Source organism: Phocoena phocoena, chromosome 9, assembly GCF_963924675.1.
Source record: "Phocoena phocoena chromosome 9, mPhoPho1.1, whole genome shotgun sequence".
Classification (NCBI taxonomy): domain Eukaryota; kingdom Metazoa; phylum Chordata; class Mammalia; order Artiodactyla; family Phocoenidae; genus Phocoena; species Phocoena phocoena.
In genome coordinates, this window is record NC_089227.1 from 9395589 (window position 1) to 9526041 (window position 130453).

General features: G+C 50.0%; 3 protein-coding genes across 4 annotated transcripts in view; all 3 read left to right on the forward strand.

The window, feature by feature from the left end:
- DDX56 (DEAD-box helicase 56) overlaps positions 1-912 on the forward strand; it is a 9459-nt gene extending 8547 nt beyond the window's left edge. The window contains exon 14 of one of the 2 annotated variants that reach the window (XM_065883530.1): positions 226-912. In XM_065883530.1, coding sequence (XP_065739602.1) covers positions 226-303 — 78 coding nt within the window. In that variant the 3' untranslated portion in view covers positions 304-912. The remainder of the gene's footprint in view (positions 1-225) is intronic. The other variant, XM_065883531.1, reaches the window with a different exon arrangement.
- A 19784-nt stretch (positions 913-20696) lies between these two features.
- Positions 20697-43968, forward strand: NPC1L1 (NPC1 like intracellular cholesterol transporter 1). Its single transcript, XM_065884358.1, has 19 exons — positions 20697-20750; positions 21745-23270; positions 25578-25678; positions 26030-26202; positions 26438-26566; positions 26975-27157; positions 28269-28383; positions 28511-28638; positions 29084-29221; positions 29472-29561; positions 38286-38476; positions 38640-38764; positions 39361-39487; positions 39651-39706; positions 40827-40977; positions 41187-41418; positions 41577-41690; positions 41768-41930; positions 43769-43968. Exons 1-19 carry the CDS (start codon positions 20697-20699, stop codon positions 43966-43968), a joined length of 3996 nt encoding a protein of 1331 aa, XP_065740430.1.
- Positions 43969-49020: 5052 nt separating this feature from the next.
- On the forward strand, positions 49021-119839 carry NUDCD3 (NudC domain containing 3). Its single transcript, XM_065884163.1, has 6 exons — positions 49021-49212; positions 54816-55108; positions 97724-97856; positions 106344-106487; positions 116182-116370; positions 119729-119839. Exons 1-6 carry the CDS (start codon positions 49021-49023, stop codon positions 119837-119839), a joined length of 1062 nt encoding a protein of 353 aa, XP_065740235.1.
- The last annotated feature ends 10614 nt before the right edge of the window (positions 119840-130453 follow it).

The following is a 130453-nucleotide window of genomic DNA, read 5'->3' on the forward strand; positions in this document are numbered from 1 at the left end:
CAGGAGCAAAGGGGGACCTGTTGTTCTGTCCCCACTGCCCTCCTCATCCTTCAAGCTACAGGAGGTAGAAGGTGGGCCCCTGCGGTGTCCACAGCAGCTCCTGTCCTTGGCTCACGGCCTGTACGGCTTGTCAAGTGGCAACGGCACCCCCTTTTCTGAGTCTGTCTCCTTTTGCTCACACGGACGTCCACTCGCCACAGCTAATCCACAGTTTTGCCCCCACAGAAGGTGAAAACCCAGAACCCACTGCGCAGCTTCAGGCACAGAGAAGAGAAGCGCGGACCCACAGCAGCGCCCTCCTAAGCTTGTCCAGGGCCTCTCCCGGGGCAGAGCACAGGGTGTGGAGCAGGCTTCCCAGCCTGGAGGGAGCTTGATTCCCGCACTGGATGGACTGGATTCGGGGCAGGCAGCACTGTGGCCCTCTAGACTTATGGCCAGGGTGGTGCTTTGCCTTTAACAACAGAATAAAAATCCTGGCTGCCCTGGTTTGTGCCTCCTACCTGTAGGAAGGGGCCATCCCTGGAAACCTTGGGAATCAGAAACCACTTCCAGTAAGCAGTGCCTGGCTCTCTGCCTGCTGTGCACAGTGCCTCCTTGGCCAGAAGAGGTAAGTCATGCAGTGCTGCAACCTGCTGCCTTCAGGCCCAGGAGACACCTGCCCTCCTCTGGGTCTCTGGCCTAACCGCCAGCAGCTCCAGCCTTCCTGTCTAGGATTAGGCTGACAGCCTCCCTTCCCTGAAGCTTGGAAACGACTTCTCGCCTGCAGGGAAGATGGTCTTTCTCCAGATATGGACACGTTGTAAATTCAGCCTTCCACTCTCTCAGGCAGCCAGGGACAGCTGTCTCTCCTCCCCAAACTGCTCTCTGCTCTGCTCCGTTCAGCACACCTGGGTGCGGTGTTTTTGTTTGTTTCAGTTCAAACTCATTTTCCTTTTATTCACGTCCAAGTTATCGATATATTACATGGTTTGGTACTCAAAAAGGAAAACTTGTTCAGGTAAGGTAGTATGTTTTTTTTTTTTTTTTTTTTTTTTTGCGGTACGCGGGCCTCTCACTGTTGTGGCCTCCCGCTATTGTGGCCTCTCGCGTTGCGGAGGACAGGCTCCGGACGAGCAGGCTCAGCGGCCATGGCCCACGGGCCCACGGGCCCAGCCGCTCCGCGGCATGTGGGATCCTCCCAGACCGGGGCACGAACCCGCGTCCCCTGCACGGCAGGCGGACTCCCAATCACTGCGCCACCAGGGAAGCCCCAAGGTAGTATGTTATCAGTATTTCCAGGTGGTTGTTTACAGTCAAGTAGCAGTATCAGTAAATCCTTGGGAAGCCCATCCATGGGGTTTACGCTTTGTCAAGGCGCAGTTCCTCTGGAGTGGAGATTCCCAGTTCATTTAAAGTTCGTCTAGGTTCCTGGATGACGTTAGGGTAGATTTCCTTATGAGGTCGTGCTTTGACCTTAACCTCTAGGATGTGAACTGCACTAGCAGTCATTTAAGTGTCTGCATGCCTGCAGTGATTTTGCGTTCTGGAACCAGATCATAGCCAGCTAGCATGTTCGTCCCTTTATGCAATTCCCAAGTGTCAGTATCTGGCTTACTGGAGTATGTCACCCAGCGAGCATCACACGCCTCCTCTGTCTCACGTGACCCATGGGACTAGCAGCGAATTGACTGGCTAGCGGCAGCAGGGCCGGGGACTGGAGTGGGGTGCCGGAGGACTCGAGGGCTGGTCCAGGCGACTGCGGCTGCTGCTACCGAGCGCCGGTGGTCAGCGGCGCCTAGCATGATGGCGATGGCGGCGCAAAGGTTAAGGCCAAGGAGAAGTTGGGTGTGAGCTCAGGACCACTCAGGAGCTCGTGGGGGCCGGACTCCACCTGGGTTTTAAATGCACGAGTGGCAGTGTGACGCCCACACGCCCTTAGCTGCAAGGCTGTAACAGTAGAGGGTCCCAACCCACATCTGGGCCTCCCAGCTGCTGTCTGGAGGAGGCACGATGCTGATGACTCAGTGCTCTGGATTGTGCCGGGGAAGAAAGTCAAAAGTGTTTGAGTTTCTTTCAGAAAGAAAAGCAGGCCTCAGCGCCATCTGGTCTGCATGGCGGGAGGAGCCCGGGTCTCTGGCTGCTGTTACGGTGTGCTGGGACTTGGGGTTGCTGGGACCTCAGGTTTGGGGTCTCCACATTTCCTGCTCCTGTCTGAGGATTTCCAGGGAGCCAGGGTGTGCGTGGTAGGGGTTGCTGCTCGGGTGGGTTTATCAGTGAGTGGAACAGCGGCCAGTGCAGTGCGGCCAGCGTTCCTGCGGTCTGCCCTGGCTCGGGCGCCTTAATGGAGATCGGTTAATGGAGCTGAACAAAGATGGCTGCTTACGAGTGTCTGCTGGGTCCCAGAACTGTACCGAGAGCATTGTGGGTGTCACTGCACGTGGGACAAGCCGGCCTTGGAGAGCTTCCTGGCCCCCGCCTGGCTGCTGCCTTCAGTCTCTGCCAGACCTCCCCACCTGCTGCCCGAGGCAGGTGAGCAGCTGAGGCCTGACCCTGGGGACACGGCAGCCCGGGCCATCGAGGAGGCAGTCTGCTCTACGATGTGTGCCAACCTCGCACTGTAACCTTGCTTGTTCCTCCGCCTGCCACCTCCAGGCATCCCGGCCAATGAGCTTATACCCAGAGTCAGCCCGGATGCAGGAGAGTGGGCACCTCGGGTTCCCCCAGTGATGTTGCTTCTCAAAGGGGCCTCTGCTCTGGGCTGTGTTCCCACCTGGGCACAGAGCTGGGGCCTGGCGGCTGCGTGCTGGATGCAGGCTGTTTGCCGAGAGCCGTGCTGAGCATTCTACCAACATAAGGCTACTCCCGATTCCCGGGTGGGAGGCTGAGGCTCAGAACTTAGCCTGGCGTCAAGGTCACAGGGCAGGTGGTGGCAGGATTTGGAGGTCAGCACAGGCCTGCTCTGGTGTCTCGGGCTGGCCCGGCTATCCACGCCCACGGAGGAGTAGCCAGCGCTGCTGGCGCTCTCACCAACATGGGGCAGGTGCCATCCTAGGCACTTTATTACATAACCCTGGGCTGTATTTACATAACCCTCGCTCAGCTGGAATGGGCCCTGGCACTTGGTGGGATATGAATTGGGCGGGTTGAGGAGAGTGGTGTGTCCCCATGCCCTGGGTCTGCAGAGGGAAGGTGTACGGATGTCTCATTCAGTCACACAGTCTTGGGTGGAGGCACTGCTGTCCATTTACACGTGGGGAAACAGGCCCTCAGAGGTTGAACTTGTGTATCTGATACCGAAACCTGTGCCCTAGTTAAGCACGTCCAAAACAGAGCTGGACAGGCCCTGGGACACAGGCGTGCATGTGATGGGTTATATGGGCTTGGAAGGAAAGAGGTGGGATTAGCCTGCCTTAAGCTCAGCTTCATTGAGCAACAGATAAGCTTGGCCTGTTTCCAGCCGTTTCCAGGCTGGCTACGCACAGAGCTTACGGCAAAGGGGGCAGCAGAGTGCAGGGACTTTCTTCACCCCTGGCTGGCCTACTCCCACCCACGCGTAGGCTTGAATGGGTGCCACTGTGTTCCTGGCTGTGGGCTAGGGTCTAGGGGAGATGGACAGAGCACAGCCCCTGCATGGGAGGAGCTTTAGAGGGGTCAAGAACCAAGCTTTCAGTGCATCCCAACCTCCCCCAAGCTACAGACTCCTGAAGCACCTTTCTGCTCCGCCAACGCTTGTTGGAGCTGCCAGGTGCAGGTGCTGGGCTGGGGGCAGGAGGGAGCGGGCCGGGCCCTCCAGCCAGCGCACTGGTGGCTAGACTGGCACCTTTCTGGGATGTTCATGGTGCCAGGAGGGTTACCTGGGGCCTCACCCAATTGGAGGAGTCAGGTGAGACTGGAAGGGTGGGGGGAACAGCAGTTCTGAGAGGGAACAGTGTGTGTAAGTGCTCCGGGTGGGATGGAACCCGGCACATCTGAGGATGAAAAGAAAACCAAAGTGGTCGTCACCAAAACAGGCAAAGACTGAAAAACTAACCTGATTTATTTTAAAAAGATAATAGTCACATGTTAAAAAATCAAAAGATACCGAAAGGTGCCAGTGGATTTGAAGCAGGGTAGCACCCTGATCAGATGTAGCCACGGCGATAACGCATGGGAGAACAGAGTGTCCCTAGAAACCTCTGGACCCAGAGCACGAACCAGTTCAAGTGCATTTCCCATTCCAGCTAATTCTCTCCCCATCTGCTGAGGATCGGTGACTCAGCCTTCGGGGAGTTGGTTGTCCTCGGGACTTTGGTCTTTAGCGGCGGTTTCCTGGAGGAAGGCAATGTCGATCAAGCTGAATTCGCGCAGGGAGGTACCCCTGCCAAATGCCATCCTCTTCCCTGGAAGAGAGCCCTAGGATGTCCTGCTTCTCAGCGGGGCCAAGAGCCACTTCTCGTGTGTTCACCACAGCCATGTTTATGTGGAAAAAGAAGACGTGATCCTTCTGGGCAGGAAAAGTCACCTCTGCCCAGCCTCCCACGGTGCGCCAGGCACCTCGCTGGGCAGACTCACCCTCACTCAGCTCAGAGCCTCTTCAGAGCTCGAGTGTCTGTTTGCCCACGAATCCATCCTCAAGGCTGCTGAGAAGCAGATCGACGTGGCACGGCTGAGCTGGAGAGCATGGGTGTATCCGAGGTCTTCAGACCAGCTCCAAGAACTGCCTTTGTGGCACCCGAGATGTGCCAGCCCGGCCTCCAGGGAAGCGCCTCACTTTTCTTGGCCTCCTCTGGGGTCTCAGCTGTAAGTGGGTGTCGAGTGCCCTCTCCCAGTGTCCCTGTGTGTAGGATGAGCCAATGAGGCTTGGGAGCCCCTGTGCCCCAGCGCCCCCCGCCCCGTGCCTGGCTCTGTGCTAGCCCCTGGGTCCCGTGGGACGGCTCTGCACACAGCGCCCTCACACTTGAATGCACACCTGGATCGCAGAGGCTTCTCGGAATGCAGGTTTCATCCCGTGGGTCTGGGGCAGGGCCAGAGACTCTGCATTTCTAATAACCTCCTTCCTGTGGGAGCCTGATGCTGCTGGACCCCACACCAGCCCTTGAGAGGCGAGCTTTACTGTTCACACACCCATCCCATTGTACAGGTTGGAAAACTGAAGCTCAGAGAGAGTAAGTAGCCAGCCTTAGTGCCAGCCAGCTGAGTGGCAGAGTAGGAGGGTGGTCAGATCAGTGGGCTCCCCTCTAGAACCTAAGGTCCAGCCCTGTCCTGTCCCTTCTCTGAGTCTCATCTTCATCTGTGAGGGGCAGTGATAAAGGGTGTAACTTTCTAGCCTAAGTATTGATATGTCCCATCCAATATTTGTGACATACTAAAAAATTATTAGTTGTTTATCTGAAATTTAAAACTGGCTGGGCGTCTTCCTCTGTATTTACTAAATTTGGCAACCCTAGAGTGTGGAGCTTTTCTTGCCTGGGCATGGCTTCCTCCAGGAAGGCTTCCTGATCCTTGGCCTGGGCTGGGCACCTTTTTCTTGGTGAGTACCTAATACTGCCCTTGACGTCATTAAGCTTGTCTCTGGGGCCTGGTCTTTACTCTGGCCTGGGAGCTCTTGGAAGCTTGCACCATGCCAAGTTGTTAGTGGGTTCTTGGGCCCAACCAGGACTCGCCCATGTTCGTTACAAGCTTTTCCCCTGAGAGTGTCCCTGGTACCTTGAGGGTAATTCGTTGTCACAAGCCCCTCTCCTGCCTGAGGCTCTTGAGCACTAGTTCCAGTTAAAAGTGGAAGGAAGGGTGTGCTAAGCAGGCTGGACTCTGCCCCCGATGCGATGGGCTGGATGCTCCCTCCAAGTCACCTCTGTGACTCAGGGCAGAGACCAGGCCAGGCCATAGTCCTGGGCCATCCTCTCCATGGACCTGCAGGCCCTTCCCCGCCTCAGGCTCCTGAGATGCTGTGCGAGCAGGCTGGGTGAGCAGACTCCCGAGATGCTGGTGGCTGCCCCACCGGGGATGGGGACAAAGGACCAGACAGCCCTGAGCTTTCTGGCTTCCACACCAGTGCTTCCTGGCTGCGGCTGGGCCCCAGGGAAAGACAATCTCATATGTTCACTGAAATGCATAGATTGGACCCTTATATGTGCAATATCCCTGCCCCAGGAACCAGGAACTCAGCTTCCAGGAGCAAAACGCATAAGGCAACAGAGAGGCCAAATGCTGTGATGGCTAGAGCATGGAGAGCCCACCTGGGCCTGGGGTGGTGGGCAAAGTCCCCACCACGCTGAAGAATTTGACGCGAGTTGTGAAGGACAGGTAGGAATCGGGAAGACGTGGAGGGGCCTTTGTAGTGTCACAGCTGAGCTGGGGGCAAGGGACCCACAGGACACGTGGAGAACAGTGGGCAGGTTAGCTGGCTTAGCAAAGGCTTCGTGGGGCAGTGGTTCTCAACTGGGGTGATTTGCCCCAACGCGGCCTCTGGCAAGGAGTGGAGACAGTTTAGATCATCACATCTGGGGGTGGATGCTACTGGCATCTAGTGGGTAGAAGGAGGAATGCTGTTAAATCCGACAGTGCCCAGGGCGGTCCCCACAAAGAAGAGGTATCTGGCTGAAAATATCAACTGGGCCCTGCAAAGCATCAGTAGGGGATGCTGAGAGCCAGGTGAGAGAGAGCAGGGAGTTCCGGGCACATCACTTAGGAGTGCGTCTAGCTGCGATAAGAAAAGCCCCATGACAGGGATGTAAAGGAAGAGGGGTCGTCGGATAACTGGAGCTGGATGGCTGCAGGGATCCGAGTTCTTCCATCTTCCTGCCCTGCCCTCTTTTTTGTAAATTGTGGTAAAATATACATAACATAAAATTGACCATCTTAATCGTTTTAAGTGTACAATCCACATTGCTGAAGTGTGAAGTATTTAAAGTACATTCACACTGCTGTGAATTCACCACCATCCATCTCCAGAACATTTTCACCTTCCCAACCTGAAACTCAATACGCGTTAAACAATAACTTCTGACCCACTCCACGAACCCCTGGCAACCATCATTCTACTTTCTGTCTCTATGGATTTGACCACTCTAGGGTCCTCATATAAGTGGAATCACAGTATTTGTCCTTTGGTGTCTGACTTATTTCAGTTACCATAATGTCTTTAAGTTCATCCGGGTAGTAGCATGTATCAGAATTTCATATCTTTTTGTGGCTGAATAATATTCCAAGCATGTATATGCCACGTTTTTATCCATTCATCTGTTGATGGACACTTGGGTTGTTTCCACATTTGGGCTATTGTGAATAGTACATCAGTGAACACCGGTGTACACCTATTCCTGCTTTCAGTTCTCTTGGGTATATACCTTGGAGTAGAGTAGAATTGATGGATCATAAGGCAATTCCATGTTTAACTTCTTGAGGAGCTGCCAAACTGTTTTCCATAGTGGCTGCACCAGTCTATATTCCCACCAACAATGTGTGAGCTTTCTAACTTTTCCATAGCACTAACAACACTTGGTATTTTCCATGTTTTTAAATAAAGGCCAGCCTAATGGGTGTGCAGTGGTATCTCATTGTGGTTTGATTTGCATTTCCTAAAGACTAACGATGTTGAGCATCTTTTCATGTGCTTACTTACTGGTCATTTGTCTATGTTCTTTGGCAAAAAAGTCTGTTCAAGTTCTTTGCCTGTTTTTGAGTTGGGTGCTTTTTTTGTTCGTTTGTTTTGGGCCTCACTGCATAGCATGCGGGATCTTAGTTACCCCACCAGGGATTGAACCCGTGTCCCCTGCAGTGGAAGTGCAGAGCCCTAACCACTGGACCACCAGGGAATTCCCTGGGTGGGTTATTTTTATTGAATTTGTGGAATTAAAAAAATAGATTCTGCATATTAATATCAGCCCCTTATCAGGTATATATATATATATATATATATTTTTTTTTTTTTTGCGGTACACTGCTGTGGCCTCTTCCATTGCGGAGCACAGGCTCCGGACGTGCAGGCTCAGCGGCCATGGCTCACGGGCCCAGCCGCTCCGTGGCATGTGGGATCTTCCCGGACCGGGGCACGAACCTGTGTCCCGTGCATCGGCAGGCAAACTCTAAACCACTGCGTCACCAGGGAAGCCCTGCTGTGGGATTTTTGTAAATGTCCTTTATCATGTTGAGGAAGTTCTCTCTCTCTTTCTCTCTTTTTTTTAAAAAATAAATTTATTTATTTATTTTTGGCTGCATTGGATCTTTGTTGCTGCGCACGGGCTTTCTCTAGTTGCGGGGAACGGGGGTTACTCTTTGTTGTGGTGCGTGGGCTTCTCACTGAGGTGGCTTCTCTTGTGGAGCACAGGCTCTAGACGCGTAGGCTTCAGTAGGTGCAGCACGCGGCCTCAGTAGTTGTGGCTCGTGGGCTCTAGAGCACAGGCTCAGTAGTTGTGGTGCACGGGCTTAGTTGCTCCGTGGCATGTGGGATCTTCCCGGACCAGGGCTCGAACCCGTGTACCCTGCATTGGCAGGTGGATTCTTAACCACTGCGCCACCAGGGAAGTCCTACTTTTCTATTTCTTCTCCTCAAACTTGATTATTTCAATTGCTCTATCTTCAAGTTCACTGATTGTTTCCTCACATCTGCTGTGGAACCCCTCTAGTGGATTTTTCATTTGTTATTGTACTTTTCAGCTCCAGAATTTCTTTTTGATTTCTTTTTAGATTTTGTATCTCTTTATTAATTTTGTTCATACTTTTTTTTTCTGATTTCCTTTGGTTCTTTGTACCTTTTCCTCTTTACCTTCTCGAGTATATTTTAGACAGTTGTTGGTTTTGTTTTGGTTTATTTTTTTGGCTAACGCTGCACAGCTTGTGGGGTATCAGTTCCCCGACCAGGGATTGAACCCAGGCCACAGCAGTAAAAGCACCAATTCCCAACCACTAGACCACCAGGGAACTCCCTAGACAGTTGTTTCAAGATCTTTTCTTATGGGTTTCCTCAGGGATGGTCTTTGTCAATTTTTTTTTTTTTTTTTTTGTCCTCACTGTGTGGCTTGTGGGGTCTGAGTTCCTCGATCAGGGATTGAACCCATGCCCCCTGCAGTGGAAGCTCAGAATCCTAATCACTGGACTGCCAGGGAATTGCCTGTCAATTTTTTTGTTTGTTTGTTACTTTGAATGGGCATATTTTCTTGTGTCTTTGTATGCATTATCATTGTTTTGTTGAAAACTGGGTATTTGATTATTAAAATGTGCTAACTTTGGAAATCAGATTCTCCCTATTCCCTAGCATTTGCTCTTTTGGTTTGTTTATGTTTTTACTGTTGAAAGTTGTAGTGGTCTGCTTATGTTTATACTTTTCCAAACTATTTTTGCAAAGACCATTCCTTGTGTGTGCTCACTGAAATCTCTGCTCCTTTAGCTCATGATCAGCTAATGTTTTGGTAGAGATTTCCTTGAATGCCAGGAGCTAAACAAACAAACAAAACACACACACACACACACACACACACACACACACACACACACAGAAACAGAAAAACAAACAAACAAAACTCCACCTCTCCCTTTTTTTCAGATTGGCTCTGTGCTGGGATTATCCTTTAATATTTATGCAGGCTTGCTCTGAGCCTAGGCATAAGCCCAGGGTGAAAGCATCAGGTCTCTGCAGGTCTTTTCTGGATATGTGTCTTGTGCTGTGCATGCATGTGGCTTTCTAAATACCCCTTATACACAGCTGCTTTTGAATGTACTAACTTTCCAAGCTTCTCCTCTGGGCTGTATATGATCTGTTGTGTGTCTCCACTCATAATCCCTTGCCTCAGATGTCTTTTAGGAGCAGTGGCTGTTGCTCTGTCCACCTGACTTCCACCTGACGTGAAAGAGAAGCAAGTGCCTCACATTTCTTTATGTTGCAGTTCTTTAGATCTCCCCAACACAGGTTAGAATGTATATACACAGTAATTTGCAAATAAGGGTGCCTCAGCTTCCACTGGTTTGAGGGAGGAGATTAGAAACTGTGTTACCATCACTTCAAGACAAAGACCTCCACTGTGCCAGAGAGTGGGTGGGGCATGGTTGAGTAGAAACACCGGAAAACTTTCCTACTGTCTTTGTTTTTTGTTTTGGCTGCACCACATGGCATGTGGGATCTTAGTTCCCCGACCAGGGATCAAACCTGCACCCCCTGCAATGGAAGCATGGTGTCTTAACCACTGGACTGTCAGGGAAGTCCCCTACTGTCTTTTTTTTTTTTTTTTTAACACCTTTATTGGAGTATAATTGCTTTACAATGGTGTGTTAGTTTCTGCTTTATAACAAAGTGAATCAGCTATACATATACATATATCCCTATATCTCCTCCCTCTTGCATCTCCCTCCCACCCTCCCTATCCCACCCCCCTAGCTGGTCACAAAGCACCGAGCTGATCTCCCTGTGCTATGCAGCTGCTTCCCATTAGCTATCTGTTTTACATTTGGTAGTGTATATATGTCCATGCTCCTCTCTCACTTCGTCCCAGCTTACCCTTCCCGCTCCCCGTGTCCTTAAGTCCATTCTCTACGTCTGCGTCTTTATTCCTGTCCTACCCCTAGGTTCTTCAGAACCATTTTTTCTTTTCGATTCCATATATATGTGTTAGCATATGGTATTTGTTTTTCTCTTTCTGATTTACTTCACTCTGTATGACAGACTCTAGGTCCATCCACCTCACTACAAATAACTCAATTTCATTTCTTTTTATGGCTGAGTAATATTCCATTGTATATATGTGCCACATCTTCTTTATCCATTCATCTGTCAATAGACACTTAGGTTGATTCCATGTTCCGGCTATTGTAAATAGAGCTGCAATGAACATTGTGGCACATGACTCTTTTTGAATTATGGTTTTCTCAGGGTATATGCCCAGTAGTGGGATTGCTGGATCATATGGTAGTTCTATTTTTATTTTTTTAAGGAACCTCCATACTGTTCTTCATAGTGGCTGTATCAATTTACATTCCCACCAACAGTGCAAGAGTGTTCCCTTTTCTCCACACCCTCTCCAGCATTTATTGTTTGTAGGTTTTTTGACGATGCTCATTCTGACTGGTGTGAGGTGATACCTCATTGTAATTTTGATTTGCATTTCTCTAATGATTAGTGATGTTGAGCATCCTTTCATGTGTTTTTTGGCAATCTGTATATGTTCTTTGAAGAAATGTCTATTTAGGTCTTCTGCCCATTTTTGGCTTGGGCTGTTTGTTTTTTGATATTGAGCTGCATGAGCTGCTTGTATATTTTGGAGATTAATCTTTTGTCAGTTGCTTTGTTTGCAAATATTTTCTCCCATTCTGAGGGTTGTCTTTTCATCTTGTTTATGTTTTCCTTTGCTGTGCAAAAGCTATTAAGTTTCATTAGGTCCCATTTGTTTATTTTTGTTATTATTTCCATTTCTCTAGGAGGTGGGTCAGAAAGGATCTTGCTGTGATTTATGTTATAGAGTGTTCTGCCTATGTTTTCCTCTAAGTGTTTGATAGTGTCTGGCCTTACATTTAGGTCTTTAATCCATTTTGAGTTTATTTTTGTGTATGGTGTTAGGGAGTGTTCTAATTTCATTCTTTTACATGTAGCTGTCCAGTTTTCCCAGCACCACTTATTGAAGAGGCTGTCTTTTATCCATTGTATATTCTTGCCTCCTTTATCAAAAATAAGGTGACCATATGTGTGTGGGTTTATCTCTGGGCTTTCTAACCCGTTCCATTGACCTATATTTCTGTTTTTGTGCCAGTACCATACTGTCTTGATTACTGTAGCTTTGTAGTATAGTCTGAAGTCTGGGAGCCTGATTCCTCCAGCTCCGTTTTTCTTTCTCAAGATTGCTTTGGCTATTCAGGGTCTTTTGTGTTTCCATACAAATTGTGAAGTTTTTTGTTCTAGTTCTGTGAAAAATGCCATTGGTAGCTTGATAGAGATTGCACTGAATCTGTAGATTGCTTTGGGTAGTATAGTCATTTTCACAATGTTGATTCTTCCAATCCAAGAACATGGTATATCTCTCCGTCTGTTTGTATCATACTTAATTTCTTTAATCAGTGTCTTATAGTTTTCTGCATACAGGTCTTTTGTCTCCTTAGGTAGGTTTATTCCCAGGTATTTTATTCTTTTTGTTGCAGTGGTAAATGGGAGTGTTTCCTTAATTTCTCTTTCAGATTTTTCGTCATTAGTGTATAGGAATGCCAGAGATTTCTGTGCATTAATTTTGTATCCTGCTACTTTACCAGATTCATAGATTAGCTCTAATAGTTTTCTGGTAGCATCTTTAGGATTCTCTATGTATAGTATCATGTCATCTGCAAAGAGTCACAGCTTTACTTCTTCTTTTCTGATGTGGATTCCTGTTATTTCTTTTTCTTCTCTGATTGCTGTGGCTAAAACTTCCAAAACTATGTTGAATAATAGTGGTGAGAGTGGACAACCTTGTCTTGTTCCTGATCTTAGAGGAAGTGGTTTCACTTTTTCACCATTGAGAACAATGTTGGCTGTGGGTTTGTCATATTCCCTACTGTCTTGAAGATGGCTTTTTCCTGGTTGAGCACTTGCTTGGTTGCTGCAGACCTTTGAATTTTTTCCAGAGCTCCTAAAAAGTTGGTTCTGACAGTTCTGCTTGTTTTTATAAATAAATTTATTTATTTATTTTTGGTTGTGTTGGGTTTTTGTTGCTGCACATGGGCTTTCTCTAGTTGCAGCAAGTAGGATCTACTCTTCGTTGCAGTGTATGGGCTTCTCTTTGCGGTGGCATCTCTTGTTGCAGTGCATGGGCTCTAGGTGTGTGAACTTCAGTAGTTGTGGCACTCAGGCTCAGTAGTTGTGGCTCATGGGCTTAGTTGCTCTGTGGCATGTGGGATCTTCCTGGACCAGGGATCGAACCCGTGTCCCCTGCATTGGCAGGCAGATTCTTAACCACTGCACCACAAGGGAAATCCTCTGCTTGTTTTTTCATTGTTTTTGTGGGAAAACAAGAGCTTGGAGCTTCCTAGTTCACCATTTTGCTGATATCACTCCCTCTGTGATTTTGTGCATCTTGCCTTTCTCCTCATGTTTGATGCCTCAGGGCCACAAGGTGGTTGCTACACCTCCAGACATTCCATCCATGTCTAGGACAGTGAAAAGGGAGAAATGCTAGAATGCCATGCCCGCTGCATACATCCCATTTAATGAGGGAAACAGAAGCCTTCATGTTGGAGAAAGAAGATCATGAGAAGCTGATGGAGTAGGATGTACCAGGAATCTGTCTCCCCACCTAGACAACAATTGCACTGGCAGAACTTGTCTGATGTAACTATTTTGGAAATCTGGAGTCTGTTGAAGGCTTGCAACTTCCAGGGGAAGACTTGGAGGGTAAACTGGGGTTAATTTTTCTCAATTTCAGCCCTTTGTACAGTAGCACCTACCCATCCCCAACTTCCAGCCTGTAGGCAGGCAGCTGTGCGCAACAGCTAGTTGGAGCCAGGGTGGACAAAAAGGACCCTATCCTCCAGATACTGGGGATCTGTGCTCTGATGGCTGATTGCTGGTTCAGGTCGCAGAGGTGCAGACAAATAGTCACCTCCCGCGTTGTTGCAAGCCCCTCCCCCTCCAGGTGAAGCGACCTCCAGAAGGTTTAAAGGACCAGTGCTCTTTTATTCCCACCTTCATTTTTCACTTTTTGCTCTCTCAGGGGCCAGGACATTAAAATCTAGGACATTCAATAACAACTGCATATACAGAGAAAATTAGAAAGTGATCCTGCATGCCCAGGAAAAGTCTAAAAAAGGACTTGAGAAGACCTTAAATTTATACCTTAGGTTCATCCTATAACAATCAGAAAACAATACACAATAAACAACCTGAAACTAACGCAACATCATAAATCAATTATACTCCAATAAAAATTTAAAAAAAGAAAGCAATACACGATAAACAAAAACAATAACAAACCCCCACAAACCCTGGGGAAGGAGAGGAATCTGATTTCCAGAGTTCCCTCATTATTAAATTCACATGTCCAGTGTTCAACAACAAAAACCACAAGGCATACAAAGAAACAGAAAAGTATGACCCATTCAAAGGGAAAAAATAATCGACAGAAACAGTCTTTGAAAAATATCTACTGGCAGAAATACTAGACAAAGGCTTTAAAACAACTGTCCTAAAGATGTTGAAAGAACTAAAGGAAAGGGACTTCCCTGGTGGTACAGTGGTTAAGAATCCACCTGCCAATGCAGGGGACACAGGTTCGAGCCCTGGTCCGGGAAGATCCCACATGCCGCAGAGCAACTAAGCCCATGCACCACAACTACTGAACCTCTGCTCTGGAGCCTGCGAACCACAACTACTGAGCCCATGTGCCGCAACTACTGAAGCCCATGTGCTTAGACCTTGTGCTCCGCCACAAGAGAAGCCACTGCCATGAGAAGCCCACGCACCACAACAAAGAGTAGGCCCCGCTCGCGACAACTAGAGAAAGCCCCCACGCAGCAACGAAGACCCAACGCAGCCAAAGATAAACTAAAAAAATAAATAAATTTATATAAAAAAAAGAAAAATCAGTGAATTGAAGATAGGATAATGTAAATTATCAGGTCTGAGAAAGAGAAAGGAAAAAATTTGAAGAAAAGCAAATGGAGCCTAAAGGACTTGTAGGACAATATCCATCATACCACCCTATGCATCAAGGAGTCTCAGGAGAATAAAGAGAGAAAGGGGCAGAGAGAATATTTGGAGAAATAATGGTGGAAAACTTTCTAAATTTGATGAAATAAATGAACATAAACATTCAAGAAACAATGAACTCCAAGTAATGTGAACTCAGATCCATACCAAGACATATTATAATCAAATTTACAAAAGCCAAAGAGACAATCTTGAAAGCAGCAAGAGAGAAGCAAATTGTTACATACACGGGATCCTCAAAAAGATTATCAGCAAGTTTCTCATCAGAAACCTTGGAGTCCATAAGATGTTGGGCTGATATATTCAAAATGCTAAAAGGAAAAAAGCTGTTAACAAGAATCCTGTATCTGGCAAAACTGTCCTTCAAAAGTGAGGGAGAAATTAAGACATTCCCACATAAACAAAAACGGACGGAGTTCGTAACCATTAGATCTTCCCTGCAAGAAATGCTCAAAGGAGTGCTACAAGGACACTAAACAGTAACTCAAAGCCATATGGAGATATAAGGATCTCAGTAAAGGTACGTGGGCAATTATAAAAGCTATCTCACTGTAACAATGATTTATAACTGCAATTTTTGTTTCCTACATGATTTAAGAAACTAATTTAAAAAAACTGTGAAAACTAGTATTACTGTACCTTGGTTTGTAACCCCAAATCTTACTTTCTATGTAATTTAAGAGCCAAATGCGTTTGAAATAATTATTAGTTTATGTTTTTGGATGCATAATATATAAAGATGTAATTCTGTGACAACAGCTGAAAGAGGTGGAGACAGAGCTGTAAAGGAACAGAGTTTTATATGTTATTGAACTTAAGCTGGTATAAATAAAAACTAGAGTGTTATAAGTTTAGGATGTTAAAGACCTAAACTTTAGAGCTGAAAGTATAAAACTCTTAGAATAAAACATAGGACAAAATTTTATGACATTGGATTTGGCAATGATTCCTTGGATATGACACCAAAAGCACATTTAGCGAAAGGAAAAATAGAGAAATTTGACTAAATGAAAATTAACTTTTTGCATCGAAAGTCACTGTCAACATAGTAAAAAGACAACCCACAGAATGGGAGAAAATATTTGCAAACCATATATCTGACAAAGGATTAACATCCAGATTATAGAGAGAACTCCTAAAACTCAACATCAAAAACCAAAACAAACAAGAAAAAAACCTAATTAAAAAATTGGCGAAGGACTTGAATAGACATTTCTCCAAAGAAGATATATGAATGACGAATAAGCACATGCAAAGATGCTCGACATCACTAGTCATTAGGGAAATGAAAATCAAAACTACAATGGGATACCACCTCACACCCATTAGGATGGCTACTATCAAAAAACTAGAAAAGCACAAGTGTTGGCAAGGAAATGGAGAAATTGGAACACTTGTGCAGTGTTGGTGGTACCATAAAATGGTATAGCTGCTGTGGAAAATAGTATGGCGGTTCCTCAAAAAATTAAAAATAGAACTGCCATACGGTCCCATAATTCCATACCTAGGTATATGCTCCAAAGAACTGAAGCAGAGTCTGGAAGGGATATTGTACACCTGTGTTCATAACAGCATTATTCACAATAGCCCAAAAATGGAAGCAAGTGTCCATTGACGGATGGATAAGCAAAATGTGGTGTGTACATACAATGGAATATCATTCAGCCTTAAGAAAGAAGGAAATTTTGCAAGATGGATGAATCTTGAAGACATTATGTTAAATGAAACAAGCCAGTAACAAAAAGATAACTACTGTATGCTTCTACTTATATGTGGTACTTAGTCAGATTCATAGAGACAGAAAGAAGAATGGTAGTTGCCAGAGCCTGGGAGGAGGGGAAGATGGGGAGTCAACATTTAATGGTACCAAAGTTCAGTTTTCCCGGATGAAATGAGTCAGGAGGATGGATGGTGGTGATGGTAGCACAACAGTGTAAATGTCTTTAAGACCACTGAACTGGACAGTTAAAAATGGTTAAGAGGGCTTCCCTGGTGGCACAGTGGTTGGGAGTCCGCCTGCCGATGCAGGGGACACGGGTTCGTGCCCCGGTCCGGGAAGATCCCACATGCCGCAGAGCGGCTGGGCCCGTGAGCCATGGCCGCTGAGCCTGCGCGTCCGGAGCCTGTGCTCCGCCACGGGAGAGGCCACAGCAGTGAGAGGCCCGTGTACCGCAAAAAAAAAAAAAAAAAGGTTAAGAAGGTAAATTTTATGGTATGTGTATTTTATGAACACAAAAAGTATGCACAAAGAGCAGCGGTTTTCAGTGGTTCGGGTTTAGGGAGAGCAAAGGATGAACAGGGGATTTTTAGGCTGAGACACTATTCTGTATAATATTATAATTGTGGATACATGTCGTTATACACTAGTCAAATCCCATAGAATGTACACACCAAGAGTGAACTCTAAGGTGAACTATGGACTTCAGTGAATAATAACGTGTCAATATTGGCTCATTGATTGCAACAAATGTGCCACACAGTAATGCAAGAGAGTCGTAATAGACGAAACTGTTGAGGGGATGAAAGGGCATGAGGGAGCTATGTACCTTCTGTTCAGTTAAGAAAAAAAATTTTTTTTAGAAGGATATTTATTTATTTATTTATGTTTGGCTGCGTTGGTTCTTCGTTGCTGCTTTCTCGAGTTGCATTGAGCGGGGGCTGCTCTTCGCTGTGGTGCTCGGGCTTCTCATTGCGGTGGCTTCTCTTGTTGCGGACCATGGGCTCTAGGTGCGTGGGCTGCAGTAGTTGTGGCACGTGTGCTCAGTAGTTGTGGCTCGCGGGTCCTAGAGTGCAGACTCAGTAGTTGTGGCACACAGGCTTAGTTGCTCCGTGGCATGTGGGATCTTCCCGGACCAGGGCTCGAACCCGTGTCCCCTGCGTTGGCAGGTGGGTTCTTAACCACTGCGCCACCAGGGAAGTCCCCCCAAATTAAAAAAATTGAAATATAGTTGTTACAATGTTGTGTTTGCTCAATTTTTCTATAAACATAAGACTGCTCAAAAATTAAATCTAGTTTTTCTTAAAAGAAGCCTTCACATTGGCCAGAACAGGATCACGGGACCCCTGCTGGCTGCAAAGGAGGCTGGGAGAGCAGGGAGCAGCATCTCTCACCTGGACTGTGGACACAGTCCTTCACCAAATAGAATTGGGGTCTGATGGCAAAGAAGACGAAGGGTCCACTAAGTGACCAGGTTCCAAAATCTCAACCTGTAGGCTGGTTACCCCTGTGAGCTGGAAATGACCATAAACTGTTCACATCACTGCTGGTCAGAGCATTGCACACACAGTTAGCCAGGTGCCATGGCCTGGACCAGTGACTGGTGGAGCATCACCGTCTTACCCTGACCTCTCAGCCCAGACTGCAAACCCTCAGCACGCTCCTGGGGTCCAGAGAGGCAAGCCAGTGAGGCGTGCTGCGTCGGCCGGGCATCCCTGACCACAGGAGGCTCCTATGCTGGCAGCTGGCCCCTCCTCGCCACCTCCTGAGCTTAGCAAGAGTGTTCAGCTCCAGTTCCCTCTCTGGGACTGCTGGGGCAGGTTCTATCCCGCTAGTAATAAAGGAGAATTGAAAACGAGACATCTTTTTACAGTTATTAAATTTGTAAAGTCTGACAACAGATTGAACACACAGTGAAGGTGAGGCTAGTGACTTGGCACTTTTGGTTATTGCTGGTGTCAGTGAAAAGAGTCACAACCCTTGGGGAATCCATGTGTGTCCACCATCTGACCCCTTCACCCGACACATAAGCAAGAATCTGATAATTAGTCAAGACATCCTAGATTAGATTAGCCCACGGGGAGAGCTGATGAACTGTGTGTACTTAGGGCTGTAAACGTGGTACTCGTCAACACTCCCATCTCATCTCTGGAATCCTGGATTAAGGAAGATAAATACAAAATAGAGGAAATACAGTTAGGCACAAAGATATCAACCAAAAACTTCTTTATTGGAAGCAGCCGACCTTTGGCACTAGGAGAGCAGGCAATCCATCACTCTGTGGGACACAGCCCAGTGACACACACGCTAGTCAGAGTCTGAAGGAAGTGTTGAGTCTGTGCTAAATGTCAGGAGATAAAGTGGGATACGGGAGTGTACAAAAACTGTGCTCACAACAGAAGTCTGTGCCCGGAGCGTGGCCTCGGAGACCCCACACATGCCCAGGGAGCCAGGTGGTGAGATTGTAGCTGAGAGTTTTCGTCTTTTACTCAGAGCTGGATACTGCTGCTTTCCCCCTGTGTGTGTTTCAGAGAAGATCCCAGAGGCCACACGTCTGGGCTCCGTCTCTGTGGGCCTCCCCTAGGGACAAACTAGGTCAAGGGGGTGTGCCCGGGGGCTCCACAAGTGCCAGAGGGGCCTGGGGCTGAAGCTGCAGAGAATGTCCTCAATCAGCGACCAAAGAAGGTGATGGACAAGCACACACCCTTGGGGCAGGCTCCACATCATCTTCCAGAGGTTCCCCGTGAGGCTGTGGGTACTCGAGCCAGAGCCCACTTTTTTTTTTTTTTGTGGGCCGCACAGCACACAATGCGGGGTCTTAGATCCCCGACCAGAGACGGAACCGGTGCCCCCTGCAGTGGAAGCATGGAGACCTAACCACTGGACCACCAGGGAAGTCCAAGGAGCCCACTCTTCAATGCACTCTGGTTGCTTCCTTCCATCCCCTGGCTCATCCCCACTGTCTGCTGGTGCCCTCTGGGATCACCTTCCAAATCAACTCTTTGCAGTGGAATCCCTGCCTCAGCGTCTGCTTCGGGGGATGGACATCTAGGGGAGAGGACAGAGCCTATCTGGGAGACGGAGCTGGAGTCCCAGCATCTGCCTGCCAGGGTGTATGGGGGCGGGGCCCGGGAGGTGCCGGATGGAGGTCACTGCACACGGCAGCCCCTGGGCTGTTGGCTCTCCTCTCCACCGTGGCTGACTGGGGGCTTAGGGGTCCGCCTGCACCTGCCCTGGCATCCCCCCTTGGCGTCTGGTTCCCCCGCTCTTGGCTTCTGTCTTCCCCTGTATGTGTTGGGTGGCTCCCTCTGAGTCAGGCCAGGGTCTATGAAGCAAACACAAGACCAGGGAGACAGCAGTTTCCTTCCAGCAGCTGCCTCTGGCAGGTGGCCACATGATAGCTCCCCCACCGGGCTGACCTTATCTGCTCAGCTTTGGCATGGGGGCCAAGGTCTGACCCATTCTGGTGATAGGGAGAGCCCAAGGGAGGCCTCAGAGCTCCCTATCTGGAAGGAGCAGAAGGTGAATGAAGTGTAACCTGGGCCCAGGGGGGGCGGGGCTGCTTGCCTGGGGCTCCCAGCGACACTCAGCCCCTCCGTGGTTGGTGGGGACAGACCTGGGCACGGGACATAAGGGAGGAGCCGGGGGCGGAGGAGCGAGGCTGTGTGTACCTGTCACACCTGGGGTCTCTGTGCACTGTCAGACCCCAGTGAGCTGGTGTTTGCCCCTCCACCCAGAGGAGACTGCTGTCACTGTGTCACTCCACCCCTAACTGCCCCCTCTGTTATCGGGTTGTTAATATTAATTAACAACAGTTGCCAAGGATGACAGTGCAAGGGTGTGTCCCAGCCAGAGCTGGCCTGGACCCAAGAGGGTGCTGGGGAGACTGGGGGGTCTGAGGCTGAGGCTTGGGGGCGCGAAGAGAGGTTCAGAGGGCCGGTGCCCGGGCCCAGCCACGTCTTGCACTCGTCCCTGGGCCTGGGACCTCCTCCTGCAACAGAGGCCGCTTGGGGAGCTCACGGGAAGTCTCTGGCTCGCTCAGCCCTCTGGCCTTGGTCACTTTGGGAAGTGGGTGAAGGGGACACCCCGGGAGGCTCAACTGAGAGGGTGCAGCCAAAGGTTGGAGGGACAAGTGAGGTGGATCATTAACCAGCTGGGAGCCCTGGGAGGTGCAGTGCTCAGCCCCATTGGTCCCCAGCTCAATCGGGTGACACTGTCCCGGGTGGGGAAGCTGCCTCGTAGGCCGTCCCCAGTTTTAGTATATGTACGGCCGCAGTGAGCTCTGTGTGTTGCCAGGAGCCAGCCCTTGGCTGTCCCCAAGTCCTGGCCTCACTTACCCTCTGACCCCTTCCCAGTGCCAGGATGGTGGAGGTCGGCCTGAAGGGCTGGCTGCTCTGGGCTCTGCTCCTGAAGTCGGTGAGTCCCAGGCCCTATGTCCACCCCGGGCAGGGGGCTGCTTGGCAACAGTGAGAGAGGGCCTGGGGTCTGGGGAGGGGGCAGCTTCTAAACAGATGAGGGATCCCAGGCTCCCCAGAGGAGGGGTGCAGGTGGAGGGCCCTGAGCTGCTCAAGTCTTCAGGTCGCGGGGTTAGATGGACACAAGCGTTGAGCAGGGGGTAGCTGGACTGGGTGTGACTGAGTGCCTCCCATTCCTGGTCCTCTGTGGGTGTCCTGGCCTAAGACGGTTTGTGGAAGGTTAAGGGAGGAGCCAGTCCCGGGGTGCTGACGGCACGGGTTCGGGGGGAGAATCACCTAATGAGGATTTAGCATCTAGGTTTGGGAGGAGGTCTTGCCTTGCAAGTTTCTTGCTCATTTGCACGTCTGGGAAGGTGGGTGAAGGCTTTCAGCCCCCAGCAGGTAAGGGCAGGGGAAGCTCAGCTCAGAATCTCCAAGAGGGGCCCTGGCTGCAGCTTGGGCATGGTGGCAGCCGCCAGCAACGACAATGGTGCCCCAGGTGCACAGGGCCTGCATCCACACGGCCCCTTGGAGCAGCCCTCCACCTGTCCAGGGGTCATCGTTTCTCAGCAGGACCACACAGTGGCTTCCAGGGGTCTCCTGGGTGACCCAGTTGTCACTACTGTCCCCTTACCCTCCGGAGTGACCTTGCTAAAGGCAGATGTGCCAGGTCACCTCACTCTCCAGTGACCCTGTCGCTCAGGGTGGAGGCCTGGCTGTTCCCATCCGCTCACCACCCTCAGACCCCACTGGGAGCCCCACGTGCTGCTTTGGCGCCCCACCTCCTCCAGCACTCCCCCAGGATCCCTGGCATCCTGGACCTGCCTGGCGTCCACCCCTCACCCGCCCTGCTCTGCTTCCTTCTCCACACCTGTCCTGGCTGCCCGCTGCCCCATCAGCTACCCGGAGGTGCTGGCCGGCGCTGGGGCTCTGGGTGATGCTGCCCTGTTCCACAGGCCCAGAGCGAGCTGTACACGCCCATACACCGGCCCGGATACTGCGCCTTCTATGACGAGTGTGGGAAGAACCCGGAGCTGTCTGGAAGCCTGGCTTCACTGACCAACGTGTCCTGCCTGGACAACACGCCTGCTCGCCACGTCACGGGTGACCACCTGACCCTCCTGCGGAGCATCTGTCCCCGCCTCTACACCGGCCCCAACACCACCTACGCCTGCTGCTCCCCGAAACAGCTGGTGGCCCTGGACATGAGCCTGGGGGTCACCAAGGCCCTCCTCACCCGCTGCCCTGCCTGCTCTGACAACTTCGTGAGCCTGCATTGTCACAACACCTGCAGCTCAAACCAGAGCCTCTTCATCAATGTGACCCGAGTGGCCGGGCGGGGGGGCAGCCAGCCCCGGGCGGTGGTGGCCTATGAGGCCTACTACCAGCGCAGCTTCGCCGAGCGGACCTACAACTCCTGCAGCCGGGTGCGCATCCCTGCGGCCGCCACGTTGGTGGTGGGCTCCATGTGCGGTGTCTACGGCTCTGCCCTCTGCAACGCCCAGCGCTGGCTCAATTTCCAGGGGGACACGGGGAACGGCCTGGCACCCCTGGACATCACCTTTCACCTGTGGGAGCCTAGCCAGGCCGAGGGCAGCGTGATGCAACCTCTGAACGATGAGGTCGTGCCCTGCAACCAGTCCCTGGGCTACGGCGCGTCGGCCTGCTCCTGCCAGGACTGCACTGCTTCCTGCCCCGTCATCGCCCGGCCCCCGGCTCTGGACCCCACCTTCTACCTGGGCCGCATGGTAGGGAGCCTGGCCCTCATCCTCATCCTCTGCTCTCTCTTCGCCTTGCTCACCGCCTTCCTCCTGTGGTCCCGCCTGGCCAAGCGGCGCCAACGCAAGACGCCCAGCCCCGAGGCGAGCATCAGCCTCGCCCACCGGCTCAGCCTCTCCACCCACACCGTCCTCAGCCAGTGCTTCCAGCGCTGGGGCACGTGGGTGGCCTCGTGGCCAGTGACCATCCTGGTGGTGTCCACTGTTGTGGTGGTGCCCCTGGCAGGGGGCCTGGCTTTTATAGAACTGACCACAGACCCCGTGGAGCTGTGGTCAGCCCCCAGCAGCCAAGCCCGAAGTGAGAAGGCGTTCCACGACAAGCATTTTGGCCCCTTCTTCCGAACCAACCAGGTGATCTTGACGGCACCTGGCCGGCCCCGCTACAGGTATGACTCCCTGCTGCTGGGGCCCAAGAACTTCAGTGGGATCCTGTCCTCTGACCTGCTGCTGGAGGTGCTGGAGCTGCAGGAGAGGCTGCGGCGCCTGCAGGTGTGGTCGCCAGAGGAGCAGCGAAACGTCTCCCTGCAGGACACCTGCTACGCCCCCCTCAACCCGCACAACGCCAGTCTCTCCGACTGCTGCGTCAACAGCCTCCTGCAGTATTTCCAGAACAACCGCACGCGCCTGCTGCTCACGGCCAACCAGACGCTGTTGGGGCAGACCTCCCAGGTGGACTGGAAGGACCACTTTCTCTACTGCGCCAAGTGAGTGCTCGCGGGCGTGGCTGCTGGGGTTGGCGTGGGCCCCCTGGAGCCCAGGCCAGGTACACAGCCCAAACTGAGAGGCCCCGTGTGGCTCTGGGCCTCGGTTGCAGGGGCGGTGACGTGCCATTTCCTTCCGTGCTCCCTCTCGGACCCGCACGCCGTAAGCGGGGTGCGTGCTCACTGTAGCTGGTTTGCACCTGACCGTCAGAGCCTCCACGCGGTCTTTCTGCAGCGCTCCTGACATAGGGCCCATCCTTGCATGTTCTTGGTCTAAGGGTCGCAGAGCAATCCGAGGGCCCTGCTCATGGGTGTGCTTCGTTATTTTCCTTTCTGCTTTTGTGCTGGGCCTGGATGCACGCCAGCAGGGCCATGGGTAGCCCGTGAGGTGCCCCGGGCCAGGGCAGGGGCCGGGGCTGGTTTTAGGTCCTGCTCGCCTGGGCTGGGTACCCTTGTGCAGGCTGCAGCTACACCCCTTCATGCTGTTTGGGGTTTTGTCCCCGGCTGTGTCCACTTTGCCGTGGTGCAAACAGGAGGCCAGTGAAGGCGCTGGGCCTTGGGACCAAGAGCGAAGGTCTGAGAGCTACCAAGCCTGGAGGGGAGCAGGTAGGTGGACAGGCAGCCACTGAGGCTCTCTGGGGTTGGAATGGGCAGAGGTCCTCAAAAGCCTGGTCTCAGGGTCCCTTCACACTCTGACAAAAGACCGAGGATTCCAGAGAGCTTGGGTTTGGATAGAGGTTATATCTACTGACATTTACCACGTGAGAAAGTAAAACGGAGAAATATTTCTTAATTCTTTAAAAAATAACAAGAACAGGCCCGTTACATGCTGCCACAAATAACATATTTTTATGAAAAATAATGGTATTTTCTGTACCAAAAATATCTGGAGTGATAAGAGCAGCATTGTTCTGTATATCTTTGCAAATCTCGTCAGGGTCTTGCTTAGCAGAAGGTGCTGGATGGATCCTGGCATCTGGTTCTGCGTTTGGCCTGTTGGTTGAAGCTCAGCGAGAATGCTTGGCCACGCACTCGTGTAGCCAGAGGAGGGAGGAGTGTTGTAATAGCCTTTCCAGAGAATTGTGGATTTGCTCTGATACGTCACCAAAGCTCAGCAAGTGATCTTTTTTTTTCTTTTTTGCGTTGGGTCTTAGTTGCGGCATGCGGGCTTCTCTCTAGTTGAGGCGCATGGGCTTAGTTGTCCCTTGGCACGTGGGATCTTAGTTCTCTGACCAGGGATCGAACCCGCGTCCCCTGCATTGGAAGGAGGATTCTTAACCACTGGACCACCAGGGAAGTCCCCAAGTGATCTTTTCTTAGCTGTTAGCGGCAATATGGAAACTAGAGCCATGTCCGTGAATTGTCTGTACTCCACAGACTCGAGATCGAAGAAGGGTAAAAATTGCAAACAGCATCTTAGTGTTATTATGGAAATAGTTTTGACCTTGCAGACCCCTGAAAGGGTCTCCAGGGCTCCCGAGGCCCCCATGCCACCCTGAGAACCTCTGGATTGGACAGGGGAGCCAGGGCTCCCACCCTTCAGGTGAGCCAAGTTTGGGCTGCTTCCTAGAGTCTGTGCTTCAGCCCCAGGGCTGGCCCTCAGAACAGGCAGGTCAGGGAGGACGCTCTGACCCCAGGTTTCCAGTCCTCGAGTTGGCTTTACTTTGGTTTTGGATGCTCACAACAATTCTTGGGTGGCCCGATTATCCCCATTTCAGAGATATGGAAACTGAGGCTCAGAGGGGTATGGTGAGCTGCTCAAGGTCACACAGCAACCAGCACTCCCAGCCAGCTGGTGACTGACGGACACACTTGCTCACAATGAGCGCTTCGTCCACACACGTGTGATGTGTTCGCAGAAAGGGCTCAGTGGAGGGCATGGAGACCTGCCCAAGGTTGCAGGGCTGGTACGCTGTCCAAGGAAAGAAGGAGTTCCCACCTCTGGGCCTGGAGGCTTCTGGGCTGGTGGGAGGAGGAGGCTAAGGGCAGCGTGAGGCCTGCGTGGCTCTGTTGGTGGTTAGGACCCGGGGGTCTTGTGTGCCGGACTCCGGCCCCCACCCCAGGGGAGCGTGTGTGACACTCACCCACCCGCCGCATCCGGGAGGACATGATGGCGGAGCCGGGAGGGTGAGGCTGGGATGAGGGGAGAGAGAGCTTGAGGCCTCGCTCAGGGAGCTCCAGTTCACTCTGGATTGGGCCCAGAAATGTTCTGACCACAGGGTCAGGCGATGGCGCTGCGGGTCCAGGGTGGGGCACCCGGGCCACGGAGATGGGAGTGGGATCAGGAAAGGTGCGTTCCTCTCCCTCCAGCGCCCCTCTCACCTACAAAGATGGCACGGCCCTGGCCCTGAGCTGCATGGCTGACTACGGGGCGCCCGTCTTCCCTTTCCTCGCCGTGGGGGGCTACAAAGGTAAGCTGGGTGGCCCCCGGGAGGACAGTGAGGGGACATACGGGGCAGGAGTCAAAGGCAGAAGGATGGGAGTGGCAAAGGGCTTCCTGCTGCCTGGGAGTGGCTGCAGACCCGCCCATCCTCTGTCCTTCCTCTGCCACCCCGTTCATTTTGTCCCAGCCCTGCCCAGGTTCTCTGGTTCTGTGCCTGGGCCCATAGACTTTGCCTTTGGCTGAGAGAGGGAAGTGGGGTGTAGTCATTCGACAATGACTTGGATGAGGAGGGGAGGGGGAGGGGAAACAGCGGTGCGGCTGGGGTCGGGGAGGAAAGCAGAGGTGCGCTTGGAGGGTAGCTGAGCATTTCTCCTTCCAGGGAAGGACTATTCTGAGGCGGAGGCCCTGATCATGACCTTCCCCCTCAACAATTACCCTCCTGGGGACCCCCGCCTGGCCCAGGCTAAGCTCTGGGAGGGGGCCTTCTTGGAGGAGATGCGAGCCTTCCAGCGTCGGATGGCTGGTGTGTTCCAGGTCACATTCATGGCGGAGGTAGGGTCCCCTGGCTTTGGGGAGGACAGTTCAAGTGGCTCTGGGTGGGGTCCTGTGTCCCCATCATGTCCTCGCCCCTCCTGAGTGACCTTTAGCTAGCGTCTGCCTGCCCAGGAGGATGGGGTGATGCGACAGCTGTTCTCACAGCCTTGCCGGGGCTCACGGTGGCTCACGCACACAGTGCCTGCTGGCCGAGCCCTTGGGTCACTGGGGCTGGTCGGGTGTGCGTCCACAGCGCTCCCTGGAGGATGAGATCAACAGCACAACAGCCGAGGACCTGCCCATCTTCGCTGTCAGCTACCTCGTCATCTTCTTGTATATCTCCCTGGCCCTGGGCAGCTACTCCAGCTGGCGCCGAGTACTGGTGAGAAGTGAGGGCAGCAGTGAGGGTGGGGATGGCCCATGGGGTGCTTAGAACCTTTCCAACCTGCTTTCCAGAGCACTTCAAAGCAGCAGAGTGGACACACCCAGAGTGGCTCCCGCAAAGGGTGATGCTTCTTGAGGTGTCCTGTTTCAAAAGTTTTCATTCTGCTCCCTGACAATACCCCACCCCCAACTTGTGCAAATGCAAAGCTGATATTTACATTATCTTACAATGCATGCTTGAGGAAGAAGTGGCAGGCTCACAGGGTCTGCCCTTGGGAGGATGGCTCTGCAGAGCGGCCAAAACACAGAAGCATGGAGCAAGCCTGCCCTCTGCCCTCCTCTAACTCAGGTTGGGGGCACATCGGGTAGCCCCACAGCCAGGAGGCTGAGCCTGATCCCATTGCAGGTGGACTCCAAGGCTACGCTGGGCCTGGGCGGGGTGGCTGTGGTGCTGGGAGCAGTCATGGCTTCCATGGGCTTCTTCTCCTACCTGGGTGTCCCCTCCTCACTGGTGATCCTGCAAGTGGTGCCATTCCTGGTGCTCGCCGTGGGGGCCGACAACATCTTCATCTTCGTTCTCGAGTACCAGGTAAGGGGGCAGGAGTTCTATATACCCCCAACCGCCCCTACATGCCCAGGTGCAGCCCTTCATGGGTTTGCTGGGCTTCTTATGGCCTCTTCCTAAGCGCTGATGTCCATGTGTACAATTCCTGTAGAAAACGTGCTTTGTGTTTATTTATCTTTCACATAGATGTATTCATACCATTTGTGTCACCTGAACTTGCTCTCTGTCAGCCCCACATACTGTCTGGTAAGAGTGTCACACAGCACATATGTTATTGAGCCCAAGCTCATACTGCTTGCTGTGTGACAAGCCAATAAATCGAGAGACGAGATGTTGAGGCAGGGAATAGTGACTTTATTCGGAAAGCCAGCAGACTGAGAAGGTGGTGGACTACCGTCCCAAAGAACCATCTTACCCGAGTTAGAATTTAGGCTTCTTTTATACTAAAAGGGGAGGGGGTGTGGCTTGTTGTTACAAACTTTTTGGTGCCGGGAATTCTTTGTTCTTGCAGCTGTCCGTGTAGGTCTGGTCACAATGTTCCTATAAACCTCTGACAAGACACGTTAGACTCTGCAACTTCTTTATCTCTGTGTGAATGGAAAAGTGTTATACCTTGAAAGGTCAGAGCCTTGAGAATGGGCCATCATGTATATTTCAGACCATAGGCAACATTCTTGAACAAAAGATTCAGAGCCAGCATGACTAAGCACAGGCAACAGAGCACAAAGGTTAGAGATCCAATATGGAGTCAGGTTTGTTCTTCTCTGTCCCACACACAGCCGCCTCTGTCTTTGTGCTACTAGGTAGCATTCCATGGAAGGACAAGTCAGGGTCCATTTAGCCTCTCCCGTTAGTGAACATTCAGGGTTCCACGATGGGTCAGAGCAAGGATGATCCCCAGACGTGCCAAGCCTTTCTCTGGGCCAGGCCCTGAGAAGTGGAAGATGTGGCCGAGCACAGTGTTGGCAGGGTCTGCTCGCACTGGGGAGGGTGGAGCCATTTCCTCAGGCCTGGCTGGGTCTCCAGGCGATGGCCGTGCCTGGGGGAGCGGGTGGCACTTGCCAGCTCCCTGCTGGCCTGCGAGAGACAGAGCCCTTGGCTGGATCTTGACCGTGTCCCTGCCATCTCCACACAGAGACTGCCACGGAAGCCTGGGGAGGGGCGGGAGGCCCACATCGGCCGAGCCCTGGGCAGAGTGGCCCCCAGCATGCTGCTTTGCAGCCTCTCCGAGGCCATCTGCTTCTTCCTAGGTGAGCCGGGGCAGCCCCTCCCCACCAGGTACTGGGAGTTCTTGGAGGCTGGCAGCCTGCTTTCCCTTTGTACCGTCTGAGTGGGTGCCAGGCCCTGAGATTCAACCCTGGTCCCCTTCCCCACCAGGAGCTCTGACCCCCATGCCAGCCGTGCGGACCTTTGCCCTGACCTCCGGCTTCGCGTTGCTTCTCGACTTCCTGCTGCAGATGTCGGCTTTCGTGGCCCTGCTCTCCCTTGACAGCAGAAGGCAGGAGGTAGGGGAGGTGGAGAGAGCAAGGGACCCTCATCTTGGCTGGGGCTGGGGTGGCTTTACTGTGTAGAAGTAAAGGGTCAGAGTGTGGCCTTGAGCGCGGCAACAGAGTGCTGGACTATTTGGGCCACGTAGTCCCCAACGTCCCGAAGCAACCTCGTCTTGGTAATTTGGGGGAATATGATCAACCCTCCTAAAGTACACGAGGTCATGACATAAAATATAAATGAGAGACTGACAGGGAGGGAGTTCCTGTTTCCGTGATGGTGCAAAATTCAAAGGTGTTTTATCAAGGTAGAAAATAGAGATAAAGGCAACGCACAGTGGCATGTCCCCGCTGGGTGGTGCTGGCACAGGCCACCTGTGGAAGGTGGCTCTCCCACCCCATGGGAGGGAGGTGGTCCCTGGGGTCTGTTTTGGGGCCACCGTGAGCGCCTGCCTCCTCCCAGGCCTCCCGGCTGGACGTCTGCTGCTGCAAGAGCGCCCGGGAGCTGCCCCCGCCTAGCCAGGACGAGGGAGTACTGCTCCGATGCTTCCGCAAGTTCTACGTCCCGTTCCTGCTGCACCGGTTCACCCGTGTGGTCGTGGTGAGTGGGGACGGAGGGAAAGCTGGGGGGCCTCGCACCACCCGGGGACAGGGGTCTGCTCAGCCTGGACCCTCGCCTCGTCTGTCATCTTTGGAGGGGTGTCGAGCTTGCCCAGGTCCAGGAGCTGAAGCAAGAGGGAGGCTGAGATTCAAGCCTGCCCAACTCCAGAATGTTCCCCACGAGACCCCGCCCAGACCCAGCCTGGGGAGCTGCTGGGCAGGAGGCCTTCACATGGCGCTTCCCCCCGCAGCTGCTGCTCTTCCTGGCCATGTTTGGAGCAAGTCTTTATTTCATGTGCTACATCAAAGTGGGGCTGGACCAGGAGCTGGCCCTGCCCAAGGTGAGCGGGCCCTGGGGCCACCCGTGGGTGCCCTCCCTCCCCTGCCCTCGGCCCCCGGGGACGTGGGGAGGGTCAGCAGCACACAGCTGGTGGGGCGGCATGGAGCAGTGGCGTGGTAGGAGTGCGGGACCGCTCATCATGTGGGGCTGGGAAGAGAAGCCACGTCATGTATGGAAAGCGCAGGAGCTCAGCGCCAGCCCCAGGCCCCGAGAGAGAGAGACGACCAGGCACCCGAGGGGCTGGCCATGGGAGCCGATTGAGATGATTGTCAGGGCAGGCTCGCTGAGCACCTGCCTTCTTCTGGGCACACCACATCCTCAGACCTGGGCTCCGCAGCAGCCCATGTCACCGTACCGTCCTCTGAAAGACAGTGAGGGTCAGGGGCTTCTTCCTAGGTGAGCCGGGGCAGCCCCTCCCCACCAGGTACTGGGAGTTCTTGGAGGCTGGCAGCAGAGTGGAAGGAAAGACCTCTGTGACTTGAGGGTCCTGGGCAGAGGAGAGATCGAGGGGCATCTGAGCATGAGTGGGATTTGCAGAGGAAGGCAGCAAGGGTGACGGCACGGACCCGTGGGAGGCTGGGGCTCACTCAGGTGCATTTCCTGGGTGTGGGAGTGACTGGGTGTGGGGAGGAGTGGTGGTAGAGCCCGAGAGCAGGAGGCCGGGGCTCGGGGGTGGGGAAGCGTGCTGACTGCCAGGCTGGGGCCAGCAAGCACACATCGGAGAGGCTCGTCTGGATGTGCAACCAGAGGTGGTGTGGGCTGGTGGCTGGGGGAAAGCAAGTCTGCGTGCCCGCGCTCCGGGGGAGGGAGAGCGTCATGAGGGCTCGGACACCCAGGGCCACCCTGGGCAGGGTGATGGGAGTCCAGTTGCTGGCAGGAGCCCTGGGATGAGTAGTCTGGGTAGCCATCTGCAGGTGGTGCTGGCCTTGGAAGCAAGATGAGGTGGGAGGAGACCCGAAAGCCAGGACGGCACCTTCGAGCCATCATAGGGAGGGAGAGGAGGCAGCAAAGCCAGCAAGGGTGCAGAATGACCCTGCCACCCATGGTGGCCCTGGGGGCTGCTCACAGGGCTGAAGAGAAGAGGGTCCCCAGTGCCCCCAGGATGGGCATCAGGGACCTGGTGGGCAGAGCCAATGAGCGAGAAGGAAGGTGGTGATGGGCTGCAAGACCCAGCTGAGGTTTTGTTTATGCCCTTTGTTTATTTTTCTTTGGGGGAGATTTGTTTGTTTCTTATGAGGTTATAAAACTTATTTCTCTCCGTTTTTTCTTCTGGTAAAATATACGTAACATGAAATTTGCCATTTTAACCATTTTAAAGTGACGTTAAGTACGTTCACATTGTTGTGCAACACTCACCACCATCCATCTCCGTCTTTCATGCTGCAAAACTGAACCTCTGTCCCTATTAAACACTGACTCCCCATCCCCTCCCCCCAGCCCCTGGCACCCACCATCCTACCCTCTGTCTCTGAAGTTGCCTAATCTAGGCACCTCATGTAAGTGGAATCATACGTTATTTGTCCTTTTGTGATGGGCTTCGTTCACTTAGCATAATGTCCTCAAGGTTTAGCTATGTTGTAACACGTGTTAGAATTTTCTTCCTTTTTAAGGCTGAAGAATATTCATATGTATACGAATGCACATACATCACAGTTCCCTTAACCATTTTTCTGTTGATGGATATGGGTTGCTTCCACGTTTTAGCTATTGTGAAATAATGCTGCTATGAACATGGGTTTACACGTATCTCTTTGAGATCCTGCTGTCAATTATTTTGGGTATATACCCAGAAATAGAATTGCTAAATCATATGGCAATTCTAGTTTTTAATTTTCTGAGGAAGCTCCATACTGTTTGCCATAGCAGCAGCTGTACCATTTTACATTCCTACCAACAACGCACAGGGTTCCAATTTCTCCACATCCTCACCAACACTTGTTTTCTGGGTTTTTTTGGTTGGTTGGTTTGTTTCTTTTTTGATAATAGCCATCCTAATGGGTGTGAGGTGGTATCTCATTGTGGCTTTGATTTGCATTTCCCTAACAGTTAGTGATGTAAAGCATGTACTTACTGTCCATTTGTATAGCTCCTTTGGAGAAACGTCTAGTTTTGAATTGGATTGGATTTTGTTGTTGAGTTCTAAGAGTTCTCTAGATATCCTGGATAATCAGTCCCTTATCAGATATGTGATTTGTGAATATTTCCTTCATTTCTGTCGGTTGCTTTTTTACTCTATTGGTAGTATGCTTTGATGCACCAAAGATTTTAATTTTCATAAAGTCTAATTTGTCTATTTTTCTGTCCGTTAACTGTGCCTTTAGTGTCATATTCAAGAATAAATCTTTGCCAGGAGTTCCCTAATGGTCTAGTGGTTAGGACTCTGGGCTTTTGCTGCCAGGGCCCAGGTTCAGTCCCTGGTTGGGGAACTGAGATCCCGCAAGCCTTGTGGCGTGGCCAAAAACAACAACAACAACAAAAAACAATAAATCACTGCCAAATCCAATGTACTGAAGTTTTCCCCCTGTTTTATTCTAAGAGTTTTGTAGTTTTAACTAGTAAATTTAGATCCATTTTGGGTTGATTTTTATATATATTTATGTATACTTTTGAAGGTCCAACTTCATTCTTTTGCATGTAGATATCCAGTTTCCCCAGCACCATTTGCTGGTGGGAATGATCTTGGCTCCCTTGTCAAAAATCATTTGACCATATATGTGAGGGTTTAATTCTAGGCTTTCTGTTCTATTCCATTGGTCTATATGTCTGTCTTTGTGCCAGTACTACACTGTTTTTGTTTTTTTTTTTGCGGTACACGGGCCTCTCACTGTTGTGGAGCACAGGCTCCGGACGTGCAGGCTCAGCGGCCATGGCTCACGGGCCTAGCTGCTCCGTGGCGTGGCATGTGGGATCTTCCCAGACCGGGGCACGAACCCATGTCCGCTGCATCAGCAGGCAGACTCTCAACCACTGCACCACCAGGGAAGCCCCCAAATTTCACTTTTTTTGTTTTTTTTGCAGTCACACTGTTTTGATTATTGTACCTTTGTGGTAAATTTTGAAATCAGGAGATATGAGTCATTCAACTTTGTTCTTCTTTGCCAAGATTATTTAATATTTGGGGTCCCTTGAGATTCCAGTATGAATTTTAGGATGAAGTTTTGTATTTATGCCAAAAAAAATCATTGGGATCTTGATAGGGATTTCACTGAATCTATAGGTTGCTTTGGGTACTATTGACATCTTAACAATATTAAATCTTCCAGCTCATGAATATTGGATGTCTTTCAATTTCTGTCTTCTTTAATTTCTTTCAGCAATGTTTTTTAGTTTTCAGTGTATAAGTCTTTCACCTCCTCAGTGAAGTTAATTCCTAAGTATTTTATGGTGCTATAGTAAATGGAATTGTTTTCTTAATTTCCTTTTTGGATTACTCATTGCTCATGTATAGAAATGCAACTGATTTTTGTGTGTTAATTTTGTAACCTACAACTCTGCTGAATTTATTAGTTCTAACGGGTTTTTTCTGGTGGATCTTTAGAGTTTTATATATGTATATAAGATCATGTATTTTATGAACAGAGATAATTTTACTTGCTTTCCAGTTTAGATGCCTTTAATTTCTTTTCCTTGCCTAACTGCTCTGACTACAACTTCCAGTATTATGTTGAATAGAAGTGGTGAAAACAGGCATCCTTATCTTGTTCTCAATCTTAGAGGAAATTCTTTCAGTTTTTCACCACTGAGTATGATATTAGCTGTGGGATTTTCATATCTATGGCTTTTATCATGTTGAGGAACTCTGCTGTACTCCTGCTTTTCTGAGGTTTTTTTTCATAAAAGGATGTGGAATTCTTTTTTTTTTGTCCACGCTGCACGGCTTGCAGGATATTAGTTCCTCAACAAGGGGTCGAACCCGGGCCAGAGCAGTGAAAGCGCTGAGTCCTAACCACTGGGCTGCCAGGGAATTCCTAGGATGTGGGATTTTGTCAAAAGTTTTTCTGCATCAGTTGAGGTGATCATGTGATTTTCTCTTCATTCTATTAATGTGGTGTATTACATTGACTGATTTTCATGTGTTGAACCACTCTTGAATTCTGAGATAAATCCCATTTGGTCACAGTGTATAACCCTTTTAAAATATTGTTGAACTCAATTTGCTAGTATTTTGTTGAGGATTTTTTTTCATCAATATTCATAAGGGATATTTGTCTGTAGTCTTTCTTTTCATGTAGTGTCTTTGTCTGGCTTTGGTATTAGGGCAATGCTGGCCTTATATAATGAGCTAAAGGTGTTTCCTCCTCTTCAATTATTTGGAAGAGTTTGAGGAGTATTGGTGTTAATTCTCCTTAAAATGTTTGGTAGAATTCACCAGTGAAGTCATCAGGTACAGGGCTTTTCTATGTTGAGTTGATTTTTGAGAATGGATTCAAACTCCTTACTAGTTATGGGTCTATTCAGATTTTCTATTTCTTCTTTTCACAATGTTGGTAGGCTCTGTGTTTCTTGGAATTTGTCCATTTCATCTAGGTTATTCAACTTGTTTGCATACAATTGGTCATAGTACTTACTTACAATTCCTTTTATTTCTGTAGAATCAGTAGTTGTGTCCCCACTTTCAATTCAGATTTAGTAATTTGAGTCTTTTCTTTTTTTCTTAGTCGACATAAGTAAATCTTTGTTGCTTTTGTTAAACTTTTTGAAGAACCAATTCTTGGTTTCATTGATTTTCTATATTGTTTTCCTATTCTCCATTTTATTTATCTCTGCTCCAATCTTTATTATTTCTTTTGTCTTGGCAGCTTTGTGTTTAGTTAGTTTTTTTTTTTTTTCTGGTTCTGTAAGTTAGGATGATGACTTGAGATCTTTCTTCTTTTTTATAGTGAACATTTATAGCTATAAATTTCCTCCTTAGCACTGCTTTCACTGCATCCCATAAGTGTTGGCATGTTATGTTTTCATTTTCATTCATCTGTAAATTTCTAATTTCCTTTCTGATTTGTTCTTTGACCCACTGGTTGTTTAAGAGTGTGATGTATAATTTCTACAAGTTTGTGAATTTTTCATTTTTCCTTCTGTTACTGATTTCTAACTTTATGTAGTCGTGGTCTGAGAATATATATAATATAACTATCTTTTTAAATGTTGAGATCTAATATGTGGCCAAACACATGGTTTATCCTGGAGGATGTTCCATGTGTATTTGAGAGAAATATGTATTTTGTTGTTGTTGGGCAGAGTTTCTGCATATATCTGTTAGATTTAGTTGGTTTATTGTGTTGTTCGAGTCCTCTGTTTCCTTAATTATCTTGTCTGTGCGTCCTACCATTATTGACACTGGAGTATTGAACTCTCCTACTATTATTGTAGAACTTTCTCTTTCTCCCTTCATTTCTATCAAGTTTTGCTTCATAGATTTTGACGGTCATTCATTAGGTGTGTAACTGTTTATACACACTTACTCTTGCTTTGTTGAATCTTTTATTAATATATAATGTTCTTCTTTGTCTTTTGTAACCTTTTTATTTTACCTGGTAGTAGGATAGCCACCTCTCCTTTGGCTACTATTTGCATGGAATATCTTTTTTCTATACTTTCACTTTCAACCTGTGGGCAACTTTGGATATCAAGTGAGTCTCTTATAGACATCATGTAGTCGGATCATGTTTTTCTTATCCATGCTGTTAACCTCTGACTTCTTTCTGGAGAGAGTCGTCTATTTACATGTAAAGTAATTACTGATAAGGAAAGACTTACTTATGTCGTTGAGCTATTTTTTTTCTATATACCTTATAGCTTTTTTGTCTCTCATTTCCTGCATTACTATCTTCTTTTTGTTTAGTTGATAGTGAAATGCTTAAATTCCTTTCCCATTTCCTTTTGTGTATATTCCATGGCTATTTTCTTTGTGGTTACCAGGGAGATTACATTAAATATCCTAAAATTTGTTGAATTTATCCTAGTTTAACATGAATTACATAGAAAAAAATCTGTTCCTATACAGTTCCTTTCCATTTCCTTTTAGTCATTGCTATCACAAAATTACATCTTTATGTACTGTGTATCCAAAAATGCAGACTAATCATTTTTTATGTATTAGTCTCTTAAGTTGTGTAGAAATAAAAAAATGGAGTTACAAACCAAAGTTACAATAAAACTAGCTTTTATAATTTTCGATGTATTTACCTTTACCAGTGATCTTCATTTCTTTATATGGCTTTGAGTTATACCCTAGCATCTTTTCACTTCAACTTGAAAGACTCCTTTTAGTGCTTCTTGCAGGACAGGTCTTGTGGCAACAAACTCCTTCTGCACTTGTTTATCTGGTAATGTCTTAATCTTCCCCTCATTTCTGAAATACGGTTTTGCCAGAAGTAGGATTCTTGGTTGACAGTTTTTTCCCCTTAAGTACTTTGAGTATACAAACCCACCACCTTCTGGCCTTCAAGTTTTCTAATAAGAACTGTGCTTATAATCTTATTTGGGATCCTTTGTATATGATAAGCTTCTTCTCTTTTGTTGCTTTCAAAATTCACTTTTTGTCTTTATCGTTCAACAGCTGAATTGTAATGTGCTTTGGTGTGGGTCTCTTAGAGTTTATCCTACTTGGAGTTTGTTAAGCTTCTTGGATGTTTATATTCATATCTTTCATCAGATTTATGAAATTTTGGCTGTTATTTCTTCAAATAATCTTTCTTCATCTTTCTTTCTCTCTCTTCTCTTTCTGGGATTCCCATTATGCGTATGTTGGTCTGCTTTATGATGTCCCACAGGTTCATTTTTCTTTATTCTTTTTTCTTTCTCTTCTTCACTTGATAATTTCAATTGTCCTATCTTCATGTTTGGTAATTCTTCTTCTGACTGCTCAAATATGCTTTTGAATCCCTATAGTGAATTGTTTATTTAATTATTGTACTTTTCAGCCCCAGAATTTCTTTTTGGTTCTCTTTTATGTTTTCTCTTTATTGATCATTCCATTTTGTTCATACATCTTTTTCTTGACTTTGTCCATATGTTATTTTAGCTCTTTGAGCATCTCTAAGATCGTTGTTTTAAAGTCTCTAATAAATCCATTGTCTGGTCTTTCTTAGGGATGGTGTCTGTTGATTAATTTTTGTTCCTAGGTATGGGCCATATCTTTCTGAGTCTTTGTATGTTTTATGATTTTTGTTGTTATTGTTGTTGAAAAATGGACATTTGAGAGTCCACAGTAACTCTAGAGATCAGATTCTCTTCCTTCCCCAGGGTTTGCTTATTTATTTATTTATTTTTATAAATTTATTTATTTGTTTTTATTTTTGGCTGTGTTGGGTCTTTGTTGCTGTGCGTGGGCTTTCTCTAGTTGCAGTGAGCGGGGGCTACTCTTCATTGCGGTGCGTGGGCTTCTCATTGTCATGGCTTCTCTTGTTGCAGAACACGGGCTCTAGGTGCATGGGCTTCAGTAGTTGTGGCACGCGGGCTCTAGAGTGCAGGCTCAGTAGTTGTGGCACATGGGCTTAGTTGCTCCGCGGCATGTGGGATCCTCCTGGGCCAGGGTCAAACCCATATCCCCTGCATTGGCAGGCGGATTCTCCACCACTGTGCCATCAGGGAAGCCCTATTTATTTATTTTTAAAAACTTAATTGTTACTGATGTCTCTGTCATGGAGATCAGCCTGAGATGTAAAGTTAAAGTCTTTCCAGATCTTTTCTGAGCCTTCACCTTTCCCTGGGCATGAGCAGTGACTGTTTAAATTCCCCTGTATTTGTGGATGATTTTGAGTGTCATGTTTCTTAAAGGTCTGGCTCTCAAAAGGAGAAAAAGGGAGATATGAAGGGGAAAAACAATAAATCAAGCACTTGCTCTTTAAATATCTTGGAAGTAACTTCAGCTTGAGGTGAAGGTTTTAATGGTGCCTGACTCTGTGTCTGCTCTACGGATATCAGAAGCAGCAATGAGTGATCAGAACACATATCCTTGATATTTAAGAGATGGGCCTTATAGCCTACCCTGGATCCTGCAAGCTGTGTGCAAACTGTTCCTGGAATGTGTGCATGGCTGCCTGCTTCAGGCTGGGAGGATAAAGGATGAGTAGCCAGTACCATGCTAAGAACCATCCAAGCCTTTCTCTGGAAGCTTTAAGCCCTCAATCGACCCCAGAATTCCAGAATAGTTACATCAGACAGATTCTGCCAGTGCAGTTGGAGTCTAGGTGGGGAGGTGGAATCCTGGTTCTTCCTATTCCAACATCATCCCTGATGTCACTTTGAGGTTTTACGTTATAGGAGAAGGGAACAGGCCATGCAGATGCCTGGCACATGGCCTTGAGGGTGTGCACATGGGTGTTTACATGTGCGTGTCTGTGCAGTCTGTGGTCACTTGTTAGACTGTGGCTGTACCAAACTGGGGATGATAAGAAGGGGTAAAATTATGTGTATATGTTTGTGTGTGTGTCAGAGTGTGTTCATGCAGGCTGGCATGTGATGCTCTGTGCATGTACCTCCATGAGTGTGTTCTGTGCATGTACCTGTAATTATACCTGGATGTGTGTACCTTGGAGTGTGTACCTCTATGGGCACACCTCTGACCATGTACATCTGTAATGGAACCGTACGTGTGACTCTGTGAGCACGTATCTCTGTACCCCTGTGAGCATGCACCTCTGTATGTGTACCTCTTGAGCATTTGCTGGAGTGAGGCTCTTGGGGTGTGTCTGGCCCTGGCCTCACTGACTGTCCTCTGTTCCAGGACTCGTACCTGCTTGACTATTTCCTCTTTCTGAACCGCTACTTTGAGGTGGGGGTCCCAGTCTACTTTGTAACCACTGGGGGCTACAACTTCTCCAGTGAGGCAGGTTTGAACGCCATCTGCTCCAGCGCAGGCTGCAACAACTTCTCCTTAACCCAGAAGATCCAGTACGCCACCGAGTTCCCTGATGAGTGAGTGCCCCAGCCCACCCCTGGCTGTCCCCCTACCCTGCTCTGCTGCCCACCTGCTGCCATGTGCCTGGGGAGGCCCAGAGTGAAGGTTGGACCGTAGGAAGGACCCGCCACAGCCTGCCTGTGTGGTCCTGTCCCCTGAGCTCCTCTCCCCGACCCTCAGGTCTTACCTGGCCGTCCCTGCCTCCTCCTGGGTGGACGACTTCATTGACTGGCTGTCCTCATCTTCCTGCTGCCGCCTTTATGTCTTTGGCCCCAATAAAGATGAGTTCTGCCCCTCGACTGTCAGTGAGTATGGAGCCTCTGGGGGCTCAGGGCCCACTACATCTTGGGGAAACTGAGGCTAGAAAAAGGAGAGGACTGGTGGAGGATCTCTTAGCCCCTCCCGCTCTTCGGCAGGGTCAGTCAGCGCGGGGGGGGGGTCCCGTCTTGGTGCACAGGTGTGGGGGACTGCACCCGTATGCGTGGACGCCCAGCTGGCCCACCAGGCAATCACCTCCTCATGCCCCTGCTGAGTTGTGCCCATACCCGCCGGGCATGCTGCTGCTCACATGCCAAGGAAGTCGAGTGAGAGCTGGGATCGGCACATGGCCCTACCCTGGAGCAGCTGCGCTTGTAGGCGGAGCGGGGAGGCCCCGTGGTGGCTGCTTCTCTGTCCCAAACTTCTCTTCCTCACTTGCTCATAGGTACCAGCTGTTTCCATAACTGAGAGGGGAACTCCTCCCATAGTTAGAGACAAATGCAAATCTCTCCAGAAGTACCCATGCCTGTTGCGGCAGTGGCAGTGCGTGGGGATCATGATGGGAAAGGACCACAAGGTGGTCAGAGGGGGCGCTGACTGGCCTTGTGGGTGCCGCCACCTGGAGCCCCTGCTCTCTTTGCAGACTCCCTGGCCTGCTTGAAGAACTGCGTGAGACACACAGCAGGGTCTGTCCGGCCATCAGTGGAGCAGTTCCACAAGTATCTTCCCTGGTTCCTGAGCGATGAGCCCAACATCAAATGTCCCAAAGGGTAGGCCAGGGTGGCGGGTCCACCAGGGAGGACAGCTGTGTGGGTGCCCAAGGCGGGGGCACAGAGGGGCAGGAGGCAGTGTGGGTTCTCTGGGAGTGGCCACAGGCCAGGCACACGGAGGGGCCCGATCCTTGGCTAACCTGCTCTGCTCTTCTCCCTGTAGCGGCCTGGCAGCGTACAGCACCTCCGTGAATCTGGGCTCAGACGGCCAGGTCTTAGGTAAGCACAGCCTCGACTGGAGGGGAAGACCAGAGTCAGCTGCTCCAGGGGCCCCACGAGTCCCAGGGAACAGCTTCTCCATCTCGAACCTTCTCTCCTTCCTCCTTTATGGAGGACTTCTAACTGCCCTGGCCCTAGCTTCAGAGGTCACGTTGCCCAGCTCCACATCCTCAGACTTTACCCCATTTCTGCCCTGCTTCCTTCTCCCCACCCCCAAATCCAAGGTCAGTGTGACGTTCATGGACTTTTCAGTGGCTGATGCCACACCCGGGAGCCACCCACATCCTTTTCTCTCAGGCACAAGTCACACCCAGATGTGGGCAGTGGGCAGCTGGTTAAATGAATGACTATTGACTTACCCAGTGGGTGCCCTGATGCACAGCTCTGTTAAGTAAGCTGTTTCCATTTTTCTGTCTCCCTTTCTGGTCCTTTCCTATAGGAATATGTACATTGGAAAAGTAATTAAATGAATTTAAAAAATCCAATGCATGTTTTGAAACCATACAGAGCAGCGTTTGGGTTCATCTGGGAGATCTCTTCTTCTTTTTTTCTTAATTTAATTTTATTTTTGGCTGCGTTGGGTCTTCGTTGCTGCGCACGGGCTTTCTCTCGTTGTGGTGAGAGGGGGGTACTCTTCCTTGCGGTGCTTGGGCTTCTCGTTGCAGTGGCTTCTTTTGTTGTGGAGCACAGGCTCTAGGCACGTGGGCTTCAGTAGCTGTGGTGCATGGACTCAGTAGTTGCGGCTCACGGGCTCTAGAGCGCAGGCTCAGTAGTTGTGGCGCACGGGCTTAGCTGCTCTACGGCATGTGGGATCTTCCTGGACCGGGGCTGTAACCTGCGTCCTCTGCGTTGGCAGACGGATTCTTAACCACTGCGCCACCAGGAAGTCCTGGGAGATCTCTGCAAGCTCTATCCTTCAGAGGCAGGGCTGGGACTTGAGTCTTGCACAACAGTAGGACCAGCTGCAGGGTTTGCAGGACCGGGGCCAAACCAACATGCTGGGCCCTTTGCTCAAAATGTCTTAAGAATTCCCAAATGGTGGCGGCAGAGCCCTGAACCCAGCCAGGCACTATCCCTTGGGGGTTCTGAGGGCGCCTGGCACAGGCTCTGACCTTTGCAGCCTCGCGGTTCATGGCCTACCACAAGCCGCTGAAGAACTCTCAGGATTACACGGAGGCTCTGCGGGCAGCTCGGGCGCTGGCAGCCAACATCACCGCCGACCTGCGGAAGGTGCCGGGCACCGACCCAGACTTCGAGGTCTTCCCTTACACGTGAGTCCCTGGGCACTGGGATGCAGGGAGGTGGGCCCGGGTGAGGGTGCTGGGCTGGTGAGGGTGGCTGCTGGGTGGGGATGGGCTGCAGCAGGGAGGCTCGGGCTGCACCTGGGCCCGGGCCCCCCGACACCCTCCCCTAGCTGCATACTCATCCTGAAGTGGGCGTGGGAAGCCATGGAGCGGTGACTGTGCCCTGCGACCCGCAGGATCACCAACGTGTTCTATGAGCAGTACCTGACCGTGGTCCCTGAGGGGTTATTCTTGCTCACCGTCTGCCTGCTGCCCACCTTCGCTGTCTGCTGCTTCCTGCTGGGCATGGACATCTGCTCTGGCCTCCTCAACCTGTTCTCCATCATCATGATCCTGGTGGACACTGTGGGCTTCATGACCCTGTGGGATATCAGCTACAATGCTGTGTCCCTCATCAACCTGGTCACGGTAACCTGCTGGCCGAAGGGGCGGGGCTCCAGGGCAGTAGGGGTGCTGGCCTCATAGGACGACCCCAGCTCTTTCTAGAGTCTAGGTGCTGCCCGCTGGTCTGGGTGGAGACCCCTGCCCCCGCCCTTTCGTGGCTGAAGCCCCCTCTCTCCCCACAGGCGGTGGGCATCTCTGTGGAGTTCGTGTCCCACATCACCCGCTCCTTTGCCATCAGCACCAAGCCCACGCGGCTTGAGAGGGCCGAGGAGGCCACCATCTCCATGGGCAGCGCGGTGAGTGGATGGGCTGCCTCACGTAGCCCTCGGCCGGCTGCCCCGTGCCCAGCCTGACGCCCACCTGTGACCCCCAGGTGTTCGCAGGAGTGGCCATGACCAACCTGCCCGGCATCCTCGTCCTGGGCCTGGCCAAGGCGCAGCTCATCCAGATCTTCTTCTTCCGTCTCAACCTCCTCATCACTGTGCTGGGCCTGCTGCATGGCCTGGTCTTCCTGCCGGTCATCCTCAGCTACCTGGGTGAGCGCGTGGGCTCCTCTGACACTGCCAGGCCCCTCCCTCATGACTCCAGGCCACAGGCAAAATGCCACGAACACACACAGCCCTGCTTACTCGGGACAGTCACCGCCCAGATTGTGAGCACACAGTTCCTCCTGGCTTGGAAAAACTGGGGTCTTTCACTTAACATGTGAAAACATCTTTTTTTTTTTTTTGTCAGATGTGTGTTTCAAACACTTTCAGTGGCCGTATGGTTCTGTGCTGTGTGCTGTTGAACTTTTGATCGTGACTTTCAGCAGGCAATATATTTTCACACTGAGAGGTGATGTGTACAGGCACGGACACGGACAGGCAGAGTAGAACAAGCATTTCACAAAATGACACTGCCAGAGAAGCCTTGGATATTTTCTGTTCTAGTCTATCATTGATTTTTAAAAAAATGCTGGTGTTATCTGCGAAATTGATTTCATGACTCATTCATGGGTGACTACTTGCAGTCGAAAAACATATCCTCTCCTATGGATCAGCCACAATCCATTTAACCAGCTCGCAGCTGCTGGACATTAGACTATTCCTGACTTTCCATGTTATTGCCAGTGCCGCGATGACCATCCTTGTGGCTGAATCTTTGACCTCATCCTCCAATATTTCCTGGAGAAAGTCCAGTCTGTGAATGTTGATTATTCATGCCAATGGTTAACGCCCTCCAGCAAGTTTTATCATTTAAACTCCTACCGGCAACACGTGCATTTCTGTTTCCTCATTGTTGAGCACAGTCATTTACACACCCCGTCCCCCAAAAGAGATTTTTTTTTTGGTCGCACTGGGCGGCTTGCGGGACCTTCGTTCCCGACCAGGGATTGAACCCGTGCTCTCGGCAGTGAAAGCACGGAGTCCTGACCGCTGGACCACCAGGGAATTCCACCGCCCCACCCCCACAGAGATTTAAACTGGGCCCGCAGGACGAAGCGTCCCCCCTGTTACGGTGGGCAAGCTGAGAGCAGTTCAATGCTGCACCATTCCCTGACACCCGGAATAATAACAATGGTAATTTTAGAGAAAACATTTACAGAAGGGTGTGTTTGTGCTCTAATATATGTGCACTAATCGTCTTATCACCTCTGGAGGTAGGTGATGTTTTCATCCCCATTTCACCGATGAGGAAACTGAGACTCCCACCCCAGTCACAGAGCTGGTCACGCGCAGTGTTTCTGGAGGCCACACAGCTCCAGCACCCCTACCCAAGGCACCAGCATCTTGTAGAAACTTCCTGACCCCCTTTGGAAGAGGAGAGTGTATTGGGGATGGTGGGTGGCGAGGAGGACAGCCCCAGGGGTCACCCAGTTGGGGAGCTACAGGTCCCGCAGGTCGTGGCCACCCCTTGGAGATTCCGAGTGGCCGGGAGTGAGAAAGGAGCTCGCAGGTCCTGCCCCCTCAGAGTGGCCTGGGATCTTGACAGAGAGGCGAGTGGCAGGCGCAGAGACCCCTGGGCCCCTTCTTGACCTGAGTCTGACAACAGAGTGAGGAACGGCTTCTCTCGGCAAGGAGCGCTTGCACAGGGTGTCCGTGAAGAGAGGAGGGGGTGGCAGTCACAGGCCATGGGCGTCTGGGGGCTTCCCCTGCAAGATCCCCGGATGGCGGGGGTCTGCACTGGAAGGCAGGTGGGCCAGGGGCTGGGCGCAGATGGCGGCTGAAACGGCTACTGGCATTTAGGTGTAGGGTGGAGCGAGGGCTGGGGCGAGGGGCAGTGGTGGAGGTGGAGGGCTTTGGGCTTCCTTTTTAGGCCACAGCAAATGCCTGCGCCCCACATCCAGCACACACTTCCCTGACCGTGGTCCTCTGTACCTATCCCTCTGCAGGGCCTGATGTCAACCCAGCTCTGGTGCAGCTGCAGAAGCAGGAGGGGGAGGTGACTGCAGCCAAGGCGGCCTCCTGGTCAAAGCGCCCTGCCCCGACGAGCACGGCCAACAGTGTCTATGTCAACTACGGCTTTGAATGTCCTGCCAAGAGCGAGGGTGGCCTGGGTAGCTCTCGGCCTCACAATAGGCAGAAGCTCTGATGGAGCCGGAGCCCCTGTCCAAGCTCACCGGCCCTGATCTGAGGGGCCATGAGGGCTCCTCTGTGGGGTCCCTTGACCCATCCCCGCCCTCAGGGCCTGGGAGAGGCTGTCCCCACAGGAGTGCCTGCGACAGGTCACCCTCTGGCCATGAGGTCTCACCCACAGGGACACACGATTGTGATGGAGGTGGTGCGCCATGGCGTGGGTGTGATCTGGTCCTGACCCACCTCTTGAATTTGACGTGTGTCCTCCTCATGCAAGTTTTAAAACTTTAGTTCTGTGTATGTAAACATATAATATTATTGCACATTTAAAAGTTTTCCTTAATTGATATTATACTTGACCTATCCTTTTGCAATGAGGTTGGTTTTTTTTTTGCACGCAACATACATTTTTTTGATTTATTCATGTTGATACGTGGAGATCTAGTCCAATCATTTGAACTGCGACACAGCATTCCATTGTGTGAACGAACACGGTGTTTTTATCCATTCCCCAGCTAGTGGGCAATCACATTGTCCCCAATTATTTTTCTGCTATAAGTCCACAGTCACTTTTGTGGAATTCAGAGCTCCCAAAGCTCTGAAAACCTACTGTGTTTGTCTCTTTTTCTCCTGTAAGTTTGGAACAAACTCATTTGGTGGCAAAAACCGATCAGACAAGATGTATCTATTTATACTTTATAAATAGGATACTTAAACTGTTCAACCAACTTGTTGTGAATAGTCATATATTTCAGTGCATTAATGAGTTTGATTTTGTGTTGCTGCCCCAGATCCTCCTGGGGTCTAATATCTAATGTACTGTAAGCATCAAATTACCTTTCTAAAAAATGTTCTCAATCCTGAAATTCAGCTCACCTATGGGATTTCAGGTATGGAACCATGGACCTGTGTGATGAGCATGTGCTTACACGTCTCCTGTCTATGTGTGGGGAGCTACCATCGCTGTAGCACTGAACAGCATACAGGCAAATGCCTCCCAGAGGGGTTGCCCTGTTCACACCAGCAGTGGATGAGGGTGCCTCTCTCCCTGCACCAATACCACCAAAACGCTCCACTTACTTTTGAGAGGCAGGAGGGTACGATTATGGATGATTATCCCTTTTTTAAAAACACTTTTTTAAAAGAAGACTTTTAAATTTTAGAATAGTTTTACAGAAAAATTACAAAGATAGTACAGAGTTTCTGTATGCCCCCCACCCAGTTTACCCTGCTAACATATTACATTAGTATAATACACTTGTCAGTGTACAATTAATGAACCAGTACTGATAATTACTACTAACTAAAGCCCATACTTTGTTTAGATTTCCGTAGCTTTTATCTAGTGTCCATTTTCTGTGCTAGGATCCCATCCAGGACACCACATAATACTCAGATGTTATGTCTACTTAGGCTCCTCTGGGCTGTGACAGTTTGTCAGACTCTCCTTTTCTTTGTTTTTGATGACCCGGACAGTTGAAGACTGGTCAGGCATTTTATAGAATGTCCTTCAAATGGGGTTTGTCTGGTGTTTCTCCTGATTAAACTAGGGTGATGGGCTTTTGGGAGGGAGACCACAGAGGCAGAGCACCGTTCTCAGCATATCGTGCCAAGGGTGCCTGCAGTCGCCACCACTCATCGCTGTGATGCTGACTCTGACCACCTGGCTGAGGTTGCAACGGCCAGGCGTCTTCCCTGTACAGTTATCTTGCACCTGTTTCCACGCTGTGCTCTTTGGACGGAAGTCGCTATGCACAGCCCACACTTAAGGAGGGGGGAGTTATGTTCCACTTCCTGGCAGGTGGGGTGTTTACATAACTTATTCGGAACTCTTCTGAACAGGAAAATTGTCTATTCCTCTCCATTTATTTATTTATTCGGTATGATATCTATATCAGTATGGACTCACGGATACTCATTTTGAACTTTGGGTTCTAATATACTACTTTATTTGAGGTTCAAATTGTTCCACGTTTGGCCATTGGGAGCTCTTTCATCTGGCTCCTGGGTCCCTTTGGCATACTCCCATCACTGTGGAATTTTTTCCCCTTTTTGAGCACTTCCTTACTTTCTGGCATTATAAATGATCCAGGCTCAACTTGTATATTTCTGCCCCAGTCCTAGAGTCAGTTGTTTCTCCCAGGAGTTCTAGCCCTTCTATTGGAGATGGGATTAGAAACCAGGATCGGGGTGTTCAGTGTGTGTGTTGCTGCTGGGGCATTGCTGCTTCTGGGTCCTCTCAGCTGAGAGAGCAAGGAAACGTGTGTACACTGACCCATGTATGTACACATTTCTATAAATATTGCTATATGTAGCCATCTGTATCTATATTAAGCTAAACAGGAGTTTATGCTGATGCCTCCACCTCTAACCCATAACCACGCGAATAATTCTAGACTGCTCTCTTGCTTATCTGTAGCCTCCCATGCCAATAGTGAGAAGCCCGGCTGTACCACCCTCACCATTTACATAACTGTTCATTTCCTCTGTACATATGTAGTAGTCTCAGAAATGATAACTCATATCCCTGTGGAAAACAACCTTAGAATTAAGTGTCTACTATGTACAGTTCCTTTAGCCTTTAGTCTTCCAGACACCATTCATTTCCAAAGTTACTTAGGTCAGCATCTTCTTCTACCACCCCTTTCAGAGAGGCTGTTTCGTACATTTTTAATACAGTTAGATTCTTGTGTCACATTCTTCCTTCCATTCTGGTGTTACAAAATCATGTGTGTAAAAAAGATTGTTGGGGGCGGGTAATCAAGAGAACACTATCCCTGGTTGACCCTCCAGCTGGACCCAGGCCATAGGAGACCCCTCACCCCTTCTGCTGTCCTTGTAATGTACGCTCTGCCTACCATTCCCACAGTGGGAGCTGTTTTCAGGGAAACGGCCTTGTGAGAGTAAGGTGTTGATGAGACCATCCAGTCAGTGTACGTGACTGAACCCAGTTAAGGCTTCTGTATAAACTTTTAAGATTCTGGCAGAGTGGCTGCCCAGGCAAGCCTTGTAAGTTACTTCCCTTGCTTATTAAACCTGCCACCTACCAATCTGAAGTGGTTTGCCTCTTTCTTCGGTCTCTCCTTGCCCTGGGTGTACGGGGGCTAGATTGTGAACCAACAAAGATCCATTCAAAGTATAGGATAGACCAATGGGTATTAATGTGACAAAGTAGGAAACATTTATTGATTGGGTTTTCAACTTCCATATTGCAACTAACCACTGAGAAACTACAATCTGTAGAATTTTGGTGTAGTTTCCAAGAATAATACTCACATTTATTTAAAAAGACAAGCTATTATTTGTATGAGACTGGGTTTCTTTTTTTTTTCTTTTTTTTGCGGTACGCAGGCCTCTCGCTGTTGTGGCCTCTCCCGTTGCGGAGCACAGGCTCTGGACGCGCAGGCTCAGCGGCCATGGCTCACGGGCCCAGCCGCTCCGCGGCATGTGGGATCCTCCCGGACTGGGGCACGAACCCGTGTCCCGTGCATCGGCAGGCGGACTCTCAACCACTGCGCCACCAGAGAAGCCCCAAGACTGGGTTTCTTATACTTCAATCAAAACAACATATTGCAATGCAGTGAATGCAGCAGATGAGAGAATCTTGCTGTCTTCAATTAGCTAGATAGTAAAGAGATTTGCAAAATTTAAAAGGATGCTGTTTCTCATAAACTTTTACTGTTTTGAAGAACATTATTTCTTCATAAAAATATGTTAATACGTAATGTGTTTTTTATGGTTATTAGAATGCATAAATATTTAAAAATTTCCTCAGTTTTAATTTCCAATGTGGTAACTACCGATAAGCATAATCTACATAAAATATTGAAGACTCTTTGGAGTCTTCAATAAATCTTAAGAGTGAAAATGGGTCCTTTTTTTTTCTTTTTCTTTTGGCCGCGCCTCACGAAATGTGGGATCTTAGTTCCCTGACCAGGGATTGAACCTGGGCCCTCCGCAGTGAGAGCTCAGAGTCCTAACCACCGGACCACCAAGGAATTCCCAGTAAATGGGTCCTAAGTCCAGAAAGTTTCAAAACCACTGCTCTAGGGCAATTTATCTGAGTTTGCCTTTATTTACAATTCATTAGCGCCCATGCACTATGAAGATATATGTTAACGTGTAGATTTTAGGCCAGTAGAGATGCAAATCATTTCTATCCACTGGAAAAGATAATCTACATCATTTTGTAGGACACCAGCCAGCTTCATATCCCACCTAGCAATCTTACTCTGTTTTCTCAAAGTGTTGATAAATATCCAGTTTCTCCAAAAGCTTCTCCAAACTAGCTTTGTCATATCACTGGTTACTTTACTTAAAACGTATAAATGTTTCACATGTGTTCATTATATATTTGTATGAGTGTTATATTTTTAAAGATTATGCTTGACAGACACTTAGGACACGTATACACGCTGGGTGTATACTACGCATACAATGTATATACTACACACAAATACATACGTATGTGTATATTTCATAGGATGGCACGCCAGATTCTCTACTCTGCACCTAGCTCTTTCCATTTAATATTTGTGCATGCACTCACTTTACGTTCTTGTCTTTTTGTATTTATGCACTTCACCCTGCATTTCACCCACGGCTCCGTTATTAACAGGACAGACACCACCCGCAAGCGCTCGCATTTCCTCTTCTGACGCGCCAGCAAAAGGCTCCCGCCGTCCCGCCTGGGGCTCGGGACACCCAGTTGGGAACACAACCCAAAGACCACGTGACACTTGCCCGCGCTACACGCCTTCCGTCCGTTGCCAACATGGCCACTAGGCGCCCTCAGTCCCGCAGCTCCGGACTTTCTTGCGTTTATGGGCCCACGTCCGCTCCTCAGCGAAACCGCTCGGGAAGCCAGGGGCGGTGGGGGCGGGGCCCGCGTCAAGTCGACTCAAACTCAGCCCAGCCGAGCCCTACCGCTGGGGCGAACTAGCGCGGACCGGAAGTTTCACGGGCGAGCTGGCTGCCGGAGCCGTAATCACAGCGCACCGGAAGTGGGCCCAGGCCGGCGTCCGGGCCGCGCCCGCAGTGAGTGAGCTTCCCTCCGGCCAGCGACGCCATGGAGCCCGGGGCGGCGGAGCTGTACGACCAGGCCCTGTTGGGCATCCTGCAGCACGTGGGCAACGTTCAGGACTTTCTGCGTGTGCTCTTCGGCTTCCTCTACCGCAAGACGGACTTCTACCGCCTGCTGCGCCACCCGTCGGATCGCATGGGCTTCCCGCCGGGGGCCGCGCAGGCTCTGGTGCTGCAGGTAATGCGCGGCCGGCGGGAAGCTCGGGGTGGGGGGAGGCCGTGGAGCCCCGACCCCGACCCCAGCGAGCGCGCCCCCGTAGTCCCCGACTCTCCGGGAGCCCAGACCCCTGCGAGCCCGCCGCTCCGTTCGCTGCCGGCCTCAGTTCATCCTCTGGCGCTGCCCCGGACCAGACTCCTGGGGCCGCGGCTTCAGCAGACATGCTCTTGGGGTATCAGTTTACTCCTTCCGTGCGAGAGGGGCTGGCTCTCGAGCAGCCTGGTACGACCGGGTGCACTTGGATATCAGAAGTAGTACATCGACGCTCAGGGCCAGGGTTAGCTCCCGCAGCGTGTAACCCCCTTCGAGGTGCCAGGGCCTGCCAGTCAGAGAATGAAAATAGAGCAGGCTAGACGGGGGAACGGGCGGCAGCACGGACACCTGCACACCCCAGAACTGCGACGACTGGACGTGGAAGGGAGACTGTGTGAGTGATGGGTGTGGTCCCCCTGTTCGAAGTGTGACTTTTCAGGTCAAAGACGGTCATAGTAGTACTTAATAAGTTTACATTTGAACATATATCTGTACATCCCAGATTAAGTTTATTGTCTGTTTGAGGTGCTAGTAATACTTATTCACTGACGTTGACGGGGTACTTGGAATGTACTAACCAAGAGTTTATGTACTGAATGTATTTATACTCTCAGCTGCCAGAAGCATTGGAGATACACTGGTAATGCAGATGGTTAAATAATGGTCTCTCTCCTTGGGATACTTATGGTCTAGTTAAGGAGGTGAAATACAGTAACAGAGAGCTATGCAAGGCCAATTATGTGACAGAGCCCATTGGAAGGAAAGGAATAGAAATGATGGTTTGGAAATGGAGAAAAGTTTTATAGAGGAGGTGGGACTTTTTTTTTTAACATCTTTATTGGAGTATAATTGCTTTACAATGTTGTGTTAGTTTCTGCTGTATAACAAAGTGAATCAGCTATATGTATACGTATATCCCCATATCCCCTCCCTCCTGTGTCTCCCTCCCACCCTCCCTATCCCACCCCTCTAGGTGGTCACAAAGCACCGAGCTGATCTCCCCGTGCGATGCAGCTGCTTCCCACTAGCTCTCTGTTTTACATTTGGTAGTGTATATACGTCAGTGCTACTCGCAGAGGTGGGACTTGGATGGGATTGAAAGACGGTACTCAGTCAAGCATTGAGCCTGTTTCTAGGAGCCTGAGAAGGTAGAAATGCTGGTGATAATTATCTCCTGCGGTTCTGTAGCGTTTTACAGTTTATGAAGTGATTTCAAATGTTCATCTTCTGAAGACTTGCTACAAGCTGCAGGTTAGTCAGGTATTTTCCTCAGTGCCTACATGAAGAAACAGAAGTTTACAATGTTTAACTACCAAAGATAACATGGTCCGGTGAGGAGTGAGGGTGGTATTCAATTTCAAGACTTAAGGCTGTTCCTCACCCTTGTAGTTGTTAAGTGCCATCTGAGTGATCAGAGAGCTGTGTGTCAGAGACGGTTTTTAGGAGGTCCTTATGTCAAATTAATGCTTTCATGGAAGACTGTGAAATAGATAAGGTGGAATTTTATGTGGCAGATGAGGGTGCCGGTTCAGCAAGGTTAGGTGATTTGACGAAACTCATCATAGAGCTGGAACTCAAAACTTCATTTTTCGGATTCCAGATCTTTCTGTTCTATTATTTAGCCAATCCATTGTAGGGTGGGAACTCTTTTGTCTAGGGTGATCTTTTTTTTTTTTTTTTTTTTTTTGCGGTACTCGGGCCTCTCACTGTTGTGGCCTCTCCCGTTGCGGAGCACAGGCTCCAGACGCGCAGGATCAGCGGCCATGGCTCATGGGCCCAGCCGCACCGTGGCATGTGGGATCTTCCCGGACCGGGGCACGAACCCGCGTCCCCTGCATCAGCAGGCGGACTCTCAACCACTGCGCCACCAGGGAAGCCCCTGTCTAGGGTGATCTTTTGCAGAAAAGATGTAAAGGAGAAAGGAACATTTACTGAGCACCTAGTATGTACCAGTTGTTATGTAATTTACATTCTAGGATGTTATTTATTTCTAACACAACCTGAAAGGTTGGTCTTTTCCCTTGTTTTACAGGTGAACTGACAGAGGTAATTCATGTAAGACACCTACTATGTTTCAGACACCCTTAAGGTTAAGACTTGGTGAACAGTTTAATAAAGTGGAGGTGGAGAACAGGGCAGAGAGAGGGTTGGGATGGGCCAGAGGTGATCCAGGGTTTCACACCTGGGCACTGTAACAATGATAATGCATTCACGGAACTGTCACCTGAGTTTAGGGGAAGAAGCTTAGTGGAATTGGAGGTTGCAGGCAGAAGTCCCTTCCCACAGGCTGTTGAACTGTGGGGCTGGATTTTAAGGGAGGTAGAGGAGTCTGAGTGGTTCAGGAGAGGAACTGAAGGTGGAGGATAGCCCTTTGGGGAAGGATCTCAGAGAAGGGATGGGAGACGGAAGAGGCTGTGTGAGTGGGAGGGGGATGGAGGGAAGTGGGCAGGGCAGTAAGTTTCAGGGAAACCAAGGGGGACAGTTTCCAGCAGACGGTTAGGAGGGGTGTAGTGCTTTTTTAAAGTGGTTCTGAATCATCAGTATTGCCCAAGGAACTTTAAAAGAGCAGATATTCCCTGGGTATTTTGGTTGGGTAGATCAGGGTAAGTCCTGGGGTAAGTCCTTGTTCTTTTATCCACAGAGGCATTTGGCAGTGGGGTGCTTGGGGGTCTCTTCAGAACTCAGGCAAAGAGGGTTTGGATGGGAGTATTGGGGTACTCTGTTCTGGAACCCAAAAGTTCTCCGTTGATATTTTGGGGTATGGGCTGTTGGTGAGGTTTAAGCCTTCTCAGACTTTTCCTGCTAATTCTTAGGGCTTGCACAGTCTGAATGTACAGCTTGCCAGACCCTCAGCAGGAAAGATGCATGTAGAAATTGTATTGCACTCCATGATTTATTAGTATGTTTTAAGAAAACAATAATTTTGAATGACGTTTCATTCGTATCAGTGGATCCTCTGTGTTTATTCCGGAGTCCAGTTTGGCAAGCTTAGAGGTCCCCCCTATGAGAGTCAGGAAAGCTGGCTCTATCTGTTCTGAGCTTGCTGGGAAGTCCTGGGAGAATCACTCTCCTCTCTGTCAGTTGAGAAGGTTGATTGGAGGTCAGGGACATCTCTTCCAGCTCCGCAGTCCAGGATTCTGAAACGAGTGCTGAGGTCAGTGGCGACATGAGAGGTGAAGCCAGGGGGCAGGCGGGGTGCTGAGTAAGCAGGGGCAGTGGGCGCCGCAGCGTAGTGAGGAACGTGAGGCCCAGGGTCCGAGGGAGGCCCCCGGCGTTTGGAGAGAGCCCCCCGGTGTTTGGAGAGAGCCCTTGCTGTTGCTTGTTTTCTGGAGTTAAGATGAAGATGTGTGGCGTCAGGAGGATGAATGGCTCTGAGGGCAACGGGTCTGGTGTCCGGTGTCACTGACGTGAGTACAAGAGGAGTGAGTCAGGGGCTCAGGTTCTCTGAAGAAGTAGAGAGAGATATTGTTTCCAGTTTTTAGCCTTAGGGCTTTACTTATCTTCCTCTGCCTACATCTCCTTTCAGTGTTTGGTGTGTTTCCTGTATAATTTTTTACTTTCTTCTTTCACTGGCAGGACCTTGGGCAGGTTACCCTCTCTGAGCTTAGTTTTCCATTATCTTTGAAATGTCAGTGCTGTCTTCCTCACAGCGTTTTCACGAGGGTTTTGAGAGAATGTCTGTAAAAACATTGGCAGTTAGTAACTTCTTTGGTTCTGTCTTCCTGCCCAGTGCACGCAACAGTTATTTAGCACTTGTCTGCATTCTGGCCCTTTGGAAACTGACTCCTACACACGTTAAAACATTTTTATTTTATTAAGACTGATTTTTAGAGTAGTTTTAGGTTCAGAGCGAAATGGAGGGGAAGGTACAGAGATTTCTCATGTCCCGACCCTGCCCACCCCCCCTCCCCCAGCGTCCCCTATACCAACAGCTGCCACCAGAGTGGTGCATTTCTTACAGTTGATGGACTTACATTGACATATCATAGTCACCTAAACCCACAGTTTACTTCAGGGTTCTCTCTTACTGTTCATTTTACGGGGTTTGGACAAATGTGTGATGGCATGTAATCCTCATTGTGGTACCACACGAAGTATTTTCACTCGCCTAAAAAAATCCTGTGCTCTCTACCTGCTGCCTCCAACCTCCCTCCCTGCATCCTCTGGCCACCACTGGTCTTTTTATTGTCTTTAAAATTTTGCCTTTTCCACAGTGTCATATAGTTGGAATCATACACTGTGTAGCCTTCTCAGATTGGTTTCTTTTCCTAATATGCGTTTAAGGTTCTTCCATGTTTTTTCATGGCTTAATAATAGCTCATTTCTTTCATCACAGAATAATATTCCATTGTCTGGATGTACCACAATTTGTTTATCCATTCACCTGCTGAAGGATATCGTGGTTGCTTCCAAGTTTTGGCAATTATGAATAAAGTTGCTATACGCAATCCGTGTACAGGTTTTTGGGTGGACATATTTACAACTCCTTTGGGTAAATGCCTTGGAGCGAGGTTGCTGGATTGAATGTAAGGGTCTTCTCCCACCCACTTTTCAAGGTGGATCTCCCAGCTTTCCTGTCTCTGGGAGGAGATACCATAGGATATAATCTCCTGATGACCCTTCCTCCTGTCATTCCCTCTGGAAGGTGTGCCTTTCATTCAAGGTCTGATGCAGAGCGCCTTCTTCCAAGAAACTTCCTTAGCTCTCTTTCACCGGAAGTGCTCGTTTGCACCCTCATTCTGATGGCATCACATGTATTCGTCACAGCCTCTTCCTGTCAGAGTTGTCACGTCTGGGTCTGTCCTGGCTGCACTTCAGGGTTATGTGCGCTCTTGAATGGTGCCTACAAAAGGCCATTTTCTTGTGCACTTTTTGGATGTAGAGTCCCAGCACTTTTGTGGGTGTGACTGTGGCCCTGAAAAGATTAATGACTGAAAATGGAGTTCTTCGAGGTTGGGAGCTGTCATTTGGATTTTGGGTGCCCCTTGCACATTGTAGGCACATCATGGATGTTTGTTGAATTCCCAGGCTAAGACCTTCCCTCAGCCCATGCAGTGTGGGAAGATAGCAGCAGTCCAGTGAGCCAGCTTGTATTTTGTGGATTGAAATTCAACTAATTTCCATCTTCTCTTCTTTCGTCTGAGTTGTTGGTGCCTTTACAGCTCTCAGTACCAGGACAGCGTGTTCTTTGCATTTCGAACAAGGCTCTCTGGGGCTATAAAAGTAATGACAGGTGAGACCATTTAGTTATGCATCATTTAGACTTGAAAGTTGGCCTCATAGGCGTGTAAATATTTTGAGCCTTGGCTTGTAAAGGTTTCACTTTCATTGATTTTGTAACTTCCCTTTAAAGATTGTTTTCCTAGCGGCATTTGGTGAAGTTGAAGTGCATTTCCATTTTGCCAATGGGAACATTTTTTTAGTCTACTGCTTTTTCATTCTTTATTTACCAGATTTTGCTGTATTTCTGCAGAATGTGTGGTACAGTACTGGGCGGATGAACTCATTGCAGGATTGCTGTTTGATTTTAGGTATTCAAAACCTTTGACCGCATGGCCCGTCAGGATGATGAAAAGAGGAGGAAGGAGCTGGAGGAGAAGATTAGGAGGAAGGAAGGGGAGGAGGCCGCGGCCGAGCAGGAGCCAGTCCCAGCCCCGGTTCAGGAGGTGGAGGTTGACTCCACCACAGACTCAGGCGGCCCTCAGGAGCCCCCCGGCCCGCAGGACGCCGTACAGGAAGTGGCCCACCGCACCAGGGAGGCAGAGCCACCAGGAGCGGCTGCTGGCGCTGCTGAAGTCCCGAGGAGCCCGCCAGCTCTTCCCAAGTAAGAATTTCTACTTTGTGGCTTCTTTCTTTTCTTTTCTTTTTTTCATCATGGTTTATGACAAGATATTGAATATAGCTCCCTGTGCTATGCAGTAGGGCCTTATTGGTTATCGATTTTATACATGGCAGTGTGTATCTGCTAATCCCAGACTCCTAACTTATCCCCACCTCCCTTTCCCCTTTGGTAACCATAAGTTTGTTTTCTGTGTCTGGGGGTCTGTTTCTGTTTTGTATAGAAGTTCATTTGTATCTTCTTTTTTAAGATTCCATATATAAGTGTTATCATATGATATTTGTTTTTCTCTGGCTTACTTCACTTAGTATGATAATCTCTAGGTCCATCCATGTTGCTGCAAATGGCATTATTTTGTTCTTTTTTATGGCTGAGTAGTATTCCAGTGTGTGTGTGTGTGTGTGTGTGTGTGTGTGTGTGTGTGTGTGTGTGTATCTCACATCTTCATCCATTCATCTGTTGATGGACACTTATGTTGCTTCCATGTCTTGCCTATTGTAAATAGTGCTGTAGTGAACACAGGGGTGCATATATATTTTCAGATTAGAGTTTTCTCTGGGTATATGCCCAGGAGTGGGATTGCTGGATCATACGGTAACTCTATTTTTAGTTGTTTAAGGAACCTCCATACTGTTCTCCATAGTGGCTGCACCAATTTACATTCCCACTAGCAGTGCAAGAGGGTCCCTTTCCTCCACACCTTCTCCAGCATTTGTTATTTGTAGAGTTTTTAAATGATGGCCATTCTGACCTGTGTGAAGTGATACCTCATTGTAGTTTTGATTTGCATTTCTCTAACAATTAGCGATTTGAGCATCTTTTCACATGCCTGTTGGCCATCTGTATGTCTTCTTTGGAGAAACGTCTATTTAGGTCTTCTGCCCATTTTTCATTTGGGTTATTTGTTTTTTTATTGTTGAGTTGTGTGAGTTATTTGTATATTTTGGGAATTAAGCCCTTGTTGGTTGCGTTGTTTGCAAATATTTTCTCCCATTCCTTAGGTTGTCTTTTCGTTTTGTTTATGGTTTCCTTTGCTCTGAAGAAGCTTATAAGTTTGATTACGTCCTATTTGTTTATTTTGCTTTTGTTCCTTTTGCCTTGGGAGACTGACCTAAGGAAACATCGCTAGTTTTATGTCAGAGGTGGCCTCTTTCTTGCTTGACATCTGCTGGTTGGGTTTGTCCCTAAGTGGGTCTTACTTGGTAACACACTGACTCTATTTCAGCATTTAGTTAGCTCTTCCTGTTTGCAAACTGCCTTACAGTGTGTAGGATGGGAGGTCAGCTGGTTTCAGTATTCTTCCTTTTTCTCTCTATAGGGTAAGGTAATAATCTGCCCACAGTCAAACAGCCAGTTGAGAGCTAGACCAGAGTTAGAGCGCTGGGCTCATAGAGTTATGCTTTCCCGTGAGACCTGCCGGTCTGTGTGTCTTGACTCTGTTTTTTCCCTGCAGGAGCAACTGCTGGGACATGGGCCCACAGTCCTCTTGGTCTGATGTACACCCGAAGAGGTTGTCTGGAATGGGGGTCTGTGGACCCAGAGTCCCCTCAGAGCCTGCCACTTAGTAAATGTATTACCTTGGGCAAGCTGCGTCACCTCTCTGTGTCTCAGTTTTCTGCTTTGTAAAGTGGAGGCGATAATAACAGCACCTCCCTCAGAGGCTGTTGTGAATATTGAATGAGCCAAGGGTCATGCAGCTGATGAGTGGTAGGGCTTAGACCAAGCCCTGTGCTGTACTTGTCCTCACTTTTCAGGAGTTCTGCTTCCTGGTGCTTCCCTGCCTCTGTTTGGGTGAGAAGAGCTGATGCCTCCTTGTGTATGAGCTGTGGCAGTGTCTGAAAGACAGCTTGCTGCTCCTGGCCTGCTCTGTTCTTAGGCGAATCTGCTCTCTTCCCTCTTTCTTGGGACTGTTCCCTGCCCTCTCCTGGGTTTTCTCTCCCCCTTGGCCCTTCTCTGACTAAACTTCGCTTCTCTTCCCTCTCCTTGCACTCTCCCTCTAACCTGTTTTGGGGACTCTTTGAATGTAGTTCCTAGTTAATGAAGCAAAGTGAACAACTTGGAGTGGCATAAAATGCGGAGTAGGGGGAAAATAAACTTTGTGGAGATAGGTTGGGGCAAGACTGCAGGGTCTCAAAGTCAAAGTTCGACTGCATGGAGGGTCAGTGCCCCTAACCCCCTGTTGTTCAAGGGGGGTTAACTGTACATGCAGAGAAAAAGCCCAGAAGGAAATCCATTATGAATAGTGGTGGAATTGTGAGTGTTTTTCATTGCCATCGTTGCCCCTTACTGTATTTTCTAATTTTTCTACAATGAACTATACACTTTGCTTTACTAATTTTTTTGCATTCTTTTTATAATTTCTAAAAACTCTATTAAAAGAGGGGATTTGTTTTTAATTCCTGAGTAATAGATTAGAATAGCTGCCTTGTTATCTTGTAGCGACCCTATTCTTTATTCTTGGACCAATGAGTTGTATTCCAGGTTAGCATCAGCGTTAGTTTTACTAGTCCTACCGTGGTGTAAGGATAGACTGAAGACTTGGGTGTGTTCCAGGGAACCTTAGTTTGGTGCTGCAGGCTCAACGCTTCCATGGACTGAACCTTCTCAGCCTTCAGGTATTCACTGGTTTTCTATGAACAAAACAAGAAATTGTGGTCCACATCTCTCTAGTTCCATCTGAAAGGCTGTTCTGGGGCAGATCTGAAATGGAACATGAAAGCCATCCTTATCTTTGTTGTAGCTTTTGTGGCCCCCCAAGTCCCTCCAGTCAGTGCCCAGAATTGCTTATCCTATAAGCTGTAGATCTGGGGGTTCTGTTAATTAAATAACTTAAGATCAGGTGACCACACAGAAGCACTGCCTTTGTGGGGCACCCTGTCCGAAAACCAGTTACATACCTAGAATCTGGGTCTGACGTCGCTGACTTCTGATTACTCCTGCTTGCTACCCATTTGCTGGTGGTTCTGCCCAGTATTAGGTAGTGGTGATGGCAGCTTCGCTCCATCTACAGGCAAATCACACTTTGGAGTCAACCCCCTGTCCCCAGCCTAGGCCCTGCCAACCGTGGGTTAAAGTTTTTGAAGTGTACATTTTCATTTATACATAAAATAAAGTACAGATTTTTACACATAAAGCCATATGCCACCACCCTAGTGCTCAAAGTGCCCAGTTTTATTCCTTAGAGATGAGAGAATTTGGGTACACAAAAATTTCCTTGTCCATACAAGATAGCTTTGAGAGGTGCACATACTCTGCAACGGAGCTTCACAGTTCATGAGTTATCCGTAGTGAAGATACTGTAAAAAGTGCTGCTTAGAGCCCCAGTGTTTATACTGTACTTGACCCAGTGATCTGTGCTCAAAGGACTTCTAGGGAGCTGGGAAGCTTTCAGAAATGCTGACGACATTACTAGTGCTGTGGAAGGAGAGAGGGATGCAAAACCAACAGCATCAACGTCCTAATCACTAAGTCGGGCACCTCTCAGAGCTGTTGGTGGGGTTTGCTTCTTGGGTTCCATCTGTGTCTGGTCCCGCTTCGGTGGCCATAGGTCCTGCAGTTTCCCTCTCGATCTGCAGGTGTCGCTGTAGGCAAAACAGTGATAACTGCATTTGCTTGTGCTGGGATGCACAAGCAAAATGTACAAAAGGCTGTGCCACCTCTGGCTTTTGCCCTTATAAATCACAAACAGGATTCTTTAAAAAGAAGAAGGAAAGAAAGTAGCACTGAGAGTAAATTACAGTTGGCCCTGAACAACACAACCTTGAACTGCACAGATCCCCCTATACATGGATTTTTTCCCGTAGTAAACGCTACAGTACCACAGAATCTGTGGTTGGTTGAATCGTGGATGTGGAACTGTGGATACAGAGGAGCAACTCCTGCGCTGTCAGTGTTGAGTGGTGGTACATGCCCTGAGTCCCTCCCGAGCTACCCCTCTGTCCTGCACAGGGAAGCAGACAGCAGGGCCTCGTGAGAAGGGGGTGTCATGGAACTACTTGATGTGTTGACCCATGTGGTGAAATCCTGGTAGTACAAGGGTGTGTTAGAAAGCTGCTCAGTGCTTTCTTTTATTTTGGGTGGCGTGGCCTTTGTGTCCAGCTGTTACAGGGATCCATCTTGGGAAAGGGATGGTGTAGTTTGGAAGAGAAGCTTCAGATTTCTAATAGTATCCTCAGCACATGCTTCGTCTTCATCACGCCTGGTTCATTTGCCCCAAGCACAGCACTGTTCACGTTCTTCAGTGCTCTTGTCCACGCAGCAAGGCCTTCCAGCGCCTCTGTCCCTCTGCTCCCTGCCACAGGTAACCGCGTCTCCTCTGAGCCTGGGTTTCATCTTACATCTGTTTATGGCTAGTTCTTACACCTTTCATTTTTGGGGCAGAGACTTACTCAGCCCCTCTCAGCTCCCAGCTGTGTGTTAGGTGAGCATCCGATGCGTGCTGAGTTCATTCGTTAGTGCCTCTCCTTTGGTTCCACTCACCCATGTCTCGTGATGTCTGTGGCTTAGATGTCCCTTAGGCAGGCTGTCACAAGAGCCAGAAGGGTGCTGCTCTCTGCTGGGGCATCCTTTCTGTGTGCAGTCGTGCTGCCTGAGAGCTGGCTTCCTGGATTTGTCTCTAAATGGGGTCCTTCCTTTGTTGGTCCCTGCTTTTTCAGGTGCCTGTTGCAGGAGGCCCTTTGATAGAGTCACGTGGACATACCGGAATGCTACCCCAAATACCCACCCTGTTGGCTTATGGTGAAGATTGACTGAGGTCAGTGTGTAAGACCTGGTGAGCAGGATTCCTGGCGCATAGTGAGCCCTCAAGTAGGTACGAGCTGTTCTCAGTATTGCTTTTCTTAACTTAAACAAGAACAAACTGTTTTTCTTCCTCATTACGCTCGGTGTAGACTATTTGGAAAATAAAGATAAGTGTGTAAAGAAGAGAAAACATCCTACCACTCCCTATTAACTTTCTGGGATATTTCTACAGTTTTTTCTATGCATATAAACGTGTGCGTGGGTGTGTTTGCACACACACACACACACCAAAATATGCTTATAAAATTGTCTTACACTGTGGCTTCTGTTTTGCTGAACATTGTATGCTGAGCGTTTCCTGCATCCCTTTTGCTGATTTTGAATTCATGTTGTACACTGTTGAGTGTTGTGTGCCCAAGAGGTTCTTTTGCTCAGATGAGGTTGTTGGCTGTAATCATGCACTCAAGAGAATAGTAAACAGAAAGCCAGCAGTCCAGGGATGTCTGCCAGCTTTCCCCGACTGGGGCTGTGCTGGGCCTGCCGGCCTCAGGGTCTGTTTTCAGTCTCATCTGGTATAGAAGCTGTTCTTTCACCCAATTCGCCCTGAAACTGCCCCTTCTCTAAGGAACCTCAGGTGTAAGTGGCCTCAGGGATTTGATTTAAATCACAGATGAGGAAAGGTTGTTTGTTAGAAGTATTTTTTTTCCTCTAGAAGCATTGTGTTTTTGTTTTCATTTTGCAATTCATTTCTAGCTTATAGGCTTCATTTTTAGAAGAGGTTGGCCTGTATATCTTACAGCGATGACTTATGTTGAGTTGGTTGGATACTGAAGCCGGATGGTAAAAATGACCTGGCGTCCTAGCCTGTGAGAGTGAGAGCATGTTTTGGGGCCGGAGGAGGAGGCCAGTGAGTCCCCCAGGGTACTCTTCCCCCTGGGAAGTGTGTACTTCCAGATGCCAGAGCCCAATCGGCTTCCTTTTAACAGATGGAGAAATGGAGATGAACAGTGGTGAAGTGCTTTGCTTGAAACCGTAGTTAGAAAGGAGGGCCAGAGTCATGGGGAGCTGAAGCAGTTCCCAGTGCGCTCAGAGGCCCAGACATGGGTATGTTCGCTTTGCTGTTGTTAAGAAAAAGGAACTATTACCAGAACTATCTAAGAGATACTTTTCAAAACTAACACAACCAGTTTCTAATTGAATATTTTTCTATGTCACTAAAGAAGTATAACTTTTTATGCTAGCTTTTTTTTTTTTTTCTATTGAAAAAAAAGGTATATGCACCTTGTGGAAAATGTATTAGGTTGAATTTAAATACAAAGGTGAGTAGACAGAAGAATGCAGTGAATCCGCGTGTACTCACTGCCAACCCTGTGAAGTACACCCGGCCACTTCTCCCCTTCCTGTGTTACTCAGAAGCAAATTCTACCTCATCATTTCATCTGTAAATGTTTTCAACTGGTGTTTAAACTTCCAGTTTTCTCATAATGTCATAATTTTTAAAAAAAAGTTTACATCTATAATAAGGCTCCAACCACATATCACTTTGTAGCAGACTCTCTGTTTCTCTTGCTTTTATTCTCTCAATTTATTTGTTAAGAAAAAAATCAGGTTGTTGGTTTGTTGAGTTTCCCACTCTCTGATTGTTACGTGGTGTAGTAAATTGGCAGTTGGATTTAGGGTCAATACTTTTGAAAGTTATAAGCCTGTGTAATGAAAGTGAATTCTCCCTAAAGGCAGCCATTGTGTGTACTTTGTAAAAGTTTTCTGTTTTATAAACTTTTTATTTTTCATATTCGTTTATGTATATCTTATCTGTTGTATACAATATGCTGTGTGTGGACTTCTAGTTACATCCCCCCGAGCAGCTGACAAGCAGCTAACAAGGAGGCAGCCTCCCTGTTGCCAGGTGCCATTTTTCCTGATGTGCGTTGTATCTGTCCTCACATCTGTGGGGCTTTAAGATGCTGATTCCTGGGCCTGCCCCTGGAGATCAGATTTAACTGGCCCAGGTGCGACCATGTGTCAGGATTTTCAGAAGCTTCCCAGGTGACTCTGCCTGTAACCAAGAGTCAGACTTGACTACAGTCTTTCTCTCGACTCCCTCAGAGTTCTGTCCTGTGGATGTAGCGTCATTATTTAGTGAGTCTCCACAGGCAGTGTAATTAGGTTGTTTCCAGTCTACTGCGGTCACAAATGATGCTGCAGTGACTGTGCTGTATGTGTTTCTTGGAACATGTGTATGAATATCTGTTGGACGAATTCCCAGAACAGGAATTACTGGGTCAGAGGGTATGAAGTATGTAATTTTGATGGATGTTGCTAAAGTGGCCCCAGAGAGATTGTACCAGTTTGTTCTCTCACTGCCAGGCTGTCTGATGGTGGGTACCTGACCCACCCCAGGTGCCAGCCGGCATCCCTAACCCATTTCTTGGCTGCTCTTACTTTTGCTTCATTGGTTTTATTTGAAATGCCATTCACTGTGACGTATGTTGGGTTCTGATTGGCTCTGTGTATGTTTCTGGGTTTTTTTCCTTTTCTATTCCATTTATTCATAGATACTAAACCATTTGTTCTATTTGTTTGCCAGTACCAAGCTGTTTTATTTACCATAGCTTCATTATGATACATTTTAATACTTGGTGGGACTAGTGTTTAATCCCTTGCTCCCAGACTTTTCTGGAAACTTTTTCCATGTGAAAATTCTGTTGAAGTTTTCATTGGGAATACATTAAATTTATGTTTTGAATTAGAGAGAAATGACAGGTTTATATTATTGAGTCTTTCTGTCTAAGAACAGGGTATATTTTATTTATTCAAGTCTTGTTTTATGTTCTTCTGTAGAATTTTAATGTTTTTATTCAATAAGCCCTGTACACCGATACTGAATTCTCTATTTTCTGATAGTTTCTCTGTTGATTTTCTTGGATTTTCTAGGAATATAGACTCTTCAGTTTTTATTATAGTATTTTAGTGACAAGTATAGTTAGTAATAAATACATTTTTAATATTTTGAATTTTAAATGTAACTTCATTTTATTTCTCCCTCTCAAAATGTGTTGCCCCGAGCACCTGGAAGGATGGAGCTGACACTAGCTGCAGAGGGAAGGGGTCGGGGGCGGCTGGTTCTGAGGCTGACAGGTTAGCCTTTGGCCACAGTGGGGTCTCTGGGGTCTGAGAAGCTGTGAGCCATGTAGGTGGAGTCCGAGGGGAGCAGGACTGGAGGTGGGAGTTTGAAAAACATCGGCATATCAGTGGGTTTAAAGGCACAGACTGGATGAGGTCACCGAGGCTGTGAGTGTAGATGGAGAAGAGGTCCAAGGATTGAGAGCCGGGGGGTCGTACATGAGGTGAGGGGCCGTCTGCCTAGGGGGCCAGGAGAACGGGGTGTGTGACCTGGGGGAGCAGGCCCGAGCAAGGCAATCAGGAGAGTGTCCTGTCATGCGGCAGGAGGCCAGTGGTGACACGCGCTGCACTGTCACATGCGCTGCTACTTCACCCTCCGCTTGCTCCCTGCAGCCGTCCAGCCCTGAAGTGCTCAGCTCGCTTGTCACCCCTTTCCTTTGGGATACACTCCTGACCTGTCCTCTGGTTTCTGTTTCTGCGGTTGGCTCACCTTGTGGCAGGTGATTCTCTGGCCTCCGGCTCAGACCGCACCCTTGTCTCTGGCCCCAGGTGGTGGCTCCCGTGTGTGTCCCCGTTTTTTTGTGTGTGTCTAGTTCTCTCACCAGGGAAGCCAGGAGGAGGGCAGCCGGCAGAAAGTGCAGCTTTTCTGTTACTGTGTGCACCTTGGTCTATTTATCTTGTCCACCGCGTGTCCAGTGCCTGGAATGTCCCTGGCGGCATAGTTGGCACTTAGTAACCAGCTGAGTGAGTGAGTGATTCAAATTAAAAGTCATGTGAAAAAATGATAAACCTTTGAATTTTAACATATCTAATGAATTCCATTATCCAGTAACATTCAGTTTTTCTTGAATTTTCATAGTTAGGGCTTTCACATCTTCTGTGTACTGTTCATACTTGTCTTCTTTTAGGGCAACTCAGTGTTCTGTAAACTCCCTAATTGAGTCCTGTGTGGTCATAGAGCCCTGAGGCCTCTGTCGTTTCCCTGTCTCTGTACTGAAGGGCCAGGCACTCAGCTTCCCTAGTGGCGAAGAACCCTCTAGGGACAGAGCCCGGGACTGGGAGTCAAGAGCCCTGGTGTGAGCAGGCCTTGGGCCCTGTAGGCTGTACTGCAAGGGAGCGGGAGCAGGCCTGAGTTTTTTTTTTTTTGCAGTACGCGGGCCTCTCACTGTTGTGGCCTCTCCTGTTGTGGTCCAGACATGGGAGCACAGGCTCCGGACGCGCAGGCTCAGCGGCCATGGCTCACGGGCCCAGCCGGTCCGCGGCATGTGGGATCTTCCCGGACCGGGGCACGAACCCGCGTCCCCTACATCGGCAGGCAGACTCTCAACCACTGCGCCACCAGGGAAGCCCGGCCTGAGTTTTTTGTCTCTTTTTCTTAAGCCAGGGAACCTGCCCTCCTGTGGGTAAGTGGAGTCCTGGGAAGGCCTCTGCGTACAACAGGTGAGGGCTCAGCAGTTGGCTGACGTAGGGCTGCGAGGCACGGGTGGCTTCATCTCCAGGCTCACTTTGAGAACCCCTGGAGTAGGACGTCTGGGATGACTCAGCTCTGAATCCTGCGTGTCTGGTTGGTTGTGAGCCTGGGTTCTGAGTATCTCTCGAGGGTCAGGTCCGTGGCTTCGACAATGTGATGGAATGGGGCCAGTCCTTAGCTGAGCAAGGGCCACCACGTGTTCTCGCATATAACCCTCAAGGTCTATTTATTTTGTGGTCTCTAAAGAAAACTTTCATTTTTAGATAATTAAGATCTGCCCCCAAAAGTTGCAAAAATCATGCACAGGACCCCATACATCCTTCTCCCAACATGCCAGGTGTCTGTGCCTCCTGTAACCCGGGGCTGCTGTGAGCGCATCTGAAGACCTTGTTCCAGTTTCATCCATTGTTCCAGTAGTGTCCTTTCTCCTGGGCCAGCGTTGCATCCGTTGTCGTCACTGCATTATGGGCACGTCTCCTCAGTCTCCTCTATCTGGCACAGTTTCTTAGTCTTGTCTCTCATGACCTTGACCCTTTTAAGGAGTACTGACTTCTTTTTTTCCTTGGTAGAATGTCTCTCAGTGTGGTTTTGTCTGATGTTTCCTTGTGACCGGCTAAGGCTGCCGCAGTGGCTGCTTTTCTTCTGTGCTAAAGAGTTACTATTTTCCCTTTTGTGATTAATAAGTGTCTTGTGTGGAGATACTCTGAGACTCTGAATATCTTGTTTCTTCTCATACTTTGCCCACTAATCTTAGCAACCATTGACTATTCTTGCCTGAATCAGTTATTGCTGTGGTGTCTGCCAAATTGCGATTTCCTGTTTATATCCTTCTTTCTACATTTATTAATTGGGATTATATTGCTAGGAATGGCTTTTCTTTCTCCTCCACTCACTCACTCATTCATGCACTTGTTTGTGTGTGTCATCGTGTCCTTACAGATGTTGACTACATAGTTATGGCCCCACTGTCTTGGGTTGTTGCTCAGGGTGCCCTTCAAATGGGCTTGTCCTTTTGACACGTTCGCATCATTTTTTGAGCACTCCTCTGTGTGCTTGCACCACAAGATGTTCCATGTCATCCTGCTGTGAAGTCGGCTTTTTCTCCAAGTGGCCTTCGCTTTTTTCCTTAAATTTAAATTTATTTATTTATTTTTGGCTGCGTTGGGTCTTTGTTGCTGTGTGCGGGCTTTCTCTAGTTGCAGTGAGCGGGGGCTACTCTTCGCTGTGATGTGCGGGCTTCTCATTGCGGTGGCTTCTCTTGTTGTGGAGCACGGGCTCTAGGTGTGCAGGCTTCAGTAGTTGTGGCATGTGGACTCAGTAGTTGTGGCACGCGGGCTTCAGTAGTTGTGGCTCGCAGGCTCTAGAGCACAGGCTCAGTAGCTGTGGCGCACGGGCTTAGTTGCTCCGAGGCATGTGGGATCTCCCCAGACCAGGGCTCGAACCTGTGTCCCCTGCATTGGGAGGCGGATTCTTAACCACTGCTCCACCAGGGAAGTCCCCAGCCTTGGCTTTTGATTGGAGAATGGTCTGAAATCAAGGATCTGGGCACCAGGTGTGCTGTCGCTGCTGGTGTCCTGGCTTCTAGGCCTGTTTTATGCCCATTTCCTGGTTACTTTACCCTCTGAAACCATCCTGCCCAACTTCTCACTTCCAGTTTTCTTTCCTCCCTTTTGAAAAATTCATGGTATGGATTAAGAGTGTGAATCTCGGAGTCAGAAGCCCTGCGTTCAGATGCCAGCTCAGACCTTGCTGAGCCATCTGGCCTTCAGGCCTTAGTTTTCCCGCATGTCAGGTAGGGGTGATGATTCTCAGCTTAAAGGGTTGTTGTGAGGGTTAAATGAGAGAGTAAAATGAGAGTGGTCAGCACACGCTGAGTGCTCAGTTGGGTGCTTTCATTCAGCAAGTATTTATGGAATGAATGCTTGTGTAGGTTTGTTTCAGGGCCTGGGGCATGTGGGGTTTGGGAGTGCCAGCCCGGTGGGGCCTCTGGCCGGCTGGTGCAGGGGCAGCGCGCCTCCGACGCCTCCTTGATCCCGAGCTGCTCTACAGCTGGAGGGATGCGGGGAGAGAGGAGTGGGTGCTTCGCTGTCCCCAGTTAAAGGAGCAGTCCTGGTTCTAGCAGTACGTTCTGCTTCCGACAGCAAGCACCCCGCTCATCGCCCATCTCTGGGTGGCACTGTCCTGTGTGGGGTTGGAAGGAACTTCTCCTCCTCCTCTGGCGTAACCTTTCTGCCTTTCTTGGCCGGTTCTTCCGTGGAGTGGGGTGTGGCTTGCAGTAAGTGCAGCCTGGGGGCTGGTGAGGGGGGCAGTCGGAAGGAAACCAGCCAGCGCCCCTTAGTTTTCTGCAGTGGTGGCCACGAGCCCCCAGATGCTTAGACAGAATCTTCTCTGCGGGGGAACGGCAGGAGGGGTGGGAGACAGGTCTGGGCTGGTCCCCCCACGAAGTCTTGTGCCTTGGGCACCCGATCCGCCCCTGCCAGTGTCCCTGGGCAGGAAGACAGGCTCCCTGAGAGCTTTCTGTTCTGCTGCTGCTGGAGCGTTGCAGTAAGTGGGTAGGTAGGACTAGCTGTGACCTAAAAACACTTGAGCATTTTCTGGGCGTCCCTGGGGAAAGCTGAATAAAGTAGGAGGAATGTCATTTCAGATGCTCATGTTCTCCCAGGAGAACAAACTTCCAGGTCTCTTCTTGCCTCTTGTTTCTGAAGGCAGTGCTGCTGACTCTGTGAGCCTGGTGCCTACAAGCTGACCTTGTGACCTTGGTACCTCCGGGGTGACCCCATGACCCCAGTGCCTGCATGCCTGGCAGGATGGGTGCTGCACAACGCGGTGTGGTGACAACTGATTTCCTAACTTGCTTCGTGGGACCGCCCACCCCTGCCCACCCTGCTGGGTCCGGAGTAAGAGAACAGAAAGAAGTCTCTTCTCCTTCCCAAGAAAAACAAGTCCCAAACTCTCCAAACAACAAAAGCAGCAAAACTCATGGAAGTACCTCGCAGAGCTCAGAGTCAGGAAGGATGGGGACGGTTGCCATGCAGCGGATGTGGGGTGTGGTCCCTGTCCTCCAGCAGGTTGGCAGTGCCCTCTTAGCGACACAGAGTAGATCTCACTGTTACCAGCAGTTTTCAGGTTTAGGCTGAAATCTGATGAGGAGGATGGTAGGGAGAGCCCTGCGAGCAAGGGTGGCCCTGGGCCCTACAGTCGCAGTTGGCTGCAGGGTAGAGGCTGTGCCCCTGGGTTCCGTGGTCGTTTCTTTACAGACTCTGCCTCCTTGTGCCAGTCTCTTCCCCACTTTGTGACTTTGTGGCCGAGCGCCTTTGATTTTGCTGCTGCAGCCTTTACTTAGATCTGTCTCCCTTGTACCCCTTTAGCCCTAGAACTTCCTTTTTCCTTAAAACCATTTTTTTACTGGTGTTTTGAAAAATGCCACATGCAGATATTTAAAGAGATCGCAGTAGCAGAAAGGGGGGCCGTGGAACATCAGTCCTCCTCTCGCCATGACCCCACCTCCCTGTTCTGTCTGCAGAGAGGCCCCCCGGTGTGAGCCTGTCACCACGGGGACACCACAGGGGAAGTCTGTGAGGATCCGAGGGTGCTTATGTGTTCCTCTCCCCTACTTTTTAGAAAAACAGGCTGTATATTTTAGAGTAGTTTTAGGTTCCCAGCAAAAGTGAGCAGAGCACAGAGTCTACACCCAGCCCCGCTCCCACACGCACAGCCTCCCTGTGTCACCATCGTGCCTTTCGGGTTGATTTCCTGGGGGATAGCGTGCTGTGTACACTGCTCATCCCTGTTTTTTTTCACACGGTGAACCTTATAAATGTGTCCTCTTCGGTGCTCTGTGTTCCTTTGGAGCGGCCACCTGTCGTGTTCCTCTGTGTAAACCGTGCTCAGTGACTCTGTCTGCTCCGTCGGCCTCGTTTCTCATGGAACTAGAGGAGAACAGTGACTAAACAGACTATGAGATTCTAACAGTTCTAAAAATACCTTCCGAAGTAATGTGTATTCACTGAGGAAAATGAATGAGGGGGCATAGACTGTCCAGAAGCCCAGGAGTGGGCGTTGCCTTTTTCCAAAAGGCTTTTGGTTCATAGAATAAAAAAGAATGAAAGCTGACACGCAGATTTGGGCATCTCCAGTCGTGCATGTTTCTGTGGCAGGTGTTCTTGGAGCATCAGTGACTCACTGGTCTGCGCTGTGGCACCGTCACCTGGTGGTCCTGGAAGAGAGAAACGTGTGATCTAACCCAGCATTTACCAAATCAGTTAGACCACAGGGCCTTTCCCTTCCTTCCTAATTGGCCTGCTGTCACCTTGAGGGACTTTTTTTTCGGAGGAGCCTGAAAGGTTATAGAAGTACTAAGTTCTCATTTATTTCATCCAGAAAATACATTTCTTCGAAGTTTTTCATTAATTTTAATTTACACAATAGTTAAAGAGTACGCTCAGAAGCATAGGTAAATCTCAGGCCCCCTTTGACCACCCCGATTGCAGTTTGCTTCCAGAGGCACCTGCTTTTCTGGAGCTCACCTTTTGTGTTTGTTTTTTTAATTTCAGTGATCACAGGTTTTAGTTTCTCAGATGGCTGGTTGAGTTTTCGGAGTGCAGTGTCCCTCCCGTCACTTGGAAGGGTGATCGTGTCTGTTGTGGAGTCCTGGTGCCCGGTTCCCTCCGTGGCTCTCAGCAGCACTTCTTTCCCTGTAGAATTTGGTGACCTCCGCCCTGGGAAGCTGGCTTTTCCCAGGGTTTGGTGATTCCTGATTTTGTGTTCATTTTTGTGCTTGAGACTCCTGTTACCCTGTCTGTGAATGCTGTCACTGTTCCACACCTGGTCTCTAGAAATTTTTAGGCAGTGGCCTAGGGTGTCCTGTGCTGGTTGCTGTTCTGCAGGAATGGAGTTCCACTTCCCGACTGTCACCAGACATGTCCCCACACTCTCTGGGCTGGGTGCCACTTGATTCAGATTTTGTATGTGTTGGGAAGGGGGCGGGAGGTGGACTCGTGGCCCTTCTGTTGTCCTGCCATCAGCACGCTGGCCCTCCTTATTTGGGAGAGACCAGAGCTGGGTCCATCTCTGCATCTTTGACCCCTCCACGCAGACCGGGGCTTGAAGCCTCCTGCTTGGTCCGTGGCCTGTCTCCATTCCACTTAGTCTCATACACATTCATGCAGGTATGTAAAATACTTCCCTGAAGCTGGGTGGCCTCCTCCCTCCCTCCCTGAGGCTTTGAGTCACTCAGCCCCGTCTCAGGACCCAAGCTCGTTGGGTGCTTTCTCTCCGGTCCCTGTCCTCCTGCAAGTCTCATGCTCTGCACTTCAGACTTCTGCCCAGGGTGGCGTCTCCTGCTGTTCCCCCTCCATCCTCGGCTCATCCCCTGATGTCTCTGTGGACCTTCCTTCCCCCTCACAGGAGGATGCTCCCCCCTGCGCGCTGACTCCTTTTCTGTCGGCCTCCCTCTCCGGCCTGTGCACGCTCGCTCCAGTGCTGTCCAGGCCGGGCCTCCCTGAAGTCTCTCCGGTGCGTTTTCCCAGCATGTATCACTTTCTGCATCTCAGACTTCATTCGTGTGCGTAAGTACGACATAGGCTTGAGGGGTGCGCCATGCAGCTAATTATCCGAAGCAGGTTGTAAGTTAGAAACCCAAAAGGTTATCCTGCCTGAACTGCCCCCTCCACGTGCAGCCTGGCCAGCTCTCCTGATTCTGGGGAGGGAAGTACTCTGGGCACCGGCGCTGCCTCCGTCCACCTGCTCAGCAAGGTACCATCTCAGCACAGGGCTCACCCCCGTCTCTGCTGAGGAGTTGGGGCCACCCCTGCCTGCTGCTGAGGGCCCCCCGACCCCGTGATCTTCCTCTGTCCCTAGTCACCAGCTCACCTGGGCCCAGACCTGGAAGGCCCCTGGAATACTTGGTGGATTTAGCCACATACTGCTTAGTAGTGGCTCTTGCAGGCCTGACGGTGGTCTGTTCAGCCACCAGCAGGCGAAGTAATCCCAGTTAGGTCTAAGTCATGAGGTTGAGCTGGAGCCCACCAGACACCCCGGGCCTGTCTTACAGTTGAGGCTGCTACCCCCTCAAAGCTTTCACTTCCATCCCTGGGCAGCTTCTGGCCGACTCTAATTCAGAACTGCCTGGGGAAGGGGGTTCGGAGAGACGGGCCCCCTTAGCCAGGGTGGCACAGCACACACATCTGTTACGGGTGCAGTTTTCAAGTGCAGTCTGATATATTTTTACAAATGAGCATTGCCGTGAATCACCACCCAGAACAAGATATTCCCAAACGAGAAATAACTGGAAGTTTCCCCACGCGCTCCTTCTGTGTGCCACCCACTCCCTTACAGTCGCTGCATGTGTGTGTGTCCGTGGTTTTGTTAGATAAGCCAATGACATTAAGGCTGTGCCGTCTGCATCCCTACTGTGAGCCTGTCCCCACAGCTGGGCAGTGGACTGTGTGTGCTGAGCTTTTGAATTTTTACTCTTTGAAAGATGAGATACACTCATGTTTTAATGTTTATTTCTTTTATCATGTGTGAAGTTGTACGTAGTGTTTTAATGTTTATTTCTTTTATCATGTGTGAAGTTGTACGTAGTGTCATGCATTTAAGGGCTGATTGTATATCTTTTTTCTGAGAATACTCTATGTCTTTTGCTCATTTGTCTGTTAGGGTTTGTTACTTTTTTCAACTTTTAAGAGCTCGCTCTCTATATTGGGGAAATTAGACCTCTATCTGTAATATATTATAAATATTTTCCTCCAGTTTGTCTTTTGACTTGGCTTATGATAGGTTTTGCTCCAAGCGAAACTTTTTTTTAATATTTAAAATGTTTGTCATAAACTTTATCAGTTTTTTATTTTTTTAAATTTTGAGTTAGAAAGCTTTCCCTGTGTTGAGTTCAGGAAGGATTTCATCCATTTTCCTGTGGTATTTGTGTACTTTTTTTCTATAGTTCTGTGAAAATAACCCTTGTGTGGTATCATTTTTTATATCTATGCCTCTGATCCATTTGCTCTCTTTGTACGTGTGAGGTGTGGATCCAGTGTTACCATTTCCGAAATGGCTTTTCAGGTGTCCTTATGACATCTGTTAGGGACCGCGTTTTGCAAGAGGACTTGACAGGTCTGAGCCCCAGGGGATGTGAACCTTTGGCTCAGCCTTGGTCCTCCCTGAGGCACTGGTGACACTGCCCGGGTCCGCACCTCGTCCAGAAGGCGTGTCCCACGGGCCACTAGACTCCTGTAGCGTGGTGTTCCTGCCAGGGAGAAGCTCCCTCACTTCCCTCTTTTAGGGTGTCTCTGAGGCACCGCTTCAGCACCTATTCCCCGAACGTGTCTGAGCGGACTTGACTGCTGGGCCTGGGTCAGGGACAAGGCGGTGGCAGAGCTGTGTGCCTGTGGACAAGTCACAGTTCTGTCCTGGATAAATGAGGGGATTGTGCCGGATGATCTCTGCGGTCCTTCCAGCCCTCCGTTCTGTAATGCTGGGGGCACAGCATTTGCACAGAGCACTTGCCCTGCATGGAGCCACAGCGTCCCCTGAGCGTGGCCCGAGCCCTGTGCGTGCTGCTCGTGGGGGGCACAGGGCCGGCGGGTGGCTTTGTCTGTGGGGAAAAGCTGTGTGGCTTGGAGCCGCACAGCCAGCTCCTTATGTTGTGTTTGCTTTTCAGACCCATAAGTTTATATCAAGAGGTGATTCTCTGAAGAGTTGCTAAGCGTTCATTTATTTAACAGTGAAAACTAGGTTTCCTCCTAAACTTCTTAACCCTGCCAGACCGTGCTCCATGTTTGTAAGAAACATTTTGTGCCACTGCATTTGACTATTCTAGGTGAAGTCTACCAGTGTCGCTTCAGTAGTGCTGTGCTGGTCATGAGTTTTCAAAAAGGTGACTAACTTTGAGCCCAGAATCAAACAGATTCACACACGGTTGTGTGCCTGGAAAATTCACAGTGTGATGAGACCAGGCAAAAGATTGTTAGGGTTTGTATCTAAAATTGAGCTCTTTTCCAGGCTCAGATTAATTATAAACATGCTGCCACCTGCCTGCTGTCTAGAGGGATGTGTAGAGGGGTGTGGGTCAGAGGACAGTGCATAGGGCCCAGCGTCACCTGCTCCCTCCAGGCCGCCAACACTCCACGGTGTCCCTGCCTTTGAGAGCTACCCATCAAGTAGGACTTTCCTGGTTTCATGTACATTTAAACAAGCGGAGTAATCTGCTTTAGGGTTTCTTTATTCCACTAGAAGTTAAGCTTATATATATTGATCAGTTTTTCTTACCTAGGACTTTTCCTGGAGACATGACCATTAGAGGATTTTAGCAGGTGAATTGCATGTGTGTTAATTTATCATAGGTTACATTTGTTCAGTAACTGTGACTAGAACCCTGGAAATTAGTTTTTGTTGAAATTTTAGGGCCATTTGTGAAATGTTTGTAAGCAAAACATATCCAGCCCTTTGAGTAACTTGAAATATGCTCAAGGATCCGGAGGTAACACACATTTCTCTTTGTCTTTCCCTCTCTCCCAGGGAGTGTGTGTGTGGCTTTATTTTTACAATGCTACAGAAAGTCTCCTAGGGAGGCCACCTGTTCACGGACATCTGCCTGCACAGCTGACTGGTCTGAGCACTGATGTTTGCTGTAGAAGTTGTCCTGTCATCACCTGTTCATCGCAAGTGTGGACAGCTTCCGTGGGGTCACGGGTTCGGGGCCGGCTGCCGAGGAGGGTGGCAGTGTCCCCAGGAGCCGCTCTGTCCCACCTGTCTGGGCTTGGCTCCCAGGCTTCCCTTTTCCTCAGTTTCCTCTGTTCCGGCCGCTGGGGCTAAAGGCATGGCCACACTCCATTCAGAGCATGGCCCAGTATGCACTCACAGCTGTGGGCGCCGGGTTCTGACCCTCAGCGCTGGGGGTGGGTTGTCCTCTGCCTTCCCACACACCCCCAAGGGTGGGAATCAATCAGGCCAGTGACGGGAAACTCCGGTTATTTGCAACGCCCCTTGTTTCACAGGGCCGCTCTGATGTTAGAGGAGGTGTCTGTTCACGGGCCTCCCCTTCTCCCCTCGCATCCGACATGCGTGTTGTGTCTCTTGCGTGCTGTACCAGGCCCTTTTGTAGGTGCTGGGGGGACAGGGGGTGCTTGCAGGCTCACGGTGTGGGGACGGGGACAGACAGCTGTAGTCCAGTGTGCTGAGTGTAAGGAAGAGGTCAGACAGCTCCCTTAGACATCCGAAATGCTTCCTGGCGAGGGTGCTGGCCAGGGCCCTGGGAGCCAGGGGCAGGGGCTTCCCAGTCCTCCAGCCTGTGTGGCGGCAGGCGGGCGGGCGGGCACGCCAGAGCCCTTCCCCGGAAGGGTGCAGCCTTGAAGGAGCTTGTGAGACGGTTAGGGTTGCGGCCAGGCTAGTCCTTGGGTCTGCTGTCTGGGGCCACCTAGGATGTGTGGGCGTGGAAAAGAACCATGATGCAGTTCAAATAGACTTTAACAAAGACTGAAAGTTTTTCCAAGAAAACTAAAATCCCTTATTGCAAATTTTGTGAAAAGTATAACGGTCACAGGTTGGGTAGTGGAATTACGTCATGTGGAGTATCTTGTGTTTATGAATTCAGTGTAAACTGCAGTTGTTTCACCCTCCATCCAGTACTTAAACTTTTGATCTCCCTTTTCTTTTTTCCCCCAAAGTTAAAGCATCAGGTCCTTTTCACCTTTATTTTCATGCCACAGTCATATTTTCCTCTATTTCTTGGAGGTAGTTGGTTCGTTAGTGTCCTTTGGAGAGAGTGTGTATGGGTAGATTTGAAGCCTCAGGGGTCATCAGTGGTGACAGTTTTTTTCCTGTGGTTAGTCTAGCTTTGGTGGTGGTGAATATTACACATACTGATGGTTTTTTAAAAAGGGCTTGTGGTAGAGTCTGGTATGCTGTCTGTAGAGAGTCTTGTGGTGACGGGATGGAGCACATTCCTATTTCTCTGTGTTTTGCCTCTTCTGGGACAGGCCTACTTGGTCGTCATGGATAACAAGCAAGTTTTAAATTTCAGTTAAACATGTGTGACAGTACCTTACACCTTAATTTGCATTAATTTAATTATAAGAAAGATTACATTTTCTGTGCAGTGATTTAAAATTGGTGTTTCTGTTAACTATTCCAGTACCTGGAATCCGGGTATTTCCCTTCTGTAGAGTTTCACAAATAAAACTTAACGTGTCTTCTTATTTGCTGCTTTTCTTTTTCCAGTTGATTCATTGAACTTTGTGCAGGGAGTTTGCCACATCTATCTTGTGTTCAGTGATTTCCTTTATGTTGTTAGATTTTAGAAATTTCTCTCTCTTTTCAAGTCGTAGGTTGGATGTACCGTTCCATTGTGTGCAAGGGGCTTGAGCCTGTTCTTTAATATTGTTTGATTTCTTTAAAATGAATTTTACTGTGACTTGATCAAGTTCTGTGTTATATGCCTTTGGGTCTTTAATTGATGTTATGGTAAAACTGCATATTACCTTGCAGTATATGTTATCATTATACTCCCATTAAATACCCTGTTAAAAGCAGGTATATCATTGCATTATTCATGGCTTCCTTTCCTTCTCTCATTAAATTCAGTTACAGAAAGTTGCCCTGGAGGGTTATAGACAGATTTCATGTATCCTGAGTTCAATTAATATCCACGTTTTTAATGTTCGTGTTGCATTTAGGAATGGCATTTTCTCTGCCACTGTTCGTTACAGCTCGTGGCAGTTAGGAAAGCAGTTAATTAATTATAAAAGTAATAAAGGCAGGTTTTAGAAAATTTGGAAAATAGAGAAAATTATTCAAGTTCCATCAGTATTACTATACTGTTGAATTTCCTTCCAATTAAAAAAATTACATTTGCTATTTCTTTTTTTAGATCATTTTAACATTAGAAACTGCTTGGCCACTATAATAGGTGAATTACAAGTATATTTAAAAGTAAACTCTTCCTCCTAATTCTGTAGCTAGTGTTAATATACCACAAAATATATTCTTGCATACCTTCCTCCATGCTCACAACACACACACACACACACACACACACACACACACGGTTTTTAAAACTTGAGATACAATTCACACATCATAAAATACCTATTATCATACGCTATTTAGTGTTTTTAGTAAATTTGCAAGGTTGTGCAATCATCACTGCTATCTAATTCTGTTCCAGAATATATTTATTAACCCCAGAAGAACTTTATACCCATTAGCAGTCACTCCTCATTTCCTCCCAAACCTTCCAGGCCTAGGCAACCAGCATCCTACTTTCTGTCTATATTTGCTAGTTCTAACATTTCATTTAAATGGAATCATATGATATTTGGCTTTTTGTGTCTAGCTTCTTTCACTTAGCATAATGCTTTCGGGATTCATCAGTGGTATAGCATGGTCAGGACTTCATTCCTTTTATTGGCTGAATAATACTTCCTTGAATGGATGGACCACATTTTGTTAAGTCATCCATTGATGCATATTTTGGTTGTCTGTCATGAATAATGCTGCTGTGAACATTCACATACAAGTTTCTGTCTGGATACATGTTTTCGTTTCTCTTGTGCATATTCCTAGGAGTGGAATTGCTGCGTCACATGGTAACTCAGTGTTTAACCTTTTGAAGAACTGCCAGACTGTTTTCCACGGCGGTTGCACCATTGTACACCAGCACTTTATGGGGCTCCAATCTCTCCACGTCATTGCCAACACTTGTTATTATCTCTCTTTTTGATTGTAGCCATCCTAATGATTTTGATTTGCATTTCCTAGTGACTACAAATGCTGAGAGTTTTTGCATGTGATTATTGACCATTTGTATATCTTCTTTGGAGAAATGTCTGTTCAGATCCTTTAATACCGTTTTTAATTGTGTTGTCTTTTTATCATTAGATAGAAGAGTTCTTTACATGTTCTGGATACTAGGCCCTTATCAAATAAATGATTTGCAAATATTTTCTCCCATTTTGTGGGTTATCTTTTCTCTTTCTTGAAAATGTCCTTTGAAGCTCAAAAGGTTAAAATTTTGATGAAGTCTGTCTGGTTTTTCTTTGGTTGCATATGCTTGTGGTGTCATATTTAAGAAATCATTGCCTAACCCAAGATCACAAAGATTTATATTTTCTTAGAGTTTTATTATTTTAGCTCTTGCATTTAGGTCTCTGATCCATTTTGAGTTCATTTTTGCATATGATATGAGCTATTGGTTTAACTTTATTCTTTTGCATATCGAGTTATTCCAGCACCATTTGTTGAAAAGACTGTTTTTTTCCCCATTGAATAGACTTGATACTCTTGTTGAAAATCAGTTGACCGTGAATTAGAGAGTTTCTGGACTCTCCATTCTGTTCTATTGATCTCCATGCCTGTCCTTACGCCAGTACCGCATTGTCTTGATTACTACACCTTTGTTAGTAAGTAAGCTTTGAAATTGGAACCTTTGTTCTCCTTTTTTAAGATTGTTTCGGTTATTCTGGATCACTTGCATTTCCGTATGGATTTTAGAATCAGCTTGCCAGTTTCTGCAAAGAAGCCAGTGGGGGTGTTGATAGGTATTGCATTGACTCTGTACATCAGTCTGGGGAGTATTGTCATCTTAACAGTATTTAAGTCTTCCAGTCCTTGTACTTGAGATGCCTTTCAATTTTATTTAGCTCTTCTTTAATTCTTTTCAACAATGTTTTCTTTTTGGAGTGTAAGTTTTTATCATTTTTTTGTTAAATTTATTCCTAAGCATTTTATTCTTTCTGATGCTGTTGTAAATGGAATTGTCTTAATTTCTTTTTCAGATTGTTCACTGCTACCGTTATGAAACCCAATTGATTTTTTCATATTGATTTTGTGACCTGCAACTTTGCTTAACTCTTATTAACTAATAATTTTTAGTGAATTCTTAAGCATCTGTCTGTCAGTCTATCTATCTATCTGTCTATCTATCTATCTAGATCATGTCGTCTGCAAATAGAGATAGTTTCACTTCTTCCAGTCTGGGTGTCTTTTATTTATTTATTTTCTTGCCTAATTGCCCTGGCTAGCACCTCCAGTACAACATTGACTAGAAATTGTGAGAGCGGACATCCTTGTCCTGTTCCCAGACTTGGGGAAAAGCATTCAGCCTTTCACCCTTAAGTGTGATGTGAACTGTGGGCCTTAGTCTTTCTTTACTCTCATGTTTTGGTTGAGAACACCTCCTAGTAACTCCCTGAGAAAGTGACCATTGAGAGAAAGTTTTTGAGACCTCACCAATCTTGCTGATTTTCCTGGGATTAAAGGGTTCTTGGGATTAGGGACTTTCAGTTTTATGGGCAAACTATTGCCCATGACTGAGCAGCTTCCCAGGATGTGAGAATCCAGTGCTGAAGCAAAGAAAGCCCCAAGGAAACCACAGCAAGCCGGCCACTCTACCAAATGTCTGAATGTGTCTGTGTTTTCTTTATACTTGATTGATAGTTTGGCTCTATATAGTGTTAGGTTGGCAGTGTGCCCTGCATTCCCTTGTTTTCTTCTGGCTCACAGTGTCACTCCTAGGGAGCTGGAGGGTGTTCGGATTCTTGCTCTTGGTGGGAAGCTTACTCTTCCCAGTGTTCCTGCTCTTCCAAAAGTGTATCCTGCTTCTCTGAGTTTGGCTCTAGTTCAGTTTGATGTGCTTTGTGCCTGGTGGGCCCGTCAGACTGACGGGCACACTCTGCAGATACTGCAGGTTTGGTTCCAGACCTTTGCGATAAAGCAAATGTCAAAATAAAGCGAGTCACTCCTAGTGCATAAAAAAGTTAGGTTTACACTATAAGTCTGTTAAGTGTGCAATAGTATTATATATAAAAAACAATACACATACCTTAATTTAAAATACCTTATTGATAAAAAATGCTAACCATCATCTGACAATGAACATAAGGTTGCCATAAACCTTCAATTTGTAAAAAAAAAAAAAAAATGCAGTATCTGCAAAATGCAATAAAATGTGGTAAGCCTGTGTATTCTGTCTCTGACTTTTTTCTCTTTTTTTCTGGGAAACTCATGCACGATCTCCTCACCTGTATCCTCCAGTCCTTGTATTGAGTTGGTTTGTACTCTGCTATCAGTATTCATTTCCGCAAGTTCTTTCTTTGTTTTCTGAAAGGGGTTGTTTTTTACATAATCTGTTATTGTTTCAAGGCTGCGGTATCTTCTCACTGTTGTGAGAGGATGGACACACACACGAGGATGGAGATGTGTGTATGTGTGTGTGTTTATCTGTCTCCAATTCCCTGTAGAGTAAACCTCTAGGGTTTTGGAGGGTGGGGGGGGGTAGTTGCCTCTTCGTGGAATAGAAGAGGGGGCTGACTTCTTCCTAGACAGATTCCTTAACCTGTCCTCAGTATTTAGCCCCACTTCCCTACTTCCTAAGGTAACTTGTGTCCCCAGCTCGAGAGCCTTTGGGGGTTCTGTGGTATAAGAAGTGTGTGTTTGGTTTCAGGTATGAGGTGACTGGGACATGTGAGTGGAAGCGGTTAGCTGACAGGGACATGTCAGTCTGAAGTTTAGGGAGAGAAGCAAAAGCTGGAGCCAGGTGTGAGAGTCATCATCTTGGCAGTGGTGGTTGTAACCCTGGAAATGAAGTTTTGTCTCTGAAGGGAGTGAGAAGGGCAGCGGCCAGTGAGAGACTGGGGGAAAGCGTTCTGAAGCTCTGGGGACTGTCGACGGTGGAAGAAAAGGAATCCCTGAAGAGGGGAAAGACGGGTGGAGGGGGAATCTGAGAGCAAGACGGTTTGGGAAAGACTCGCTGACCTGAGCTGGGACAGCGGGCAGAGCCGTCTGGCGGGGGCAGGGTGAGACTCAGTGGACTGAGAGTGAGTTCGAGGAGTTGAACTCACCCATTCAACCATGTGGCCACATTTGGGATGGCAGGACTTGGTAATCAGCAGATTGTTCTGTTCATGTGCTCTTTGCATACAGTTTTGACATGGAAGAAGCTTGATTGATTGATTTATATTACAATGTATTTGACTTACAATATTGTATTAGTTGCAGGTGTACAACATATAGTGATTCAGCATTTTTATAGATTATACTCCATTTAAAGTTATTGTAAAATATTCCCTGTGCTGTACAATATATTGTTGTATTTTATTTTGTACATGGAGTTTGTACCTCTTAATCCCCTACCCCTACCTTGACCCTCTCTCTGGTAACGATTAGTTTGTTCTCTATGTCTGTGAATCTGTTTTTTGTGTTGTTATATTCATTCGTTTTATTTTTTAGATTCCACATATAAGTGATAACATACAGTGTGTGTCTTTTCTCTGACCTATTTCACTAAGCATAATCCCCTCAAGGTCCATCCATTGTTGTTGCAAATGGCAAAATTCCATTCTTTTTTATGGCTGAGTAATAGTCTATTGTGTGTGTGTGCGTGTGTGTGCGTGTGTGTATCACATCTTCTTTATCCATTTATCTGTTGACGGACACTTAGGTTGCTTCTGTATCTTGGCTATTGTAAGTAATGCTGCTATGAACACTGGGGTGCAGATATCTTTTTGAATTAGTGTTTTTGTTTTCTTTGGATATATACCCAGGAGTGGAACTGCTGGATCATATGGTAACTCTATTTTTAGTTTTCTGAGGCACCTCCCTACTGTTTTCCGTAATGGCTGCACCAATTTACATTCCTACCAACCATGTACTAGGGTTCTTTTTTCTCCATATCCTTGGCAACATTTCCTTTTTTTTTTTTTTTTTTTTAATAAATTTATTTTGGCTGCGTTGGGTCTTCATTGCCGCGCCGGGCTTTCTCTAGTTGCGGCGAATGGGGGCTACTCTTCGTTGTGGTGCGTGGGCTTCTCATTGTGGTGGCTTCTCTTGTTGCGGAGCACGGGCTCTAGGCGCGCAGGCTTAAGTAGTTGTGGCGCACGGGCTTAGTTGCTCCATGGCATGTGGGATATTCCCGGACCAGGGCTCGGACCCATGTCCCCTGCATTGGCAGGTGGATTCTTAACCACTGCCCCACCAGGGGAGTCCCCGTGAAGGCAGAACTAGTTGCTTTTCATCAGTAGCCTGAGTAGATGTGCTGCATTTGAAAGACTGTCTGTCAGAGATGCCTTTCTGACACTAGTTTTGTTTGTGACTCTTGTTATAGTAAGAAAGACCTTTCTCTATAAGCCTCTACATAGAACTCTCCAGTCTACATTGTCAGAAACCAGGCTGCATTCCTCAGGCATTGTTAGTCCAATGAGGTAATTATGTTTGATAGAGCATCTAGTTCTGCTTCTTTAAAGGGTAAAATTACAGAGATTGCAAATATATACCGTAGTCTAAGAGGCTCCTCTGAAGCACTATTTTTTTTTTTTTTTTTTTTTGCGGTATGCGGGCCTCTCACTGCTGTGGCCTCTCCCGCTGCGGAGCACAGGCTCCGGACGCGCAGGCTCAGCGGCCACGGCTCACGGGCCCAGCTGCTCCGCGGCATGTGGGATCTTCCCGGACCGGGGCACGAGCCTGTGTCCCCCCATCGGCAGGCGGACTCCCAACCACTGCGCCCCCAGGGCAGCCCGGAAGCACTTTTTAGGAGGCAGTAAAGTGAACAGTCCCTGCTGTGTGGGGACAGGCAGCAGGAGCCGAGCGGCAGAGAAGCTCGGCGAGGCTGGGTGGCCTCGAGCTGCAGCTCCCTGCTGGCGCTGCGGGAGGGCCTGGCCAGTCTGTGGCCTGGGTCTGGTCCAGCCATCCGTTCAGCCCCCCTCAGAACAGCACTTGCTGGAGGGTCTCAGCTCATATATATGGGGGGCGGGGGCTGTTAGGGAGGATCGAGTCTGACACAGAACTTCGTAAATAGTAGGAGTGTTTCTCCAGCCTGTCTTCACTGTCTTCACAGCTAAAATTCCCTGGCAGCCTGTAACTATGAGAACGGAAAGTACTATTTGCAGAGACTGAAATCCAGCAGGCGTTAGTGCTCCCATGGCACCTTGTTGCTTTGGCTGTACTCTTGGGCCGTCACCTCTTCCAAGCTGAGCTGTTGTCAGGAGGCGGAAGCAGCCACACAAGACCCTGGACGTGTATGGAGAAGTGCGTTTTGTCAGCGTGAAAGTCTGACCACACACTCTCAGGGCTCAGGGTCGTGTGGGTGGGCAGGTGGATGGCACCCAGAGGTCACAGCTGGGCCTAGAGCGTGTGTCTGGACCTGAATTGTGCAGCCTCATGTGTGTAAACTGGGGATAAGGATTGGATCAACACAACCCGTAGGTGGGTTCTGGGGGTGTCAGCCATTGCCGGTCTGTTAGCTCGCAAGTCCATGCTGTTTCCGCAGTGAGGGGTTACATCCCTCATTGCACTGATGAGCACACCAAGGCTTGGAGAGTGGGGCCAGCTTGTCCAGGGTTCCACTGCTGGTCTGTGGCCAGCAGGGACTTTGACTCCAGAGTCTGTGTCCTCGAGCACTAAATTATTCTGCTTTATTTTTTTAATCTGAAATCCTTCGAAGACCTTCCTTCCCTTAAGGAGGTCTGACATGTGAACCCCTTTGCCTAGTCTTTCACTTTCTCCTTAGGGTCGGGTACTCGTTGCTTCTCAGTGGCACATCAGCTCAGAGCTGCTGATTCCGGTCCTGACACCATGTGGACCGCCTATGCTGTGTTAGAGTCTGGAATGCACCTTCTGCTGTGCACATGTGTGTGCACACACGCTCACAGCAGCAGTCCTCCTCCCTTCCAAAAACAAAGCAGACAGGAACACCAGGAGCAGTCGGTGGGGAGACTGTGCCCAAATGTGGGGGAGATGGCATGGGAGGTCAGCAGGCTGAGAAGGGCAGGCACCCTGTCAGGAGGAATTCCTGTACAGTCAGTGCTGGAGTGCTTGTGGTCCCGCGGGAGGTCGGAGGAGAGAGGGCTTGTCTGTGTACCTGGGGGGCTGGGATGACGCGGTCAAGTACCCTGAGTATCGTGCTGAAGAAGTGGGTCTATCTTGTGGAGAGTGGGCTACCCAGTGGTTTCTAACTCAAGAGTTCCGTACTCCGGCTTGTTTGAAAGTTAACAGGGAGCAGACACAGTGGATGAGGTTGGGGATGCAGACAGGATACCTCACTGTTGCAGTGTTTCCAGGGGTGTGTGTGGAAGAGGCAGGGTTACTGCTGTGTCGCCTGGAGCTTATGGGGAGGAGAGGTCAGCCAAAGGAGACCAGGTGGTGGTGGGTGTGATGGTGGAGGAGAGAGGGGGAGACCAGGTGTGTCTAGGGCAGGATGTTGATATCAGATGTTGTAGGGGAAAGCAGGTTCTGAAACCTATGAAAGGCCAGTTTGGCTTTGACACTTGGAGGTCGCTGGGCTGGCCAGAGTTTCACAGTGGGGTGTGCTGGGAGGTGAGGTGGAGAGAAAGTGACTTCCTGAAGGGAAGGCAGGGTGGGAGCAGCATTTCGAGTCCCTGTTTGTTTGTCTTTAAGGTTGGGTGAGGTGTGAGGGCTGGAGCAGTGTGGCTGTGAGGGACAGGGGATATCTGTGGGAGGGGTCGAGCAGGAGCTGGCCAGGGGGCCTGGCCCGTTGACCTTGACAGCAAGAAGCAAGAGCACAGCCCAGGTCCCCAGGACTCAGCATTTCTAGTTGACGTCGAAGTTCCGTGTTATATAGTGTTCAGTGAGGAGTGGAGCTTTGCTGTGTCAAAATAATGCTTCGCTTTACCAAAAGCATTTACCCGAAGATTCCATTCCGCAGCAGACTCCTTAGTTCATTGGGGATTTTCTCTTTGCAAATGTAGGTACGCGCCACGCCACACCCGAGTGAAGGTCTTCAGGGGTTGGTGCACCTCCTCCCGCAGCCCTGCCAAGGGTGGAGAAGGTGTGGAGGGAGTGATGCGAATGCCTGGCTGAGAAGAGGGCTGCTTCCCCTGCCTTGACTTTTTCTGTTTGGATTTACAGTCTAGGGGGCGGGCGAGAGCCAGGCAGCGGGAACCTGAGGTGGGGATGGAGGAGCCAGGCCAACTTCATCTCAGGGAGCTTGAAAGCAGAGAGGATAGAAATGGCCGGACGGGGCCTGGGCCTGCAGCTGCCCCGTGCTGGCCACCCAGTCTTATGCCAGGGTCCTGTTTCAGTGCGTCGGGCCTTCAGTTTGTGATCGATATTTACTTATCAGAATTTAATGGATTATGATCTTAAATTCCAGGTGTTTTTGCCTGCAGAAAAGACATTCTAGACTTTACTGAGAGGAAGCTGGTGCATATTGCAGAAGGCTGACCTGAGGGCTGACCCGCAATAGGACACCTTCAGGCTGGGCCTTAGGCTGCAGTAGAAACCCCTCTGCACCCCTGATAACTCCAGGCCTTCACAGCTGAGGAGATGGACTACATCTCTACTTAGAGTTCCAGGGTGTTCTTGGGAGATTGAAAACAAAACTCAGACATTGGTAACTTGAAGCTTTTTGGATGGATTTAAAGGAAACAGGGGGAGAAGTTCTTCCATAAGATTATGATGTATGTATTTCGTTAAGTTCTGTGGTTTACATTCAGTTTGTTCAAAATTTGTCCCAACTGTATACCAGTGTGTTAGACCCCATGTTAGGTGTGGTTTTTCTTCTGGAAGATTGTGGTCTCATATGGGACCCCATGACAGCTATGCATGTGGCTGCCTGAGTGTAAGTGCAGGATGACCTGCTCTGGGTGTGTCTGCGGTGTCGTCTGTGTCCTGGTGTTGAGTGTGAAGGGGGAGATTCACCCCTCTTGTCATCAGGGAGGAAGCCTGGTCCTGGTAGAGGTTGGCGGTGAGGGAAAAGGATGGGATGAGCGGGCTGAGAAAAGCGGGTGGATGAGGTGAGGCAGGCCTCCGGGGCGGGGGTCACCCGGCCCTCCACCCTCAGCCCCCACGTTCTGAGTGTCGGGCTCTGCCAGCCCTCCAGGTGCTCGCCCTCCTGCCACCCTTCAGGCTCCTGTGCCGCCTGCAGGCTGGGCCCCCAGCACCCTCGCCTCCACAGCTCTTCCCATCCCTGCCGACACCTCACCAGCCCGACTCCCGCCGGCACTGACCAGTCTCCTTTCCCATGCGGTGGGCGTCCTGCCATCCGATCGCCTCCACACGGCAACCTTGCAGGGACCTTTTAAAACAATCAAATGATGTCACTCCCTGTTCCAACGCTGTGGTGACTACCTATGACTTTTTGATTAAATTCTGAACCCTGCCTGGTTTTAAAAGCCCAGGTCTTGCCTGGCACGACTGCTTCTTCTCTTTGACAAAACAGTGGCAGTGTTTACAGGACTGATGATCCAGGTGAGTAAAGATGTTGATGATTGGGACACCTGCTCTGGGCCAGGCTCTGCTCTGAGGGCTTTATATATATCTCGACCCATTTAATCCTCACATCTCTGAGGTCGGTACTAATGCGTCCCCATTTTACAGGTGAGAAGCTTGAGGCATCCGCTCAGGGTCATACGGCAAGTCAGTGGCAGAGCTGGCTTGGAGCTGTGCGCCTCCCTTGCTCACAGGGGTCATAGGCACCCTCCTCCTACCTGTCAAGCCTCCGAGTGGCTCCCTTGACCGGAGTTGTGGCTCTGTGACCTTTCTGAGCAACTCTTAGTTGCGGCATGCATGCGGTGTCTAGTTCCCCGACCAGGGATCGAACCCGGGCCCCCTGCGTTGGGAGCGTGGAGTCTTACCCACTGGACCACCAGGGAAGTCCCTATTCTCTGCATTATAATCCAGTGCTGTTTTATATATTTAGCCACTCATATCAGTTCCAGCTCTGCCCATTGGGAGCTCTCCGGTTGGCTTCTTTGTCCTTTTGACATTCTGCATCCTGTGGTTTTTTGAGCACTTCCTTACTTTCTGGCACTGCCAGGTGCTCCAGGCTCATCTCGTATTTTCTCTTCCACCCATTCTCCAAGGAGCCTGATTGCTTTGTGTGAGGACAGTGTTTAGAAACCCTATGTGGCAGTGGATGAGCTCACTGCTGCTGGGCGCCCCTGCCTCTGGGCCCTGTCAGTGTACATACTTGTCTCCTTATTTTTATATCTCTCTTTCTGGAAATATATTAAAATCTTTGTACCTTTCTCTGAGAACCAGAGCATGGCGCCTGTCACCTGCACCTGTGATGCAATTAGCAAATCCTTCTAATAGGTGAATTCTGTGTCCCAGCTTGGATGTGTGCTGGAGGAGGTGTTCCTACATTTGTGATTGATTGGTTGACTGTGAGCCCCCAGCTTCTTCTGTCTCTCTCTTGTGATGATGGGTGTGTCCTTCCCCCAACGCTAGCACCACTCAGTCGTTACCCTTCATCTTTAAGCTCTGTTTCCAGTTATTCAGCCTCATACACCGGGCCACTGATTGAACCTGCTGTCATTTGTTTATTCACCCTCACTGGCTACTAGATAATCTCTGATGTGGTGTCCTCCTCACTCTGTGACCCCCTTTCTACCCCAGGACCCTCTCTCGACTCCCTGACCTCTCCTGACCATGGTGCAGTTCCTCTCCTGCGTGTGTGATAGGTTCTCTTAGGCAGCGACTTGCACACTGTCTTGGCTGTGCCCTCAGATTCCCGGTACCAACATGGGGGCAGCGCCATGAAGCTGTGCTGGCTCTTTCTCTGCAGTACAGCTTCCCATTGTCTGTTCCATTTTGTGTTCTGTTCCACATGTAGATTTTATGCCCTGTGCTCTGAGAAGTGTTGTTCTAGGGTGTGCACCCTCCAGTGGTGTGTGCAGAGTTATGTTCCTCCTGCCCTGCTCTCTGATTACCTCAGTGGTTTCCTTTCCTTTTTGTCAGTCGATGGGTGAGTCCGTCATTTTGGTCATGATTGCAGTTACTCGGGAGACCATGCAGCCCTATGCTCAGTGGCAGTTCGGGTTCCTCCTCTCTGAATGTCCTCCTTATAGCCCTTGCCGGCGTTCCTATTTCTGTTACTGATTTGTAGAGATTGTTTATATGTTCCAGTTCTTTGTTGGTTATGTGTCACAGATCTTCCTCCTCTCTGTGGCCTACCTTTTTTTTTCCCCCCAATTCATTTATTTATTTATTTTTGGCTGCATTGGGTCCTCGTTGCTGCGCGCGGGCTTTCTCTAGCTGTGGCAAGTGGGGGCTACTCTTCGTTGTGGTGCGTGGGCTTCTCATTGCGGTGGCTTCTCTTGTTGTGGAGCACGGGCTCTAGGTGCACGGGCTTCAATAGTTGTGGCTTGCGGGCTCAGTAGTTGTTGTGCACGGGCCCTCGAGTGCAGGCTCAGTAGTTGTGGCACACGGGCTTAGTTGCTCCGCGGCATGTGGGATCTTCCCGGACCAGGGCTCGAACCTGTGTCCCCTGCATCGGCAGGTGGGTTCTTAACCACTGCGCCACCAGGGAAGCCCTAAATGATCGGTCGTTTCTATGCTATAAGGTGTCTTGTTAATACTTCTCTACTTGGATTTAATAAAAACATTTCCCTATAAAATTTTTAAAGACAAGAGTGTTTTTCACATATAGGTTTAGTTTTTTGCCCTTTGTCAGGCAGCCATTCTTTCCCACCCGTGCGCCACCTCGGTCTCCGTGGGAGGGGCTGGTTCAGGGCTGGGTGTTCTCCCTGGTGGCCGTTTGCTCCGAGTGCCAGGATCACACTTGACATCAGCAGGGGCTGTTCTCCCCCCTTGTTTTTCTTCTTCTTTAGAATTATCTTGGTGATTCTTGGCATCCTTTTTGGTCTCTATTTTAATTCCCCTACCTCTCTTTTTTCTGGGCCTTATCCTCCTCTCTCTATGGTCTGGACTGGAGAGATGCAGGCGTGCCACCTCGGTCTGTGGGTGAGGTCGTCCAGTCGGTGGGACGGTCAGGAAGATGTTGAGAGAAGAGGACAGCAGACAGCTTCCAGGATGAAAGGGCATTTGGTTTCTTCCTTGAGGAGTTGCGGGTGGTGGTTTATGGGAGGGAAGCACTAGATAAAATCACACAGAGCATGCCTGTCAGCAGGTGCACTGTGCGCATGCACTTCCATGTGATTCTCACCTAAGAATCCTGGGAGGTGAAAAGGAGATGAAGAACCTGCAGCCCAGAGAGGGCGTGAGCGGTCGTAGCTAATCATCCTGAGTCCCTTGTGCGTCTGCTGTTCCATGCTGCCCCTTCCCGGGATGGAGCCCCTGGGAGTGGAGGAGCCCGCATCCCAAGTGACCTGACCACATGTCCTAGTGATAAGAGTCGCCACGCCTCGCCTTGCTCCCCGTCTCGGGGTGTCCACGTTCTCCGTGCCTCCCCCCGCCCCCCCGAAGTCCCTCAGTGCTCGCAGGTACTGGGCAGCCTGGCGCTGGCAGCTAACACTTTGCACCTTTCATCTTGGGCTGGGCACACGACTTTCCCGGATTGGGCTGTAAATTCTTTGACAGTGATAGTGGTGGTGTCATTAACCAGTTCATTTTGTCACCAGGACAGAGGTGGCCAGCCGATTGTATGGCCTGAGGCTTGCCCCTCAACCCTGACACTTTCACCGCCTCTTCACCTGGGCCCAGGGAAGCCCTCCTCAGCCCTCCCAAGTTTCCTTCTTTCCTATTTTTTGATTTTTACTTTCAATAAAAGTAATGCCGATCTCTTTCCTCCAGTGTGGTACTTTTCATTCGTCACAACTTGGTCCGCCTGAAGCAGGAGTTGATGAACTTCACTTATTATGGGATGTCAGCATCAGAAAGAGCAGACCCTGTGGGTTCAGAGCCACTCTGCTGTGTCCTGACATGCACATCACATGTGCACATTGCATGCCTGCGTACGGCAGCCCCAGAGACCACCATGTCATCTGTTGGTGAGACAGCTGAGGACTGCTCACCTCGGGAGGGACAGCACCACCTCCAGAGCTCTGACAGCCTCTCGGAGGGGGTGGTAAGGCCAGAACTTGTTGAGAATTAGAAGTTTGATATATATAAGGTGGGTCTTTCAACGTGAGAACGTGGGGTGGGAGTCTTGATTAGGACTGGGTGAGGACAGGCAGGATTGGTGGAAACTGCAAGGCTACGATTTTGAGGGATTCAGAGGCTGGGTGTAAAGTGGGGGTTGAGTTTACATTCATGGAAGAGTTGAGGGCTCTTTGGGGAAGTTGCTGTAATGAATAGTCAGTGCTAGTGACGGCAGGGGCTGAGTGCTGAGGCTTGTTGATGTTGCGGCCAGGTGTGGCTTCTAGTCTGCATCTGTGGTGAGCGTGTGGCAGTGCTCGGTTCTCACGCACGCATCTGGTTTGGGTTCCGTTTCATCCCCTCACTGGGCCTCTTGCCCCTTGTTACGCTGTCTCCACGGGCAGCTTCTGATGCAGGCGATTCTGACAGGTGGCTGTGTTGCTGGGTTCACCCCTTCTGAGGTTTGGGTGTTGTTTCCCTCCGGTCTAATTGCAGGCTGTACCTCACTTTATTGTGCTTTGCTTTACCGTGCTTCACAGATACTGTGTTTCCTACGAGTTGGAGGTCTGCGGCAGCCCTCTGTCAAGCAGACCTTGCAGCACCATTTTCCCAGCAGCGTCTGCTCACTTCAGGTCTCGGTGTCACATTTTGGTACTTCTCCCAATATTTCAGACCTTTTCAATATTATTATATTTGTTATAAATACAAAACTTAACGGATGAGGAATTGCTTCTTACGGATGAGCAAAGTGGTTTCTTGAGATGGAATCTACTCGTGAAGACGCTGTGAAGATTGCTGAAATGACAGCGGAGGATTTAAATATTGCATAAACTTAGCAGCAGGGTTTGAGAGGATTGATTCCAATTTTGAAAGAAGTTCTCCTGTGGGTAAAATGCTGTCGAACAGCATTGCCTGCTAGAGAAATCATTCGTGAAAGGAAGAGTCAATCGATGCGGCGGACATCATTGTTGTCTGTTTTAAGAAATGGCCACGGCCACCCCTGCTTTCAGCATCCACCATCCTGATCAGTCAGCGGCCACCAACACCAAGGCAAGACCCTCCACCAGCACGAAGATTATGCCTCGCCGAAGGCTCAGATGATGGTCAGCATTTTTTAACAATAAAATATTTTTAATTAAGGTATGTACATTGTCTTTTTAGACATAATGCTGTTGCACACTTAACAGACTACAGGATAGTTATATGGTGTAGTGTAGAGGACACATAACTTCTACACGCATTAGGAAACCAGAAAATTCATGTGACTCACTTTATTGTGGTGGTGTGGTGGTCTGGGACAAAGCCCACCGTATCTCTGCGGTGTGCTTGTATTCCTCAATTGGGAAGTCTGTTGGGACTTGAAATAGTAAAGCTGGTCATAACTGTCCTGGTTTTGGATGACTAGGAATAGAAAATTGAGTTAAAGACTAAGAATTCAGCATATTTATGGAGTAGATTATCTAGTTTTTGTTTTAAAATGTATATTTCATATTTATATACTTGTAAAAAATTGGAATGCCTCCTTCCCTTGTTGAAGTAATTAACACGATTTAAGAAAAAGTTTCACTATAACCAACTTATATCTTTAGTTAATTAGAAGAGTTCATAGTAAATATTGATTATGTTTTTGTTGGCTGACCATCTGATACAGATTGTCAAAGACGTTCCCTAAATTTGCATTTTTACCTGTCAGATGATTCATGGGCTTATCATGAGACTCCAAGCACCTTGCCTCATTTATTTTAGGTAAATATAGAATCCTCTCATATTTTTAACTGTGCTACAGAATTAATTTTACAATGTTAAAAGCACATTTTCAAAATATACTTTTTGTAAGAATTTTTTTTTATTAAACTGAGCCTTCCTGACAGTGTCTTGGCCATGAGTGGGCGCTAGGGAATGGAAGGCATCCTGGAGGAGCTAGGCTGGTGCACGCAGTGACCACGGGCCAGTCCTGTCCCCAGCTGGCCCCTCTGTGTTCCTCAGCTGGACTTTCCCTTTATATTTAGACAAGCTCCTGGTACAACTGGTCAAGAGAAGAAAAGACTACACAAGGAAACCATGCTGAATGCAAAGGGAGCAATAACTCCAAAAAGTAGAGATTAAAAACTTAGAGTATTCCTGTTAGAAAATAGGCGCGACGACACCCTTCAGACCTCAAGGAGGTGAGGAGCTGTGAAGATCTTTTGGTGGTAGTGATGGAGCTTGAGTTAAACATCTGGAAGGAAGTAGGAAGACAAGTTAATAAACCAGGAGAAGTCGTTTGTAAACTATGAAACCAACGAAGAATTCTTATCAAAAGTTTATAGAGAACTTCTTCAAACCAGGGAAAGCACAAACAAAAGCCATGGCAGGAATTTCACAGAAATGAGTCGCATATACGGCCAGTTAACATTAATACGCAGAGAAATGTGAATCAAGACCATACGGAAATACTATTTTTTATATATTTTTACTTCGTAAAACTTTAGAAAGTGTGACAGTGTTGAACATGACCCCGTGGGTTGACGGGACCCCGTGCACACCACTGGTGCATGGTGAATTGGGGCAGCCCTTGGAAATGAGTTCGCGCTGCCTCTTAAGGGTGGGTTGCTTACTTTTACACTCTTGACCCAGCAGGCCCACTCCTGGGTGCATAACTAAGACAAACCCTTCATGTTTTGTGACACAAAAAGGAAAGCGTAGCATAACGAATGTCCACGAGGTTTCCCCCCTTCCTTGTTAGCAGCATGTCATGATTCGTGTTTCATTTCTGTCCCTAATCCCAGACTTTTTTTTTTGATATGGCAAATCCCAGACTTCACCCATATATATACTTCAGTAAAAAAAAAATAAGGGCTTAATGTAATTATCGTAACTTATAAATTTATGGTTCCTTATAATCATCTAATGTCCAGTCTGTGTTCACTCTTTCCTGATTGTCTCAAAATGTCTTTTTTCAGTTAGTTTTTTCAAAATAGTATTCCAGCAGGTCCAAACATTACATTTGGTTGCTGTATCTTCTAAGTCTCTTAATTTAGAATCATTTCCCTTCTCTTTTTTCATTTTATGCCATTTATTTGTAAAGAAACTTAGAGTTTTGTCTATTGTAATTTTCCAGATTCTGGACTTGGCTGGTTTTATTTTTTTTTTTGGTGGTGTTGCTTTTCTGGCTGCGTTGGGTCTTCGTTGCTGCGCGCGGCCTTTCTCTAGTTGCAGTGAGTGGGGGCTACTCTTCCTTGTGGTGCGCGGGTTTCTCATTGCAGTGGCTTCTCTTGTTGCGGAGCATGGGCTCTAGACGCACGGGCTTCAGTAGTTGCAGCATGCAGGCTCAGTAGCTGTGATACGTGGGCTCTAGGGCACATGGGCTTCAGTAGTTGTGGCGCATGGGCTCAGTAGTTGTGGCACACGGGCTTAGTTGCTCTGCAGCATGTGGGATCTTCCCGGACCAGGGATGGAACCCGTGTCCCCTGCATTGGCAGGCGGATTCTTAACCACTGCACCACAGGGAAGCCCCAATGTACATGGTTTTGATGAAGATGTTCTCTGTCCCTTGTGCTCCCTATAGTCTAGTGATTAGACCTGTGGGGTGGGGTGGATTTAAGGCCCAGCGTTGGTGCAGGACTACAGCAAAGGTGAGGCTCTCTCAGGAGGTGCCTGGTATCTGGCTGTTGCGGACATAGGTGATTTTCTGATCCTTCCGTGGGCAGACTCCCATCTGCCGCTCACCTAGCGCTCAGCGTCTGTCAAGGGATGCTGCCCAGCCTCAACGTTTCCATTATAGTTTACACAGTGGTGATTTTCTCATTCTGTTATACCTTCATTTATTATCTTATAGAGGGACTTGGCTTTTCTGGAATCCTTATAGAGGGACTTGGCTTTTCTGAAATTCCAGTTCCTGTAGAACCTTTTTTTTTTTTTAATTAATTTTCAGACTGAGCTATGCTCTGCTCACCAGAGGTGACCACTGGGGTTTTATGAGCTCATGGATCTTTAACTATTTCACATTATTCTTTTTGATTCTCAAATTGTCCCATCTTTGGCCAGCAGGAGCCCTCTGGGGGTCCCGTGTGCCTCTCTTGGGACCCTCCTCACCTTGAATGGTATCTTTGCTCTCAGGGGACTACTTAGCTTAGGCCGGCTGGAGACTAGCCACCTCTCCACAGGGGCTCTGGTCCTGTTGGTGAGGCAGGCCCGCTACTATCTGGGGAGACCGATTGGTGGCAGTTGCTAAACTAGTGAGATCAGTGTAGATAAACTTATTGATGTGAGATTTTTAAAAAGAAACTCAAGGGTAGAACTGGAAGCTTATTAGGCAGAATGCATAACTTCCCTCCCTGAATGCCCCAGAAGGTCAAGAAATCTCTATTCATAAAAGTCACTTGTTGAGTCTTGCGTCCGTAGGCAGACTTTCTAACTGGGTGGGAAGGCACTGAAGAGGGCAGTGATCCAGCGCGCAGAGGGCGGTGACCCTGAACATTTTCCCGTTTGGGCCATTTTACACGTTTGTCTCGCTTATTCTTCTTGGCCACTCTTTGGGACAGAGCTGTCAGTGTTCTGGTTTTATGGTTGGGGACCAGGGACCGGAGTGCCATGACCTGCTTGAGGTTTCCTGACTGGCACCCAGTGACATGGGGTCGGCCTCGGGCCTTGAGTGCTGTGGACACGGGGTTTTCAGTGACCACTGGGCCTGGTGTAGAGGGCTCTGAGCCCCGCACCTGGGGCCCGGTGGTGTTGGCTCCTGTTGCCTGAGGAGCTGAGAAGAGGCAGGTACTAGAAAGGATCCTGCAGGTGGGGGGCCCCAGAGGAGACTGGGCAGGAGGCTGGGGAGGACGGTGGGGCGCCTGGCGCAGAGCGCCCCCTGGGCAGGTCATGTGGACCGACGCTGCCATCTGACGCTTTCCTTTCTCAGCTGCAGAGGTGAAGTGTGACATGGTGTGGCGTGGTCATCCCAGGCAGTCACAATGGCTAAGGATCCAGGCCCCGACAGTCAAATTGCAGTGCTGAGAATGCTGCCCGGGGACCTGCTTCCAGGAGGGCACAGTTGGTGCTGGGCTTCCGAAGCAGGGAGTTGGGGCTCCGAGGTGGGCAGGTGTTCTAACAATGCTCACTTTGTATAGGTTGGAAGATGCAGAAATCCAGAGGAAAAATCACTGTGTTTCCAATGGCTCCCATCCACATGTGGGATATGGTGGGATCAGTGAGAAGAGAAGGAAGTCGATGAGAGATGGAGCTGGTCTGTGAAGAGAGAGGATGAGCTGCTGTCTACTGACCACCTAATACACCCCGTACACGCACACACACCACAAACATGCGTATAACACACGTGCACACCACACGTACACACCATGCACATGCTTACAGCACACATGGTCACATGATGTGCTCATGCACACGTACCCATGCACGACACGTGTGCTCGTACACGCATAAGCCCTGGCCCCTCCCACTGGGTTCAGGGGCAGTGGCATCTACAGGTGGGTAGGGAGGTGTGGCCAGAGCTGTCACACCTGGGCACCACTGAGGACAGTGGAGAGGTGGCCTTTGCCTTAGGTCATGAGGGGCAAGTGTGAGTGTGTGGAGGCAGGATGTTCCAGGGTGAAAGCAGCTCTTTCTGGCTCTGGGAACCTGGTGAGCACTGCCCAGCACCTGTCTTCACGTAGGGGGAGCCACCCCCAACCCCGGGAGCCTGGGAAGGGGCCTGAGAGCAGCCCCGGCTTCTCCCCGAATTATAACCCATTCCCTGTATGGGCTCCAGCCTGCTGCACAAAAACCTTTATCTGGGGGCTGTGACCCCTTTTACCCGCGACGACTCCTCCTTGCCACTGGCTGTTCTAATTCCCACGCTGCCGTGGCGCAGGGGCGTGGAGGGGGAGAGTGGGGGCGGCCTGAGCTCATCCCCCACCTGTGCAGGTGATGCTGGCTGTGGGCGTCTGCCCAGCAGAGCCGGTCCCTTGGAGACACAGGGCCTGGCGTTTCCTTTAACACGGTCGCAACCCTGTAATCCACTGCTGCGGCTCCAGGCGTGGGGGCTGCAGTGAGGCCTGTGGCCAGCGCCGCCCGCCACCGCCGCGGCGCCCTGGCTGCTGACTCACGCTCCTCCTTCCCCCTTCCCCACCCCCAGCGCTGGCCAGCAGCTGCAGGGGGGTGGCCGCAGGCTGGTGGGGGACAGGGTGAGGGCGGGGGCCCAGAGCACCTGCACATGGCAGGAGACTTACTGTTGCGCACTGTTGGCTGGAAGTAATCAACTGTATTTAAAGAGAAGGTGGATTTTTAGAGTTAAAAACTCCCAGCAGCTTGCTGATCTGTGCTGGGAGCGACTCTCCTGGCTCCGCTGGGAAGAGGCTGCAGGTCTGGGGGGAGGGGGGCAAGCGCCTGCTGAGCCGCGCCTCTCCTGCTCTGGGGGAGGGGGTTCCCTGAGCACAGCCGCCCTGGGGTGGAGGGTGGCCCCTTGAGGAGGTGTGACCTCATGGCATCTCCCATCCTCTGCTGTCTGCTGGCCGTCCTGGTCGGAGGGCCCATGTGGATGGCAGCCGATAAGGGCTTAGCCGTATGTCATGGGAAGTAGCTGTCCCCCCACTTTGAGGGTCCTTAGGTTTATTTCCTAACCTCTGCCAGTGCCAGGCCACATAGGCTTTTATTTTGTGTGTGGGTATTTTATTTCCGTGTTTTCATAACCTTGATTATTTCATACAGGTAACGTACACACGATTCAAAAGGCCATGCAGAGAAGATGTACGGGGAGGGTCAGGCCTCCTCCCACCCCTCCTGTTACTTGGTGCTCATTGGCGGTATTCTGTGCACGTTCAAGTGTTTGTCAGATGTGAGCTTTACAGCTGCAGTAGGTGCTAGAGCGGGGAGGAAGCCTGTGGGTCAGGGACACGTGGGTATTGGGCCACCCTGTCCCCCAGACCTGTTTCAGGGGCTCAGCAGGCAAGCAGGCTGGCGTGGCCACTGGAGAGCTCCCGGGAGTGGGGGCCACAGGGCAGATCACCGTCTCCTGTCAGTGTGTTCTTAAAGAGAGCTCTTTTTCTCCTGGTGGTAAAGTGTCTGCATGTTGTAGGGAATTCGGACAATACCTAAAGATACAGAAAAGAAAATCAAACTGCTTGTGATCCTGCTACCCAGAGACAACCACAGAGGCTTAATGGACTTCCTTTTATACATACACACACGTCTTTGTGTGTGTGTTTTCTTAGAAGACTGAACCTGTACTATGCACAAAAGCTGCATGTCCTCTGTCAGTTCTGTAGTATATTGAAAGCTTTCCTCGCATCACTGCAGCCCCTCTGCAGACGCTTGCATTTGGTGGCATCCGCATCAGGCTTACTCTGACCACCCTGTGGCCAGGCTTTGGCCGTTCCCGTCTCCTTTGCCCCACCCTGCTTCCTCTGTGGCTCTAGGGCCCCACAGGGGCCCGCCATCCCTCCCTGGCCACGTGAGCAGGTAGTTTGGGGCTGGCATCTGTTCTGATTGGTCAGTGCCCAGCCCTGCCCCATGACCTAAACTGCTGCAAAAAGTACCACAAACTGGGTGGCTTAGATCAACAGAAATAAATCCTCCCGTAGTTGTGCAGTCGTAAGTCCAGGATCAGGGTGTTGTGGGGCTGCATTCCCTTTGGGACTCTGGGTAGAACCTTTCCTTGCCTCTTCCAGCTTCTGGGGTGGCTGACAGCCCTCAGCGTCCCTTGACTTGCAGCTGCCTCGCCGTCGCCATGTGGCTGTCTTTTCCCCGAGTCTCTACACGTTGTCCCTCTGTGCGTGTGTCTTCGTGTCCGGATCTCTCTCCCTTTAAGGACGCGGTCCCATTGGATCAGGGCCCACCCTAATGACCTCATTCTAACTGGATTACCTCTGTGTAGACCCTGTCTCCAAAGGAGGTGCTGAGAGTTAGGACTTCAGCGTATTAATTTTGGGGGACATGGTTCAGCCTGTAGCAGCCACCAGTTTACCAGCCCAGAGAGCCTGGGCTGTGATGGACGCCCAGCCTCAGATACAAGGTGTGTAAAGCATACCCACAGGAGGTAAACATGTTCTTGGCTTAAAACTTTTGCCAGAAAAAGTGCGTCCTCATTAACCACCGCTCCCAACTCCTCCTGACCAGAGGTGAGGGGCTGATGGGGTACATGTGTTCTTGACCCTTTTCTGGGTGTTTCCATCTGCACACATGCAGATGCTCACAGTGAGGGGAATCTCATCCGTCGGCCTCTCCCTCCAGGTGCATCTGCTGGGCTCTCCGGGGGCAGGAGAAGGTGGCCGAATGAATCTGTTTTGGGGGATGTCCTTCCTCATAGGTGTTGCCTGCTCCCCGACTAAGCTTCTGTCTTTAATTTAGATCTAAAACTCACTATGATGGACTCTACACTTATTTTTGTATGGTGTTCATACTATCATTAACACTGTTAAATTCTGTGGCAAGTCTTTTATTGTATTTTATTTTTAACATCAGCTTCTTGGCCATGCCTGTTTGCATCTGTGCTGGGTTGGTAATGCGTGTACAGGAGGGTTTGGCTGACTGGGTTTTTTCTAGGCTGTCTCATAAGCACACTGCTCGCATCTTAGGAAAGCCTGCAGTTTAGTGCATTGCCTTGGCTTTCATTTATTTACCGAGAGAAAATGGAGGCTGGTGTTGGATTAGGATTGAAGTTGAGCAGCTGTAGGCTGAACTTGTTTTGCCTTTTTTTTTTTTTTTTTTAAGAGATACGTCCTGCCAAGTAGTTTATGAGAAACCAGGCACCCACAAGCCCCAGGATTTTTTTTTTTTTTTTTTTTGGCTGTGTTGGGTCTTCGTTGCTGCACACGGTCTTTCTCTAGTTGTGGTGAGCGGGGGCTACTCCTCGTTGTAGTACGCAGGCTTCTCACTGCGGTGGCTTCTCTTGTTGCAGAGCATGGGCTCCAGGTGTGTGGTCTTCAGTAGTTGCAGCACACGGGCTCGGTAGTTGCGGCACTCAGGCTCTAGGGCGTGCAGGCTTCAGTAGTTGTGGTGTGTGGGCTCAGTAGTTGTGGTTCTCAGGCTCTAGAGCGCAGGCTCAGTAGTTGTGGCACACGGGCTTAGTTGCTCCGTGGCATGTGGGATCTTCCTGGACCAGGGCTCGAACCCGTGTCCCCTGCATCGGCAGGCAGATTTTTAACCACTGCACCACCAGGGAAGTCCCCTCAGGATTTTATTAATGAGGCTCTTTGGTTTGTGGGCTGGCCTGGTTTCTAAGCTTCATGAAGACCGGGAGGACCAGGCTGTGCCGTGATCTATGGTGGCGGATACTTTCCCTAACCTTAAGGGTGCTGCACTCAGGGTCTTCTCCTTGGCTTTTCCCTTTGTACCTGTGACCTCCCAGGAAGCTCGAGCTGGGGGGTCAGAAACGAAATCGCCCAGAGAGAGGGAGAGTTTTAGATGCAAAACCAAGTGAGATTAGGTGAAAATTCTCACAACCTAGAGACAGTATGTACCTGGGTTCCCCTGTGGCCTTCCTGCCCTGTGTGTAGGCCTGGGCTGTCATCTTACTTCTTGTTCTTTCTCAGGAGGCAGGAGCAGTTCCAGAGAAACCCCGACAGCTACAATGGTGCTGTGCGTGAGAACTACGCTTGGTCCCAGGACTACACTGACCTGGAGCTCAAGGTGCCGGTGCCCAAGCACGTGGTGAAGGGCAAGCAGGTAACCCCGGGGGTTCTTCCCAGCTTCTCTGCTCAGCTTCTTTCCTTGGGGCATAGGCTTCAGGCTGTGGGCTGCACTGGAGCTGGTCTCCCCGTTTCGCCACCAACACAAAACCACTTCTTTTCTGCAGTCACAAGCCTGCCACCCCATATCCTCTTTAACCACGTCAAGTATGAGACCCAGCTCAGCCCCCTATGTGAATAGAACCTGAGCTTTGTTGTTGCTTTTTAATGACAGTATTTTCATATCATTTATTGCCTTTAGTCTCTGCAAAAGCACTACAGAGTAGGCAAAGCAATTATTGTTATACCCATTTCATAGATGGAGAAAGTGGAGTCCCAAGAGGCAAAGCAAAGAACTACATGTTCTGTAGTGACAAGTGGACTTCCAGTCCTGTGCTCTGTGGAGTTGTAACATTTACAGCTTGAGTTGATTTCTCTATCTTAATGAGCTTGAGTGAGTAGAAATTTAATCTTTTAGCAGGAGAGAGATGTTTACTTGGGGACGTTGCTGAGAATAACATGATTGTAGCTCGTTGGAAACAGGTAGGCATCACTTTAAAGGAAAAACTCTCACGTGAAATGGGACATTGTTACTATAATCCGTAATATAAAAAATTCCGATATATGCCAGAAACTGTTTCCTTATTTCAGTCATAATGAGAAACTACAACGTGCAAAGTAAGTAGTATCTTTTATGTTTTATAGATCAGAAATTGAGGGCGAGAGAAGTTACTTGGTTATCCAGGTGACATGGAAAAGTCACCATGTGTCTCCGTCACTCTTGCTGTGCCGGGGCCAGTGAACACTGCCCGAATGTTTCTGAAGGAGTGAATGGCTGAATGGGTGCAGTGGTAAAGCCGTGGTTTGATTCACGTGTGTTTGCTTCTGAAGCTCATGCTGTTTTCCCTGTGTCCCACTCCTCACTTGATAAAGCGAAATAACTGCTGGCTTCTGTCAAAGAGAAGGTCCCAGAGCAAGTAAAACAGAAGTTGAGTTTCATATACATTTTCGAGAAACGATGCCCTGTAAAGTGGCTCCTGCTGGTCTGGGTACGTGTGTGGATCCAGGTTCTGAGCAGTGAGTGAGCCCCTCCAGGCCTCCCCTCCACCCCACCCCTGTCCTGAGGCCCCTGCTGCTCCCTCCCTGGTTCCCTAGGCTCTACCTAAAACAGGCCTGCCCTGTGCAGGAGTCCGGGTGGGGCCCAGGAAGCCTCTAAGAATACTGCTACTTTCCGCCAGTGTCAGACAAATGCAGTTCATTCTGCAGCACGGAAGACAGGAGCCGGACAGGAGCCCCTGAGCCTTCACGGCTCCACGTGGGTGTGCGTCAGGGTGTCATGGAGATGGTGGCTGCAGCAGCACTGTCTGCTCGTTCCTCCCTTTCTCCCTTTCCCACCCCATCCCAGGAGATCTCACCAAGGCTCAGCGACCAGTGACCCAATGGACTTTAGGATCCAGCTCAGACCAGGTAACTAGGGGTCATCCCTACAGAGTCCTACTTTTGATGACTGTGTTCCCGCTGATTGTGGTGGGTCATAGTGGGTGCAGGCTGACCTTCCTTGTCAGAATAGTTTGTTCAGCATCCTTTAGAGTTTTAGTGGGTCAGGTGTTGATTTTCATTTTGATTTTTGGTAGGATTGCCTTGTTTGTAGGCGAATAAATTATGAAAAGCGTTGGTAACTATACTTCACTACTTGGCTAAAAATGTTACAGCTTCCTGGTCTAGTGTCTGTCTTCTAACTTCTCCATGAACTTCTGGAGCTTTCTCTGGAAGGACTTGTGTTAGGCCCAACCTAAAACTAGTTATTTTGGGGACTTCCCTGGTGGTCCAGTGGTTAGGACCCCGCGCTTTCACTGCCGATGATGAGGGTTCAATCTCTGGTCGGGGAACTAAGATCCCGTAAGCTGCGCTGTGCGGCCAGAAAGAAAAAAAAACAACTAGTTATTTTCTCTTTCTTTGACTTAAGAGACACAGGTTACCTGGCATCTCTTGCTGAACTTCCCACAGCCATCCGGGAAACCTTCCCATTGAAAACAGCATCTCAGATGTACACACTGGTCATTGGGGTGTCAGTCTCACGATGCTGCCCTGCCATGAGCAGTGTATTGTGAGGGGCCTGTCCTTCGTCTCATCGCGCTGAGGGACAGACCGTCATGCCTCAGTCATACCTATGCCTCCTAAATCCACTTGTTGTGACCTCTGGGAGGAGATGGCCTCGCTTTCACTGAGGATAACCCTGGGTTTTGCTCATTCCTGCATTAGACGTTTACTGACCACATGATGGTCCCCAAGACTCAAACAAGATCGCTGCTCTGGAGCTGACCTGCGTGGGGCTCAGCTGATGGCAGCAGGTGCGCCAGTACAGTTCCAGGGTGTGGCGGGTGCCGTGCGGAGCATAAACAGGCTGTTGGCACCCCTCGGGCCCTTCTTCCCAGCAGCCCTTCGAGGCGTTGCGGTGTGCACAGGGGGAAACGCGGAGACAGTGAGGGTCTCTCCAGGCTGGCTTGCTCTGGAGCCAGCGCTCCCATTACTCGCGGGGTGTGGATGAGCCTGGGTGTTTGTGACGCCGGGATTGGAAGAGGCGTGTTCCCCGTAAGGCATTTATTTATCTAGTGTTGGCACTTTGTGACACCTGCTGACTTAATTTACACTAGTCTCCTACGTGGTTGAATTTTTTTTCTCCTTCAATAGTATTTTTCCCCATATCATTAAAAAATTGATGTATAATTGGCATACAATGTTATATTAGTTTCAGGTGTACAATATAATGGTTTGATACCTGTGTGTGCTGCAGAATGGTCACCGCAGTAAGTCTGGTTAACATGCTCACCATATTACAGAACTGTGTGTGTGTGATGAGAACTTCTAAGATTTACTCTCTTAGCAACTTTCAAATTCCAGGTCGCTTTTATACTGCAACCTTTGAAAAATGCATGGTCTCTCTAGTTCTTGGTGATCTAAAGAGTTTTAGGCATGCCTCACTTTAAACCTAGGGATAAGTTTATTTTGTATCTCTCGGCTTTTGCTGGCCTGAGGGTTTTTTCTGAGTTGCCACTTTCTTTCTGGGCTGGCTCCTTTCCAGCTCTTCCCTGCGGTACCTGTCACGGCTACCTGTCAGCAGTGTTTATTTTTGTCTGTGGCACCTATCCGATAGCATCATGCTGGTAGCTGTGATTGTAGCGGCTCAGCTGATGAAGTCGCAGTTGTTCTGGGTTTGTAGTTAGCTCTGTGTGTGAGGGGCCAAGGGTGTTGGGGGTAATGGGTAGATGTGGGAGCACTGAGGGTTAATGCAGGGGGGTCCTGGGCCCCCTCTTCTTCAGCTGTAGCTTGGTGCTTGAGGCCTCAGAACATTGCCCCTCCTTTACTCCTTGCGAATTTTTTCCCTGTGGAAAACGTATTTGCCTCTCAAGGGTAGTGGGGAACAGATAAACGCATGTGCGTAACGCTTTAAGTTCAAGCGTTCTTATTTTACATGCGACTGTTTTTTTTGTCTGTTGTTTTTATCATTTTGCTGGTGCATCTAACGGAAAACTTCTCAACATGAAGCTTTGGTTTCATTCATCAGTGAAATGTAGTTAGGTCTTTGCTTCATCACGTTCTTTGTTCTGTCCGCTCTGCACGGGGAAAAGCAGCCGAGTTCCGCATTCTTTCCTCAGCGTAGCCATGGGGTAGGGAGAAGGAACTTTGCCATCAGGACGTTGTGTGTGTGATCGCTAATGTCAGCTGGGGCTGGTTATAAACCTGGCATTTCATTGAATCATAGGATTTTAATGCAGGAAAATTGAACTCCTGAGAGTTTTAGTCTGACTCTCATTTTGAAGATGAGAGAGCTCTCCTGGAGACACAAACCTCTAGGGCGCCACACTGTCCGGTGAGACGGTGGTGGAGCGGAGCGCAGGACCCGGCTCCCACCTCCTCCCTGTCTGATCAGTTGTCTTTTGCGTGGAAAATGTCATGATATTGTTGCACACAGTCATGACTGGATGACATTGAGTGACAAGTGAATTACTTTCCTTCTCAGTATTCTCTTTCCTCTCGGAGATTGTGCATGGTCTTTACTGACGGATGAGGCCCTTCCTGCTGGCTGGTGGGCTCACGGCCATGCTGCATGCCATCTCTCGCCTCACCATGGGAACCTTCCAGAACAGCACCAAGGCCCCTGGGCATGTCTTGTACAGTGACGCTGTGCCCCAGAGCTTGATTCAGCTGTAGGAATTTGTGCTTAAAAGCTCTATTACACGGTGTTCCCTTCTTAGAAGGCGTTTAGAAAAAATGTAGGAAGACTCTTTTTTATAGGAAACTTCCATAGCAGAAAAGGCTAATAGGCTGCATTTATCTGTTAAAAAATTGTTTTTGTTTGAATGCATAGGACATTTACCTGTAAAATGTACAAGGAGAGGTTTCTTTCCTGCCTCTGCCCTTTTATCCTATACCAGCCCCCACCCCAACCTCAGAAATCACAGTACTAGTTCCTGGGATCTTTGGGCAGATGTTTTCTATGCATATGTTGTCAAGTTGTCAACTATGAATAAATAGCCTTGCGGCCCCACCTTCAGCACAGATGATGTGCGCCCCCCCCCCCCATTCCCTCTGTCAGCCCCACCAGGGCGGTTCTGGTCTCTGGTGTTTGCCGCCGTGCCCCCAGGGCCTCAGCCGTGCCTGCCAGCCAGAGTGGCTGCCCGGGAAGGTCTCAGGGGACCTAGGGTTTCCCGTGTCATCTGGCTCAGGCTGCCGGGACGCGGAGAGTGCAAGTGCCCTGAGCCCGCCACCCCTTACATTCAGGGCTCTGGTCTCTGCTGCTCCTCCCATCAAGTTGCTTGGCAGGTCCTTACTCCATTTTCGTTACATCCCTTTGGATCAGTAGTTTCTTGTATAGTTTTTTGTTTTTCTGGAGTTTCTGGCTGTCTTTCTTTTTTTCTTGTTAAAAAATAGTACACTTTCATCATAATCTCAGAATTATTCAGACTCTCACTAGTACTGTGTATTGTTTAGAAATCACTTCCTGCAGACCCTCTCGCCTCTGACTCCCATCCGGACTGATTATTTTCTAGTTCGGTTGTATAGCTTGCATCCTGGAGCTTCTTTTCACTGCACTTCTAGGTTAAATTCACTGTGTTTTAGATCCTTGTTGGATCTTCCTCTTTTTTTCCCCTCGTTTTATTGAGATATATTTGACATATAATGTATTAATTTCAGGTGTACAGCATAATTACTTGGGATGTGTATGTTTAGCAAAATGATTACCACAATAAGTTTAATTAACCTTCATCACCTCACATAGTTATAAATTTTTTCTCGTGATGAAAACTTTTAAGTTCTACTCTCTTAGCAACTTTCAAATGTACCGTTTAGTATTGTTCATTACAGTCACCATGCTGTACATTAGATCCCCAGAACTTACTCATTCTGTAAGTGGATTTTGACCCCCCTCCTCATCCAGGATCTTCCTCTGTTTTCATCCTCATTTTGTTGTGGTATAGACTCAGGTAACTTTCTCGAAATGATGTGTGGTAATAAATGCAGCGTTCTTGAATGTCTTAAAAATGCGGTTATTTTAAACTTCTGCTTATTTTGTGGTTTGAGTTTTTATAGAATTCTAACTTTAAAAAATACTTTCCTGGGAGTTTCCTGCTGGCGTAGTGGTTAGGAGCCTGGGCTTTTACTGCTGTGGCCCGGGTTCGATCCCTGGTCGGGGAACTGAGATCCTGCAAGCCGTGTAGTGTGGCCAAAAAAAAAAAATCTCCCCTAACAAGATTGAAGGCATTATTCTCCTGTCTTCTTACATCCGCTGTTACTGCTTCTAGAAATGTCTTCCATTCCGGTTCTTTGTGAGTAAACTTTTCCCCTCCTATTTGGAACTTTTAAGACCTTATTTTAAATACTCAGTGGTATGAAATGTCATGAGTTTGTGGAAGTCGTCTTTCATTCGTCCTGTTCAGCCCTCAGTGGGTCCTTTTAAACTGAAGCCATATTTTTCTTAAGCTCTGGAAAATTGTCTTGTTGCTGTCACAGTTTCTGGAATGCCAAACTGATTGCCTGGATTGGTTCCTGGCTCTACCTTGATTTCTTTGACTTTTATCTTCCAGCTTTTCTGTTGAAAATCTTATTTTCACTCTCTTTTTTTCTAAGCGTTTGTTTTGTCTAGTTCTGTTTTCATGTTTTATTCTGGTTCTATAGATACCGTATCTTCTCAAATCTCTCCGAGGGTATAAATTGGAAATATTTTAGAATTCCCTTTTTTCCTAATTAGCTCTGTAATCTTTTTTTTTTTTTAACCTAAGTCTGTCTTTTTGTGCTGCTGCTTTTTCTCATAGAATGCAATCCTTAGTTCCCTGTTAGTTTTTTATTTTAAAAATATAGTGGGAATTCCCTGGTGGTCCAGTGGTTAGGATTCCACACTTCCACTGCAGGGGGCACGGGTTCCATCCCTGGTCGGATTCCGCATGCTGTGTGGTGCGGCAAAAAAGAAAAAAAAAATTTTCCCCATTCTTTGGAGTGTGGGATGAGGTTGATGGTTTTCTCCTTTACGTGTCTGAGGTCTGCCGCTCCCCTCGCTGCTCACAGCTGAGGAGTTGACTGGCTGCCTTTGCCATGCAGTCTGTTGGGTTGGGTGTCCACCCAGTTCCCTCAGACTGCCGGCCAGTTTTTCTGGAGCAGGGCCCCCTGTAGCTCCATGGCACACAGTGGGTTCTTATCCCTTCTCACGGGGTTTCCGTTGGCACGGCTGCCCGTGGACTGACTCAGCCGCTCTGCTTCCATGCTCCATACCTGCTGACTGCCAGCCAGAAGCACCACTCAGCTGTGCTTGTCCCTGCTCCGTGCTGTCTCTCGCCACATGCGTCTCCTTCCTCTCCATAGAGTTGTTGAAAGTTTCTCTGTCCTGGCCTCTCCCTTCTTCCCTGTGTTGTCTGGGGTTTTTCTCTGCATGCTTTCTTCCTGTCATCTCTGTGGGTCATGGAGTTCAGGAGACGGCCGCCTGTTCCCAGAGTGACGTCTTGAACTGTGGAGCTCCTGGAAGCATCTCTGGTCTGGTTTCCCCTCGGTGCTTGGGTACATCCCCTTTGTATAAGAGACGAGCGTTGTGAGAAGCTCACCCAGGTTTGGAAATTATCCCGTTACATAAAGTTGGCTGGAGGATTTTATTTGTTAAAGTGAGCTTGTTCCTGGGAGGCCAGGACTGGTGGAGCCTTGGTCCGCTTTGTCAGGTGTTCACCGCACATCCGAGTTCGTGGTCAGGGACACGCGATTTGGCCAGCGATTGTCTGCATCTGTCTAGGAGTGCGCTGGGCCGCTGTTGGGCAGCTGGGAGTGAAGTGAGTTGTGCCCGTGCCTTAGCAGAACCGAGTTAAGTGGTACATTCTCTCAGAAATTGGGTGCAATTGGAGCTGGGGCTCACAGGACCCCCCTGGGGCCTGCATGCGGACACGGTGTGCGCAGGCATCTCTCTCCTTTTCCATCGCTTATTTATGGTTATTTAAAATACAGGTAGGTTATAGTATCAGATTCCACTGACAGGTGTAGACTCCAGTTTGAAAATTCTGTGACGCCGAGGGTTTCTTTTCAAGTGCATTTAATAAGCACTTTGCAAGTGACATGGGAGGGCCATCTCCAGGCTGTTTTGGCGCCTTGACTGACACCACCCACCCGTGAGAAAGTCCTAATGCGGACATTATGCAAATACTATTATAAAAGATTTTTACGTTATAAAACACAAAATTTAGAATTTAGAAGTGGGGGAAAAATAAACCCGGAGTTCTGTTTTCTTTCCTCTCTGTTTACTGGTCTGCCGAACGTCCTGGGGTCCACGTGCTTGGGATCCTGCTGGCCGGGGTACACACACGAAATAAGGCCCCCAGTCCAGCAGCTCCAGCGCTGTTGTGGAGACAGACAGTGAGAGCAGGGAGAGGGCGTTTCCAGCGAATGAGGAGATGGGAGAACAAAGACAAAATATAAAACCAGAGCACCTGGCCTTACCCTCCTGGGTGAAAGCTGAGCTGTGGCCACAGATGGCACAGCAGCTCCTGGCAGGCAGCAGAGCCGGGCTCGCGGCTGCTCTGCCCCCCCCGGGCGTGTCCTCCAGGGCAGGGCTGCTGTCCACGCCAGACAGCAGGGTGGGCGTCGGGGGAGCACAGCCCCTGCTGCCGGCCCTGCTTGCCCTCTGCCCAGGGAGTTGGCCTCCCCTAACCGGAGTAGAGTTTGCGGCAGGAAACCAGCGGTTCCCACAAAGTCCCCCGCGTTACCGTTACGCGTATCGAGGCATCTTCTAGTGCGTTTCCTTGGAGGAGACGATGATGCAGAGGCTGCTTCACGTGTGAATTGGTTGGTATGGTTTTCGTCATTCAGAGAGCCTGATGACCTCCGGGCTGGTTCTTGTTCTCCTGCAGTGTGAGGTCAGGCGCCTTGGAAACCTCCGTTCCCTCCCACCCTGGAGCACGCCGGCCACCACCTTCCCAGCGCGAGATGATTCTCCTCCGCTCTGTTCCAGGTCTCTGTGGCCCTCAGCAGCAGCTCCATCCGGGTGGCCGTGCTGGAGGAAAACGGGGAGCGCGTCCTCATGGAAGGAAAGTTCACCCACAAGATCAACACCGAGAGCTCCCTCTGGAGCCTTGAACCCGGGAAGTGCGTTTTGGTAAGTGTGGGCAGTGATGCTGTGAGGGTGTTGATTTCTGCCAGCTGGGGAGTTTCCTCGGTGTTTTCTGAGCAGCTCGAAGGGCACCTTTGTGGGCCTCAGCTGACTGTCACTGCTGCATCTACAGCCTTGGCCTCTCGGCGTCCCACTGCTTGCTTCCTTGAGGTGGGGCCCGTGTCAACAACAAACGGAGGGGCGCTGGAGTGCAGTGTTTCTCACTGCTTCCTGTCCTGCCCATGCACAGACCGCATGCAGTGACCACGGAGGAGGTCCCGCTGGGGCATTATCCCCAGAGCGCGGCTGTGCTCACCCCGGACGTGTCCCCTCAGTTCCAGAGGCTTCTGCTCTCCAGGGATTCAGTTACATCTACGGCAAAACCAAAGAAGTTAAAAATTAAAAGGCAGGTCGCTTTCATGAATGCCAGTCTGGGGGATGCAGAGTTACTAAATTCAAACAGACAGCCTGTTTGACAAAGTGGGTCTCAACTGGCTAAGCTAGCCAAGGGTGCAAGATCCAAACGAAGGGGTACGTGTTCCAGTTACTAGAGTCTTCGGTGGCTCCATCCTCCCTCGTCAGAGCCTTGCACCTGGTCAGTGGGCAGCACCCAGGGAGGCTTCATACAGCGAAGAGAGGCTTCATACAGCGAAGGGAGACTATATATTCGGGTTCGTTCCTTTCCTCTTCCTTCCTGCTGGGATGCCTAACCAGGGCGTGGTGAAAGGGGTAAAGATGAAAAGAAAAATACTAAGTCTTTGGGCACAAAAGACCTCAGAATTTTATATAGGCATGTTCTTTATACGTGCAAAGTGTGCCGTTTCTTCGTGATCCACTCTCTCTGGGAATAGGTGCCCATGGGCCTGCCTGCTTGGTCCTGACCGACAAGGCCCGCGGCGCTCTCTTCTGGCTGCTCGCAGCTCGCAGACACACAAACCCGGTGGAGCGGAGAGCATTCCATCACTGCTGGGGGGGCTGGAGGTCTCGGCATGCCCGGGACCCCCGAGCACACACAGGCCCCTCTGTGTGACAGGAACACCCGGTGGCAGAGCGCCGGCCAAGTCTGCCCGAGTCTTGCTTAAACCGTGCTCTGTCGCACCTCCCCTGCCCTTCCGAGGTTTCTGCTTCTCGCCACTAGTGTGCAACAGTCATGATGGTTTCCCCCTTATCACCCTGGGGTTCAGTCGCTCGTCTGTTCACCCCGTGCCTCCCCACCCCCAGTGCCGCTCCCCAGACTACGGCCCATGCTCTTAACCACCAGTTCCATTTGCAGAATACCTTCATGGGCATGGTCTCATTTGCACCTCCCACGATTGTGGGAAGTAGGAAGCCAGGGTCTCATTATCCCCCCCGCCTCCCGAGGTCACGCAGGCAGCCAGCGGGAGGCCGCAGCAGGCAGCCCACCCTCTCCCGGTGCCGCTGTGATGGCTCAAGTGGTCACAGGGAGCGTGGACCCGTGATCCTGGGTGCCCCATTGTCCACGGATGCCGGGCCTCACTCCTCCTGTGTGGGGTTGATGGACCGCCCAGAGCTGTGCACGTAGAGCTCGTCCCGGCAGACAGCTGGTTGTGCTTTGTTCCCTCTGAGGGGTGCTTCTGTTGTCTTCAGCCCTGTTGTCTTCGAGTCCCCACCTGGGACGGAAAGACTGACCTCGTTGCTGGACGCTGAAGGTCCACAGCCACTGTTTACACGCAGGTCTGTCGGGGTTGTGATCAGGGTACCGAGGATTCCCTGCACTTGACGTGGCTTCTGCAGAGATGTGGTTGTTAACCAGGTACCTCACTCTTGGGATTTTCGTTGCCAGAGGCGATGTTGACTTCTTCATGCCTGTTCCAGAGCCGTGTCACCTTTTTTGCGTGTTTTGTGCAACTTGCGTCTGAATACGGACGTGGCTTGTGGCCAGGGCATTAACTCCTTGTAATTATGGCCTCCATCTATTGGGTACACTTTGGCCCTGGCTCTGTGAGGTGCCTGGTGCTGCTGCTCGTCTCTGCAAGCCTGTTGTACAAATCAGGATGCTGACGCTCAGAGAGGGTGAAGAGCTTGCTCAGCGTGGAGCCAGACCCCAGACCCAGAAGCCTCCCGTTTCCCTCCTTCTCTAACTTTCAGCTGAAAGGCACCCAGGAGCGAGTAGGCGCGGGGAGGAGAGCTGGCAGCGGCGCAGCGTAGCTTGTGACCAACAGCCCCGGGCCAGCAGGGAGACTGGTGCGTCGCCTTCCCTGCTGACCTTGATGAGACGGCCTCGGTGTCCGGTCATGCTCCCAGGCCCCGTGGTCGTTCCAGGCCCTCCTCTGGTCCAGGGGGAGGCTTGTGCCCTGACTGCCTTTTAGTTTTCCAGTTTGCTTTTGCCAAGCACCTGCTGCTCGAGGAGTTATAAAGAAGCAGAACGGGCTGCGGTGCACCTGTCACTGCCCGTGAGCGTGGCTTCTGGCTGTTCTGCTCTGGCGTAACCCTGCGAGGTCCACGGAGACACCTCTCAGAATTGCAGGTGCTGGGCTGGTTCTTTCCCGAGGTTCCTTCGAGTGGCTTTCATCATCCGTGGATGGCATCACATTTCTAATGCTGCTCCACCACTTGTAGAAAAAGAAGAGGACTTAATTTAGAGCATCACATCCTCTTCCGGAGCTTCCCTGCCAGCCCAGCCCCCTGCACACCTGGCGTGCACCTTCTCAGGAGTTGCGGGGATCCTGCCTGTCTCCGCCTTCCTCCTGACCACGGTCCTCGGGTACAGCCGATGCCAGTGTCTTAATGGAGACATTGCTGCTTATGGAGCTGAAGGTTGGGTGTGTTCTCAGTGTAATTATTTATTTACTGGTAACATTGAGGACCACGTATCTGAGATGATATTGTAGCTCAGTAAGCATATGGCTTTGATGTGTGAAGACCCTGGGGCCTTTGCTGACCAGAACAAGTGCCATTCCCTCGAGCCTCTGGAGGGGGAGAGCTTGGCTGCCCAGGTGGCCAGGCCTGCTTTATGCCTCAGCCCCACTCACTGGCCGCCTTCAGCCTCACTGGACTTCCGCTCCTCGATCTTGAAGTGAGGCCCAGAGCCTTGGTTGGTTGATCCCCAGACGTTTGTTGGTTGCTTGTCACTAAGTGGTAGACCCTGTGCTGGGCACTGGGGCGACTAAGGAAAATAGCCAAGGGCCCTCCTCCTAAAGGCTGCGTGGGCCGAAAGGGGCCCCCAGATGTCCTCGCCAGATCCCAGAACCTGCAAATAGGTCCTTATTTGGAGACGGGGCCTTTGCAGATGTGATGAGGTTAAGGACCTTGCGATGATGAGATCATCCTGGATTATCCAGGTGGGCCCTAAATCCAGTGACAGGTGTCCTTACAAGAGGAAAAGAGACAGACACAGAGTGAAGTGAAGGCAAGGCAAGGTCCCCTGGAAGCTCTGGAGGGAGTGCAGCCCCGCGACACCTTGGTGTTGGCTTCCCAGCCTCTAGACGGAGAGAATAAGTGTCTTGTTTGAAGCCCGCAGCGCGTGGCGCTTTGTTACGGCTGCCCCAGGACACTAGCCCAGGCCTTACGTGGCATGATCTCTGTGGGGGCCACTTGGGACAGGAGGGGTCACCCCAGGCGTGCCTGTCACCTTACCAGAGTCCGTGGTCCGGGTCCAGCCCTCCCAAGCAGGCCAGTGCAGACATGCCCCTTGATGCCCAGCCACCACTCCCTCCTTGCCAGAGCCGGATCCACATCAGACACGCCCAGGCAGGCTTTCAGAGCAGGCAGGGGTGGCAGCTAAACCCGGATGACAGCTCCTGCCTCCCTCCCTCCCACACTCGAGAATGTTAAATGAGGCTTCTTGATTCTGAGGCAAGCTCCTTTCTTGGTTCCCGAGACGCGAAATCGGGGCCTCCCCCCGTGCCTTGTTCTGTCCCAGAACCCACCTCAGCTCACTGTCCTGGTTTCTCCCTGCAGGTGGGGCTAATGGCCCTGCCGTGGGCACCTGCAGGCCATGGCCTCGAGCCCTCGAGGCTCCGCGGTCTCGGCGTTTGTAGCCATTCGTGAGGCGATGCCAGTCCACACGCTGACACAATCCACACTCGAGTCATTTAAAGCTGGTGCAGTAGCTGCAGAGTGTCCACAGACCTTCATCTGCTTGCCTTAAAGCTCGCGCTACTGGGTGTGTCTGGTGCTTGAACCTATGAGTGTTTTATATAAGCTGCGTGCCCCGTATTTAGATTATATATTTAGATTACAGTTCTCAAAAGTAGAGTTACAGGCTGAGTGTAGTCCTCGGCCATTGCCGTGGGCTCCCCTAAGAAGGATGTCGGATTTCTGTGACATCAGCAGATCCCTGTGTGCCCTGGCACTGGGCTGTTTGCGAGTGGGGATGTGTGTTTCTCTGTGAAGTGGCTCACCACTTCTGTTTTGTCGCTGGTGGCCACCGGCCCCCTGCCTGGCTCTGAGGGGCCATCGTTCAGCTTAAAATACAAGTTAAATTACGTTAGTATTTTGGCAAGAGCCCAAAGCCTGGAAATTAGCCCAGGGACTGAAATGCGAGTTCTTGGCCTTCAGCGCTCATGTCTCCTAGGACCCGTCGTGTTTCTCAAGGTGGTCACATTTTTGGCATCATCACCAACCCCTGGATCTCCACCGGGTGTTGAGAAAGCAGGTAGCCCGAGTCCGCATGTTCTAGAGAAGTTGCCCGTGAATAGAAGGGACGTGTCGAGCAGAACTGGAAGACCACGCTCCTGGTGGACAGAGCGCGCGTCCCCTCGTCCCATGGGGGAGGAGAGTGGAGACGCAGCTTGGCACTGCGTGGTCACCTGCCTCGCAGCCACAGCCCACCACGGCCAGGTTCTGTCTGGCCCTACAGTGCTTTAATGTTTAAGCTTAAAACACTTGTTGACGACATTAAAACCAGGAGGTTGCCCACCGCAGTGCCGCCTCTGGCAGAGCCCTGAGAGGCCAGCGGTCTGGCTGGGGCCGCGTCCTCTCCGCAGAAGCGCCTGGAGCTGAGCAGGCCCCCGCTGCCTCTCCCTGTCCTCTGTCCTTGTTTCAAGGCGCCTCTCTGAAGCCCCATCCCACAGCTTTCACCTGCATTTCCTTGGCCCAAGCTTGATCCCACGTACGGGCAGCTGCAAGGAGCCATCCTCCTCGCCGGGCGCACTGCCTCCCTCTCTGAATAGAAGCAGCGTTCTGTGACAAAGGAGGGGAGGGAGATGAGTGTGGGTGAGTCATCATCACCACACAGATCGGGGTGCTGAGGTGAGCTGAGCCATGTGGAGTTGGAAGTTTCTCTGAGGACATTTTGGGAAAACTGTTCAACCAGCACTCTAGGGGTTCCCCTGAGAAACTGATTCTAGGTCTGGGACCGATTGCTAAAAGGAACCTGGAGGAAAGCCAAGGAACGAGGGTGTGTTATCAGGTCACAGCAACCACCCGTGACCAGCCAAGATGGGGCACTCTGAGCGCTGTGTGATCAGGGATGGGAATGAGTGAGCCATTGAGATGCTACGTGTCCAGGAGCCGGTGCTGATGACAGAGGCGTAAGTGGCTCCATCATGGGGGAGAAGGCCCCTGCTGGCCCCTGCACAGCACCTGTTGGGGCTGGAAGTGTCGTGTCCCTGCCATATTGTGGGGCAGATGGGGTCAGGGAGGAGCCCCGGGAATGTGGCACGTGACATCTGTGCCTCCGGGGGGATATCCCAGGAGGGCTGCAGCATCACCTGTGCAGGTCCTGTGGGGGCACATCCCTGAGCTTAATCAGGAGGAAGCACCAAACAAACCCCAAATGAAGGATGGTCCTTAACAACAGAAGACAAAGGCGGTGGAATGTTCCAGATGAAAGGGGACAGGCCCACTAAGATGTAGTCAGGACCCTGGACTGGATCCTGTGCAGGAGGGAAGGTGAGCTGAAGTTACTATAGTAAAGAACTTCCGTACCTTCAGGAAGGAGACACTCACCAAAGTATTAGGGGTAAAGGGCCAAGATGATTCCAAAAAAATACCGGTAATTTACCCCATATTATAAACTTACACTAGAGTGAGAGCGTATGTGCAGACACACACACACGTGATAAAGAAAAGGCGTAGCATGTTAACAGTGGGTGACTCGAGGAAAAGGTATTCTTTGTACTTGAATAATTCTAATGACTTATAAGTTTGAAATTATTCTAAATAGAATGTTTTAAGAAATGAGATGGCAAATAAGCCCATGAAAAGATGTTCAATGTCGTTAGTCATTAAGGCAATACCAATTAAAACCACAGCGACATGTCACTTCACGCTTATTTGATTGGCTCCTGGAAAGAATCGACAGGAGCAGGGACTGGTGACAGTGTGGAGCCCCTGGGGCTCCCCTGCACTGTGGATGGGAAGGCCAAACCGTGCAGGTGGTTTGGAAAACAGTTTGACAGTTTTTATAAAGTTACATGTGCACTTACCATAGGACCTAGCAGTCCCACTGCTGGATACCTACGAAGGGGAAAGGAGACCACAAAGCCCTGTAGGCAGCCTGGTAGCTGACCGCTGAACCCTGGAAACACCCACCTGTCCACCCACAGGTGCGTCGGCCTATGTCAGGGGGTGACCCCCATGCGCGCGTAGCATGGCTGAACACCAGGCCACTGCGCTAAGAGAAGAGCAGACCAACAGACACAGACCAGCGAAATGGCAAAGCAAGTGTCGGGGGCTGAGGGGATCGCCGTCGAAAGGGGACCGCGAGCTTTGGAGTGTGCTCGATAGCAGTGGTGGCTACGTGGCTGCATTTGTCAAAACTCATAGGAGGCACCCTCAAGAGAGTGAATTTTACTGTGTGCCAGCTTACGCCTCCGCAAACCTGATTTAAAAAAAAAATTAAAAAATGTTAAAATAAAAAATCAAACCCAAATGTTAAAGCATCAGACTGCTTTATCAAAGATGTTACTTTTAGACCTGAATCCTTGAGCTCCATTCCAAGAACATTTCACCCGTGTCCTCTTGCTGCTGCACTCTGTGTTATTCCACCTGAAACAGGGATGAAGTTCTGGCTCACTAGCGTGTGAATGGACCGTGAGGACGTTGTGCTGAGTGAAAGAAGCCAGGCACAGGGCACATAGCCTGTGGGTCCGTTTTTGGGAAATGTCCAGAACAGGCAAATAAGTGATTTGTTGCCAGGGCTGGGGGAGGGACAGAGCAGGGAGTGACTGCTCATGGGCACGGGTTCTCCTTTTGTGGCGATGAGAGCGTTCTGGAACTAGATAAGAGGTGGTAATAGCTCAGACCCTTGTGAAGGCGCTAAATGCGTTGAACTGTTCCCCTTAAAGTGGTTAATTTTATGTTAATGTGAATTTCACCTTAAATTATTTTTACTGTGGTGCTGGGCTCATCTTGATGTTTATTGGGTCTGCAGAGTGCCCAGGCGGACTTGTTCTGTGGACACACGAGGCCCGGGCAGCGAGGCCCACCAGGCTCCTTGTTTTCAGGGTCAGTCCCGTTGAGCCCCCGAGCTGTGTCGGGCCTGGATGTGTGTGTGGACCTGGCTGGGACACCCCGTGTGTGGTTCGTACGTGCAGAAGCGGCAGCACGTACCTCTACGGGGCGGGGATTGGGCTGACCCCACAGCGCTGTCACGGGCTGCTGGCCCGAGCATGGCTCTGTTCTGCCTGTAGCGCTGGGCGATCCAGGCGAGGCGCTGACTTCCAGGTAGAGGTAATAGTGGGTATTTTACAGAGGTTGTGAACGCTAACAATACATGTTAGAGAGATCTTGGCCATGATGACGACTAACGAAGATACAAGTAAAATGAGTCTAAAGGGTCTGTTGTCTCTGGAGATTTACAGTCGTCTCTCAGTATCCTCAGGGGATTGGTTCCAGAACCCAGCCCTCCCCCCACCTCTCCCCGCCCCCGAAGGATACCAACGTCCAAGGATGCTCTAGTCCCTTACATAAACGGTGTAGTGTTTGCATGTAACCTGCGTACATCCTCCTGTTTACTTCACATCATATACCTAATGCGATGTAAATACTATGTAAACAGTTGCTGAAGTGTGACAAGTTCAAGTCTTGCATTTTGGAACTTTCTGGAAATTTTTTTTTCCAAATATTTTTGATCTGGAGTTGGTTGACTTCAGTGGATGCAGAACCTGTGGATACAGAGGGCCGACTTCCTCAGAAGTCTCTCCTGGAATGGTAAGAAGAGAATGTATTGCCCCCGTGGAAGGTTTCTGTTGCACTGGCGCAGTGATCTGCAGCTCTGTAAAGACGGGGCTCTGTGCTCGGCACTGGGGGCTCTGAGGGCCAGGTCAGGTCTGCGCGTGCAAGCAGGAGAGTGCAGTTGGCCAGAAGCTGGCTAGACAGAGCATCTGAAAACAGAAGCTGCACCCTGAATGTAAACAGTGGCATTGGCAGGGTAGAGGTTATTCATCTGATCAGGTGGGCAGCGGGTGCTCAGAACCCCTGCCATCTCACCCCTGCCATCTTCACGCCCGCGTCCACCCAGGATGGTCAGAAGTGGGGCAACTTGCTTTTGTAATGTGCTGAGATGCTGACATTAGTGCTGTGCTTGTGGTTTCCTGGAGGTTGTCTCCACTGTGTGACCCGCCCTCATCACTGCCCATGCCTCAGCCGCTCTCAGGGCCGGGACTTAGCTCTGCTGTGACGCTGTGGGACCCGGGCTCCGCAGGGGCTCTCCGTGGACTCGGGCAGCAGGGCTGGAGCTGGCAGCACCGCTCCCCGCAGCCCGTGAGCCACGGGGCCGACTCCTTAGGACCCATGGGCCTGCGGTGTCTTCACAGATGTCGCCCGTGGGCCAGCTCGCACTCCACTTTGTCAGGATTGCCCGCTGGCCAGTGAGCCTCTCCTCATGGTGCTCCTGTGAGGAAGCGCCGCTCTCACTGCTGGCTCCGCCATCTCTGTGTCTCCTCCCTGCCCCTCTGGGCATGAGTGGGGCTTACATCCCGTCTGAGAGTGGACAGAGTGAGGGAGCGTGGGCAGCCCCCCTGTCAGTTCTTGGCCAGTGAGGAAAGAGTTTCCCGATGAGCCGGCCAGTGACCGTGGGGAGGAGGTGGCCTGGGCCCTCCCTGTGTGGTCCCTGGGGTGCGTGTACTTGGCATCAGCTTCAGGCAAAGGCCTGCTATTCTGCAGTCCCCGTCTCTGAGTTCTTGTGTCCCCCCGACTCCCCCCGTCCCTCCTCGGCTGCGCCGTGGGGCTGAGCGGCAGGTGAGCCACATGCAGCGGTCGCAGGGCTGGGGAGCCACTCTTGCAGCCGCCTGGCCAGGAAAGAGAATGGGACAAGGCGCCTGGGCGTCTGGCTGGGGGGGTAGTCATTGTCAGGCGAGTGCTTGGTCCCCCCAGCAGGCAGGAGCCTGGGTGCTGCACTTGGAGGCGGGAACGGTCAGCAGGAGGGAGAGGGGTGAGCTAGCGGGGCCCGGGCAGGTGGATATTGACAGAAGCTCCTGTTTGGGCTCAGGCTTCCCTCGGCAGCTCGGGAGACCATGACGGGGTCTGGGTACCAGCGGATGGGGCAGCTCGGAGTGCTGGGAAACGCCCCACTCTGGTCCGAGCGGGCTGGGCTCCTGGTGACCGAGCGGTGCGGGTGCTGATGCCTACGGGGTCAGTGTCTTCTGAGAGGACCTGGGGGACAAGGACTGCAGGCACCGCCCAGTCATGGTGGTGGGCAGTGGAATACTCAGTGCCCGGGGTCCGGACAGCCCCACTGGGTCCCCGGTGCCACCTGCCTGACACTGACTGTGTCTCTGCCCTCGTGTGCCAGGTGAGCCTGAACAAGGTGGGCGAGTACTGGTGGAACGCCATCCTGGAGGGGGAGGAGCAAATCGACATCGACCAGATCAACAAGGAGCGCTCCATGGCCACGGTGGACGAGGAGGAGCGCGCCGTCCTGGACAGGCTCGCCTTCGACTACCAGCAGAAGCTGCAGGGCAAGCCGCAGAGCCACGAGCTGGTACGGGCCCTCTGGGGCCGGAGCGGGGGCGGGGCGTGCTGCTGCGGGCTCCTGGCGCGGGCACGCTGGCCTCCTGGCCGCCTGGGATGGGGTGCCCAGCTGGCAGAGCCAAGAGCTGTCTGTCCGCGGGGGTCCCGGTGGTATCGTGTGTTGCTAGCTGACACGCTGGGGCCGTGCGGACGGATCCCTCCCCTCAGCCCCTCCAGGACCCTCAGCACAGGAGGGAGAGTCAGGCCCAGCCCTGCCTCGGGGCGGTTCGGGTTTGACAACAAAGGGCCAATGGGAAGAAAGTCCTTCCAAGTCACTTCCAAACGTCAGAGGCGTGAGACGTGTGCCTGCGGCTGTGGGGGGACGGGAGGAAGTTAGTGACTGAAGAGGAGGCTCGTGCCTGAGCCTGTGGTGGCCACAACGAGGAGGATTAGTTAGACGTGTACCCTCTTCCTTCTGCTTTAATACTCCCAAGAGTGGCTCCCTGCAGAGGTGAGCGTTGCTTTTCTCAGGTTATTTTTAGTTCCCGGTGTCCCACGTGAACAGCACCGGGAGTTTGAGCCATGGCACCACGGCCCATCTCCAAGGCTGCTCACGTGTCAGACGCGAGGCCCGCCCTCCACCCCACCCCCAGTGCCATTCAGATTCTCAGGCGTCCTGTTTTGTCTCCCAGGGGCCTCACTTTGTGGCTCCTGTGAGTGTTCTAGGCCTGGGGCCGTCGAGCACCCCCGCCCACTGCCCCGTGCCTGTGGTCCTTCCTTTCTGTCTCGTTCAGACCTCGCATGCAAACGGCCCGCCTCGCTCTTTCAACGGCCAAGGAGCCATGGAGGGGAGTGCTTAGTGAGTGCTTACTGCACGCAGGTTGGGTCGGGTTGGCTGGGTCATGGTCCCTGTTGCAGCACCCCTGAGAGGGGGGGTCGAGGTTTAGAGGTCACAGCACGTGTTCAAGGTCCCACAGCTGGTCTGGCAGCAGGGCTGGGGTTTGAACCCTGAGCTGGTTCCAGTCTTGTCTGTCACCCCTCCCCGAGTCTCTGAATCGCCTCTTGGTCTGGCTCCCTGACCCACCTGGGCTTTTGGGGCTAGAGGCCAGGGCTATGGTTGACCACTGGATCACAGGCATCTGCTGGTCTTGTCTACGGAAACTGGCCCCTGGCTGTAATCGCTGAGCTCGCAGGGCACAGGACGGGGAGTGCAACCCACCTCTGTGCACGTTTAGGTGGCAGTTTTAGCCAGTTGTGCTGCATTTGCCTGTGGCCACCAGGTGAAAGAGCACTCTGAACGCTGGCCTGACGGGAGGGGACCTTGTGCAGCCATCGAAAGTGTGGGTGTTGCTGCCCCGAAGTGGGCAGGCACCTGGCTGTGAGACCCAAGTAGGAAGCCGAGTCCCTGTTGATGAGCTCAGGGATGGGGCCGGCCGATCAGGAAGGATCTGAAGAAGAGCCTGGAAGACCCTGCAGTCTAATGGAAAGACCTCTGTGGTTTGAGTCGAAAGGGATTCTGGAAGGGCTTGCCGTGTGCCAGGCAGTGTGCTGACCATGAAGGGGCGTGAGTGCCTGGCCGAGTGCAGTGCCCTGCGGAGACCTTCAGCAGACACACAGGAGCCCATGGCTGGTGGTGCAGGCGGCAGGACTCAGGGGTGACCCCTCGCCCAGCTGACCTGCTCCTGGATGGGCAGGGGCCTCCAGCTCGCCAGCCCTCGCTGGAGATGGTAGAGAACTGACAGCTCAGGGCCGTGGTGGTAGAGGGGGAGCACCAGCACTGCTGTCTGGGACTCATCTGGGCTTAGCAGACATTCGGGGCCTCCCAGGCTTCCATGTGGACTGTCCTCAGTACACGGGGCCTTGAGGGAAGCTCAGTGTGGGGAGCAGGATCTGGACGGAGAGAAGAGCTTTGGAGACGTGAGGAGCTAGTAGAGCTGGCGTGGCCTGGCGGTGAGGGAGCTGGGCTTCGCGGTGCTGAAGCCACGGACAGTCTCTGGAGTCCTCGGAGGAAAGTGTCCCCAGGAGAAGAAGGAAATTGGGGCTGGAGAGTCAGCAGGACTGGCTGGTGGCTTCAGATGGGGGCTACGGGGAGGAGGGGCGGCTTAAGAAAGCAGGTGGTGCCCATGAGGGGCGTGCGGCAGGACCAGCGCGGGCAGCGGGCAGGGGCCCCATGGAGCTGGAGCGTGAGGGGCCCGTCAGGTGGGTCAGGGCTCACTCAGCAGAGGAGGTGCTCAGGTGAGGGGCACAGAGTGAGTTGAGAGACTGGGAGGAGGGGGCTTCGGAGGGGCAGGTGGGCGAGAGCTAGAGGAAGAGGGATGGGACGGAGGAGGAGGCCTGGCCCAGCAGGGCTGCCAGGAAGCCCCGGAGTCAGGCTGGTGGGCGGGGCCGGCCCCTCTGGCCCCTTCTCCCCGGGGGGCGGCTTGCGGGCAGCACTGCCCGCTCCTCCAGTGCCCTTCCCAGCATCCCTGGCGTGTGTCATCTGTACCAAGTTGGGAGTAATATGGATTAATCCCTGAGATGTACTACCCATCTTTGATGTGTTTGCTGCTGTACCACGTAGGTTTCATAACAGGGAAAAGAAGGCCCCCGTCAGGAGGGGAGTCCTGCAGCCTCGCCAGATACCGGGAGTTTTCCCCTCAGCTCAGTCTGTCAGCCTGGAGAGCAGAGGTGGGCAGGGCTTTCTGGCCCCGCGGCAGTGAGTCTCTTTGTTTCTCCTGGTCAGAAGGAAGGGGAGATGGTTCCCAGCCTGATGTATTCGCGGGGAAGCACAGAGGGCAGACCCGGGGACCCGCGGGGAAGGAGGGCCTACAGCACCGCGAGGGACCTCCCTCACGGGCGCAGCCTCCTGCCGTGCCCTGGCCCAGGCCACAGTGCTTGGCCTGCTGCCGCCCCTGAAGGCTGGATGGTCCAGGCTACCCATGTGCTGGGATACGTGATCCAGCAGCTTTGACCTCTGCCCCCCAAGGGCTGCAGGGGTCGGTGACTGGTGGGTCCACAGCCAGACTCCCTGAGGTCTCTCTGAGTCACAGCCTGGGTCATTCCTAGACTATCTGAGGGTGCAGGCCTCGAGGCCACCAGCCTTCTCCCTGGGAAGGGGGAGCAGAGAACCCCTCTTTGCACCTCAGTCAGCCCTGTGGGCTGTAGCCCTCAGGCCATTTGGAGTTCAGACAGGTATTTCTGGTGAGAAGGGACAGCATCTGAGCCAGGAAGATAGCCGGTGCTTCGCTGGGGACAAGATGGGGGTGGAATCTGCATGTGGGAAGCACAGTCTTGCGGAGGATCTGCTGTCACCCTGGGCAGGTCCTCTTCCGGAGGAAGCAGAGCAGAGTCCTGCTCTAGGACGTGCGGGCCTGGTGACTACAGTTAACCTTTCTATTTTCTGTTTGTAGAAAGTCCATGAGATGCTGAAGAAGGGGTGGGATGCTGAAGGCTCTCCCTTCCGAGGCCAGCGATTCGACCCGGCCATGTTCAACATCTCCCCCGGGGCTGTGCAGTTTTAATGACCGAAGGAAAGGAAGCCCTCGCCGGCGGGGACTTGCTCGCCTGGTTCACCCTTGCCATCCTTCTTTTCAAGGGGGAACCCGGCCTCCACGCCGGCCCTGCATCTCCAGACTGTTGTAGAGCAGGGCGGGGGCTGCGTGACCCGTGCCGGGCGGGTGTTAGAGAGCAGGGGGTGTCCTGGCAGGCGCAGCTCCGGCCCCTCCCGGCCGTTAGCCACCCCCTCCCTCCGCTTGCTGCTCGTGTGCTCTCTGCTTGCCGTTCTCACGCTTGGGGCGGGCGTGGGCGCTGCTCGGCTGTTGAAGCGTGGGCAGGGCTGTGCAGCCTGAGGGCCGAGCTCCTGGCCAGTTAGGGGAGAGCGCAGCCTCGACCTTTTGCTGGGTGTGTTCACGTGTGGTCTTGCCCGCCTGCTTGTACGCGTTCACCGCCTGCCTCAGCCTCGTTGAGGAGCTGCGGAAACTGGGGTCCTGCCGCCGGATCTGGACGCTGGAAGAAAGTGTCTCGTGGCCTCGGGTGCAGGCACGGCAGGATCTGTCCCTCTCCTGACCGGGCTGCTCTGCTGCCACCCAGCCTAGCACTTTTCTCTCGGGGGATCCGGTTCTTGTCAAAGTGAGCTGGGCCAGGCACCCTCAGGAGGCCCCGTGGTGTGTCAGCTGCTCGGTGCAGCCCTCGGTCCTTTCCTGGCTGAGGCCAGACTGCACCGCACAGAGCTTGTGGCTCTGCTCCCACCGCTGTCCCAGGACCCAGAGCCTGTGCCCTTCACCAGGACTGTGGGGCTGCCCTTCCGGGCAGTGACCTTGCAGGTCTCTGCACCCTGGAACCTGCCCTCGTGAGCTCTGTTCTCTGGGCTGGGCGAGGAAGGAGCCCTGTCCGGGGGGCGTTCTTTCTGGAGACTTCCCCCTTCAACTGCAGAGGTGGGAGCTGCTTCATCACAGTCTGTGGGGGCAGGTTTCTGGCTCATAGCGCCCTGTAGACACATCCCTGGGTCCCTGGGAAGCGTTTGCTTGCTCTGATGCCATCACAGGAGGCGTGGACACCAGGCGGCTGGGGGAAGCGCCACCACGGGAGCACAGGGCCCTGCTGTTTGCACTTGTCACCGAGGCTGGTCACGGAGCTGCTGGAGGCCCCTCTGTAGCGCCCTCAGGATTTGCACACCTGTCCCACGTAGTGAAAGGTCTCACTGGCACGTGTCTGTGAGAGAACCATTCTCAACACGCCCCTGTCTCCTCTTCCCCTCCGCCACCCCCGTGGGGTCTTCTGCTGTGACCAGGTGGGGTGTGGTGCCTGCACCTCAGCTGTTTGGGAGACTTGGGGAGCTGTGGACTCGGTGGTCAGTTGTCTTCCTTTTGCCCGATTTGATTTCCAGTGTTGGTTTCTCCCCACCCCGCCCGCTGTAACAGCAGCTCGCAGGCATCTGGGAGTGCGGGGCTTCAGGGGAGGGAGTGCTCGTTTGCCCTCGCCGTCTCGTGGGAGACCTCTGCCCCTCGCTGCCGGCCTGGGCCCTGGAGCCTGTGCACTCTGCCTGTTTTCTCTCTTCAAACCTGGCAGCAGCAGTTCGGCCACTGAGCTCCGTCAGCTGAGGTCCAAGGAAGTGGGGTGCACACCTGCGAAATCACCCTGTCTCTGGTGTTGGTTTGCAATAAATCTGTATTTAAGCACTTGTGGGTCTGTGTGTGACGATCGTTGCCAAGACAGTTCTCATTGTGTGGTCATTACCTGAATTCTAGCCCTGAGGCCCGCGTACACAGCAAACGCCAAAATGGGAAATTCCTAAATATCTCCCAGAGGTGTTTCTCATCCAGCCTGCATCCTGGCAAGACTCCATACAGGTTTCAGAAATCTAATAAGGTTTTGGTCAGGAGAAAAGATTGTAGCTCTAGAGCTTGCGTGCATTTCCAAACAGGAGTCAGAAGGCTGCAGCCCGAGGGTCCTCAGTGCCCCATTTACCTGCACGGGTCCCGGAACGCTGGGCTCACGAGTCTGCCTGCACCCGCTCCGGACATAACAGGTGTGTGACACATCCCCTTCCTCAGTCACATGGCAGCCTCTCCAGAGCCCCCCCGCCCGCTCCCCCATTCCAGGGGCCATGCTCAGTGGGCAGGACCTGGTGAGCATTTCTTGAATGAGTGAAGAATGTGCAAAGGGCTCAGCAGTGGAATTACCAAGCGAACTGCAAACTCCCAGGGCAGGAAAAATCTGCCAGGAGGGAGAGGCACCATCTCTCAACAGTTTGCCTCCAAAGTGTGCGGGAGGGAGAAGAGTCAGGAGTAGTCTATGTGCCAGTGTGTCCAGGAGGTGGCAGCTGCCTTCAAAGACCTGACCACCCAGAACACAGTCTGGGGAACAGACCCAAACCCCCCTCCGTTCTGCTCCCCAGACGGCCAGCTGGCAGCAGGCTCAGCCCAGGTTGGACGACTTGTTTCCGTGAATAAAGAATGGTGTGTGGACTCGCAATCGCCACTCCTCGGTAAGCGCTCTCTCCCTCTTCGTCAGAGGGCAGGCTCTAGAGCAGAGCTCCTGCCTTCGACAGTGGTGCACACGTGGGACTGGTTCCCCCCTGGTCTGGGAGCCGGGTGGTTGCAGCCTGGCTGCTGCTCGGCATACCTTTCCTGGACACCAGGTTGGCATGCTCTCTCTCAGCTCCCTGATGCCCCCGTGGACGTGGTTAGGAATCCCGAGGCCCCTCCTTCAGGTCCCTGTCACAACTTCAGGGGCAAGGAAAAATGAATATATTCTGTAGTCTCAGACTCAGCTCACCCCCTCAGCCAGTCCACACGAGCATGGTTTTATCTGGTCTATTCTATCTTACGTCCTTGGTTTTATTCTTTACAACTGAAGGTTGGGTCACCGGCTTCCCTTCAGAGGGAAGAAAGGACCGTCGGGTGCTAGCTGGGGGTCCTAGGTCCTCCCCTTTTAACCCGGAGCCCTGAGCTGGACGCCACTCTGCTGTCCTAGCCCCACTCTGCAGGCTCGAGCACCTGCTGCTGCTGGCGTGGGGAGGGCGGGGCTGGGGTCACGCACTGCAGCCCACCCTGGGAGAGTCTGGCGACTGACTCGGACTTGATGGTGCGGAGAGGGGCCAGCCTGGTAGAACAAGAGTCACGCCAGCTGTGGACAGAGAGCCAGTGGGCCTGACGCGGCCATCCTCCTGCAGGGCAGGCCCGAGCCTGTCCCCTGGAGATGGAGGCCGTCGCGAGAGAGGTGCCTGGACCCGAGAGTGAGTCAGGGCTTCTCCAGGGAGCTCAAGCCAGGCCTTCTACCACCTCTGTCCTGGTTCCTCCTGGGAGGGATCCTAGGCTTTTTGGCCAGCGCTGGATGGGGCATTAGGGACATTTTGGTTCAAACCCCCACTGTGCAGTGGCCACAGAGGAAGTGTCACCCCCGAGGCGTGAGCTGGGCCCCCGCTCCTGCCCCCATTCCCAGCGTCACCCCAGAGATGGCCTGGCCCTGGCTGATGCTCTGTAGGTGGATGATGGAAGGAGGGGGGAAGGCCCCCAGCATTCGCCTACTGAAACCCTATCAGCCCAGACGTTGCAGAGGAGGACCCTGAGGGGTGGCTACCTCTGGACAGGACCACCGGAGGTCACGGTGAAGCAGTGGTGCAGCAGGGGTTTGGGGGAGGTCCCTCCTGCAGGGATGGGAAGCCTGCTCCTTGAGGGGCCGGGTAATTGGGAAGCTGCCCAGGTTATGACCTTGCAGGGACTGGGGTCAGGAGCATCGTGTTACGGTCAGGGTTAGAGCAGTGTCCCCTGGTGGGCCTGGACTTGGGAAGATCGCTGAGCTGCGGCACTGGAAGTCAGAGGCCCCAAAGATGGTGTGCCTGGCCCACACAGCGTCTCACAGGGGGTCTGGGGTTAACAAGAGGCCAGGGAAGGGCTGCAGAGCGGGGGCTTCAGGTGGGGAAGCTGCCAGCAGCCTCAGTGACCACCTGTCAGGGCTGGGCCGGTGCAGAGGGCACAGGGGCAGGAGACCATGGGCCAGGGTGCAGGGTGCCGGCAGAGGGTGGAGGATAGCAAAGGGAAGTGGAAGCAGGGGCAGGAAGGAGGGGAGAGGACGTTCCCTGCTGGGCCCCGTACATCCTGTGTGTCCTCAAGGTGAACAGCCCCATCTGTGTCTGGGAGGGCAAAGCATCAATGCGGGCCACCCCTAGTCTCCCAGGTGCAAGGTTTGTGCCAACTCCTCGGGGGAGCTGTTAGCCCTTGGTCAAGGGGCAGGCAGGCGGTGTTTCTGGAGCATTCCGTCGCAGTGTGTTGGACTGGACGGCATCAGGACATCCTGGGTGCCCCCTCGGACTGTGGATCAGCGCCTCCCAGCACCAGTCACAAGACGGCGCACCCTGTGTTTACGCTGGATGGAGACAGCATGGCCTCTGGAACCCCCGACTTCCTGGCTTAGTGACCCATATAAAGCACAGAGATCTGGGCGGGCAGGCCAGGTGGAGCCCACAGCATGCCCACATACCCCAGGGCCTGGGGCCAGGGATGGGGGAGTGGGCGTCCAAGGAGTCCAGGTCTTGAAGGCCAGGGTCATGCCTTGGATTTCACCCCAAATTCCTGAGGATTCGAGCAGGGAGAAGCTTCTGATGTGTGCTGAAGAGGAGCAGGCTTGGGGAAGGGGAGTGGGGTGGGGGTGGGTGGCGGCCAGGCCCCTTAGAGCCCCTGTCAGCTTCTGCGTCCTATCTGCCTCCCCATCTCCCTCCTTTACTACCCCCCCCGCCCGGTCCTCCCTCCTCATTTCCCCGCCTGGCCCAGCTGGTCCCAGCTCACCTCGCATGGTCCCAGGATCCTGGCCCATGACCTGCTCCACTAGGAAGCTTGAAACCCTGTGCCGGCGGAAGGTGCAGGCCCGGGCCCAGGTGTGCAGGGCGACAGGTCCTGAAGAGGCACCTGTTGACCCCTCCAGGGGCACCGTAACCCCATGGATCCCCCTAACCTGCCCCCCTCTCACCCCCACCTCCATGGCTGGAGGTGCACCTGTGAGTCTCCCCAACCTTGCCTCAGGCTGGAGGCCACCATTGGGAGGTGGAGGGTGCCTGGCTCCTCGTGCCTCAGTTTCCTCAGCTGCAGAATGACCCATGCTTGCGAAGGGCCTTTGGTGCCTGCAGCCCTTCTGGGGTACCACCCCATGGCGGGTCAGCAGTGGGGCAGGGGAGGAGCACCGCCTGCCACCCCTGGCCTCCTGGAGCCAGGCCTCCCGCCCACCCTGCACCTGCAGATCCCCCTGCTTCTCCTGGCCTTGGCTGGCCCCTCACGATTGCCTTCAGAGACCCTGACAGAGGTCACCACCCTGCCCTCCTTCAAGGAGCCCCAGCCCTGGGGGGACAGTCCCTGGCCAGGCCCCCTCGGGTCCCCTCTTAACTCTGTTCCATTTCTCTCCCCCCACCTCTGCTCCTCTGCCCCCCTTCCTCCATCCCACTCCCCCACCTCCAATTTTCTCTCCTCTCTCCCCTCTGCTCTCATCTCCCCTGTTCCCATCCCTCTTTCCCTCCTCCCTCTGTTCTCCTCCCCACTTCCTCAGGCCTCCCTTCCTCTCCTGACCTCAAGGTGGGAAGGTGACCTGGTCGCCAGGGCAGTCAGGAGGTCCACATCCTTTAACATGTTTATTGTGGTAAATATGCATAACACAAAATCTACCATCTTAACGATTTTGAAGCGGCATTAAGTGCATTCACCTTGGTGTGCAGTCATCACCACCGTCCGTGTCCAGAACTTTTTCATCTTCCCAAAGTGAAACTTCATACCCGTTAAAATATTTTTAAAGGACTTCCCTGGTGTTCTAGTGGTTAAGACTCCGTGCTTCCACTGCAGGGGGCGCGGGTTCAGTCCCTGGTCAGGGAACTAAGATCCTGGATGCTAAGATCCCTGATGCTGTGTGGCGTGGCCAAAAAAAAAAATTTTGTTTTTAAACTCATTGCTGGTATTGGAAATGAGATTTTACAGAAGTCTCAGTTTCCGGGCTCTCCTGAAAGCTTGGGAGCCCAGGCAGATGGGATCCGGGTGATGGCTGTAGCAGGTGGGCAGTCAGATACTGCAACCCCAGCACTCTGCACTGCCCACCACGGACTCCCTCTGCATCCAGACCCTGGAAGTGGGGGGCAGAAGAGTTTGTGTCAGAGTGCTGTAATGATGGAAGGACTTGACCAGCAATTGCAGATCGAGGGGACCGTGGGCCAAGGAATGCAGGTGGGGTCTGCAAGCTGGAAAAGGCAAGGAAGAGGATTCTCTCCCAGAGCCTCCACAAGGACACAGCCCTGCCAACATTGATTCTTGCCCCACGAGACCCATCTGGGGCTTCTGACTCCCAGGACTCTGAGAAAGTAACTGTTTTTTTAAGCTACTGAATTTGTGGTAATTTGTTAAAGCAGCAGTAGGAAATTAATACAGGCACTGTCAATATTTTGTACTTTAACCAGTTTAATAGGTGGGTCCTGGTATCTTGTGATTTAATTCGCATTTTTCCACTGGCTAACTATGGTAGACATCTTTTCGTGTGCCTTTTGCCATCTATATATTTTTGGTGAAATGTCTGTCAAGTGTGTTGCTCATTTCCTAATTGGATTGATTGTTTTAATGTTAAGGTTTAAATTTTTAAAATATATTCTAGGTAAAAGTCTTTTGTTTGATACGTCATTTGCAAATATTTTCTCCCAGTCTGTGATTAATCTTTTCATCCTTTTAGCATAGACTTCCTCAGAGCAAAAGTTTTTAATGTTGATGAGGTTCAATTTATTAAAAATTTTTTTATGAATCATGCTTTTGGTATCATCTAAAAAATCTTAATGTAGTCCTAAGTCTCAAGGATTTTCTGTTTTTTTCTAGAAGTTTTATAGTTCATGTTTTACATTTAAGTCCATGATCCATTTTGAGTTAGTTTTTGTATGCAGTGTGAGGTATAGGCTGAGGTTCTTATTTTTACCCCCTGATGGCTCCAGCACCATTTATTGAAAGGGCTATCATTCCTCCACTGACTTGCTTTTGCTCTTTCATCAAAAATTAATTGGACATATTTCAGTGGATCTATTCTGGGTTCTCAGTTCTATTCCATTGAGTTATGTGTCTACCCCTCCATCAGTACCACACTGTCTTGAGTGCTGTAGCTATATGGTCAGCTTTGACATTGTGAATCTTTTTCTCTTTTATACTTGTTTTGGTTATTCTAGGATCTTTCCCTTTTCATACAAATTTTAGAATAAGCCTGTCTAGACTACAAAAAATCTCATTCGGATTTTGGTAAGAATTGCACTAAACCTGTAAATCAATTTAAGAAGAATTGACATCTTTACTGTGTTAAATCTTCCAATCCATGAATGTGGTATGTCTCTCCAAGTATTTACATCGTTGATCTCTCCATCAGCATTTTGTAATTTTCTTCATATAGATTCTGCATGTGTTTTATTAGATTTGTACCTAAGTATTTTTTTTAACATCTTTATTGTAGAGTATAATTGCTTTACAATGGTGTGTTAGTTTCTGCTGTATAACAAAGTGAATCAGCTATATGTATACATATATCCCCATATCCCCTCCCTCCTGCGTCTCCCTCCCACCCTCCCTATCCCACCCCTCTAGGTGGTCACAAAGCACCGAGCTGATCTCCCTGTGCTATGCAGCTGCTTCCCACTAGGTATTTTACCTTTGGTAGTGTATATATGTCAATGACATATGTACTTAAACACTTTGTATTCTTTGGGTCAATTGTAAATGGTATTGCATCTTTTATTTTCCTTTCTTCTTATTCATTTTCAGTATATAGAAATGAAATTGGCTTTTTTTTTTAACATCTTTACTGGAGTATAATTGCTTTACAATGTTGTGTTAGTTTCTGCTGTATAGCAAAGTGAATCAGCTATACGTATACATATATCCCCATGTTCCCTCCCTCTTGTGTCTCCCTCCCACCCTCCCTATCCCACCCCCTCTAGGTGGTCACAAAGCACTGAGCTGATCTCCCTGTGCTATGCGGCTGCTTCCCACTAGCTATCTGTTTTACATTCAGTAGTGTATATATTCCATGCCACTCTCTCACTTCATCCCACCTTACTCTTCCCCCTCCCCGTGTCCTCAAGTCCATTCTCTATGTCTGCGTCTTCATTCCTGTCCTGCCCCTAGGTTCTTCAGAACCATTTTTTTTTTAGATTCCATATATATGTGTTAACATACGGTATTTGTTTTTCTCTACAACTCAATTTCTTTAACGGTTATGGGACTATTCAGGTTATTATTTCATCTTGTCTGAGTTTTGGTAGTTTGTAATTTTTGAGAAATTGGTCCATTTCTTCTAAGTTGTCTAATTTATGTGTATAAAAGTGTTCATAGCATCCTCTCATGATCCTTTTGATGGTTGTAGGATCTGTTATGATATCCTCTGTTTCATTTTCGATATTGGTAATGTGTCTTTTCTCTTTTTATCTTGTCAATCTTAGTAGAGTTTTATTAATTTTATTGATTTTTTTTAAGAATCAGCTTTTTACTTCATTTATTTTCTCTGTAGTCTTTGTGTTTTTTATTTTGTTTATTTCTGCTCTTATCCTTTGTATTTTCTTCCCCTTCCTTTGGGTTTATTTTTCTCTTCTTTTTACTGGTTTCTTGAGATAGGAGCTTAGGTAATTAATCTGCAGTTTTTCCTCTTTCCTAATGTATGCATAATGCTATAAATTTCCCTCTCAGTGCTGCTTTAGCTGCATCCAACAACTTGTTTTTAAATTCAGTTTTCTGTGTCTTACTTTTCTTTGAGACTTCTTCTTTCAGATATGTTGTTAAATTTCCAAGCAAGTGTTTGTAGAGTTTCCTACAAACTCTTGTCTTTCTACTGATTTCTGCTTTAAATCCATTATTGTCAGAGGGCATACTCTGTGTGATTCAATTCCTTTAAGTTTGTTAAAGTTTGTTTTATGACCCAGGATGTGGTCTATCTTGGTGGGTGTCAGTGGGCACTTGAAAAGAATGTGTATTCTGCTGTTGTTGGGTGTAGAGTGTGTTCTGTAAGTATTAATTCCTGTTGGTTGATGGTGTTGTTCACTTCTTATATCCTTGTCCGTTTGGTAGTTTTATCAATTGCTGAGAGTCCTCAACTTTTTTTTTTTTTTTTTTTTTCAGCTGTGTCATGTGGCTTGTGGGATCCTAGTTCTCCAACCAGGGATTGAATGTGTGCCCTTGGCAGTGAAAGTGTAGAGTCCTAACCACTGGACTGCCAGGGAATTCCCTGAGAGTCCCCAATTTTAATTCCGGATTTTTCAATTTCTCCTTTCAGCTCTACCAGTTTTGCTTCATGCATTTTGAAGCTCTGTTGTTTGATACATACACACTTAAGATTGCTATACCTATTTGGTATATCTTTTTATCATTAGGTAAAGTCCATCTCTGTCCCTAGTAATTTTCTATGCTCTGAATACTGCTTTATCTCAACTTAATATAGCCACTCCTGCTATATTAATATAAATCATAAAAATAATAAAAAGTATATGTTTACATGGTATACTTTTCCCATCCATTTATTTTCATTCTATTTTGAACTGAGTTCCTTGTAGACAGAATGTAGTTGGAGCATGTTTTTTTATCCATTCTACCAATCTCTGTCTCTTAATTGGTGTATCTAGACCATATATAGTTAATTATTGGTATGTTAGGCTTTTATTTGTTATATAAATTTTCTGTTTTTTTCCCTTTGTTTCTCATTCCTCTGTTTCTTTTTCCTTGGCTTTCTTTGGATTTCTTGAACCTTTTTTAATAATTCCACTCTGATTTATTTGTAACATTTTTTAGTATATTGCCTTGCATACTTTTATTTAGTGATTTCACTAGGTATTTCCATATACATATATAACTGATCACAGTCCATTGGTGTTGACATTTTATCACTTTGAGTGAGTGTAGACACTTTGGTTAATGTCTCTTTATCCTTCCAAATTTTAAAATACAACTGTCTTCAGTATTTCCTCTATGTTGAGGAACCACATTAGATGGTATTAGGATTTTTGCTTTAGCCATAAAATGTGATTAAAGAAATTCATGAAGTGAAGTAGTCTATTGTGTTCATCTTTATTTACTTTTTGGCCACACCACGTGGCTTGTAGGATCTTAGTTCCCTGACCAGGGATCTAACCTGGCCTCTGGCAGTGGAAGCACAGAGTCCTAACCACTGGACCACCAGGGAATTCCCTGTTTATCTTTATATTTGTCCTTCCATTGTTCTTTTCTTGAAGAAGTTTCCAGCCTTCTTTTGTTATTATTTTCTATTCGGAGAGCTTCCTTTAGCCATTCTTTAAATTTCTCTTAGTTTTTCTTCATCTAGGAATATCTTTATTTCCCCTGCCTTCCTGAAGGATAATTTCACTGGATTTTGCAATTGGCTATTCTTTTCTTTCTGCACTTGAAAAATGTTGTGCCACTCACCTCTGACCACCAGGGTTTCAGGTGAGAAATCTGCTATCATTTGAATGGTATTCCTCTATTATAAATACATCATTTCTGTCTGGCTATTATTAAGATTTTCTTCTTTGCTTTTAGCTTTCAGAAGTTTAATCATTATGTGTCTTGGTGTGGGTCTCTTTAGGTTTTTCCTATTTAGGGTTTTCTCAGCTTCTTGAATCTGTACATTTATGTCTTTTGTAAGAATTG

Bases quoted from the DNA above. Each gene is read 5' to 3' on its own strand.
- NPC1L1 (XM_065884358.1), top strand. From the start codon at position 20,697: ATGGTGGAGGTCGGCCTGAAGGGCTGGCTGCTCTGGGCTCTGCTCCTG. The intron at 26,203-26,437 runs GTAGGGTCCCCT...GTGCGTCCACAG, and splicing joins AGGTCACATTCATGGCGGAG to CGCTCCCTGGAGGATGAGAT. The intron at 41,691-41,767 runs GTGAGTGGATGG...TGTGACCCCCAG, and splicing joins CCATCTCCATGGGCAGCGCG to GTGTTCGCAGGAGTGGCCAT.
- NUDCD3 (XM_065884163.1), top strand. From the start codon at position 49,021: ATGGAGCCCGGGGCGGCGGAGCTGTACGACCAGGCCCTGTTGGGCATC. The intron at 49,213-54,815 runs GTAATGCGCGGC...GTTTGATTTTAG, and splicing joins CGCAGGCTCTGGTGCTGCAG to GTATTCAAAACCTTTGACCG. The intron at 106,488-116,181 runs GTAAGTGTGGGC...CTCGTGTGCCAG, and splicing joins AACCCGGGAAGTGCGTTTTG to GTGAGCCTGAACAAGGTGGG.